The 144,179-nt window shown below is 46.2% G+C and overlaps 1 protein-coding gene across 1 annotated transcript; it reads right to left on the bottom strand.

The window, feature by feature from the left end:
- Positions 1–58,008: 58,008 nt before the first annotated feature.
- side-IV (sidestep IV) lies at positions 58,009–120,566 on the bottom strand. Its single transcript, XM_066745777.1, has 12 exons — positions 119,716–120,566; positions 83,675–83,804; positions 81,121–81,332; positions 80,681–80,998; positions 76,233–76,384; positions 75,840–76,115; positions 75,497–75,656; positions 73,678–74,012; positions 72,457–72,841; positions 62,011–62,262; positions 61,058–61,365; positions 58,009–59,634 (listed from the first exon to the last, which is right to left on the bottom strand). Exons 1-12 carry the CDS (start codon positions 119,882–119,884, stop codon positions 59,491–59,493), a joined length of 2,841 nt encoding a protein of 946 aa, XP_066601874.1. The 5' UTR covers positions 119,885–120,566; the 3' UTR covers positions 58,009–59,490.
- Between the last annotated feature and the right edge of the window lie 23,613 nt (positions 120,567–144,179).

Here is a 144,179-nt window from a genome sequence, read left to right as displayed (position 1 = left end):
CGCGCTAAACAAAAAAAAAAAAAAAAAAAAGAAAAACAAGAAAAGACGAGAGAGAAAGGAAAAATTCGAATGGTATCTGGCTGTTGAGAGTCTACGAGCGTCTGATGCGGGAGACGCGCAGCGGCACGGACCAGATGGAAATAATTCTGCAGGAGGAGACGAATGTGTGGAGAGAGGGATCGAGCGAGGTGTGCATGACGAGCGTGACGGAGCGAGCGAGATGGCGAGAAGAAAAAAAAGTGCCGCTGGAAAACATCGAGAGAATCCATTAAAAGTCTTGTGTGTGCTGCTCAGAGCCTTGATGAATATTACAGATTAAGTAAGATACAAATGAGAACCGTCGGGACGTTAAAATTTTTCCTATAGCGCGTTCACACCTCCCCCCCCCCCCCCCCCTCTAAACATATACATGCACGCATGCAAGCGATAGACTCTAAACTCGAATCGATTGCTATCAAATTCAAGCAATATCACGCGGCTCGTCTAGCGATTCGCCGTAAATTGCGTAGCGCGAATATGCAAGAGAGGGAGAGAGGACGAGTGGTGGTCGGGGGTGCATGAGGGTGAATTTGGTATTACTTTGGCCCGGCATACCGCAAACGCCATAACATTTTCGCAGCAATACGATGGAATACGTATAGTAGATTGGACCAAAGGTAACGCGTGGAGGAACCGTGAGTATAAAATCAACCAAATCTGATATACATATATATATATGTATCCAATAAAACGTATAGGTGCATCGCGAGTTTACCGAAGAGGGCGTTTGATAAAGATTTTAGCACGCGAGTTCAATGGTTAATACACACGGACGGAATATATTTTCCACGAGCCTCGCTCGCACATTGACTCGCCAAACTATATAGGTATTCGGGCAATTCGATGAAGGAGATTCGAGGGGTCTCGGTATATATACATATATATATATATATATAGGGTTGAGATCCGTAGTGGGCAGGGGAGGTCGCGTAATCCAACGGACTATGGGTTCTGGTAGATTAGCGGTATAACCACGGCTCGTACCACTAGACGATCCCTATTTCTACTCTCGCAGTTCCTCCATCGTTTCATTTAAACTCTTGCTGTATCCTTGGCGTCGATCGGCCGACGTATCAGCCTCGCTTCTCGCAAAACTGCCAACGCGCGCACCCTCTCCAACGAAAATTATCCGCCTTCTCTTCGTCTGTGTTTAAACGAGAAAAGCGAGAGAGAGAGAGAGAGAGAGAGAGAGAGAGAGAGAGAGAGAGATACGAGTAAGGGTCATCGAAATTTTGATTTTTCCTTGCACGAATTTCCACAAAAGGTTCTCCTCTCCACCAAAGCTCGCTTGAAATTCGCGACATTTCAACTTGCAAGTTCGACCAGGCGTAAAGCAGAAACAGCTTTTAAAGCCGGGCGCGAGAACAACTTACAAGTTATTCCATGGGAAAATTCTTCGGTTAAGTCGCTATAACCTGTGTACGAAACACACTTGTATACTGTTATGGAGCGCGAAATATTTGAAAAATTCACAGCGGTAGGTAGTGGTTTACTGAGCGAGGGAAGGAACACGGGGGAGGGAGACGGGGAGATGGGAAAGGACAGAGGCTGAGTTAGAATTTAAAGGGAAGCTAAAATTGCGCGTTGCATCGGCGTGACATTCGCGCGCAAAACACGTCTGCGGTCTCGAGAGCGTAGCTAACTTTCCGGGGGGGGGGGGGGGGGAGGAATCGAGCGCTGTCGCTAAAATTTAACCCGAGCGGAGTGTGCCCTTTTCCATACCTGAGAGTGGTAGGGATGGCGAACGATTGGTACGGGGGGAGGGGATAGGTAGGTTCCATCCGTTTCACCGAAATAATTCCAGTGAATTTGTCTCGGCAGGCATTGTGTGTCCGGTGCTCGCGGAAAGTATGATACTGCTGCGTGGCAAGAAACCGCGAGGGGTTTCGGGAGGAATCGAGTGCGTGTGTGTGAGAGAGAGAGGAAACGCGATGAGGGGTGGAGCGCGGTGGTCGGAGCGAAAGCGAGCATTGCTGAATATTATGGAAGATGGAAACAGTGGTGGCGGAAGAAGGAGCGGGACGTGAGGGGATAGGCAGATGTAGAAAGAGAGAGTGAGAGGGGAGGAGGGTCGTGGAAAGAGGAAAAGCATAGCTAGGAAAATATAAGAAGCTCCTTCATTTTCATTAATAAAACATCTCGTTGGATAAGAAAGACCGCGCGCGGTGGAAGAAGAAAGGCGAGGACCGCCGCGCCGGCCGTTATGGCAATGCCAGGCGGACCGGTGTGGTGGCGCGGGCGCTTTGCGACTATTTCTGAATAACAACGAAATGCAAAGCAGCGGATACCGTTGCTCTCTCTCTCTCTCTCTCTCTCTCTCTCTCTCTCTCGCTCGCTCTCTTCCTTTCGCTCCTCGTTTTCTCAACCCTCGAGTTTCGCGTTCCGCGAGCATCATCCCTCTTCTTACTCGCAGCTGCCTGATATCCCCGCGCAAGACCCCCCCCCCCCCCACCCTCCTCCTCATCCATCGCTCCTCTTACCTTTCCACGCAAAGACATCGACCTATCTTATCGTTCCGGTTGCCCTTCGTTTTCTTAATTCTATACTTTTTTCCCCCTTCCCTCCTCTATATATATATATATATATATATATCCTTCTCGCTCCACTCGTCATTACCATTATACGCTTCTTCTACTATCCCCCCTCCCTTCTCTCTTTTTCCTTTAATTTTTCCTCCAGAAGATTATTCAACTGTTTGCCTTTCTACTTTCTTGCACGCTTCGCCCCTAACCACGGAACGTTAAACAGGTTTACGAACGATTTAATCTTCTCTCTCGCTCCTTATTACTCTGTCTCGCGCTGTTTTTGATATATTAATTGCGGCATGCTTTCAACAATCGAGTTTTATGCGTGGCAAAGAGAGAACAGGCTCGCCAATTGGAAGTCTAATGTTTATCATGGCATTTAGCTCGGTGCGGCAAATCACCATTAATTACAAAATCAATCGACCGAATGCGCGCACTGCTGGCTACTGTAATTGGGGGCTCGGCGCGTGCTGGGATAACGCGGTCGTATCCGCGCTCGAAAAGAGTCAAAGAGATGGGGGGTGGGAAATGGTTTTCCAAAAATGAAAAGCTTGCACGAGAGTCGAAATAATGCCCCTCTGTGGTATATATAATTGTAATTACCAGGATCCAAGTGAAAACTATATAGTATATTGTTTAGCCGCGGTGTTTTGCCACTGTGCAGGCTTAATTACGAGAATGGAGTCTATTATCCTGGTACAATGTCAACTGGCAACAATATTCTTGGATGCACACGTTTAAAGCCCGAATTTCATTTCCTCCTCGGGTCGCGTAATTTTATTTTCATCGATCGCGGCCATCGTGCTTTGTAAGCCGTCGCGCTTTCCACGTTGCTCTTTCATTACACGCGAATGCTGCTCCGTTACGAGTGTCACGTGCACATGCGGACTATTCCGGCTTCCGGTGTTTTTTCACCAGCCGCGCATTTGCTTCAACGCGATATTTGCCTTTGTAACAATTCGCCTGTATATATACATATACACGTAAGGAGGAAGCACTCCATTATGCCAAGCGGCTGTTTTGCGCTCGACGTGTCGTAAGAAAGATTGGGAATAAATGGAAGCGAGATGGAGCGAGAGAGATTTCAGGGGCTTTGTTCCTCGCTAATGAACGCGTTGCCGTAGATGCGAGTCGAAATGATTTCGTGGAGCGAGGTGCAAGTACAGGTTCGACGAAACTTTGCTTAAGATTAGTCTCAGTGTCGTAGCGCCGTCGTCGGTGGCACAACGGCTGAAACTAGCGAGCGCGAATAGAGGGGAGGGGGGGGGGGGTGGTGTAGCGGTGTTGGTGCGGTAGCTGATGGCTGAGCACGAGGAAGCAGCGGGGAGGGTAGTAGAGAGAGAGAGAGACGATGCTCGAGTGGAAGGTCGAGTGCATCACCAAGGGTGTCTACCCACTCGGCTCTGTGCCCTCTTCGCCCCCTTGGACCACCCCCCTTTCGTGACTCCCGTGCTCTCTCTCTCTCTCTCTCTCTCTTACCCTCGAGTCCGCTCTCACTTTTGTGTCCTCGTCGCTCCACTTCCACTTCCGGCCCACGAGCTGCTCTACCAGCGTTCAACGAGGCAACTGCTAACTGCTTATGCTCTCGTAAGCAAGCCCCATCGAGTTCTCTCTTCCACTGCACCCTAACCCTCTCCCTCCTCTAATCCACCCATCGAATCTTTCCTCTCCTACAAGGATCCAGCGTCGAAAATATTTCAAGGATTTCTTTCCACCCTCTTTTGTTCTTCCTACCCCTATTCATTTCGAGACCAGCTCTAATAGTAAATCTCTGACGTAATTTTCCTCCCGCGTCTCTCCTCCTCCTTCTCAGCTGGTGCTAGCTGCTTTTGTACAAATAAATATAGGAATGCGAGGTGAATGCGTATATATAAAGGAAGATGGCGAGGAACCTAGGAAGAAAGAATTGGAAGCTATCCTTCTCGTGCGTGAGTGCGCGTATTTTCCGAATATTCGAACGTGAGCTGATGGATATAGAAGGGAGACTCGCAAAAGTGCAAAATTCTTCAGATATAGAGAGAGAGAGAGAGGGGGGGGGGGGAGAACGAAACGATGTAGAAGAATGCGCAAACACCGAAGCGAGCGAATGTCTCTTCTAAGACGACACTTGATTCAACGGGGTCCTTATAGCAGCCAGGCCGGCTGCTACTTGACAAATACGCAGACATCTCGGTAATGTCAACAATTTCGAATAGCGATGCTTTCGTCTTGCCAGTGAAATTCTGCAGATATTTTCTCGCCTCTAATTCCACTCCAAGTGAAATTAATATTCGACAGAGTTATGAGGAGACCCTTCATTGCGCTCGCGTCGTTCGTCGGCTCTGCTATACATATGTATATAAGTGAATTAAGCTTAATAGGCGATAACACACGGCTGAGTCGAATATTACCTATCGCTCCTGATCAGTATTCGGTCTTATAGCGCACCATTTATATACTCGCCCTATAAAACTGATACCCTTACCCCTCCTGCTCCAATTGCGCATCGCGATATATTCATCCATTCCGGGGGGTGGTGTGCGTCTGCAGTGCATCCTCCCTTATATTTCACATCATCGTCCGCACTTTTCCCCCAACGCAATTTTCCGTAGACGGGATTTTTCGAGGTCGTACATATACGAGGCATGATTAAGCGAAGCAAAGTGGGCTTAATTAGCCGACAAACTATGCGAGAGTTGAACAGAACAGATTCATTTGCTGAAAGTATGTCGAAATTAATATACGCGCAAACGTATATACACGCTAGGGTATTAAAGATATTTGTGGTGAGCGTGAAAAGCATGACGAGGTACTTTTAAGGGGCGTTAGGTGCGACCAGGTATATTATAGGGTAAGTTGTAAATGCGAGGGTTGCCCGAAGAAAAATGAGCCAGCCGGCCCGAGCTGGGAAATAGTTAACGAATAGTTTCCGCCGGATCCTCAAGAGGAGAAAATTCGTCGATAGTCACGCGCAGGCATATTGCAATAAAGAGCGGCGAACAAATGAAGAAAGGTGGAGGAGGAGGAGGAGGAGGAGGGGGGGGGGGTGGGTACAGAACTGCCGGGGATATGAAATTGGAATACAGAGACTGCAGGGTGCATACAGTCCGATCTCGCTTGGACTCTCTTCTGCGATATTTCGCCAATCGACTCTCCGTACCCCCTAGCGTAAATATTTGTACGTGTGTGTGTGTACATGTCAACACAGTGGCAGCAAAGTGGGACTCTACACACACCGACGTACATAACCGAAAGGTGCGGATCGAAGAACAGTGTCTAGTTATTCGAACGCAACCGGGAACAAAACACACGGAGAATCGTGAATCGATAGAGGTGAAATCGCGTTTGCGAGGGTGCAATGCGGCAATGGCCGTCCCCACCTCCTCGCGCGACCATCTCTCTCTCTCTCTCTCTCTACGCTCCTTTAACTCTCTCCCCCGCACGAACGATCGCGCGAGCACGCGCGCGCAAATACAGATCCACGAAATTACCGATGAAAACACGGTGCATGGAGAGACGAGCACAGACACATGCACATTTGTGCAGGGACGCGGAGTCTCTTGCCTTCCACACTCAACCAAAGTTTGTCCCTTTCTTCGTCCGACCGCTATCTCTCCCTGCTCGGCATCTTTTTATTTCGTCCTACAGCACCCTTTTACTTTCCAACTCGCTTGTTTCTCATGCACAATCTCGCCAAACCCCGCTGGCCTACCACTTTTCGCAATCCCTCGCGGAAACAAGTCACTCCATCGATACCCTCTCTCTCTCTATATATATATATATATATATATTATACAGCATTTTTAGCCGAAAAATATATGGAAGGTGGGGGAGGGAGGGGGGGGGGGGATCTTGGGCTGATACATAATGCATCGTTCGCGAGAGTTTCGAAACTTTAGCCTGGCACTCGTTTTTCCCGCAATGGCCACGCGTGTATATCGCCATATATATATGTATATAGTATATATAGGTGTATGTGTCGGGCAGTGGTTGGTCGAATGGTCCACGTTTATGACGGAGCAAGCACGGCGCGCACCGTTGAATAAGCGCGTGTTTGTGCGCCAGTGTGAAATTCACTCTGTCCCATTAACGCATCGGCGTTCCGCTGATGCCCGTTTAATTAATTGACTTGACGATTCTGCCCGTTTATGGTACAACAAAGTCGACGAGTTTCCGCACGAGAGCACACGTGTAGGCGAAAACATTTATCTCGTTTGACCAATATTCATTTATCATATACGTATATATATATAGCGAGGCTAATGCTCGCGATAGCGGGCTGGAAGGACGAGGCGAGGAAGGTCCGCGTTTTTTTCTCTCGATAGATTGATGACGAATGGCAAATCGGATCGAGCTTGATGGGATCGAAAATAGGATTGCTGGATCGCCCGCGCGCCACATATATATATATATATATATATATCGGCCTATGTAGCACGTATAGGATCGAATCGAATGGAAACGAAAGTATAAAGGATGCTAAAGTACGCGACCATTAGCATCGTAATTAGCTCGCAATCTGCACTAACGTCTCTTAATCTCATTTACAAAGCATTAGCTGCTAATGGATACTGCAGCGCGGCAGCATAATGCTCTAGGCCCATTGAAATCGGGCCACTCGCGAGGGACGGCAGAGACAAGAGAGCCTTTGCACCTATACACACGCGCGTATGTACGTGCGCAGACGTGTACTCTCTCTCTCTCTCTCTCTCTCTCTTTACTTTTGAAAAAGAGTCGTCGTCGCATCGTTCCGTTCGGAATTCAAAGAACGCCCGCATGTCGTGCCGAAACCTTTGCATGCATTAGCGCTCTTGATTAGTGGGTATCTTTTGAAAATGACGCTAGTGCCACTTTCCAGGGGTATACCTCGTGGTACATATACATATGTGTGTGTGTGTGTGTGTGTGTATGTACGGTAGGGTTCCAGCACCGGCTGTTTCTGACGCTCGGCATCCGGAAACGAGGTCCTTGCTCGGGAGCTTCGTCATTTGCGGTCGACCATTGAAACTTTCAGCCGTAAAACCGAACGGAAACCGGCCAGCTTAGATAAAAGATCATAACGCGGTTATAACATGGAACACACTCGTCCAATTTTAAGCGCAACTTGTCTCTCCATTCTATGCCAAGTACTCTAGTGTATTTTCAAAATATGTGCTGTTTGTAAAATGGTTTTTCCAAACGACTCTCGACTATATAACACACACACACACACATACGCGCGCGTATATAGAGCCGAATATAGCTGTCTTCTCGTCTTGTTTATCGATAACCGAATCCCCGCACCTACAAGACCGCGCTCTCGTATCGATGGGAGCGCTTTTCTGCCCGTCTAGCGAGCCATTAACGTCTAGCGGAGAGAGAACGGGTGCTCGCGCGCGCAAGAGTAAAAGTGGCACCTGTATACCAAAAGTACCGTGCGAAAATGCCAAATGGAGGACACGTGTAGTCTTCGTTTCGTTGTGGGCCTGCACGCATTGCAGAAACGTGTGTTCACGCACGCTCCTCCCCAGCTCACCAGCATCAGTGCACAGCCACTTTTATCGTGCTTCTCTTTTCCCTTCCAGCACAACTACATATATATATATATATATATATATATATATATATACATTGCTACTGGGACCTGTGCAGGCGTTGCGCCGCTTTCGCACCTCCGACGGAGAATCTTCGATTCTTCGCCAGAGACATTAATTTTCCGCAGACTGTTTCCGCCGCTCTTCAGGATCCAGCAACTTCGGGATGAGGATTGAAAGGTCTTTGGAATTCGTGCGATGCCATCGAAAGTGTGAAGATTTCTTGCGGTGCGCGACAAGAATGCGAGTGGAGGTGGTGTGTGCCGGTAAGTAGCCGGAAATCGATATCCGCCCGTTGAATTTCGTTGGACGACCGATAGGAAGCGTTTGTCCAGATCAATGGACCGCTATTTTCATTGGATGCCAAAAGGTCAGCGCTCTGTACCTACTAACGAATCTCTTTATCCCGTTATAGGATATATAATCCGAGTGCGATATTCTCGACTCTCGCTCAACCGTACTATATATATATATATATATATATATATATATGTATACTGGAGAACCGCGGGGATAAAGACAAAATAACTTTTCAATCTCAACAGAGTACTTGGTCCGATTGCTAATGGTGTATACTGCAAATATATACCTATATGGTGGAGTGCCATTCGCCCCTTTGAATTTCGTATATTTACTTTAATGATCGATTGACGGTAAGATGCCTGAGGCAAGGTGTGTGTGTGCGTGCGTGTAGGTGGTGAGAATATAGCCGGTGTGTGGTTGCTGCGCTACTTCTATATGAGCGACAGACGACCAAGCTACACTCGATAACACCTACCTGGCTCTCCAAAACTCCAAAGCATTCGCGTATACTCGACATCTAGCTCCCACGTTGCGCGATCGTCTCCTGCTTTTCCTTAAATCGCTCGAGAAGTGCATGCAACCCCATGGCCCTTTGGCAAACCTCCATCTTCGCGTTACTCTATATTTTCCCTCGACGCTTATCATTTATTTTCCACAAATAAACACGCAATCTCTCTCTCTCTCTCTCTCTCTCTCTCTCTCTCTCTCTCTCCCTCTCACTCGCTACTTCCCCAAATCAATTTATTTTACGTAGTATATGCTTTTCTTTTTAATCCTTATAGACCCCTTTTTTCTTCGTTTTCTATCACACACTCTGCTCTCTTTCATATATATATACATATATATATACAAGGTGTCCCATGAACGATGGCCGTGTCGATACCATCGGGTAGGGTACGAAATTCTAAGCAAAAAAGTTGTAAAAACTTTTTTGCTAGCAGTTTTGCTTCAAAAGTTATTTGCAATTAAAGATTCTCGATTGTAGTCTTACGTAGTTCCTTCCTTAAAGAGGAAGATTGTTTTGGTCGCATTACGCGAGGCCAGAAAGATTCTGCGAATTAGAATACTAAGAAAAGTACAAAGCCAAACATCCACTTGAGACTATTGTTGTGATTGAAGTCCCGATCGGCTGTTTCGAGTTTGAGCGCCATAAAAACAATCAAAACAAAAAAAAAACACCACTTGACAGTCTCAAGTGGATGTTTGGCTTTGTATTTTCTTAGTATTCTAATTCACAGTATCTTTCCGACCAAAAATAATACGCGACCAAAACAATCTTCCTCTTTAAGAATCAAGGAAGTACTACAATCGATAATCTTTAATTGCAAATAACTTTTGAAGCAAAAGTGCTAGCAAAAAAATTTTTACAACTTTTTTGCTTAGAATTTCGTACCCTATCCGATGGCATTGGCATGACCATCGTTCGTGGGATACCCTATGTATATATATATATATATATATATATATATGTATATATATTTCCTTCGGCAAATCTTGTTGTGAAATTATTGTATTTACGAAAAATCTGTGTATTTGTTCTTCTGGTTGGTAATAAAAAGGCCGAACATCCATTTGTCTGATAAATAGTTTTTACTGAAAAAACAAGAGGGGGAAAAAAAAGTGGAAGGAAAGAAGTTTAGTTAATCGTAGCTCAAGGCTGACAGCAGATGATCGAATAACGGAAAAAGGTCTTAGAAGATATAAAGGGAGGAAAAGTACGATTAGAGAAAAGTATGGGATATTGGGGGGGCGGATCGGGGGGTGATCTACGGATGTTGCTGTATCGACTCGAATAGAATGGAATCGGATTCGGGCTGAATGATGCCTCTCCTGCGCGCGAGCGAGAGGCTTTCAAGAAATTTGTATAAGAAAGTACTGACAAAGATTGGAATAAAAAGCAAGAATCCTGTTGGTCCATTAGAAGGATCGCTCCTGCTTTTTATTCCTTTCCTAATCTTTTCTTTATTTTACTCTAGGCGCTATAGCTTTCAAGAGCATAAGACTCTGCCGCAAAGAAAAACCTGTCATCTAGATTAAAATCTGCAGTTAAATTGGACTGTATCCGCCTGGAATCTGAGACTCGTGCTGCTGTACATCTAAATATATGTTATATTAACATATTGTGGCACATGGGTATTATTATTTAGGCATTATTTTCCGCGAATTTCTCTCAAAGTTAAAGCGTGAAAAATAAGTATTTATTCGTTTAACTGACTAAATAAATTGTTTAATTTTTCTTTTAAGTAAATTACAATATAAATTACTGTGTGTTTGAAGTTTTAAATGCCACTAAAATTAAGCAATTTCGACTTGGAACCTGAAAATATGAAAGCAGAACTATATATACGTGTGTGTGTGTGTGTATAGACGCAGAGAATGAAATATACTTTAATATTTTGCCCATGTACATATATACATAGTATACGTGCTTGTTAGTCGGCTTCCCCTTTATCTATGTCGCGCGTATTTTCCTCTTTACAGACACGAAGCATCGATCTTTTCGAGCTTTAAGCTCCTTTTCACCGCTTCATCCAACTCTCTCGTTCATATATACCTATATATATATTATATATCGAGCTGGTTCGTCAAGTATAGGGTTGCGCGAATCGCGCGTATACGGATAAAGAAAAATCATATAGTCGTAGACGCGCGAGTGTGCTCAGAGTCCCTGGACACTGGCGTGTGTGTACATATTCTGTAAATAATTCCACTTATTAAAAATATATAGATATGTACAGAGACGAGAGTCGAGTCTCTCTCTCTCGGAGCAGTGGACGCGCAATTGGAAGGAAAATATGGGAAAAATTGTGTGTCACGGGTAAATACAGAGAGAGAGAGAGAGAGAGAGAGACTCGATCTTTCGGATAAGAATCGCGATGACTGAGCGTATATTCTAATCGAGATGGAAAAATGGTAGATTTCGGGTCGATCGAGCGGAGCGGTGGTAGCGGGTGAAAAAGGGGTGGGGAGAGAGAGAGAGAGGGATTGGGGGGGGGGGTGGCGCACTGTACACGTGGATGGGCGACGTGTGCAATGGGAATAGAAGGATCGTGGATGGTTTTGCGAGTCAACGCGACGGATTCCATTAACGCGCGCGATCATTGTAAAATCGTAACGTGGCGTTATCGCGAAACGCAGAGGCCGCTCGGGGGCCGCGCGCCCGGCTCGGCCACCTTCGTTATCCCGCGTTTCGATCCTGTCACACGCTGGGAATGACGTTTGTCGATATATATGAATATCTTCGTTTTGGAAATAGCTTCGGCAGACAAGCGAGCTTACGTGCGTGAACGCTGACGCGCAAGGTATTTGTCCATTTTGAGTGCGAAACGTAATATCGCGCGCGAATCCCACCTGACAGCGCGTGATCGCATCGATCGTCGCTAAATCATAAATCAACCTGGAAAACCGAGCGAGCGAGCGAGCGAGCGAGGGAGGGTGCACCACCCCCCAACTTACCGGCATGGAACACTTGCCTAGTCCAAATTGATAAAAGTAATTGGCCGGAGAGAGGAAAACGATTTCGAATCAGCCGGTGCTGCAACTAAATCTTCCTCAAATTCAACCGAGCCCTTCGCGCGGTGCTCTATATATGTGTGTGTGTGTGTGTGTCCCACCTTGTTGCCCCGGTTGACCAATCGCCCGGGTCCAGCAAAGACTCTACGCTAACTCTTATGCAATATTTATCATCGCCCGAAATTGACTATCGATTATTCCCGAAGATTAGTATTATAAAGTATGTAGAGCTCTCGGGATTAACGCGGCCAACTTAGTTTCGGTAAGCCGATCGCTATAAGATATGTAAATACACACAAATACATCCAATGTATTATTGATACGTATAGACACACACATATTAAAGTGAGAAGGATTTCACACTTTAACGAGGCTATAGTTTTCCCAAGCGTCGACGTGCAGGATGTGCACGCTTTGAAACGTACTCGCATTTGCGGGTGTTTAAAAAGTTAACTCTGTACGTTCGTGCATGGTTGATATTCCAGGATTGATGAAACAATTGTGGGAGAGGAGTCTAAAAATGAGGAAGGATAGAGAGAGAGAGAGAGAGAGAGAGAGAGAGAGAGAGAGAGAGAGAGAGAGAGGAAAAGTTGTCGGGAGGTTAGGAGGCACGATCCTTGCGATTGGGTGTGTGTGGCCACGAGAACACAGGGCAAAGTGCGCGCGAGCATTTCATATGGGAAATCATGCTGCCTTCGATACCTTCCAATCAGATAGGCAATCGATGCGAGAGCACGAGGCGGTGATTGAAGTGCAGCAGTGCAGAGGGTGATTGCCGATGTCAAAGGATCGAGCTCGCTCGCGTGTACAGGTGCACGTGCATGCCTGTATCACTCGCTGAAATACTCGCTCTCGTCGTGTTGTATTTATGCAGAGTGCCAGTGGCTCGTGGCTTGCTTTACCGCTAACGATACATTAGCTGCACACACACACACACACAAGGAAATATCCTTTTCATTTAAGCTACTCTCCTCTACAACTCTCTCGTTCGCTGTGTGCTCCCTCCTTTTCTTATTTCCCCTCTCTATCTATATATCCATTCGCTCCGTCTTCACCCGCGCATAGAGATACACTGTACTACCTATGTGTATGTATCCCATAACACTGATAGGATAGACGAAAACTGGCCAAACAACTTCCCTTTCTTTCAATTCTCTTTGGGGAAAGGAAATCAATGGAGCATCGCCACTGTAAAGCGATAATCCCCGAGTAATAAAAAGTATATATATATATATAGTTTCCGAGTTGAAAGTCGTATAGCCAGGGAAAAATTACTTCTCGATCCAATGGGATTTCCGGAGACAGAGAACCGGCGACGATTCTTCGCGGATTTGTCGAGGATAAGAGGCTTTTGAGACGGTAGCTATGAAATTCTTCCAAGCGCCACTAATCGTCTTGTACGAAGCCCGTTACGAGAGAGATTCTCTCGTCTCTCTCTCTCTCTCGCAGGTATATATATATATATATATCACAGCCTACGTCCCGAAATTCAACTACGCTATTACCGATGTCTTACAACTTAAACTTTCGCCGAGATTAGTTTTCCGTGGGATCTCGGAATCCGCCAGCGTCACGGTGATAAATCTTCGAGTGCGCGGCAGCTCATACACGCGCGCGACAAGCCGATCGACCTATCCGCCTCGTTCACGTCCAAAATTGTTAATTACCACCTCGTAAATACCATACGTAACGTTCGGCCGTTCCCGACCCACCAAGTTTTCCCCTCTCTTGTTTTCGAGCTCGTTACCTTCTCAATGAGTTATGATTTTCGCATAACTCAAAGACTATACGCTATGGCGTAAAGAAATACCCTAATGCCAAAACTTTCGTCCTTCCTGCGCGATATTTTGCCCGCTAACTGGCCAACTGACGTGCGTTCCTAAGTAACTATATATATATATATGTATATACTATAAGTGTGTGTGCAAGAGTAATGAAACAAGTCGATAATTTCTTATGGATGGTCGTTGCGCGATGAATATAAGCCAATGTATGTGTATTATATATGTACACAGGGAGAAAGAGAGATACGCCTGGCATAAATCAGCCTAACGCAAAACCATTTGTATCCTCCTTTAGGTTTCAAGCAGTCCGAGGGGGAGGAAAGGGGAGATGGGGGGGGGGGGAGTCAGATACATACTATATAGCGCGTTCACTCCGCGCGCAAGGGAGGATTAAAATGTCTTTTTTGGAAAAAAATTTATTTCGTACACCGGGTATAAATCTCCCGTTCGGCCCAAAGAAAATAACCATGGAGTATAAAAAACTTAATTAAAAAAGGTGTATGAAAAATAAAGTTACCCACTTGCCGTTCGCTGCAGCTTTTCCGGATATGGCAAGAGGACTCGAATCGAAACTCTCTCGTGGACTGGGGGTTCGAGGACGCCGTACATTTTCGCGGACAACGCGATGGTTTTTTAGCAGCTCCATCGGTCACTCGGCCGGCATGTAATCACCTTTTTGTGGGAAACTCGAGACGACGCTGCTGACAACGACTACGACGCTCGACGTCTTCGTGCACGATCTATCATTGCGAGTAACGAAATTGCGCTGGCGGCCTGGCAGATTGTACGCTGGAAAAAAATTAGTACGCGAAAATTGCAGCAGAACGAAAGATGGCCGTTAAAAATGCTTCTGGGCCACTATCACGCCGGAGCCCGCGACGACGACGACGACGACGACCAGTCAAATTATCCCCGTTCCGCCAAATGCTCATTTGCGACAAAACTGACGAGCTTTCAGCGGATTCTCCGTATACCAACGCTATACCACTACTAGCTTAGACTGATACACCTCTCTCGCGTAAAGTGAAAACTTTCCTATATATATATATATATACCGTGAGACGAGTGTGAAGACTCTAAACGAGTTTCGTTTGAAAGCTAAAAAACTGTTAATGACGTCAGCGGATGGATCCACGCCACAAACGCTGTGCTATATCGAAAAAAAAAAGAAAGAAAAAAAAACTCTAAAAAGACACGCCGAAATGGAGGGAGTGGGAGGGGAATAAAAAAAAGGAGAGAGAGATAAAATCTATAGATCGATGGTAATAGGGTTTCGCTTAATAATTTTTGCGATGGTATTGAAATGTCTTTGCGTATAAAATAAAGGTGGCGTGATGGTTCCGATGTGCGCGAAGCACGTCGTTGCAAGACGAGGCGGAGAGGAAATTTGTGTTAACTCGTTTACACACACGCACGCACATGCGACAGAATAAACGATGCGATTGTTATCGCAGCTGTCTTGATGGAAATGAAAAATTTTTTGGGGTAAAACTTACGTATATAATTTTACCACTTACGCTTCGAGTGAAAATAACTTTATTTAATCGGACTATATAATCGTTGGATTGGGTAATGGGTGGATACACCGGATTTTATTAACGCTTTAATTAGAGGGCAAAGCGAAATTAGCATATGAACGAGACTGCAGTGTGCCAAGTACGATGGGCGTTGTATGAAGTATCGGAGAGTTTGTTATGCGCTAACGATGTATACAACCGGCGTGTATCCAGCGCGCGAGTATACGCGGCAGTAGTTATCGCAACCTGCGAGCCAGACGGTAGTGTAATTTTCATATCTGGCGAATGCATACGTAGAGATTCGGAATTACATTAAGTAGGAAGTATTAGATGGTAAATATTTCCCAACTAACAAGGACCTAATACAGGAGTAAATTTACGAATAGTCTGGCCACGAGAATTGCTAACGCCCTCTTCCCTCGCCTCCCCCCCCCCCCCTCCTCCTCCTCCTCCTCCTCCCTCTGCCTCTCACGGTACAATAATAATGCACACAATCGCTATTATTTTCACTTCACCTCGCATTTATTTAGATCATTGAATGCGGAAACTGTAACCAAGCACAGCTCGTTGTTTATTACGAGAACTTCATACGCGAGTTAGCCGTTGGCCATTCTACCCCAGGTTTCTCCCGGTCGACTATGGACGGGCGAGCGCGCGCGCGCGCGCGCTCCCCTTTGTTACCTATATATATATATATATATATATAACAACAATTTCTCCCGCGGCTCTTGTCTCGAGCTTTTGTATATTTTGCAATTAATTATAGTTTCCATATGCCAGAGAGCAGTAGGTATATATATAGTCAAAACTCGAAGACAACAACGTTTCTCGGCCTCCCCCACCCCCCTTCCCATTACTCCCCTCCCTCCCTCCCCCCTTTCACTCCTTCTTCCTTTAAGCAAGATTATCACGTCGGGAAATTAAATTTGTCCTGCGTTTAGAGCGCCGTAAACTTTATTTCTGCGCAATTACGAGCGACGGCGACTGTTTTAAATGGGACGCAATGCGTCTGCTCGTAATTCTTGTCAATGATTATAACTTTAAACAACGAGATTCCGTTATGAAAAAAACCCGGGGAAATTCGTGCTCAGAGGTCAGATTCCGTTTCGATGATCGAGCTGAAATATTTTGATCGCGGTGCTTTATTGCTTTCGTTTTTTCCTTCGTCCCTCTTGTTTTTTTTTTGCTCCTCTTTTTTTCCACCGTTTCCCGTGAGTTTCATTCGGTTTTCGGCACGCGGCTGGCCCACCGATGTATATATACGTGTACACGGACGAAGCCCGACCCGCGTGCCCGGTCAGCGGGTTTATTGTTATTCGACGAGGCGGACAAGTGTTTGACTGAAATTCGCCAAGTCGAAACGCACCCCTGGGCATTTCAGCATTGCCCCGGAAGTCCCGAAACCCGACCTCCCGTCATGCCCCCCCCCCCCCCTCCCACCGAAAAACTTCCGGAACGCTCGTCAACAGCAATGTCGAGATTTTAAACTTTCTTCCCGATGCGATGACGCTTGGTCCATCGAATAGCGGGTTATATCCCTCAAACAGCGGCGCGCTATATATATACATATATAATTAGAGATTTTCCTCGGTTCCTTTCCCCACCCCCCCCCCCCACCCTCCCCGTAGAGATACATAGATTTAAGCTCGGTCGAGATTTAAACCTCGGATTATCGTTAACATCCAATATATTCAAAGCCGCGAGATATAAAATGCAGTCGTAAAATTTTATCCCCTGTAGGGAGAGAGAGAGAGAGAGAAGGTCAAAATTTCAGTTTTACAGCTTTGGCGGCTAAAGTCTGATCCGTTTGGCGTGTAGCACAGGGCTATTCCACTTAATTAAGAGATTTTTAAGGTCCGCTTCATATATGAGAATATATAGTAGGAGCGAGCTATAGGCGAGATGTTATCTTTATCACTGTGCCATTGTTACAGCGGTGTACCGGTTCGTGACGACAAGAGTTTATCAGATTTTTCACGCGACTCAATAATACACGGGTAGCGATAAGCGCGCACGGACGGACGGACTAGCCGCGTTCGCGCGGTGCCAGTGGTAGTGGTCGGTGAAAAATCAAACGTGTCGTTATCGCGGTTGGAAGCATTGGTATTTTGGGCGGAAATGGCCAATCGGGAAATTCTGCGGCGCAATCTTCCCATCTGCGGTCGCTATTTATTCGCCGATGCAGAATTAGCGGTGGGAAAATTGTAAACCACCCCAGCAGCAGCCGCCGGTAGACAGTGCGGCTCTCGATAGAGGAGGAAAAACTTGAAGGGAACGGACCGTAATCGAGTTTCGGTTTTACGGAAGGTGGAAGATTCTCTAAAAGAAAATCTTTAACGCTTTGCGGGACTGGCCTCCAGTCTAGAAATGAGTTTCGACGTTTCGATTAAGGCCAACCGCGTTCTCGCAGAGCGCGAGGCCACGATGAAATCGCTTCGAGGAAAATTATAGACTTACGCGAGGAGGGGGTGGTGGTGGTGGTGGTGGTGGTGGTGGTGGTGGAGAGATCCCGAGTGGAGGATGCGTATACGTGTGCACGCGTGTATATGTATGCACGTACGTGTGAATGAGAATTCTATATCGGTGGGTAATATATATATATATATATATATATAAGTGATCTTGCTAAGGGGCAAACGATGACTACTCGGGGAGCATCTATTTTTGAAACTTCCACATCTATCCGTCGAGCAATTCGTACTTATATTCAACCAACTAAAGTAAATTTCAAATACTTTCGAGCAGCTCCGCAAACTTTTTCCACATTTTTCACCGTGTTATTTGCGAGTGGCGTACGAAAAAGTTTACGACTGTTTCTCTTCGAGTCTATATCGAGTGGCGAGAGCCAGGGTAGAAATAATTTCGCATATTTGCTTATACGTGCGGGCTCTCGTAGCTGTATCTTTGCAAGCATCAACTATATATGTGTGTGTACTTATACGTATATTCGTATAGAAAGAGTGGACGCGTTTCCTCATCTTACACGAGTCGGGACGCGTTCCGGAGATTCGAAGGACTCGGCTAGCGCACGGCTGATGCATCGTCAACGGAATGGCGAGAGTTGGCAGGGCGTGGCCGCCGAGTTTGCCGGATGTTTAGGTCTAATTAGGATGGATATGCCGAGGTGATAATGAGGGGTGGCCACCCTATGCTGCCACGTGGGACCGAATGAAGACAAATAGCTGCGCCAGCATTTGCGAGCTTCGCGCCACTCTGCACACTCATCGAGCCTCTGTCATACCGTCTCTCTCTCTCTCTCTCTCTCTCTCTCTCTCTCTCTCTCCACCACGCAAACACACACAGATGAGTCGCATGGAGCATATAGCTACCATTTCAACCCCCTATCATCCCGCACAGCACACCCCTCGCCCTCACCACACCCCCCTTCTCGTTACACTCCGCCATGTCAAGCGGCGCGGCAGCGGGTTATAGCCGGAAAACCTGAATAAATCTCCGATATTTTTCCCGCAGACCGTCCAATTTCAGCAAGATGCCATTAGGAGTTTGCCGGGATTTACTCCATTATTGTTGGCGCAATCAAGCGAAAAGCTTTTCGCGACAGTCGAAATAATGCAGTTTAAACCAAATACCGTAAATGCGACTAGACTCAAGGATGTTTGTCGTAACTGACGCGCGCGCGAGTTGCACGGCGAGAGCGCGAGCATTATTCGACTGTTTGGGTCGAGAGAACAGCTTCGGCTGGTTATTTCATTCCATTACATCTTCCAGCGATGGAGTATTGCGTTCTGCTCATTGCGTGTCTCGCGTCTGCCTATTAAACCTGTAATTTCCCCTAAATCAAACAGGCGCGGGGAATTCGCGAGTGCGAGCAGCTTTCCCGGCTGAAACGTTCGGGCATGTTCTACACACACACATAGAAGCGCGCGCGCGGAGCGCGAGCGAATCTTCTCGCGCAGATCCCCCCCCGTACAATGGAGAACTTTCTCGCGCTATCGTTTTCAATCACGCCTGCAATCTCTCCGATTGCGCAATTTCACCTCAACAGGTGAGAGTCGAGCTTTTATTTCGCATAGTCACGTTTGCTTTTTCGATCCTCTCTCTCTCTCTCTCGGACCATTGGCAGGGCTGGGAAAAAACTCTGCCTATACGTGTGTGTATATACCAAGGATATATCCCACCCGGTACTGTTATATATACGCAGAGAGAAAGAGAGAGACGGAATTATGGCAGCTATCGCGGGTCCGATCGTCGAGATGGCGAAAGTCCGGCAGAGTATTAGGAATGCGCGTGGAATTTCTAGAGGAGATCCAGGAAGAGGCTCTCGTCGTGTTACGCGGCTGGATCCCGCAGAGGTTGATCATTATCATATCGCATCGCAGTGTGCGTGGAGCACGCGGAATATATATCAATCGAGGAGGATAATCCGAGATTCGAAAAAGCGGTTCTTCGGTTAACGCGAAAATTGGTACGAAACGGCGGCAAACGGAAAGAATGGTTGGCCGCAAAGCGGAGGTCGTCTCTTTATTTTCCAGCATTGTTGAATTTCTGCGAGGCTGGACAGAGCGATTTATCATCCTGTTTTTCGATTCTGCCTCCGCCTGCACCGCTCACCACGCTTCCTGCACGCTGTCGTTACTCTCGGCTCTCGCGCGTTCCGTCCACTCATTTTAAGCCCACTCTCGCCCCCCCCCCTTCCCCCCTCCGCCTTCAACCCCGGCCCAGCACATCCTGCAACCCACACCTCGCCCCTCTTCGACTGCTCCGCACCGTCCCGCGGCCTCTTTTTTTCTCTTCTTCCCCTGCGCGAAATTCGCGTTCACCAGACTCGATGCGTGTACCATCCATCCCCCCCCCCCCTCTCCCCTCTATGTACATCCCGTTGTTCCAGAACAGTTTTCAGGGGAGGACTCGCGTAATTGTTCAGCCGCTATACGAGCGAACAACAAGCGTCAAACACCGGACGAGAGAGACGCCATGTATACCGCGGCTTCGTTAGGCGAGTATTTAACGAAAACCGACGGAGGCACCCAGCTGGGGAGGATTTACCACCACCTACCACCTGCCACCGCACGGGATACGCGCGAGAATCACCAAATCACACGATTTATGCCCCATTCACCCCCAATGACCTCCATCTGACCCTATTTTTTCCATCCTTCTCCCCCATTTATCCTTCCTCCGAGCTGGCATTCCTACCCGTTTCCGCCCTTCCCATTTGCTCCCCTCCCCCCCCCCCCCATTTCCCCTGCACCGAAGATCCATTCGACTTTCGACCTTTTCACCTTTGAGCGCCAGCTCCAACCTTCTCGCATCGCCGCTATCCAGTTTTATGGCAATAGTTTCCCGCTAAATCTCCAATTATCACTATATAAACTCACTCTCCCGTATTCTTCGATCCTACTTCACGCTTCATTCTCGAATATCCCGCAGGATTTTTCGTCCATTCTCATTTGCCTCCATTGCACGTCGCACACGCCTATATATATATATATATATATATATATGCGGCAGCGCGCGGCTCGCAGCGGAGATTCAACTTCGTTATCGGCCCTGTCCGTCGAAGCTTTGCGGAATTCAAGCGCTGATAATCCAGTCCCCATTTCGCGGCCGAACGCTCGCCTAATTGGCAGCTCCGAAAATCCATCTAAACAGCTACATATCGTCTTATATCTATAAGTCTTTGATTCGCTCCATCGAGTGACGTATACGTACGCTCCAGGGATTTTTTCGGCTCGATTCTTCCGGGCCCCCGACAGGTATAAAATATTCTCCGAGACGAAACGACACTCAGTTCCATGTAGGAATGGAACGAGCAGACGCGCGAGATATAAATTTTCAAACAAGGTAAATCGATAAAAATATTAATCAATCTCGTATCGGGCTAATGAAACTCGATTCAAGTTTTTTCCAAGAGTCTAGCTCTTTCGCGATGAGGGGAGGTTGCGGTACGATCAATTAAAACTTGCTCATTTCGCGAGCTGCGGTAGCAGCAGTGTCGAGTAGCAGAGGACGACGGTCATAAAATCAATCATATTTCGATCGGTTTATCTGTAGTTTCACTAGCGGTTCGTACTTCATCGCCCGAAGCTTACGGCGCTACGCATCGGCGATATTCATGGCATCGAATCTCCTCGATGCATGCACCCTCCAGCGATTTCCTCCAATTTAATCGGTGCCATTATACCGACGGTTAATCTTGTTATACGGCACGGAAGCTCGTCGTATCGCAGTTGCTCGTAAGCGCATTATACGTACACGGCCAGTAGCTTAGGACTAGCTACACATACTTTCGCCTATACTCCTCTCTGTATACACATATACCCCCCCCCCCCCTCAGCCTACCTACCTCTCTCTTTTCGCCATCTCGTATTTTCACGCTTCTTTCTCAAACTCGAAAGCCCTTGTTAACGATAACGCGCGCTATACCGTGCTTCAAGATTATAACTCGAGCATATACTATAATATACTTAAACGCGCGAACAATTTCTGCAGGGAGAACAAACGTTTCTGTACAGCAACGAAATCTTGCAATTTTATTTTCCTCGCTCGATCACTTTCGACGTAATTCATTGCCACTTTGAATGTATCCAACTTTTTATCGGCGAGTCGTTTGAATTTTTATTAACGATGCATTGGGGAGCATCATTGACGATCGCGGTGGATTACGCAGTCTCGAGTACGACTGAGAAAATCAGTGATACAAAGGCTCTTTGGAGCGTCTTGCGTTAAAGACATTCACGGCGCATATCCCTACGAGCACAAACGTAGCTGTTTGTCGAAGCATCGACAAAGGTAGCCGAGGATAAAATGCTTTTTGCTTGGAGGATGAGAAAAAAGAGAGGGATGCGGATCCATGGGCAAAGAAATGAAATCTTCGAGCTTGGCGTCAATAGGAAGGTTGAGTGAAAAAACAGAGGTGCTTCCTGTTTATTTAGTCAGAGGGTTAGACACACGCTCGATCCCGCCGCGATATAGTTGAAGGAAACTCTGCTTTTTATGGAAACCACGCGCCCCATTCTTTCCCGAGACAACGAGAGAGCGAGAGCGAGAGTCTGAGAAGAAACTCCAAGAGTGGCCCTTCCCTCTTGCCCCCCTTTCCACCTCTCTATTCCTATTTTATATCCCGATAGAAAGTGCCTGACAACCGGTAAGCTCCTATTCGCGAGTGTTTCTACCTCGTGGCTCTTCCATCCCTTCTCGAGTCGCTCTCTCACGTACCGTGTACGCCCCGGCGCACTTCTGCCAGAAGAAATTTTCTGCGTGCTCGTATTGATATTCAAATGCGGAATGGAGGAAGCACGCTGCCGAAAACCGAACGGAAAATAGCGGCATCTTCCACGGCTCGACGAGATAAAATATCCATCTATTCATCCCCGCCTGTCGTGTACTACATCAGAGTCGAGCAAGAGAGACCTAGTTACGCGCAATTTTATGTACATTATTGGGTCGCGTGCGATGTGCGAGTAGAAAAAAAAAAAAAAAAAAAACCGCAAACTCCCAGAAACCCTTCGTCGCTTTGGACAAACTATAACGATCGAAATTGTGGGTCCTACGCCATTGTTGCTATATATATATATATATATATATACGAGGACAGGAGAATCTCTGAGCTTGCAGAAATCGCGTCAATGAGTTTTTTTTTTATTGTCTCGGTTTTACGCGATATCGAGCTTTATTAATAGCTTCGGTCTTGTTTGCATAATAAAACTGACAAAGTGGGGAGAAGTAAGGAGGAAACTGGGTACGGTTTGTCGTGTCAAAAGCGGTCGTGGGATGCACTTGCGGCTTGCTGTCGGTCGTGTCGCTTAACGAGCAACAACGTTTCTCCCGGCCATCTTCCCACGGCTGTCCCGGCGAGAACAGTGCGGCAAATTAAATGAAATCCGCTTACAGGGCAAAGCGATCGATAGATTTTCATTTGGCGCGAAGCGAGCTTTGCTCGGCCAGAGGGAGAGGGAGATAGCGAGAGGGGGAGGAGGAGGGGGATGCAAAAGGAGGAAAGGGCAAAGCTGCACCTGGCTAAGGGCGAATAAGGGTGGTACTGCTGCTGATGGCTGGAGGGACGTCGTTCTGTGGGGTGGAGGGGGGAATGTGGCTTCCACCAGTCTAAGAGAGTAGGAAACTCTCTTTCTCTCTCTCTCTCTCTCTCTCTCTCTCTATATATATATATATATATATATATATATGTATATATGGATGAAAGAAAAGGAAAGTGGGGTGGTAGAGGGGCTATACGTTGCCAAGTGGACTGGGAGCTTTTTTTCCTCCCTCTTTCTCTCCCTCTCTCTCGCTCTCTGTGCCTCTGTCGACGCTACTGAAATTTCCTCCCTTAATCTGCCCGTTTATTCGCCAATCACGCAGTCTGCCCTGAATTCTTCCGCTGTGTCACTCCACTCTCCACCCCCTATACCCCTCTCTCTTCTTCATTCCCTTTCTACCAACCAAGCGTAGTAGTAGTACCGTTCCGCCCAATCTACGTTCGAGTGCAACGCCAGCACAGTCGTGTAATTAAAAAATCCCAGCGTGAAAATCTCTTTGTTGCTTTCGGTATCCGTTAATCCGATAAAGCTTTGCTTTTTCGGCGCTCTTATCTCTACTTTACCACGCATAATACGATCTTCCTCTTTTTTAATGCTCTTCGTCCCAATCTCCCCCACCCCTTCTCTCTCGGCACTTATAGTATATACCGTACTATATGTATATAGCTACACCCACCCCTCTTCGCCCAATACTCTCCTCACACTTTATTACCACCACCGAGCCAATCAATTACGGCACAAACGATGCTTACTCTGGCTTGTTGCAAATATATTTCCAGATATCTACTTTTCGATGAAATTGAATGATATCCTCTAGAGATTGAGAGGGAGAGGCTGCGGAAAGTGAAAGACGGTTTGCTCGTATCGTATGACTATCGAGTTACTGCGATGAAAGTATGTTCGAGGTAGGAAATCAGATTTCATTGGCGGGCCAAGATTTCTATATGGGTATTATTGGTACACATGCATGTGGGGGTGTATATATATATGTGTGTGCGTTGGAGGAGGATAAGAAAACGGATGGCGGTAACCGCGTGGTATCGGGGTAAGCGCTCAATTTTCCAGTGCCACACGAGGCTCTCTCATCCCTCTCTTGCCATTTCAGAATATTCCTGGGCAGGAGCAACACACGTATACGTGACGATATATATATATATATATATACTGGGATTGCCAGATAAAGTGGATAAGGATGAAAAGCTTCTAAAAATCCCATGGAGCACAATCGGCATGTGATTAGTTGTTAATTGACAGAGACAGACGAATAAGTGAATGGCTGTCTCTGTCTATCAACAACCAATCACACCAAGATTGTCCAACGTTGCATTTTTACAAGGTTTTTGTTCTCGTCCACTTTATTTGTGGTTCTTGATGAAGAAGCTGAAAAAAAACCCTACCCAATACCGGAATCTATAATACCTAACCGATATACGCAAAGCTAAAGGGCCTACCTATTTCGGAAACCTATACACCTGAAAGAAAAACACGCGCAAAAGAAATAGGTCGCAGCGAAGAAGCTGCAAAACATGTAAGAAACACAAGAAATGATATGAACCGGAGAAGGTAAGAGAGGAAGCTACCGATAGGTCTTAATTCTGTCATTCTTCAGTTTGTAAAAAAAATGTCCACAGTTTTACCCGTATGGGACTCACCGTTCGGCGATATTCCAACGATGATCTTTCTGCAGGATGCAATGGTGCGAGTGGGGATGACGATGATGAGGTCCAAGCAATTCATTCGCCAAAGATTTACTTTGAAACAGTACCACGCCATACGGTGTTTTAAAGCGTTACTGTACGTCGCGGATACTCGGTACGTGCACACTATCACCTCAGAGCATATAGTAAGGTCGCCCACTGTAAACAAAGAAAAAGAAAACACTGCTCTCTTAAATTCGATCGATTCTTTTTTGGTGCACATCTAACTTTAAAATCAAAACATTGACAGACTTACAAACTATGAGAGTCCTTGAGGCTGACTCTGTTGTCCTTGACCGCTGCATCACCCAACACAGGCGTCGCGCACTGACAATGTTTACAAGTTTCTGTGGGCTATTAGACGAATTATTATACGCACTTATAAATACTTTTATTTTGATCACACAATGCAATTCATTATTACACTGTATTTTAAAAGACTAAGAAATTATTCTAAGAAAAATTGGAATTCCTCGTGTATTATTATTTAATATAATAATTAAATTACAAATGGGTAATGAAAATAAAAATATTTATCTACTTGTAAGAATTCTTCTAATGACCAAAAAACCTGTAAACTTTGCCAGTGCACTGCTTCCTCTTGCTCCAATGCCACTTGTTATTTATTAGATAAATGAATACGAGGGGGAAGGGGAAGGTGGGAAGAATAATGGAAGCACAGAGACATAGTTTCGATTCTTCGCCAATCAAAAACTTAGTGACATCCCGATTGTCCACCATTTGCCCTGTTTGTGTATGTAAAGAGAGGGAGCATCTCCGGCTGGTGAATTTGCCAATCCGTTTATCGGTGCGGGCACAGGCCAGATCTTTATCCAATGTTTTCAGGGACGCACGCGTTAAGAAAAATTCTCGATAACTCCTCGAGGCTGATGCTATAGTGTCCGCTTGTATCGACGCGTGTGCGCACACGAGCAACGAGTTACCAATATTACTATTCTGCGAGGTGGTAGATCGTTCGTAAAACTGTGGGAGTGAAAAAATGAGAAAGGAAAAAAAAGGAAGTAGAGGAAAGGATCTTTCAGGGATTCCATTGGACGCTATTCGCCCTCGCGGAGCACTTGCGGAAATCTCAGGCGCGTAATGCGATTCCAGAGAAATATAGTAGAGTATTCCGATTGCCGGAGAAGCGTGATCCTCGCGTAATCCTAGAAGGTGTTCTCGGTGTGTGCTGCGCTGTGTGCCTCATCGCAGTGCACAGTCGGCAGCGCACCCGGGACCCCATTTCTTAAGGAGGTGGCAGACTTTGACGTTGGCAGCAATTCGGCAAGGTAGAACCAAGCTGAGGCTGCACGCTGGAAGAGGAGGAAGCTACTACCAAGCTGCGACTTAAGTATGTTTGCACTTTGCAACTGAGAGTCGGGAAGTTCAAGGCACGAGGGGGGAGAGTGAGAGAGAGAGAGAGAGAGAGAGAGAGATTCAGCCTGTTCTCGAGCCGAAGACTAATAAAGGCGAGATTCTCGTAAGGTAAGAAGGTAAAGGCAGTCGAGATAAGGGCCTCGAGTTCCGTTGGGCCACGATGTTCAAACAAGTCAGTTCGTCCTCGCAGCGAGAAAGTAATTAACTGGGTATGCGCGAGCCTGCCAGCCAAGCAGATTCCCATAGCTAGACGAAAATTCCTTACAGCTGCGAACGGGAGAAGAAGAAGAAGAAGAAGAAGAAGTGGAAGAGGTGGGAGACGCGGTGGGGACCTTGCTCCCCCACACCCAATTAACTTAACCCTCTTCTTCTCGCTCGTACGGTGCTCTACGACAAAACGCTACGGTATATACGAGAGAGGAAAGAAATCCTTTCTATACGTGTATATATATATATATATATATATATATATAGCTAGCGCGTAAAATAAGAAGGAGGATAAGCTATAAGGGGTGATAAAACAGGGTTTCGACTGATTCGCGGCTGCTCAGTCGGTAAGCGGGCTTTAGCAAAGGATAAAAGGACTTACGAGTAAGATATCTGACAACGAAGACTATGCGTCGAGTTAAATTTAGGCAAGCTATATAGAGCAGGTCTGCTTCGTCTTTCCACTATGCTCTTTGTGAAACTCTCGAAAGCGGACCGCTCCCTCTCTCTCTCTCTCTCTTTGATTTTCCCAACTCTGTGGATCTGGCTGCTGTGCTGCTCCCTACCCTGCCCTGCCCTATGCCTCTGCTACCACTGCCCTCCCTTATCTCTTCCGTGCTTCGAGTTTAGCAGTGCTAGCTCGCTTTTAGATACGGGCTCGCGTTTAACCGCTTACGGTTATGCTTCCTCCTTCTATACGGCCACGCGTCTCAAGGATCGAGCTTGCCTTGCCAAAATAAAGCTCATCTTGCGAGACCTTTATACCCATAATCGTATCTCACTTTCAAAAGTGCTCCCGGCTAAAAGCAGATTTTCCCACGTGAACCGGTCGCGCACACGCTTCGCGCGCCAAATGCACTTTGCACTCTTCGCTCGCTCGTGCGGGATAGCCTGAATGTGCCTGAAACGTAAATGGAACATCACTCCCGCTTAATTTCAACCGCAGCCTTTATTTATATAAAATTCAACGCGATGCCAAGAGCCGGTCCTTTTATGCGAGCTTAACGAATGCGCCTGGTCTTAATCTAAGACCGACAAAAACTCTTTATTATATACGGTTTCCTCTTTCGCTTTTTCTTTTTCTTTTTCTTTCCCCCCGTTTTTTTTTTTCACTGATGAAAGCCAGTTTTCACACACACACACACATATATATATATATATATCTGTACATGCCGGGGGATGCGATAAATAGAATAGTCCATTCCATAAGAAAAGCAAAGAATGCTTTCATGTATGAACGCTTTCTCCCTCTCATCCCCTTGCTCCCTCGCTTCTCCCTTATAAAAATATATCTGCGCATAGTGTGCGAGAGATGGTACGATTGTCCAAGTGGAGAAACGCGTGGGAACGAATGTACAGTCAAAATTAATTTAGTTCGATCGCCACGTTCCTTTTATACTCGTGCGAGTACCAAATATATCTATATATATACATATACAGAAATAATGTCGCTTTGGTAATTGGATAATCTTATCTACCATTCTTCCTTATACATACTGCGATATTTCTGAAGTGATTTTGTTGTACCAAAAGTTGAAGTGTAATAATATAATTTTTATACGACCATATATCTGACGTATACACGTTGTCCGGACAATCAAATTCAAATGGAAAAGTATTTATAGTGCGATGGTGTAGCGTGGCGAGAATATCCAGGCATGAATAAATTAATGGTTGGGAAAGAGAGAGAGAGAGAGAGAGAGAGAGAGAGAGAGGGAGGAAGGGAGGGAATTGACAGAGGGCAGAGGGTGTGAAGGCAGGTAAGAGGTTGGTCTGGTTCGTTGCTATTTAAAGAATCGCAAAGGCAAAAGACTGGTGTCAAGGAGTGAGGCAAAAAGTGATAAAGCGCGTGTAGCAACGGCAGCAGTAGCACAGGAAGAAGAGTCTAAAGGGTGAAAAGGGTCGAGGGTAGAAAAAACAGAGACGGTGGCAGCTCCTTTATTAAGAAAGCACGCGAGTGCCCTTTTCAGTCCGGACAGTTGGCAATCTTGGAAAAGCTGAGACTTAATTAAGAAGATCACCCGAAACGTCATTAAGGGCACAGTAGAAGCTAATCCACTTCCAATACTAACCTCTTCTTCGCTAATCTTCTATTGTGTCCGAAAATTCACCGAGCGCCTCATCGTTCCGCTTCGCGATATATTTATATACCTTGATTATTTCGAGATTTTCATTGGCAGAGCCAAATAATTGTATTTTATATTCTAAATTGCGTGTATGATAAAATTATTTTCTTAATATCGCGCGCAAATCTGTAACATTGTCGGCGTATTTGCTTTGTAAAATTGGAATAGCAACACCGGATTAAAGTATATAGGATCTGGGCTACGCTATTATACGCAATAAAATTAAATCGCGTACTTACAGTCGGTAACGATCGATACATCGTTTAATTTTTAATCTCCTATTACACTCGCGTTGGCTTCAATTTTCATCCACTGATTGGAATACTATAAACGTTACGAATATTTAATAATTTTATTGAAATTTTAAGAAATCCAAGTTGATTCGTTTAATCGTGTGGTCGAGTATCGATGTGCCAGCGATGGACGTATACTGTGCACGGTCAGGATTGAAAAACATTTGCGGCGAGATCTTTCGCATAACTGTCAGAAACCGTTGGTCACCCGTTTTAGACAAGCTGCTACATTTTGCGGGCTTCGTCGTGTGTAGGTGTATGCTTGACAGTTTTCAAGAAAGGGTACGGGTTGGATGGTAAGGGAGTGCAGTGGAGTGGGGAGAAGAGTCGGGAAATACGTGTCGGAAACAATAGCCATGAGGGTGGATATACACGGCAGCTTCGTGTCACCTCCTACGCCGCAGAAACCACCCTAATTGTTTCCAACCATACACCTGGATACTTTATACACTCGCAAATTGCACACATTCGAAGAAATAAAATTCCTCGCCAATCGCGTATGGTGGAATCTTGAAAAATACCTCTCGAGAGGAATAAAACATATATATTAGAGGGGGGGGGGGGGGGAGGAGAGGTTGGAAATTTGTCGAGCTAGATTTTTAAGAGGAATTAAAGGGGGCTGATGCGGGTCAACCATAAGGGGCCTAAAAGCCAACATAAAGAAAAGCTTATAAAACGACGAAATTTCAGTGAATAGCGCGTGGAGTTTGCGAGGACAATGGTGGACCAGGCGAGTTTTCTCGTCGTTTCAGACTATAATACGATATTATTCATGAGCCGATTACGACGAAGCGGGACGAGGTGGCTGATGAGTTATTAACTTTCATAATCCGCTGGCGAGCGTCGATGGTGCGGAATATCGCAATCGACCACCACGGCACGGGGCGGCTATACTTCTGTGTATGCCGCAGCAGCAACGCTGGAGGATTAACAAGGATGCTTCGTTAACGAACGTTATAACGATGCCTAATTACTTTGCGGAATTAGCCCGATTTCGTATTACAACGGATCGTTCCTACTGCCATCATCCCCAATGTCGTCCGTCTCATTTCCGAAAGCATATCGTCCTAGTGTATATCGTGCACGCGCGCTCTACGTGCGGCATTAAGGTATGTGCCAACTTAGCATAGCGCCATCAAGCAGCTGATAAGAATAAGAGCAGCTAGGCCCCAAAGTGCCCCAGCAGCGAAACAGAGGTATTCTAATGTAATCCATTTTTAAAGCACCTCGCTTCTACAGAGAGAGAGAGAGAGAGAGAGAGAGTTAGAGGGAAACACATTTTCTCAGCAATTTTTGCTAAATTATTTGTTCATTCTCGCCTTTTGAGCGATCGTGCAATAATCGTAAAGAGCGCGATCGTACAGATACGGGCTACAAGATTGCGTCCGTCGCTGTCAGAGAGACCGAAGCTGCGTATAACGCGAAACTTTAGATCTCCTTATTCGGAATCGCTCGCCCTATACCCTGGAGCGCCGTATCTGTAAAATCGCCCATCCGAGACTCATCCCCTTCCCCGTACGCACGCCTCTCATGATACTTTCCCTTTGACTTTCGAGGGACGGAGCTTGTAAAATGCAAGAAAATACTCGAAATATAAGAAGAGGAGCCGAAGAAGAAGGGAATAAGCATCTCTATAGCTTATAAACAATAAACGCCAGGCTTCTTTGCCGACTGCTCGATTATATACCCCCCGCCCCTTGTATACTATATACGTGTATATACCTATATACTCGATGGTATTAAAGTTTTCCTGAAAATTCATATTTAATCGCAAGACGCTGGTATTTGTCTACCGTTGGATTCCAATGACAAAACTGAGATATCCTCTAGTAAAGTTGGACTTCATAAATGACGATATTCACCTTCGCTTAGTGGAGTCATTAGTCACTGTCCGCTGCAGAAGTGACTTACTTGGATTTAAAATTAATGGCGAGGGTTTTGCGATACCGGCGATGGTGATTTTTGCGGCACTTACATCCACAGCCTCGGAAGGAGAGAGAGAGAGAGAGAGAGAGCCAAAAGAGACATTTAAGGGGTGAAGAGGAAGAGATGCATGGAAAATTTTATTAATAACTCGCGGCGGGGGTCAGCGTATCGAGCTGTGCGCTGCTCCGAGAGGATATGCCCAGCAATCTGCTCTCTCCTCTCGCATAATCACTTTCTTTTTTATTATTATTATTTCAATGGCATTAACAAATATTTGCTCTTTTATTATTAAATTTAAGACTTTACGACAAATATCATGTTCGCCAGTATATGAACATACAGTGGAAGGAATATAATTGCATTGGGGATGAGAGAGAGAGAGAGAGAGAGAGAGAGAGAGAGGTATTTTAGCAGGGAATTTTTCAGAGTGATAATTGCCAGGAAGAGTGAAATGTTTGCTCACTGATTAAATGTTACTTTTATCCTGATGGGCCGTTGCTGATGTAAGTGTCAATTGAGAGCCCGTTACCAGTCAGGATGATCAAAGGGCCTTAGTCGACTGGCTTCCTCGAGATGAACTATCTATAGAGAGGAGAGAAAAAAGAGCAGCAGTGGCAGCAGCAAAAGCAGCATGGTGGCTGGGTAGGTGCAGTGGTAGGGGGGGGGGGGGGGGGTGGACGGAGGGAGAGAAGAAAAAGGGAAAAACAGAATCAGCAATTCATGCGGGCATATCGTTTTCAACACGCCCCGCTCTTTCATTCGTTTCGACGTCGACGAACAAGAAAAGCTTCTCTGTTTTATTATTAAGAATATTATGGTACACGCTGTGTATATATAGATGTATATATACCGTGCAAAATCTCTGATGATCAAAGATAAAGGAATTTAAAGCCGCATGAGAAAGGTACGAGAGAGTGTCGTATCTTTTAAAGTAATACGGTACACGGCAAAACGTTATTCGTTATATTCTCTCGGCCAAGTTGGGATGGAAAATAAAGATTGGTATCTTGGCGTAAAGTGCGGCATAAATACAAGCAGATGAATTCGCGCAAGTTTGTATTTAATCGCTCCCCTCCTATTCGGAACAACTGCAAACTCCCCCTAAGTCCTGCCAACTACGTAATCCTCGCTCGAGTTCACCCTTGTACCGGAAGTGCCCCAACCTCCAAGACCCTCCCAAGACTCTCGGAAACTCATCCATCGAACCGTTTCTCGGCGCGTTATCGAATTTGCATTAATTCACCGAATCGCGCGAGCAATTTCTGAAAAATACTAGTCACTTGTCAATCGCACGCGCAATAGTAATATCCGGTAACGGATGACTAATCAGTGGGACGAAGTACCCTCCTTATTTAATTTGGCAGTGAATAATGGGGGAGGGAGAGATAAGGTACGGGCAAAGTGGGAACGCCAGAGAGACACATATATATATATATATATATAACCGACTCATCGACAAATAGTTCAACGACTCCCAATCGACATTTACTTATTGTCACGCGACTGAAATTCAATATTGTACCGTACAAACATCGGCTACCAAAAGCGAAACACATCTGTGTGCACAGTGTACACTTACGTTCGAATCAACAAATATATACAGAGAGAGAGAGAGAGTCCGAACGTAGCCTCTGCCAGCCTCGAATTAATAATAACGAGATATGCGGTGAATTTAGTCCGTGACCATACGGACGCTGCGGATTCGTTACGCCATTAACGTTCTAATGCTGCGCGTGTCACCCAACTCTTAACATTGATTATGCGCTCTGTATTATCATGGATTGTTCCAAGAAGAACACACACACACACACACACACACACTTGTCCTCTCATTAGAGGAAAAACTTGCGTATAACGTTTGCCACTCGGAATATATTTCTTCCCGTCGGAGGTGTTTTTCAGCATCTTTCTTGCTCCGGAGAAATCTCGTTCCTGGTGTAAGTGTCTATATGTATGTACGTTTGTGTGTGTGTGTATAAGCGCGAGGAGGGTGGCGCGCGCGCAAAGGGAGCGGAATGATAACGTCGAAATAAAAGTTGGAGAAGCGTTGGGGCGGGGCAGTCGCTCCGGGACGGGGTGCACGAGAGTGAGAGGTGAAAGGGGTAATGGAGGAGTTGCGGGGATGCGGATGGCGAATTGCAAGATAGCCCGAGGAGCTCCTCCAGCCCCGGCACACTGGGCGGCTTCATGGTAGCACTGGTAGCTCGCCACGCTCTCTGTACTTTTCCTCTCGCTTCGTCCAGCGTCAGGTCGTAGTTAAAAGCACGAGCCATAAATCAGAGTGGCGGAGCAGATGTAAACCACAAATGGCCGTGCACGTACGCTCATAGGTGTACGGTAGCCGTGCTCCGCAGCAATATTGTTACTCACTACTCTTTGCACGGCAGCATTAATTAATTACAATGCATAGAAAATGATTTTACAGCGCCGTCTGCTGCTGCTCCGCTACCACCCAGTTAAATCCGCTCGTATATATATATAGTCTTTGGCCACACGTTCTTCAATCCTATTATCGTATTTTCCATTGTTCCCGCGCGGTCGATCGTTTCCTCTTTTTTTTTTGTTCCAGTTTTTACATCTCTCTCTCTCTCTCTCTCCCTTCATGGTCTATCGAGGAGAGGATAGGACGACGGAAAGGTTCAAAGCGGAAGAATATCGCGAGAGTGGATTATCGAAAACAGAAGTTGCGCGACGCGTGGCCTGTAACGTCGTCGTCGTCGTCGTCGTCGTCTCGACGCAGTGTCTGTGAAAGTGCACTCAGCACCACCGAACCTCATGCATAATCATATATTTACAGTGGCCCCTGTACAGGGATGGTATACGTGAGGACACGTATACCTGCCTACTCTGCCGCGTATGGAGACACGCACGCACACACACACGTTTGATCAGTCGCCGGTACCACCACCGCCTCCACCGTTGCCGAGCACATATGTCGTTGCTGCTTGCGCTGCTTTAATTAAATATTTGCATACAGGTGCAGGCGCATACGTAAATACTAGGAAACGGGGCTCGAGGAGGGGTGGCGACGCTCGAAACCACGCACGTACCCTGTGTACGTATACGCGGTGGTGGTGGTGGTAGTGGTGGCCCCTGGAGATATCAGCGCTATTTCCTCACACACCCCGCCACCCCCGTACCATCCTCCGCGCGCGAACCACTTCTACTCCGCAGGGTGAGAGAGCTATTTGCGAGCAAGTACCTTTTTAGCTTCCTGCCGATGCCCCCACCCCTCCACACCACCCCTCTCTCTCTCTCTCTCTCTCTCTCGCACCCCCGAAGAATTTTACGAAACACGTATTATCCTGCTTTTTCCCCTTCGATAATACAATCTCCATTTGCTCTGTCCAATATATATATGAATTAATAAGAGTAGATTTGCAAGACTATAACGACGCTGATCGCGAATCGGTGCTCGGAGCTTCGTACGATATCGACGAAAGCACTGATAAATGATTCTATAATACTATATATATACCTATGTATAGTAACGCGTAAACTCGATGGACGATGACGAAGGATCATCGGTTCGTGATAAACGCAGCGTTCTCGCGAGGGAGATTTATCTGCGCCATTAAAACGACTAAATTGCTGAAAACACAATTTGGCTAATTCTGCAAAGGAATCTTTTATAGCAATTAGGCATGTAACCAAACGAGATCTCGGCACGGAGGGTGAATAGGGTACGTCATATTGCGCCGCACGGCACGGCGATACCCTTGCAAGTTTTAATGAAACCACGATGAATACCGGCACTCGTTAAACGTATAGTTGCATCAGCGGCCATTATGAACGTGTACTTCGCTAATAAGCCGAGACGAGCTACGTACGGCGGAGCTGCAGGGGTGTGCCCGCACAGCTATATACACTGCGCGTATACACTAACCGAAAAGCGTCGAGCAGCGATTTTCCTCGAACCGTGCAATAAACGGCTGGAAGTTTGATCGGTGATCAGTATTGACGACGGCGCGCGATATCGGCATTTCTGCTCGGCTACCGTTTCCCACTTTCCACCAAGTTTCTCCGAAAATGGCGGGGCCTGGCCGGACCGGTGCATTGATTATCGTGTGTGCGCGACTTTACGTCTGTCTCGGGCACGTACAGTCCGAGCAAATATGTACTTGCTCTCGCGACTATAGCGATAAATTTGAAAACGTGACTCTTCGTCAGCCTCTGCGCTCCTCGCTACCATACCGGATATCCGGTGTATATGCATGGAGAAGACATCGGAGGAGGAAAGTTTGTCATCGGTTATAGGCTTGTACCGAGTGTGGGGGGGGGGGGGGGGCGAATGTCGTTTGTATAGGTTGACCCCCATCCACCTCCTCATTCTCCCTTCGAATACGTGTGGAGGCAAATGCGATAACTATATATATATATATACATATATATTATTAGAGAGTGCGATTAGCAAGCTACAATGGAAACAGACGTATCATAAGTCAGTGGAAATGGCTGCGCGACAATTCTCTCGTACGCCCAGCTAATAGGAGCTAGCTGATGGGGGGGGGGGGGACACGCGAGTCTACGCGTCGTACAAATACATATGCATGTAATATCTACACCCATGCATGTGTGCACTGCGTTGTGCTATATATACGCGAATATCTCCGGGCTTATAATTCATCTTGAATGACTAGGGGCTTATTCGATTCACATCGCCAACGGCCACTGTGCATTATCATCTTTGTAAAATGTAAAATTAATACATCAGCCATGACTATTATTGTAATGCTCGCTGCAATTGGACGAAAAAGCGTATAGCACAGAGGGCCGCGCATATATAAAATATTCAGTAATCATTAGCCGGTAATACGGATTTAATATGATTAATTAATTTGTCAGAGGAACGCAATGTTCTTGAACAGTGTCATTTTACAAAATTAATACATCATTGCGTTCTTTCATGAAAAATGCAAGCAAATGGTCGAAATAAAACATTCATTAAAGTCTATAGCACGAATTTGTCGCGCGCTTTCAGCGACTTTCTTCTTTTTCCGATGCACCATCGCACCCCTGCCTTGTTATATATATATATATATATATACATATATTCTCGTATTATATACATTTATTATAGAACGCGTACACGCAGCATAGATTGGACGATACGCGATAGGCTATTAGCGTTAATTTATGCAGACAAAACAGTTTGTTAAAGCAAAGTGCCTATTTATTTTCGTCTAATAATAGCAATTTAATTTGATTAATTATTGCATTAAAGTTGGTAATCAGTGTCGACTAATTAATGTATCAATTAAACCCTTAATTAGGTTAAAGCATTATTGCTCTGACTGTTGAACAATAATAATTTCGATGATTGGACCCACAAGCCAATGAAACGTGAAAGTTTCGCATACATGCACACGTATGTGTGTGTATACAGTCGCGTGTACAAAGACCAATCGAACGCGAGTATCTTTGGCGCATCGGATGCTGTCGAAAGGCGGACGACGATCGAGGTAAAGTCCGGGCTGTTTGTCGAAGGTTGGCGAAGGTAAATTGTGTCCCAACGAGGCAGTCCTCCGCTGTTCTCCAGTTGTCGCAAGGTCACACGAGGAAGACCATCACTATATGTGGAAGTATAAGAGGGGCAGCACACGGAGTAGCTGCAGGAGACGAACCAACATTCAAGATCGATCCGATTTTAATTCCTTCGCTCATCGAGCGGTGGTGGAGAGAAGACTCTCTCCGCAAGAAGATGTTAAAATTAATACCCACATCGTCCCTTATTTCCCTCCGACTTATTTCCTGAATATTTAAGGGGGAATGAAGAGGGAAGAGAGAAGATATTGCACTTGTACGAAGAGTCTGGATTACTCGGGCAAGTGTGTACAGGAGGAGAGAATGGAGGAAAGGAGAAGAAAATCGGTTTAATTTTGAAACGAAGGCAAATAAAGAGGGGCAACGAGGATTGTGAGTTGGATGGAGATCAGAGAGACAGTTGTGTGCGCTAGCGGGGAAACTTCTGACGCGAAACGACGCTTATGCATGCGGCATAAACTAAAAGTACCGGTGTCAGTGGTGATATAGCGTTAGTAGACGGTGGACCAGGGCGGTTTATCGTCCATTTGCATTCCGCGTCTCTCATTCGACCTCGCTTTCCGAGCCGCGGCCGTTTCGCCGTTATCGCATTGACTTTTCTTTCCTCGCTCGCGCTCTGCGTAATTTTAATCCCCCACGCCCTGTGTCACCCTTGCTCCCAATAACACACACACACATATACACACTTGTTCTCCGCGAGTCGAAGCAATTTTTACTCGCATCGATCGGAAGAAGGATATACCCGGCCACTATATCATCGCGAGTGTCTATGTCTTTGAATATTTGGCAAATGCCATTATAGACTTTGGCAGCGCGTTACACTTATATATATATATATATATATATATATAGTATAGGCATATATACACAGGATATACATCGAACTCGCGAGAGAGAGATGGAAGCTTTTTCAATCGAGCGGCGAATATATTCCTTTTGCGCTAGCTGTTCAAGTACAAACGATTCAGCGAATCTCGTCGACAAACTGAAAAATATTTACTTACTCGGGCTGACGTGTCAATAGCCCGTAGGGGATTGGACCAAATCAAGATTGATCGCGATAACGTTACAGTGGATTAGCCTTGACTAATCGTCATCGGTTGCGTCAGCGTTCGCAAATAGAATTCAGCCAAGTTGCCCGGCTAATCCGATCTCTCCGCGATAAGCTCGTCTCCTCAATTACCATTGTCAATTGCGATTGCCGAGACTCCCCGGCCGCAAAACCAGTTAATTATGGAATTGTAGCGAAATCTCTTCATCTGCAGCCACTCTCTCCATCCCCCTCGCTCGCTCGTGTCCGCTGGTCCGCGCGTATGCTCGCCTTTCGCCAATTGTTCTATGAATGCGGTGTGTGCGGAGCGAGGGGCGACCTCTGCAGAGGTCAATGACCGTGTCTCGAGCATACTTACGTGGCCCTCGAGGGGGATTCGTCGCTAAATTCCTAAATTATAGGAGATACGCTGGTGCAGAGGCGCGGCGGATATAGTCCTGATCGTCCTTTTCTCATCGGCGCATAAAGCGCGCGCGCGCGCGCGTGCGAGCGACCTCCGCGTGCAGTGGACCAGTGAGAGCAGCCGTGAGGAGGCCGCGACTCCTGCGGGGTTGCGTGTGCGAAACGGCCGAACCTATATATCTCTCCCCTTTCTTAAATAAAACATTTCTGTCGCAGCGAGATAAAGAATAGGGCGATCATAGCTCGAGCATGTAACGTGGAACGAACGAGTCTGTCTGCGCGGAATGGCCGGATAAGGAGAGGCGTTGATGCAAAAAAACATGTGAAAAAGAGGAGAGGAGCGGCGGCAAAAAAGCTGGATAAGAAAGGGAAAAAGGTACGAGGGGTCGGGTCTGCATGAAAATAGGGCTTGAAAATAAAAACTGTCGAACTGCGAAGGGTCGCGCGCGCGAATACGACCCTGCCAAACCCCTGTGGACCTCGGGGAAATAGATATGTAAATAGATATCGTCATATCTATATAGTATCATATGTGTATATATATATATATATATATAGCTACACGAGCGATTGTTACACGTATCGAGCTAAGAGTTATATATATATATATATATATATATATTTGTTACCAAACAACTTTTCAGCACTTTTTCCCGTTGTCCAAACGAAACTCGTAATTGACGATGGGGAAAACCGAGATTGGGATGGTGATGGAAACTCGTGCGGAGGGGGAGGAGGGGGGAGGGTAATGTAATATATGTACCACGTATATATTTGTACAGTGTCTGCTTGTGTGCGGCTTAAGGGTCGTGTACGATACAGCGTGCTGTGTGTATATATATATATAGGAATGGGGAGTGGAGAGCTAGAATTTTTTATTAACTTTAAAATGGCATAATATTCCTTTTTCTTTTTTTTCCAGGTACCACGGCGCGGCGCTACTTGCAAATGGCATTACCAGAGAAGAAGCTTGCATTTGCAGCTGACTTAAACGCGAGGAACATTGGAAAGCGTTGCGGTTCGCGTTTTAAAACATATTCCGCTGGAGCAACGGACGGACGGACGGTTTGACGAAACGAGGCGAGGCAGACGACGCAATGCGACTGGCTACGCGACGCGAGACCTGTTGCGTGTGTCGGTCGAGAAAATTCAACGTCTCTTGATGGAAGTTAAACGTCATCGTCACCGGGCAAACTCCGCACAATGCAGCAATATAGATCTCCAGCGTGATTTCGAGCATCGGATCTTGTACAAATGTTGCTCCTCCGACATCGCAGCTCGTCCGTGCGATGCCACGCCGCGTTGCTGGATATTTTCTAAACTCCCCTCACCCTTTTACCCTGTCAAAGTCCAACTTTTCCAGTCTACTCGAGACTCGGCGAAAGTTGAAAGTCTCTCTCTCTCTCTCTCTGTGGGCCACGCCAGGCGCAACTTTTTCTCGCATTGAAAGTTGAAGTTTACATCCGTTAACGTTGTCGTCGCAAGTCTACGCCAGGGAATTTCCAAGTTGCGTGTGTCCATTGTATTTGAAAGGGATACGTTGGATCAAAGAATGGACGTGTGCCGTGGTGTTGGTGCAGAAAGAGTAAGGGAGGGGTGGAGGAGGCTAGGAAGCACACGGGAGAGAAATGGGGGTGAAACACGGCCGTTAATCGAGTATTCGAGCAACTCGCCACTCGCGCCATTCTCCTATTTGTCCTGGAAACTCCACTGGCTAAAATTATTACGCGTAACAGTGTAGCGGTAATAACACGTATACCGACTGCTAAGCTTCCAATTACCGGGTTTCAATGTGTTAAATTTGGACCGTACCGTAATCGAATTCGATGATTTTTCTCCAATTCCGCAAACTCTTTCGCATCCCCTTTATATCCTTATACGCGCGTGCACCACGTATACAGCCCTTGCGCGATACACGAGATAACGAATGGCTCTAGAATTTCAACGTCCTGTCCCAACTCGTTCGCCCTTCTTTATCCTCTCTCTCTCTCTCTCTCTCTCTCTCTGCTCCCCTCCACGCTACCCCCTCCCCACCCTAACTCGCTCCCCAGAAAATCTATAACCTCGAGCCATCGTCGAGACTCCACTTTGCTTCCTTCGCGAGCCTCGTCGTACCTGTTGCCCATTTTTTATTCTCAACCAAGACTCCTTCAACACTCCTTCAAAGTAAACTAGTAAATATTTGATCACGACATTAATTCTTCAGCATTAAAAGCTGAAATCTTAATAATGGAGAATTCTCAAGAGAACTCGCCTGATATCGAAGGTCCTCGAGAACAAGTTTAGCGCGAGCTTCCATTGCTCGAAGGGAGTTTCGGAAGTCGATCCGCAGCCAGCGGAGAAAGAAAAACATGGCGAAATCGAAAAGCGCGCGAATAAATCGCTATACTTCCCGATCATGCTCCTATCCCTGCAGCTATGTGCGGCAGAGAATTTTCGATACAGCTGAGTTGGGATAAACGAGAAGTTGCCATGCAGGGCTGGGTAAAGCTGCTGCTAGAGAGTGCGGAGAGTAACTATAACTTGGCCTAACTTGGGGTTAATCGTCGTAATGCTGTGATTTAATACCGCGTCGAGGTGAATATCCTCCAAGCTCCATCCTCCAGTCTCGGAATTAATAGCGGAACGCACTCAACATTCACAAAAGAAAATGGAGCTGATCTCTCTCTCTCTCTCTCTCTCTCTCTCGCGTGTGCACGAAGCTCGGCGCTCAACTATGTGGTTAAAACCCTTACACATAATCATCTAACCATTCTTATTTAGAATCAATCTGCTTTTGAATATAACGCTTAAAGTGGATATGGCAGGAACGTGCAAGACAGCTTGTATAATCCCCTCGTCCTAAAATATATATATTCCTGCGTGATATATATACTCCAATGAGTCGAAATTCGCACAATATCCTTCTCGATGCATATTTTCCCTTGTAATTATATCGTGCGACGAAAGTGCACTTTAAAGGATCGAGTGGGGGTGGGGATGAAGTAAAAAAATGCGAGCATCGCCGTGCTTCGTCTTGAACAAATATAAGCAGTGCTCGTTAAATTGCACTAGCTTGGAGCTCTTGTACCAGTATCAATTGGCGTGTACCGTGGAAAGATCCAAGTTGCGCGCTCATCGAACTTTTAAACGAGTTTTAACGGGTGACTCTTTCGATGTAACGACCCTTAACGGATGGAAAAATGGAAAATCGAAAAGCAGCGAAAAGAGGAGGCTACTACTTGCAACGCGATGTCGGTCGTGCATCAATTTCGTTCCGAATATAGCCGGCAATTAAATTTCGATGGTAAACGAGGTTGCTCCGAGCTGCTCTTTCTCCACGTCACGCTCGGATCGATTATTCTCACAGGGGGGGGGAGGGTACGCGCGAGAGCGCGGTTCTTGTAAACAGGAGAATTTATCGTGACTTGTCACACTGGACGTGGAGCGTGAGAAATATTTTGATCGATAAGGCAGTTTGTAGGAATAACCGTAAAGTGGTGTGTATGTGTGTGTGCGTTTGTGGCGCGAACCAAACTGGATCGTGATAGTGCGGTGGATGGTGCTTTATATCGTCCATCTCTCTCTCTCTCTCTCTCTCTCTTTCTTCCTAGCTGTACGTGTGCTAGGCACTACCACTGGCGCACAGCTACGAAAGGAGCTACGCGTTGTTTCGGAACGTCGAGTATTCTCGATCGTTATTCGAGCGGATGGCCAAACTCTCAGGTGTATTTAGGCGAAGGAGAGCTGCGCAGGGACCTTGATAAACGCGACCGAGTCCCGTCTACTTCAACTCTGCGCTTCGACTCGACTCCGCGTCCGACTCTTGCCCGTGTACAATAGAAGCGGGAAACAATATGCCTACTGTTTGCGGACCAGCCTTTATATCCTTTTGCTTTCCTTGCGGCTTACAACTCTGCTCGCAGCCCCAGCAGCAGCCGAGTCTTGCGCGCTCTCCGCTTCGCTCGTGTCTCTCAACGTGTGCGAGAGTGTCGCGTCAAGTTCTGCTGACTTTTCCAGTCTAGCTGCTGCATTCTACGTGCTATACTCTATATGTATATAGTACCATCTCTCTATCCCCCCCCCCCCCCTTAACCCCACCCCCGAGTCTTCCTCTTCTCCCGTAAGAAACTCCTCTCCCGCCATCCATGTAACGCAAGTCACCCAACTAATTAAAATCCCGGGTAACGAATAATTTTTCAAACGTTCGAGTCCCGGATAGCGCGCAGCTTCCGGTAATTAATATTTATTTTAGAAATTCAACGGTGACACACTCTGGAACCCTATAGTCGTTTATTACTTACAACTTTTGATATATAATCGGGTAATATTAATATATTTTCTATAAGGAAATTTCAGTAAAGATTAATAAATGAATATTGTAATATTAGAACGCGATGCGGTACATTAGTTTTCCACTGTCATAAAAGACCCTCTTTGTCGGGGGACGGGCTGAAATTAGAGGTCGAAGCTCGCAGGGAATGTTATCATTTTGTACAGTGTATAACATGAGAAATTGCTCGTAGGGTGTGCATCGCGAGTTAGACACACTTGCGCGTTTAGTTTGCGTTTCAGCCAGGACTAGAAAAGGATCTTCAAGAATTTCTATTGGAAGACTACTGCCTCGCTCGCATCCGCACTTTGCGATAGTTTTCGTTCAACCCATGCGCATAACCATATTTTGAGTGGATGATGAGAGTTACGCGTCAGCCAGCCAATCAAACTGCACTGTCGAGAAAGGGCCTTTTGCGAAATTGCAGTATACTAATTGAGAATCGATATGGAAAATATTGCTCGTATAATTATATAACTTGCAAATTAACAAACACAATATTGCTAAAATTTAATTGTGCCACCGGGAGAATCAACGTACGCGAATTTCCTATGCATTTTTTGTCACGTATATATATATATATATCTCGATTTTCCTGTAATTTCCATCTATTCTGGAGGACGTATAATTTCCTCGTCCCTGCGCGAGTCCCTGGGAGTCCCTGCAAGTTTCTGCGAGAGCGCATGGAAGACCAAATAAGTCTCAAAGTCCTTCTTTCCCCTGCATTACGACATTCGATTAAACTTACGTTCAACTTGCATAATTATATCCCATAACGTTATATCATTTTATTTATAATACTTTAAAAAGACACTTTTTCATTTTTCCATCATTAACGTAAATCCTCCAAGAAGATAAAAATCGCGCTCCTATAAGATATTATTGCATTCGCTCGAAGCAGATGACTCGACGGAACCGCGTCGGATTTGTCCTCGACCGTTGCTCCTTGCAGAAGCATCACGAGTGAGAAAAAAAAAATGATAAGCGCTCTATCTATAGCGCTTAGTTCTCTCGAGGGTTAAAAGTATATTCGCAAAGGACAATTGTTGTTGGAACAAGAAGAGAAATAACCGAGGAGTGCAGGACAGCAAAATCCAAAGTGACGATAATTAATGTTGTATAGGCGGTCGACGGAAGCAGGAGCATCGGGGACAAGTTGGATAAAATTGGAGAACAAGACTGCTTTTAGAAAAGTCATCATATCCAAGTGGCGATCAGCGACGACAAAGCAATATAAGAGGAGGAAACCGAAATATCCTCATCGATCAGCCGATAAAAGCTCTGATCGGTACATGTCAGGTGGCAAGGCAAGTGGGTATATATATACATGGTTTCTTCTAGCTCTATCGAGCTCTATAAAAGGCTCGATTTTCCACCTATTTTCACATTTTCTCCAAAGATTGCTCTTTAACGCGCGTCGCTTCGCCTCTTTAAACGTAGTAGACTCTGCCATTAGCAAAGGTTACACAGGTCTCGGCGGCGCGCGCTCGAGTGTAGACGTGGGTTCATGGCCGTGCAGTGGTATAGAGGGAGGATAGAGCAGCAAAAGCTGGCTGGCTGAATGCTCTGCTCCAGAGCCAAACCGAAAAGAAGCTCCTACGGCTGAGGCCAATAAAGTTGGCTGACCTGGACACTCGACTCAGCCGTGGCTTGCCGAGATTTGCATAATGAATTCCCAAAATGAAATTCCTACCAGAGTCGCATCTATTCTCGGGCTTTTTCAGTTCTAGCGCTACGATATCTCGGCTTATTTCTCTTTTTCTTTTCGCTTAACCGCAACGTGGCGTCGTCATTGCTATACTCTGGTCCTCTCTTCTCCTTGCCTCGCCGCTCCATTCCGTTTCCTTGGAATCCTTTTTCTTATCAGATTCTTTCGTCAAGGCTTTGTTCAAACGGGCTCTGATAGTATAGCGGGTCTAATGATATTTATTACACGCCTCCGGCGCTAGGTTTCCCTCGCAAGCTTCTTCTCCGGCACTCTGGTCGGCATCTTGTCAAAGCGGAAGAGCTAGCTGTTCGCCGAAAAAGAGTCTCGAAAGTTTTAGCAGCCCGGGAAGGTGTCGTGCGGTGAATAAGAGATTCCTCCTCATCTCCCTGGTTAATCCAATCGCCGATATAGACGAGGAGGGGGAGCTAGGAGCCAGGAGGTACAAACTTGGTCAGTCTCGATTACTTTACGCGCTAACTGTTGCAAAAGCGCTCGCCCTTATTTCTTTATTACCACTCTCGTCTCTCTAACATTTTTCTTACTTTTGCCTCGGTACGCAAAACCTGATAGGATTTTGCTTGGGAAATATACAAGAGTCTCGCATGAATATTTTAAGCTATACTTTTCGGCGCGTCCGTCATATTTTATTATCGAAAAGAACTTATTATTAATTTATACTAATAATTTCGTAGACTTTGCTTCAAATTCAACTAAATTTATTTAATCCAATAAACTAACGACTGTGCTTTAAATAAATTACTATACCTTCATCGGCGCAGTGATTTTATACACCGAGGCAGATTCTAATTTTTAAAAGTTTAAAACTTTTCTTGCTTTCAGTTATAAATATTTAAAATCAAATCAGTGTAAAATCTTTTACGCTGAAAATAGTCGTAATAATTGGTCGTATGCGCTGTGACAAGACATATCTCTGACATTAGCGAGTTACGTAGGTCGAAAATTAATGAAAGATTCGTAAGTGGAATATAAATATAGATGGTCGAGGTACACGCAGAGTAAGCGGAAAGACCGTCGACACGCGAAAGGCGAGCTTATGAAAATGGCCACTTTACACTTGGAGCACTTTAAGCGCTATTAGAGCAACTTTAATATCGCGCTAGGTGGTATAGGCTTGTTTGTGGTTGCTCGCGCGTGTATATATAGCTATATACGACGGACGGGGCAAAGAAAAACTCGCGTGCCCTCGTAGCTCGATTGTTTGGTACGTGCCGTTGTTGGACACGTGGCTTGTCACCCCGTTAAATAATAATTCGTGCGCGCGAGAGTCGAGCCGAGGAAGTAAGAGACAAGAAAATGTGGGGGATGAATCAAAATAATTGGGGATGGTGGTTGTGGTACCACGACTATAGTATATATATATATATATATATGTATACATGTACGTAGAGGAAACAATTAAGGCTGGCGATTAATCATGACCGGGCATCAAAGAGACGTTTGGCCAATCGATATTCCTAAAGAAATTAAGTCGTTAAGTACAGTCTAATGGAATAAGGGGACAGCTGAGGAATATATGCGAATAAACGGAGGGATCGGAAGGCAACGACTGTCGTGGCAAGTTGAAAAAATTGGACAGGGAGATAGGCAGAAATCAAAGGAAAAGTCATAACCGAAGAGCTCAAATGGGATCAGGTTACAAATATATGGAGAAAAAAGACTTGGCAGCTCGAACACACTCGAATACCCTCAAGCTAGGCGAATGTATGTACGTCGCTTGGAATATATATATATATGCATTATACTTGATAAAGAATTGTTTTTACAAACCCTTAAAGGTTATAAAAACAAGAGTAGTACGAAAAAATGGGGGGAGGGAGGATAGAGAGGGGAGAGAAAACAGCGTTAGTACCAGAAAAAGCCTGTATAGAGAGTGAAATGTGTTTGCGCACGTGTATAATAAAAGACGATAAAGCGATACGAGATAATTTAGATTTACTGAACGGATAGCAAACGGCGAACATTAAAACATGACGTTTTAAAATTTCCATTTTTCCTTTTTAATAGGGCTATAATTTTTCGAGGGCTTATAAACGAGAATATATCTCTTATTTATTAGCAATATTTGTATTACAGAGCTCGAGGAACGACGGCTCAATTGCGGAATCTCGCAATTAAACAATTATAATGAAAGTGTCGTAGCTACATATATATATATATATATATATATATATATACAAGAGAATTGATGGAGGAGCAAGGTTATATCGGTAAAAGCATCCGTTAACCGTATCGACAGTTGGTTTTTGCGAATAATTGAAAATTTTAAGCCTCCCCTGTGTATTCAGGCTGTATTACACACACATATATATAGTGCTTTTGCGCGCGAGTAGGTGACGTCACAGCTGCGCGCAGAAAGATTTACATCGCGCGGACAAGCAGCAGCGTTGTCGGTGAAAGAAGCGTGGAACGTCTGGCTGACAGAAAGATTGATCGTAACTCTTACGTGTGTTGCGGAGCAGCCGATTGACGATGACGACGACGAGGACGAGGACGCTGCACGGCCTACTGCCATAGAAACGCCGCGCGGTGTGCCTCGATCCTCCTGCACACTTTTTCGTTCTGCGTGCACAAAACATAATTTCCCGAGGGCACTGACCGACAGAAAAACTTTGCGAAATATCACTCGTCTACGCTATATTTTATTTCCCTTTTGTGCAAAAGCAGGACAGCCTAGGTACTTGAAAATTAATTCTCAAGTTTCGAGCAAACACAAGGGAGAGTTTCGGATTGCTCATTGTCCATTGTAGTTACACATTCTGCTATAAACGCTCGCGAAATTTCGCCCCATTTTCAGTAAGATTCTCGACCGGTGGCAGGGGGAGGGGAGGAGGTTCTAGGTAGATGAGATTTGCCAGTTGTACGAGATCGAAGGGTGTGGGTGGTTGGGTGAGTGGCCTAGGGATCTTTAGGCCAACCCTCTCTCTCTCTCTCTCTCTCGCTCTCTCGACTATTCTTCGGCGCGAGAAGAGTCTCGCAGTACATCAGGCAACGCCCACTGACTCAACGTAACCGAACATTATTGTCAGAAAAGGTAAATGTGATAAAGTTTTCTCGAAAAAATAAAGGAAAATAAAGGGTTACGGAAGAAAGTTGTGTTCAAATGAAAAGACGGGTAAAATAAAGGAATACAAGGGAATATATTGAAAGAGCCTTTTCTGCTTTAAAAGAAGAGATTTTAGCTAACCGACGTACAATTACTTGTGTAAAAGGAGAAATTTTAGTAAATCGAGAAAAAATTTCTTTTTAAAGGAGAAATTTTAGTTTTCGTCGTAACAGAATTTTGTCTCTAATTTAAACAATGGGACTTTGGCTAGTGATAAAATAGATAAACCGATGAGTTCATTTAATGTTCAAAGTCCAGATATCTTGTAATAAAATTCAATGCGAAGTGGAAACTTTTCTTCGACGTCTATATACTATATATATATATATATATATATATGTAAGCTCGTATGATTTTTCGAAAGAAAATGGAATGGAGATTCCGATAACAATATAAAGCTTCGAAAATATCGAGGCGTTAAATATACACTTTTATCGCAGATATGCATTTTCCGAAACGATACATGTTTTAATTCAATAAACAGAGTGATATTGAAATGTAGGGGGAGTCCGGGAGAATTCACCAGGTGGGAGACATAAACCATTTGAAATATATTTTTTAATATTTAGGCAATCGAAGCGAAATTTTTTTGTAAATATATACTTAGGCACCGCTTACTCTAGCGCATATGACAAAAGTAGCGCTATGCAAAGGCACCTAGTTACTATTAAGGAAAAGTTGTTTGGACGTGTTTCAAGTATAATATTGCAAACTCCTCATTTTGCTTCCTATTTCTTCAAATTGTAAGTTATTTATTTGAAACTTTGTATTTTAACTCTTAATATTCTCTAGTTTGATAAAATAAAATCAGTTTAGTATAAAATAATTTCAATTTTTTTTTTTTTAACAAAATAATCCTAAGTGGTATAGGGTGGGAGACACGATCCATGTTGTGAAGAGAGAGATAAACCACTGTTTTGCGTTTTCGTAGGCGCGTAGCCAATTTGGAAATTCTAATAGAAAATTATTTGATTACTTTTCAGATGTGAGATGCCTTTTCAATATAAAAAGAAAGTAAAGTAATAGAAAAAGAAAACAGCTCGCCGTGACAGAAGGCCAAAACAAAACTTTATTTGTATTCAATGAAAAATTCTAAAAGATAAATAAAAAGTAGTTTTTCTTCAAGCATGGCTTGTTAATAACTAATTTGTGTATTAAATTTAATATTTAATGTTTACATTTCCGACTTCTATTGGTATGGTGAAGTCTCCCACCTCACTGGTTTAAGTTTCCCATCTCTGGGGGAGATTTGAGTCACTTTACAGTTTTTATAAGAATAAATGCCACACTTTTCTTGATCAATGAATATAAACCTACAGGTTACCTGTATTTGTCAATACACCAAGCTATCTTTAGCCACCCGTTTCATCTCTCTATATTGTTTTGTTAAGGAAATATATTAATTTTGTTGAAAAGTGGCTCAAGTCTCCCGGACTCCCCCTATATATATATATATATATATATATTTATATGTATTAAAAAATTCACGCAATAAAGATAGTCGACAAATTGTATAATTTTCAAAAATACGACATTTACCAATGTTTCACTTTAGACTTTCACAAAGGCTTGTTATTTTAAGGAAATCAAATGTCCGGTAAAAAATTTGTAGCTTTCGTGCAAAGCTTCAACGATTTTTATTTAAAGAATTCGATCCATTACTGGCAATTAAATAGATTTGCATTTATTCATAAAAGTCTGTAGGATAAAATTCTTTAATATCATTTAAATTTAGCGACTTTACACTTTTAGAAGCACCTCGAGCATTCGGATAGTACTCGCTATACCGCTACTACGCCAAGGTTTTACTTCATCATTTTTGTGCCACGGGCAATTCAGGCAAGTATCACCCGCTTCACCTCTCGCTATGCTCTACGCCAGAACACGTCTCGGTGTAGCAGCTCCACTCCCCAAAAAACCACCAACGTACCGCAGGTTTGTTGTCCTTTTCTTTCTCGTGGTACATTCATGGTTTTCTCGGGAATAGTACATACCACAGCTATACCGCTTATATTCACCATCTTTGTTAAAAAACCCTTACATCTATACACGCATTGTTTCCGATTCCAATAAGTGGCGCACCCAATGAAATTGACTGAAATATAATGTTAATTTTTAAAAGTTGAAACAATTTGCACGTTCGATCCTTATTCGTGCGGTCGAGGCGATTCTTACCATCCGCCGAGGCTAATCACGCAGAGGAGCTGGAGGAGTAATTTTTTGCGATAATCGAGTTTGGTCGAATTGTTTTTCTCGGAATTGATTAAGCTCGGAGGGTCCAGATCGCTGCTGTCGCGATTATGCAAATATCCTTCGGGCTTGATGAAGCGCCGTTAAATTTCAAAGAGGGAGCGAGCAACTAATGATTCCATCCTGACGACCCTTTAATTCGGAACTTTCAAAGATTAATGGCTTTGACAAATTAACGGTGGGAGTTGATCAGATTGACGAGCAAATAACTTCTCTGTCATATTTTACTTACCTCCGGATGAGGTAGATAGCGGCGGTAAACGTACATTCGCTTTTTCAAACTTCATTAACACTTTGACGAAGCTGCAGTTCAGTTTGGAAGAGCGATGCATAACAATTAGAGCCTTTCGCGAGAGATTTGTTGGTAAGACTGTTTCATCCGGGACTTCGACGTCAACAGTATTATTCTAGGAGTATAAGGTGGCGGTGTAGGGGGAGTAGGAGGAGGAAGTTGCAGGTGAGGAAGACAAGGTGTAGAGTAGTTCTAGTCGAAGAGAGCGATGGAGAGTGAAAGGGGAGTTTCGAATGGGGTGAATGTGTGCAGCAGCAGCATATATATATATATATATATACAGCTATAAGGTCGAAAGACAGGTAGGAGAATGAAAAGAGAGACAGAGCAGACATCTGGAGAAAATCGTAGAGAGCTCCAGCTCACGTCGCATCGCGTCGTGTCTCGTCGTCTAATCTCCTTCCGCCTGAGCCACCCTCCCCACACCCCCCCCCCCCCCTCCACCCTTCATCTCGTCACCTCGTTCCGTCCGTTAAGACGACAGTCGGACTGAAACTAAAACTAACTGTAACCTCGTAACCGTGTAACTGCATTAGAGCGTACCACTTGTATAAATTAACTCGAATCTCAAGAAGTAAGTGCCCGGGGAGAGCAAAGCGCTAGTTGACTTGCTAATGCTATTTACTACCCGACAGTGACGTAACATCGTGCTTCTGGAAATTGTTCTTTAAAAGGCGAAACGCCCATACCACGTCTCGACCCGCGGATTTTTCTGCCTCTTAACGTTTCTTTTCTACCTTTTCATCCTTCCTCTTCCCTTCGTCCTCCTCCACAGCCATCTATATATATATAGAAACGCATTTTTCGCCAAGGTGTATATGAGGCGTGCGCGGGCGAGCGGTTGCTTCATCAAATTTACGTCACCCGCTTGTTCTTATTAACCCTGCGGAAAATTAATGCTTTTGTCGGGCCCAAGTTGTACGGTCCGCGCGGTCTCGGTTGGTCTATATATATATATATATATATATATATGTATGTATGTATGTATGTATGTATAGCAAGGGCCAAGAGCGGTATAGTCGCGAGTTGCTTTGAGAGTGAGAAAATTTCCACGTAAAAGCACCTTTCCGCTTTTATTCAACGGACCGTCAGACTTTTCGGAGCGGCGCAAAGCTCGCTACCGGCTGCACGGATAACTCTGGCAACATCTGGAATACTGCGAAGCTCGAGAGGGAGGGAGAGGGATGAATTCCCTCGGGAGAGTCGGGAAGAAGACGCCACATGCACCGTGGCTCAACGTGGCGCAACCTCTTACCGCAGCATCGACTTTTCGAACAGTCCTTCATAAGGCCGATTTCCGGCTTCTTACTGGCGCGTGCCTCCTACGCTTCCGGCTGTGTTAGAGTTTGAATTCCGAGCGAATGAACGTAGTTATGAAAATTGATGTTCTTGGCGATGGCAAGCCCGAGGGCTCTGCCAGAGCCATGTCGAGTACCGCTAAAATCTTTCCTTCTAAACTTCTCCCCTCCTGCACCTTCGCCACTTTCAACTTTTTCCTCCTCCTCCTCCTCCCCTCCTCTTCTCTCTACTTCCACTTGTACTTTTTCTTCTTGTTGTTCTTCATCTTCCACCACTTCCACTTGGATCGTCGGACGGTGTGCGGTGTGCGAAGGTCGTATGTAGCCCAAAACTTTTCCTCCATTTCTCCTCTCTCTCTCTCTCTCTCTCTCTCTCCGAGGACGCCAGCGATTTTACGACAACCACCAACCTTTATTCCACCTCGATCTTTAAGATTTACCTTTGCCCTATTAAACTAGTCAGAATGGCAGCTCTACCACGTATTTCACGTAATTTTCTTGACATCGTTATTGTTAAAGTTTCAGTGGTAATATCAAGAGTATTGCTGACACCTATCTGTCGCGTGTGTGGTAATTCAGAAATTATACTAAAATATTTATGTGCGAGTTAAATGCAGCTATAATCTCCCAAATGTGTTATATTCGATAATTCTGTAAAGCTCGTTAAATTAAACGAACGTTCTATAGGTGGAACACGTCAAAAAACTTGAGCAGATCGAGTAATATCGTTAATTCATCGGCAGAAAAATTTATGTTCATAAAGTATAAGTAATGGATCTCGGTAATTGGATTAACCGAGTCTTTACCGATGTCACGAAGTTGTTTAAAATTGAAGCAAAATATCGTTAGTTGGAAAAAAACTTTGCAATTTAGAATTTCTAGCGAGGAGAATTTGCTGGAGATTTTTTGGGAAGAGGTATAAAGTTTTGGTGGAAAAGGAAGAGTGCCGCATTGGTCCGTATTGCACCACAGTTGTCTGTTTAAAATCCAAGGTTCGCCAGAGGAGAGAGAGAGAGAGAGAGAGAGAGAGAGAGAAGAATACACACAGCGGCGTTATTAGCATATTTATGTAACTCGCAGACACGGACCAATAAAGCTAGTCAACGCCGCGGTCGCTGCATGGCTGATCAAATCATCCAACGAAACTAATCAAGTACACCGTGCATTATAAATCGTCAGGATAATTCATCATCCTAACTCTCGGCGAGAATGCAAACTAACTTTTGACAAGATGAAATACTTATGATGATACCGCGATTTTCCCCTATATATATATATATATATACTATTGACGTTTAATCAATCCTACGATTTCAATAACCCTGCAACCGCCAACGTTAAACCAAGCGATATGTTTCATATAACGTCCATGAAAGCTATCTACTCGCTTCGTTCCATATCTGCGCCAATGGGATGCATCGGTATATTAAGTAGTACATTAAAGCTTCGGATTGCTGTTGTCGAGAAGTAAATTTCTTCTGCAATAAGGAAAAGCTGTATATATGCGGCTATAAGTGCGATGTTACGGTGAGACGAGCTTAGCCGGGAGGCGATGATGCAAATTTCTGAAATATTCCCAAGAATATTCGGTAGATTTCCGGAAGAAGAAGAAGAAGAAGAAGAAGAAGAAGAGGGGGGAGGGGTAGAGCGGGAAAGTCGAAATTAGCGTCGCGTAGGTTGAGCGGGAAAATGCGGGGCTAAGTCTGGTAAGCGCGAAACGTAAGCATAAGCGATACCGTTTACCTGGCAGTGTGCGGCATAAGGTAGGATAACAGGGGAAGCCAGGCAGCGTATGTGTACACACGAAAGTGTACGTAACTGCGGGCTCGCGAGACGCTTTCGCGTATACAATAGCTGGTATTTACGATCCTCGAAATTCGCGTTGCCCCCTTCCACTCTCTCCAGGAGTCTCGCAACTACCGCCTCGCTATCTTCCATCCCATACGTATGGGACTTTAGCTTACTTTGCCCTATCTGTTTATCTCCAACTACTCGGCAGCCTGTCTCAATGAAATTCACCTACCGCTTCATTATCAATCCTATATAGCTCTGAAACAAGATTGCACCACCCCCCACTATTTGACGTTTCTTGTGCCGCGCAGCCTCCATATTATTTACCTCTGGCAAAAGTCAAAACCGCAATAACGAACCTTTCGAGCGAGAATAACATCGATGGGTGCTGCGTGCGCGACTGCAATGTTTGTTTGCTTTATTCGTCGAGCATCCATTATGCCACGACGAGAACTATTATTGTACTTTCTTGGGGCGCGCGAAGAAACCGACTCGTCTCGGTCGATATACACGGCTCGACGAATGACACTACGACATTGTAATCTCGAGTTAAGGACGCTATAGAGCGTGGAAATTGAAAAACTTGTATTATAGTATTTCAAGGGAAATAAGGATAGAGGGGCGGCGAGGTGCAACGAGGAAGCAAACCGACTAAAAACTATCGAGTGAGAGTGTTCCCGATGCGTGCATCGGGTAAGAAGAGGGCGGTCGCGCGCTAAACGGTGCTAAAAAGATGATAACGCGTCTTTAAAGGGAGATGAAACGCGACAACATGGTGGGGGAAGCTCTCGTAGTCCTGAATATGAAACTCGTGCAAGTAGGTGCGAGAGAGAGAGAGAGAGAGAGCTCGGGCATCATACGTGATTTCCAATGAAATACGAGGCGACCGTGAGAGTTATCGGTCGATCGATAAAGACCGATAGTATCCCATAGCTTTTACTCTGCCGTTGCTTCTTCAAGAATTCCATTCCTTTTGTTGCGCCGAAGAAATTCAGGATCATCGTACGCTTGATTCCCCTCCCCCCCCCCCCCCTCCCTACCCAAGTCTTCTTTCGCTCTTCGACAAATCGGAACTCTTCGACCTGCACCATCGCAATATAGCCAATACGCAAATAATACAAAATCGAGATAAAGCGAAATAAGCGAGTATAAACGAACGAGTAGCGCGTTTAACGGGAATGTCATTAAATCCCACTTGTCTCTCTCGCGTGTGTATATACGCGAAAGCGTAGAACGCAGAGTTGCGAAGCGTTCGTCTTGAAGCATCGTCCCGGTAGATTGCTACCTTGCGAATGACAGCACTTAACTTTTTGTCTCCGCGAAAACCACAATCTAAACTTTTTCCCACTCGGACAGAGGCCACGAGATTCCTCGCGAAGCCTGCAGCGTCGCGTCTGTTGGTCCACCAGTGGTATTTATATATATATATATATATATATATATATATATATCCTCGTCTCTCGTCCGACGGTCCGCGAACTCGACAGAAATTTCGAGGGGCAGGTGTCACCTTTGACGAGACACACACACGCGCAGCACCTAGTTGGCGGAAACTTTCGGCAACTCTGACCTCTCGTCGGTTGACCTTTTGCAGCGGTCTTCTCTCTCTCTCTCTCTCTCTCTTTCAGCCAAGCCTCGGACGCTCAGCAAGGAAAATGGCGTTTTAACGTGTTTGCAGGCGTTTAGCATGCACATGCGTCTTCCCGACGGATTTACCGAACAGCTTAGTTCTCTAAACTCCGCGTGACTGAAAGGACCCGGCCGAGCTATAAATTACTGCAAATTGCTTACCGTCGATCGACGTAACGCGTCGATCTACTTGTCGGCTTTCCCCCTTAATCGATACAAGCGTAAAGCGAATTGCTCTCGCTATATATACCAAATAGCTCAGTCAGTGGGCACCGCAGCACACCGCGGCGCAGTATTTACGGCGCTCGATATAGGCGGATCTTTCAAAGATTCATGACGATTTCGCTCCCCCCTTCTCCACACACGTACGACCATCCAGCCGCAAAAGCCACTCTCGAACGATCCGACCGGACGATTCACCGGAAAATTGACTTTGTCGTTATACGGTAAGGAGTAATGTCGATCCTCGTTAACCCTCTGAATGATACCCCCACCCACTGTACTCCACCTTTATTTATTCCCATCCGAGAAACATCTCCAGAGTGAAATCGTAGAAAATGTGTACATTTGTTAAATAAACCGAGATAAAGAGGCTGAAAACTTTTTACAAGGATTCGCTCTTATTCCGATGCTCAAAGTCCGTATATATCCGGGGAGGGAAGGTTAACGAAAAGCCGGATGAATGATCGCATCGTTTTACGGAAGCGCGAGCAGGAAACGCTCTTCCACGCGTCTGCTGTATAGCCAGCAACACTGCTTCCATATTGTAGTATAATTTACAGAACCGATATATCTCAAGAACTAGCTGTTAACTTTAAATTGTAACGTCCGCGTTGTGATAAGCAGATATATGGGCCTCCGAATTGAATAATACATTTTACAAATGCCTCGCGCGCGCGAGTTACCAGAGGCATTGGAATTTCGTTAATTTTACTTCTTTCCCGATCAAATGGACGGATTTGAAATTACCCAGCATCTGCAACACGCTATATGTGCGATAAATGGTATGCGCGAGCCTCTCGCGCCGAACCTTCAACCTTGCAGCTCGAAAGCATCGCATGGTCATCCCCGGTATAGCTCCCAACACACCGCGATGCTCTTCGTTGTTGTAGTGTAGCTCCTATCAAAGTCCACTGGCCAGCCACTGTCTATATACGTGAGCCTGAAATCGGGTCAAGTAGACCGAGGCGCGAATACTCGAATTCTATTGCTAAATTACAAGCGCAGAATTCGCTCGGGGAAAATGATGATTTTTCCGGGCAAGGAATGGACGAGAAATGCTAGCTGAGGAATTATACAAATAATTTAATTAAATTGTGCAGTGGACGCAAAGTGCTGACTACCCGCATATCTGACGGTATCCAGATTAAGGTCCCGTATTTACAACGTGTAATTTACCGTTTTCGTTTAATTATTAGAGACGACGTAGTGGCAATACCCATAAGCAGCTCGATTTGCGTTGCCATAGAATTTCATTTCAATAATTAATTACCTAACCGAATGCATTGGTGCTGAGCGTGGTACTGCAGTATCAGCATGCTTCGGAGAGTGAGAGGGCTTCGTGCAACAAATATCGACATTTCATCCAAGTTTCAGTAAATAAGCAGCGCGTTTCTCCGGGTCCGAACAGAGTTTCCCTGCGCGCGATATAGCTATATGCACAATATTATATAAACTATATATATATATACGGAATATAATTTATATCCGTATCGCGCGCGTATCGGATACTCTTTTGTAGAAAATATAATACGTACAAGGGATGGAGAAAGATATATATATATAATTTATTTTGCAAAAGCACCATGTGCGAACCTCTCGGCTAAGTATCTCATTATTACGCTATATCATCCGGAAGTCACATTAAGGACGAGATACCACTGTGCCGGAATATCGATATAACGGTATTTCGTCGGGTTTGGTAATGCGGCTGCTGCTGCAACTACAGAACTCTGTCGGCCAGTGGTATAGAATTAAATTTCAGCGGCGCGAAGCCGTGAAAAAAGAGCTTTAAAGCTCCGGCGAGATTGGGAGAAAATTTAATATCATCGACGCGCCGACGACGCGACGCGAAGCGCGCTTCGATCGACGAAATAAAAATGATTTCGTTATTCGTCTGGCACACTGCGCTAAGAAAAAAAAAAAAAAAAAAAAAGGGACCGAAGTAAGTCTCTCGTCGATAATGGCGGCCAAATCCGAAGAATCGTGCGAGGCGCCACGGATACTCGGGGTGAAGAGGAGTAGTATAGGTTCAACGCTACAGCATCCGTAGGCCACGTAGAATCATGAGATTATAATGGTTGGATGGATCGTAATTATATAGCGTATTCGCAGCTTGAAGTACGCGCCAGGTCGCAACGGGAAAGGGTGAGAGTCGGGGATCCAAGTAGTAGAAGAGCCGAGAGAGAGAGAGAGAGAGAGAGAGAGAGGGACGACACAAGGTTGGAGTAGTAGCGCCTTAACAGCCCTAGAGACACGGATGGCACATAGAATAATGGGGCATATACTGGCGCTCGGGGTTAGTCCCTGTTAGCAAGACTGGAGATGCACAATGTATGCAAACACTGTAGCGCCCCGGGATCTCCTGGAAATGCTCGAATTACTGCACTTGGTTCAATAGAATGCGCTCGTACCTGTCAAGAAAACCCGGCACCACCACCTCCCCCCCCCCCCCCCTCTGCATTGCCACTGACAGCAGTGACGAGTGCGCAGCGATCTGTGTTTCTCAAGATACGCGCGCCGTGCTATATACATATCTAGCCTTCCTGCAAAACTCTCCTCCGTGTTCCATCTCTCCACTGCACCGACAAATTTTCATTACGAGACGTGAAATGCGAGAGTCTAGATAAGCGCGATACACCTACAGAGATATCGCTCGCTCATGCACGCTCTCTTTCTCCATCAGCTCGGCTTTTGCCACTCGACCCACCCTCTCCGCAGGCCCTCCGACAACGCCGGAGCTTCGATCACTCGGATTTTTATCGGCCCGACAAAGCCAAGCTTTATAAATAGATGATGTATAATGAAATGCACAATACGGGAATAAGATAAAAAGCCCTTTTTAATCTTACCTTTGTTATCCTCGCTCCTGAGCGCCATCCACCCCCCCCCCCTCCCTCCCCCCCCCCCCCCCCCCCACTCTCTCCCCTCGTCCCTCCAGCGCAGTGCGAGATATTGGATGGCTCGTTCCGCATTAAATTCTATCGCTTTTGTACAAATCGAATAAAGCGAACATCTATAGAGGTGTATCCTCGAGGAGGAGAGCGAGTGGCTAAAATACTCTCGGCCTCTGCTCGGTCGGTGAGATTGACAAAAATTGTCGAGCAAAGCGTATCTCGGCGAGACAAAGGTGAACGTAAGTTTTTAAGGGAAAGGGAGAGCGGGTGGTGGGCGAGGACCTGGATGGTGGAAATTATCCGACAATTGATGTCCAGCGAATTGACGCTCCTCGGCAAAATCTCCTTCCTTTCGACCTAAGAATTTAATTTACCATCTCGTTGTGCGCGATCAAGTCCGGCCCGGTGTACCGTTTCGTCGGCGTTTCTCTCCTCTCGGTGCTCTCCGAATGGAGCTGTGCGCAGAGGTAATGGACAATAGCGGGGTAGGAGTGGAACGGGATCATTCGGATCACGTACGTCGTGGAATTTCACGGCTCGAACGTTTTGCACGTTCTTCTATCTTAACGAACGGGAGGGGGCTGTGAAAAAAAAGAACACGGAACAAGCGTCTTTGTGTAAAATGGATGAAATTTACTCTCTTTATTCATTATACCATTAAGTTGAATTTTTTACGCGAGCGGACATTGTCTCCCCTTAATCTCTAGCGAATGAAATTCGGACATCGGTGTATGGCTATGATCTAGGACCAGGCTCTCGCGCCTATTTACAATAAATCTTTGTACAAAAACTAATTTCATATTACAAACAGTAAAACGCGCCTGTGAAACACACGTCGGTGATCAGGAACGAAGACATGCATCGTAGTTGGAGCTTGCGAGCCATGCGGCACGATAATAAACGGGCTTGAACGCGCCTCGCAGATTTATTCTCGTTTCCTCCCCTCGTTTACATCGGTGTCCAAACGAATTTTACAAGTTTCGTTGCAAATATCCGATTATTGTCAAGTATCGGGTATCGATATAGCGGATTATCCGCGCAAATTTCTCTCTTCGTACTTGGATATAACTATATAATAATACAATATATAAGCCGCCTTATAATTGTTACCCGTTCAAAGTATACGATAGAAGTAGACGGTGTGCAGCAGGTATTCGATAAAAGAAGAAAAATCGTCGATTCTACGTCTCGCTCAACATTGGCGTATCCGTACCGCGTGCGTGCATGGGTGTACGTGCGAATGTTGAACCGAGAATACGCGTGTGTAGGTGGGTGTACGTGTATATATTAGGGTAGTGTGTGTGTTCGTATGTACGATTAACATAAGAAAAGCGCAAGCTCGAGTCTCCCGAGGCTTTTCGAGATAATTTGCAAATCGCGTTCAGCCGCGTCTGACGGCCCGAAGAATTTGCGCGCGCGCGCACACAGCGGAGGCTATAGAACGTTTTACGATTCGACGCTCTCGTCCGATCGCGTCTCGTTCGCGTTTTGGCACCCACAGAAGACGAATGGATTCGGATTTGTTTGGCTCCTGCTTTCAACAAAAACTACCAGAGAGAGCCCTTAAAAATGACTAAGTAAAACGTCTTGATTGCATCTTCGCGGTGGGTGCCTGCCTTTGCGAGTTTCTCACACTCCTTCACTCTCGAAAATACCTTCGAAATCTTTATCACCCAAGTTCCGCCGTTATCGTTACTTCCAACATACGTATACTATTAAGTAACAAGGAGCGTCTTATTCTCGAAAGTAGTCTGCGTTCCCGCACCACACAACCACCCTGTATTCTCATCTATACTCTTTTTCCGCTTCGTCATCCACGCACACACACACACACGCACTCTTAACACAGTCCGTTCTTCTCTTTCATACTCTCGCTCTTCACTTTTGTACATAGTTAACGGTATATATATATATATATATATATATATATATATAAGTGTATCTCGCAGACTCGTTCGAAAACTTGAACACCGACTACGGGAAGAGATCCTGTTGCTCCTGATGCAGCAGCGAGCAGTGGGAGAACGTTGTCTGGTAAATATTCTACTCTCGATGAGTCCGATATGCGCGCGCGACTCTCCTTCACCGTGACACCTTCGCGAGGATCCGAGGACTCATATACAACTCTCTTGTATCCGATTCGAGCGGGTGACCACTTCTGGTTGATGGAACTTGCCCTGTGCTGAAATGGACGAAGAGACAGGCCTCTGTGGCATGGACGACAATCCTTTACTCGCCCTCTGAAGACTGTAGTACACCTGAAACAGAGAGCACAGGTCGATATATCTTTCCTGCCCAACCATGCAAACCTGCACAAATCCTTCAAACTCTTCCTCCCACCCCCTCTCTGCTATGTATAGATATAGAGATATATTACAGATGACGCGCTTTCCTCTCTCTCTCTCTCTCTCTCTCTCTCTTTCTCTCTGCCACACTGTCTTTCTCTCCATTTCCCTATAGCTCCTTATATTCCAGAACACACCTTTTCGAATGCCTTCGCCATAACCACTCGTTCAAACTGCAATGTTTCTTTCCGAAAGACGAATGTCGCGGATCTCTACTGCATTTTTAATAAAGCGTTTGGAAAGCGAAAAACTTTTCTGACTATATAATAATGGAATAGACACCTGGAGGTTTGTACATACAGGTTAAAGAAATTCGAGCGTTGCTCTCCGAGCAAACCCGTGCTCGAGAAAGGAAATTTGAATGGTCGCGAATCGAGATACGGACAGTTTGAAGCGATTGATGAGGTACTAATAGGGTACGGAAGTAGAATCACGATTATTATGCAAATAATATACATTTTAGCAATCGCACGTTCTCTCGGGCAAACGTTATTATACATGTACTTATACGTCAATGTCGCCATAATTAATGCAATTCATTCCGATTTTCGCTGAGTTGAATTTCGCGTGCCTCTGCATGAATTTTCTGGGCTGCTCGCGGAGGTACACATTTTCTTTTTCCTCCCCCTTTTTTTTATCGGAGAAAGGGGGAGAGTAGGAATAAAGCGTTGGAGAAAAAACTGGAGTATTTCAAGGGATTAGGCGCACCGGCATGAAATTCATCTGGACTCTTAATGGAAGAGGCCACTATACTACCATTTACCAGGACCACTACCAGCATTACTCCGAGCTTTACCGTTGCGTACTACAACCAGCATCAGCATCAGCAGCAGCACAGAAGGGAAGCGGAAGTCGAGCTCTCGGCGAGTTACGCGCATCGGGACCAGTCGTCTCGAATTATCGAGAAAACTTAGAGGTAATTAAACTCGCGGAAGCGCAGATAACCCAAGGCTCTGCTAAACCGGAAAAGTTAAAGTGGAAGACTGCCGCATATTAAAGCACCGGATCGTTCTTTCCTCCACCAAACTCACCCTTCGTCCTTCCTCCATACCAATACACTTGCCCCTATCTAGATTTCTTCCTGTTCCAACAACTCGCTTTTGTATGTCGAACCTCTGAATATTTCAAGCAAGTCGAGAATTCTCATCGGCTGACAGAAAAAGATGCTTCCTCGATATTATACCATCTCACTCGATTATATATCTTATCCTCTCTTGCATTCCCTCGAGTTTTATACGTTTCATGCAGCAAAGGATAGAGGTACAAGAGAGAGAGAGAGAGAGAAAGGGGGGGGGGAAGTGGATATATATACATATATATATATAAAGGTACGAACGTTTTGATTATTTCGCTGATTGTAGGCGTCCATCGCCATCTGCTTGAAATCAGCCAGCGTGGGTGGATGAGCAAAGTCTTGTCGCTGCTGGTGATTCTGAGCAAAATCGAGGGTTGGCGTTGGCAGGCAATCGGTGAGCATTGGGTCCGGCGATAGATCCAGCTGATGCCGGACGAAAGGCTTTTTCTCCGGTGACGTTACTTCCTGCAAAACTCCCCCCACTCCTCCAACGTGTTGCTGGTACTGCTCCTTCTTCCTTCTTTGCGGTGGCGTTCTATAGACCGGACTGTAAGTCAAGGGCCTCCTCTCTGTGGAAACAAGTTTTGTTCGAGTGTTGGTCCGTGAAACACGGCATATTCTCGCGGTCGATTGGTCGATTACGCGTCGTTGTCAAATCAATAAACAAATGACTAAAATAAGAGGAAAGAAAAAATTAATTTCCCCCGGAGAGAAAAAAGAAAAGCTCGGACGTTGCTTTCATGGCGCTTCAAAGTAAAATATAAAGCCTGAGAATTTACAGAGTGTCCTCTATACCACTAGCTGTACTATATTACTGATTACAAAATCGCTACCAATATTGAAGCACGCTGCGCATATTTTCCTTTGCGAGAGCGACGAGCCCCCGCGTAATCCGATTTAGCTTTGATAGTTTTAAGCATTTTTAATACAGCTGCGATATTTTAGGTAAAAAAAAAAAATTGCCATTTTTTGTGTGCATAGATCTAGCCGAAGAGAAGCTGGGCTATATATAGGCCCGGGAGGATGAAGGGAGATTGGTTTGAAGTTGAGAATCGGGTAAAAGAGTGTAGCGTCGCTGTGTGCGGAATTGGCGAATGACGGGGTTTATGAAAAAGAGGGGTGGGTAAGGGGGGGGGGGGGGGGGGGGGAAGGATGAAAGCGCACGAGGCATGTAATCGACGCGAGGCAAGCGCAACGGAGCAAGAGTCACTCACCGTACTCGTTGGGTATGATATCCGGATCGATGTCATCGACCGGTTGCTTTATCTGAGGGTGCACCGGAGTGGTTGCACCTGCTGGCGGTGGCTCGCAAACGATAGGAGCGTGCTTTGGACTTCCTGCCCTAGCGCCAGCCGAGTGTTTCCGGTAGAGCGCCGCCAGGATACCAGCAACGGCGAGTGCCAAAAGGGTTGCGGTGGCTGCCAGGCCCACCAGCAACGGGCTCAGCATCCCTGCGTCCGTCGACCCTGTACCACACACACACACACACACACACAGATTTACCAAATGCTTCGTCAACTGGAACTTGGATCGATCTTTCCAGAAACTTCTCTATCTCTGCATGTATAATACTGTACCTTCAATTTCCTACGATATAGCTACTAATAACCGTTCTCCACACGTCCCTTTTTCCTTATCGATACACACCATCAAGGATTTTTCTCAACAATATACCATGTGTACATAGCATATAAATAATATCAGTCTATTGCAATAATACGTACTGTGGAGGTTCTCCGCACTTGCCGAACGCTGCGGAGGACGCGATTATCGTCGCCCAGGATCTCCAAGCAAAATTGCTGGGTCTCCGACATCGGGAATGCCGGTAACAATAACTCGACGCGAGAATGAGGTGCGCGCGCGCGCGCGCGCCTTATACTTGTGCCGAATGGTCACTCCATCGGCCATTCAGAGTCGATGCATCGATATCGACGCGGTATATACGCGTAATAAGCAGGATAATAATTAACGAAGCTATGTCTATTATGGCGCTATTACCGAAGCCGGTGGGCGTGTATAAATAGACGCGTGCTCACGCTGCATCGAATATGGAGCTAGATATCGAAAGCTTGTATTACTATATGCTGCTATAGACTGCACGTACACACACACACACGTATATATAACACCGCAAAGCTGCAGCGTATGCAGCTATAACGCTTATATGCGCCAGCATCTCGCTACTTTTCACGTGTCCGTATGTGTTGTTATTCGCGTGTGTGTACATGTACGGAGAAGTCGTGTGTCCGAGTAAGCAGCCAGCTGCCGTCACAAGGAGAGTATAATTACATCAATTAACACACAGCCCAGCGAATCTCCATAGAGAGCGGTATACGTCGATGGTACACGGAGTCGGCCCTCGGTAAACTCGAGTGACGGACAACGCACCGCATCCTATATACCTCCCCCTCCTCCCCCTCCTCCTCCTCCTCCTCTTCTAGTATACGTATGTACAACACTCTCCCGCCATTCCGCTCTCTCTCTCTCTCTCTCTCTCTCTGCTCCACCACCATCGGAACAGAAAAAGCACGCCCTTCTGCACGATCTCGCGCAAAGACCCTGGTTCTCTCGAGCGGTTCACCCACACACACACACGCACCCTTTCACACCGAAAGTCGGAGTGTAACGAGCGCACAGTGTCTTCAACGTCAATGTCGCCTTCGTCCCCGTTGTTATTGACACAGCTCAACCCCGCAGCTCCGGAACCGAAATTCATTTTCTCTGTTTGTTCTCTGGCTCCGAGCAGCATCAGGAGCAGCGGCAGGAACCATCCTCTCCCCGTCGCTCGTCGCGCGAGCCTTTCGCGTAATGTCAATTTTATGCTGATTCACCTACCAAAACATTTCCAACGCCCGCTCGAGACTCGTTGAAACTTTCATAAGCTGCTTAACAATATTTTAATCTTTATGCTAATGTATCTAGTGGGTATTCGTTATGTACAGTAAGTTAAGGTGTGTGTGTGTGTGTGTGTGTGTATCTCGCGTTAGGACCCTCGCTCGTTTCTCTTCAACATCGAACCGCGATGTTCCACCAATGGCCAATCGGGTACAGGGATATTTTCGCGGTAGGACGACGAAATCGACGGCGAGGGAGCCTGAAGACCTCGCTGTGTTTGCAGCGTATGCGCGATCATTGTATATATGTGTACAGCATTGCCAGGCCGCCGTGGCGCGGTGTTCTTTTAGCGTGGAATAGTCGGGAAGACCGGAATAGCTAATATTCCGTGGTCAGCATCGACAATGTTAATGCAAATTGCTAGCTCGGAACCGCTAGGATTGTATTAAAGCCATCGTGAAATCAGGTTCGCTCTATTATTATTTTGTAATAGCAATTTCAAGCTTCGCGTCACATATGCGCCGCGTGTATATGTTTCACACTAATATTTACAAGTCACGAGGAAATTAAGCGATACGTCGAACGAGGTTTAAAATTACTAGATATATATATATATAATATATACCTATATATGCATAGTGCATTATTAGATGGAAACTAATATAACTCTCGCGTGTGTATATATATGTTCTATTAGAATTTTATCTCACGGATCGAGTTTCACAGATTATATACTCCGGCAAACGCGTAAATTTTTTATAACGCAACATTATTAATAAACACTGCTGGAAAATTCCTCGTAGACGTTTATAACGCGGTGTATTAAACTCGATTAGCGCCGATATAGTCGCGCGGCTAAAAGATTTCGTATAAGAGGATGAGCTTAGTCGCGAGTATATTTTATTTGGATCGTGCGCGCGGAAAGGAAGGAACGATGCTGGCCAAACATTTGTTTTATACTCGGCCGCGGTGCGTGGCTCTTATTCGTTCGGTGGAGCACCGCGCGGCGCGGCGTTTAGAGCTTTGCGCTAAAATACAACGGAATGAAATTAAACGGCATAGAAAATAGAAACGTACGTATATGGGATAGGCGCGTATAGCCCGTCCTCCACCGTTGCATTTACCCCTTTTCCACGTAATTTCATTTAATCCGACACACATTTGCGGTCCACCAACTTCAGCATCTTCAAATTAAACAGCGCGAGCCATGCGGCGACGCGCATATACTCGTACAACTATGCATTTCTAATAGAGGGAGAGAGGAGGCTGCGCCGGGGCCATTCGGACCGCAAAGAACCAAGCTGCAAAACCGATATTGCTTTTTTCCGCTTTTCCCTGCATGGCTCTTCCGCCCGATGTAACCAGGTCGCCCCCGATGCGAAGCACATGGCGAAAAACAAAGCGGGACAACGGTCAATTAAATGGCCTGTGCATGCAGCGGCACACACACACACACACACACACAGCCTTATGTATATCTTAAGCGTGACGAGAATAAAAGAATTTCCTCCTAAAACTCCAATTGTGTACTTTGCATATTAAAGGCAGACGTACGTCTTTGCTCGAATGAAAAACTAACTATACATATATATACCTGGTCGTTCCAATTAAATGTACTTGGCGTTAATTCACGCTCGGTACTTTGGGAAAAGTGTATGAGTTATATCGTTCCAGAGCAGAGTCTCTTGGAATCGTTGAATTTTAACAATTTTAATGTTCCATATATATCTGCTTTATATAGAGGTAAAAGCAGTTGCTGAATAATAATAACGTTAAGCTCGATGTAATACCAATCTAATTCGAATTATCGATTCTTGCAGCTCCGTTATATAGTTGAATTTTCTATGGAGACTCTCCGTGATGCGTGCTGCACACCAGCATAAATGTCGTATATATATATACGGTGCAATAACGGGCAAGAATCGCGGCTAATTTGTTGCACAGCAGAGAGTTCGGAATGTGCAGGGCCATGAAGAAGCGGAGGATTTGAATGGCAGAGCGTTTTTTCGAAGTACAGTTCTCTTTCTTCGGGAACAATTTGAAAAAATTTGCTTCGTGATAAGTATATACGATTGGAGAGAATCTTTATCGCGACCAGGATCGTGATGGGCTGTAAAATTCTCTCTCGTCCCAAGGCAGCAACGCAATTTGGCGAAATCGTTGAGTATAAAAAAAAAAAGCGGGGAAAAAACGAATGATTTTTAATCCGGCTGCAGAATAGCGGAGCAATTCACGTTTTTCAAAGTGGTCCGTAAATTCGGTGTTATCGTTTTTCAGAAAATAAGGATTCGTCGAAGCAGCGTAACGAGTATTCGTGACACTCGTTAAAGTTTGATTAAACTTTGATTGCCGGCTGAAGGTGAGTCAATTTCAGTTTCTGATCCATCATGCTTTTTATACAAGTTGCGACGCTTCCGGCGATGATTCTCCTCGGGGGGAGTCTCGTTGTTCGCTAACGATTAGAAGCCTGTCCGTGCTCACGGCTATACATGTATGTTATGTGCACTGCGCTACATTATATATCCTATATATATATATATATATAGTCTAATATCTACGGGGTTAGCACGACGCTCACTGCCTACCGGAACATGGGAGGGGGGCAATGAAAGAAATAAAGAATTCGTAGCCGTGTATATGTATGTAGAATTCGAGAGAGACTACCTCAGTGAGAATAAAAATTTGTTGGTTCGAATAAATATTTACAATGATATTTAATTAAAGAAACTAAAATTAATTTGATTCGTCCGCTTTTTATTTAATTGAATCAATTATTTATTGATAATAAGTAAATTATTTATTTAATACTATTAAAACGAAGAGTCACTTAAATAAAAGAATTTTTATTTTCGTAATTTTATAAGGGAGTTGTATTATTTTACTTTTAATTGGCTTATAGTTCTTCTCGCGCGGCTGTTATTATTTTGGTCCGGTTCCCGCGTATTTGGAGAGCGCGACGATTCCGCGAATTTTAATACTCGGCGTTCCCGCGAGAGCGCGGGAGCGGCAGCAGTTGGTCGTAGACCGTTGGACGACGCACGTCTCGAGCGGGCAATTGATTCGTAAAGGTATATTATCTCTTTTACATGACTCGACCAAAGTGAATGATTTTTAATCATTAATGTGTTGATTGTTACATGTATACAGGACTATGAAGAGATTGCAAGAAAAGAAGCAAGAGAGGCAAATGAGAAGAAAAGAGGTATTTTGGTGGAAAAAGTGAAAAGTAGTTTGAGAAAAGGATACGAGCGGTCTACGCCAACTTTGCAAGTTTAGCCCCCCAAGTTCATCGTGCGAGAGCAGGGATCGTGATTGCGGAGGATGGAAATGGGTGAGGCGCGGCCACGTTGATGCAGTAGTGGCTGTGCGGCGCACACATTCAACGGCGGAGCAGACTGTACAGAGTGGAGCAGGGACGCGCGGAATGGCGGGAAAATGGTGGGAGAGCAGCGGTATATAAGCACGGTGCACCATGGATTTAAGGTGAGTGGCCGATTCGTCCTAAATCGAAGCAATTCCGAGGAAAGCCGAAACCAATTTCGAAAGAATTGCATTCGAAAAGCATTCGCGTGGTAGCTCGGGCTCGTGAAGCTGTAGCATAGCAGCAACGGAAGCCTGGACTTAGCAACAAACATACCCGCCGGCCATTTTACTTCCTTCCAGCATGACCAGCTCGCGCGGAGCAGCCTTCGCTTTTCAAACTTCTGACTCACCGAGACTCCCCCCTAGCCACCCCAAACCACCCTATACCCTAGCACCGACTGCTCTTCAGCTTTCCACTCCCGTTCTTGCCTCTGGCTTCGTCTACATCAGGATTCAATATCATTCTCTCTGCGCCATATTTACTTCCGTGTTCGGTAAGACCGTTTCGCTAATCGAACCGTATCTGTACCCACCCACCAACTCCCTTCTCCCTCGGCTCTGACAAACCTAGGAAACGTCTTATCTCTCGTACGCATACATATATATATATATATATATACCTCTAAAATTCACTTCCAGCGTAGAACTTTTCACATACACCACGGTATTATCCTATGTATATATAAGCGAACATTTCAATTCGAGTCGACGCTCGTTCGATCTTTTACCATTATATTAAAATAATATCGATTTCCAGAAAGTAAAACAGAGGCTTTTTTCCTAGAAGAATATTCTTTATACAAGCGATAGAGTATAATGCCAAGCGCTTCGAGGGAATCTCTCGGGCTTTTTTTCGGACTATAGCCGAGTCAGAGATCCTGTCTGGTCGAGTCTGCCTCTGTCATTTCGCGTCTCGGTATGTTTAGCGGAAGGCCAAGGGAATCTCGAGGATGCGAAGCTTGTCGCACACGGTTAATTTTCCTAATGGATTAGCCGGGAGTTGTACGGCCACGCAGAGGAGGGGAGGGGAGAGAGCGAGGGAGAGAAAAGATGAGGAATAGAGACGGACGTGGGAGAGAGAAATTAGAGAGGTGGATTGCGAATGAACCTGCACACACACACACACACACACATATATATATATATACTTGGTAGAGTTTAAGAGAGATAGACGAGGCCGGAAGGGAGTCGCGCGGGAGCGTTCTCTTCTTCGTCGCGTGGCCCACATCCTTCTAGAGCTCCGGCCGCCAGCCAGTCAACCTTTCCCTATTCATTCTCTTACAAGCCACACGGCGCTCCTGCCACTCTGACTCACTGTTTTTCTTCCTTACCGAAGCAGAAGGAGCATCGCAGCCCCTTGCAACTCGAGTCATCCCTATGCTAGCCATTTCTCGATGAAATTGCAGCCGCGACACACAGCCATTGCAGCCACACGACTCTTTTCATTTCAGCCTCCACCATACCCTCGACACAAGCTTTTCTTGCTTTCTATGTCTCGCCCTTTTTTTGTCTTTCCCCCACTCCCCACTCCCTTTCATTCCTTCTTCGTTATCCACGCTTTTAAGCTACCGCACTCTCCTTTATGAACTATCGAACTTTTGCATCTCGCAGCTATTCGGACACCCCCTCCCCCCTCCCCCTTTACAAGTCTTTTTTTTTGTATTATACATATATATATATATATATATACAGTGTACATACACAGGATACAATAGGTGGCGCACGTGAGCAGCCTCGCTCCAACTTCTGCAGTGATATATATACGTCGAGTGGTTGAAATTCAAACCAGCGGATTTCGAGCGTAGTAGGCTTTTTCCCGCCTCACCGTTCTCATCAGTTAACCCAATGGCACTCTCGGCTCGTTAGTAACCGGATTCTTCGATTCACTCGCGACCCACTCGACTCTGTACATATATATAGATATACGTACCACGTATACAGGGGAAAGGATCCTCGCCGTTTCTCACGGCGTCGCTCCCTTATCAGCAAAGTCATTTACTCGAGAACGAACAGGTAAATTTATTATACCGAAAGCGACGTTCGTTCGTCGAGTTGGCGATTCAAGACGATTCTCGATAATAGCGAAAAGTTTTTTAACGAATACGCATGGGGGGATCGCGGGCTAAAACACACACATGCGCACAGCTTCGCGACGGTGTCTCGCGTTATCCACAGAAATGGAAAAGGGAGGGGGGAGATTGAATGGCAAAGGGTAGAGGAACGACGAGGTACAAAGCGTGAAATCGTTCGCTCTTGGCGGCCGGTGGGCGATTATCGGAGTGGCGTTTGATGAAGGGGGGGGGGGGGCGGAGAAGCAAAGGGGCCGCAAATTAGCTTGGGCGAGCTGGCGTGGAGAAAGCCACCGCCACCGCCCGCTATTCGGGTAAATCAGCGTCGCGGGGTAACGGCCGTCGAATCAATATTTGCACCTCATCAGCCGGGAGCATCGGCGGCGGGGTGTGGATGCCGCAAAGTCGGCGGCCGCGCTGAAATTAGAGAGAGGATGCCCTTGGGGGCTCCGGGCGGCCCCGCGCGCGCGAGAAATGGAAAAAAGGGAGGAGAGAGCGTCGCACGTCGCGCCGGAGAATTCAAGGTGCTGGCCAATTTTGCGAGTAAACTAATTTCTACCCTCGATGGCCCGTATTGACCCAAGCTTCTCCTTGGCTACGGCCCGCCGAAACCGCGGTAGCTTTATAATGATACATCGAAGCGGGGCACGGAGAACGCCATGACACGACTATAAGTACGTTTACCACGACGCGCGTCGCGCTTGACAATAACGCTCGTACTCCTGCCGAGCCAGTGCACACTGTGTACGGTTGCGACGCTTCAACATTGCATGTGTGTGTACATCGATGACTAACGCGTTTGCCCGTGGATTATCCGCCAGAGATTTGCTTAATAATAAGACGACGGCGTCGCAGACTCGTCTCCCCATCCTCTCGAGCGTTATACCCAACACCCCATCAGTTACTCCAATCGATCCAACGATGAAAGAGCCCGAGAGAGGCCTGGCCTCTTTGAAGCTTTGACAGCTGGCAATAAAGCTTCTCAGGATCCTCTATAAAAAGGCACTTGCGTCTGCGATTAATATCCAACGCGTATAATATAAGTACGACTCCTCCGCGCTGTGCTAAAAGGGGGCGCAGCTGTCGTCTAAGATATTGAATCACATTCTATTGTTACGATTTGCAAGGGAGTGAGAGTTATTCGCTCCCTCGACTCTCGCGAAATCCCGCTCCTTTCTTTTCCATCAACGCGAAATCTCCGGTGACGAAAAAGCTGCTGACGGGAGGAATATCGCGGGAAAAGGTGGACAGTTTGGAAAATCGATCCATCGATTGCTTCTATATATATATATATATATATATATGTGTGTGTGTGTGTGGGGAGGATTCTAGGCTGAGCCATCGGAAAAGTACGGACGAGGCGAGAATCCGACGATTCGAAAAACCGTATATTTGGCCTTTTGTTACGGTGGTGGAATTATCGCCGCAAATTGTGGTAGCGGAGGGAAGCTTGCGCGAGATCAGGATGCTCGGTGAATTTCGTGCGCGAATCGAAACCATGTTGTGGCTGGTAGAGGTCTCATCGGTAAAGAGCCCCGGATGTTGAGAGCAACAGAGAGAGAGAGAGAGAGAGAGAGAGAGAGAGAGAGAGAGAGAGAGAGAGAGAGAGAGAGAGAGAGAGGTACCGTGGCTCGCTCGGTGGTGGGTGAATGCGCCTGGGACGAAACGAAATAGAGAGTATACAGGGTGTACCCTTTGATTCGCATCGCCAAAGAGTGTCGTCGTATAATAACTCACTTATCCCCTTATCTAACTACGTACAAACACACACGAGAGAGAGATAACAATTTTTCCCATAATACCTTTCTCCGTCTATAAAGGGATTTGAAAAAGGTTCTCTACGGGAAAAATTCAAAGTCCTTATATATGCATGTAGTTATTTGCGGAGAGATAAACGAGTTTTATGTCCACGTTCCGTGGCGAATTAAAGCGTACACCCTGTATGCATTACGCGCGGCTAACCGTACGAGTGTGTTGGTGGAGGGACGGAGATGGGTATGCGCTATTTATCATCGGTCCAATTCGTAGTGGGTTACGGCGCAGTGAAAGCCAGTGAAACGGCCGCCAGTGGGTACACAGGGGGTATGGGTGTTCGTTGATTGAGAGTAATCTGTTTTGTTAATTGCAAGGTTCGCAGAGTCCGATAGCTGTGGTTGCGTTGCACTGCGTTCAGCATTACAAGCCGTCCTGCCCTACAACACCCCGCACACGCTTACATAGCCGACTCTCGCCTCTGCTAACCTCCGCGTCGCTCCACAGCCTTCCATATTCCCCGTCACTCTCATCCTTTGCCCCTCTGCGTGATACGTATATACACACTCTCTCTTCGCATCCATCGAGGCAACACCACCGCTGTGTTGCTTCCACAACTGAAAGGTAGGGAGGGGGGGGGGGGGGGGGGTGAGTCTAGCTAGTAGCCGGTTAACCGACTAATTGCAATACCGACGCGTCTGCTGCCGGACTATTTGTGCATTTGCGATCATATCCTCGTGCGGCTGATCCGAGACGCGATTCGGACGGATTGCCAACGCTCTCCCCCCTCCCCCTTGTTAATGGATCGTCAAAAGCCAAATTCACTGCCGCATTGTTCCGAAGGAAAGTCCATTTTTCAAACGCTCCCCCCCCTCTATAGACCTATATGTGTGTATATATTGTATTATTGACAGATTTATACGCAGGGAGAGCCGCGCGCTCATTGGTCGGTGCGACGACAACAAACGCGCCTTACCCCAAGTAAGTATATTTATATATATATATATGTAGTGTGGCGATCGACTTTCTGACGAATTGGAGGAGCAACGAGGGAAAACGATTCAATCAACGCCCTTTGGAAGCCAATGCACTTTCGATAAACCCACTCGTTTTCTTTTTGCTCCTCTTCTCCCATGCTTTCAGCTATATCCAAGAGACGAAACACAATTGAGACCAGCGGAGAGTGAGAGAGAGAGAGAGAGAGAGAGAGAGTGTAAGAGGAGGAAAAAGCCTCAAACTTCTCTGACCAATCCTTATCAGGAGTTTCTCGCATCGTCAGTTTTTACGCATTGCATCATTCAACTTCTCCCCCCCCCCCCCCCCCCCCTCCTCAATCTTCCTTGTCCAAATACCACGTTGGTTCATGTTACGGTACTTATTACGAGGATAACAAATCTCGAGGTAGAAAAATACAACGATTGTCGAGAGGAGAGGGAATAACTCTGTATAGCCCGAAGGTTTCTGGAAAAATCTTTGATTGTGTATCGGGAATAAAGAGACGGGGCGCGGCGGCGTACAAGAGCTAGTAGCTATTATATATAACATGGTATAAAGTTAAACGTGTAGTATATATGTATATAATATATAGCATAGACACAGGAAAAGAAGAAGAAAGTAAATAATTTATGGCGATACACGTACCAGTGGTATACATGGCCACACCCTTGAGCGTAACGGGTTCCAGTATAGCCGGGTCGCTCTTTCCCTTGGCATTGATGGCGTAGAGAAAAAGTCGATAGCTCCTACCAGTGGTGAGTCCAGCCACCTCAAAAATCGCTCCGTCGGAGGAGCCACTGGCCGGCACAGTTTTGTTAAGTAAAATTGGACCGCCGTCCTCGTCAGCGACAACCTCCAATTGATAGCTGTGTATGGGAAGACCACCGTCGTAGCCCTCCAGGCAGTGCACCATTAGCCCGCTTCCGGATTTCGAGCTCGATTCCTCGGCTTCGAGAGCTCCGACCCCACCAGCGGACATCTCCGTGGCTGTGCAATTGTGCAGGGAGTACGGTCTGCCTGCCGCTATTACCTGTGGAAAACGCACAGTGTCGTTCTTCGACGTATATATGTATGGGTAACCGCGCGTCTGACTATAAACAGTGCTCTACTACTGCGAGACTGCAAAATACAACGGTGTAGAGGGAGAGAGAGAGAGAGAGAGAGAGAGAGAGAGAGAGAGAGAGAGAGAGTGCCCACTTCACCAGAGACGAAGGCGAATCCACGTGGTATATGCTAATTTGCTGCATTGCCTAAGAGAATGGCCAAGGCTCGCTCTCTCTCTCTCTCTCTCTCTCTCTCTCTCTCTCTGTTTACCAGATTGACGCAGAGATACGTGCCCTAAATACTAATGCGAATTTCATTCTGGTTCGATGAATAATAAACGGATGACCGAGAGGAGAAGCAAGGTTCCAGCAATAATGGCGTACGGCCTCGAAAATCAGGTAGTTTGAAAGGAAAGTTTAATATCTATAGGGTCAAGAGGAAAAGAGTACACCGTGGATGAAGAGGGTAGTGGGGGGCTAGGAATATATTGTTTCTTATAGAAACCTAGAGAGAGAGAGAGAGCGTGCTTTGTAAATGTTATGATTCGGATCCGGAGATCCAAGTGGAGAATGGGAAGAAGGGTAGAGAGAGAGAGAGAGAGAAAGAGAGTACGTTGCGTCAGAGGGGATGAAAATTAGGTTAAGGATGGGGATAGAGGTATATAGGGGAAGGGCAAAGAGAAAAGCGCAAGGTAGTGGAGGAATGGTGCATGGAAGAGAATAGTTGAGTAGAAAAGGAGATGGAAGTTTGAGTTTGAGAGGTAGCGGTGGGGGGGGGGGGGGGGGGGCGAGTCCGAGGAAAATGGAGTTAGCGTATACTTGCCTGAAAGAGGCAGGGGACTCGCTGTTTGCCGACCTGGTTGCTCGCCCAGCACGCGACCGTGCCGTAATCCATTTCCGTGGCGGGCGTGTAGTTGAGCCTGGAACCGTGAAACTGTTGGTACTCCTTGAGGCTCTCGGCGACGGAAGGTGTCCCTGGCATCGGTACGTGCGAGTACCGCGAGTGAGGCACTTCCACCAACTCTCCGGAATTATTGAAAGTCCAGTGGAAAGTCAGCGGCGCCGGGTGACTCTCCACCGAGCAAACCAACGAAACCGTTTCTTGCTTCAAGGCTCCGACCACCACTTCGCTCTTTCCCTCCTTGCATACCGGCGCATCTGAAAGTGCAGAGTTTGCTCTTCACTACTCGACTTTTCGCAACGTCAACGTCACCCCGCAATCTACCCGAATTCCTCCCACACCCTCCCCCCCCCCCCCCCCCCCCCATACCACTTTTACCTCCACGTAAACTCCTTCGACCCACCCCCGTATACGTCCCTACGTCAAAAGCCACGTATACGACCCTCATCGAAACGTGTTAAACGCGTAATGAAAAATAATCGATGGAAAATAAGAGTCGTCCACTCGATCGTTCCACGCACAAGTATACGAGTGTATAGAGATGGTAGTACAATTCGAATCTATATCTTTAAAACACCGGATGGAATCGATGCGAAAGTATTGGATCGATGCTTAATAGACATTGCTGGCTTCGCTATAGAAAAGGGGCCATTAAAAGTCTGCTATTATATCGGACTAGCTATGTGCTTTCGCTGAAATTTAATTGCTCCGCTACAAAAAGGCACACCGTATTTCGTTTCACGGAAAGCTCATTTGAATAATTGTACAATAACTTTGCCGAAACTTCCCAATCGTGTACTTTGTACGTCGTACCTTTATAACGCGCAGTGTCCTGTAGCTTTGTTCCATCGGTTCGCGAATATCGAAGGAATTTCGCGGTTCTCGTCGAACGATAAGAATCCAACTTGTATATATATAGTACGTATCAAGAGAGAGAGAGAGAGAGAGAGAGGGGTGGCAAATACAATTAAAGGACACGTATATATAGATGCTCGCGCGGTAGAAGGGTCGGGATGCGTCAGTCAGGATGCGATCGGTGGATGCCTTTGGCACCTCCCCCCTCCTCCCCTCCCACCCCCCCACGGGCAATGACACTCGTTCGCGTTGGCCTGGCTTAGCACATTGCCAGGCTGCGTTCACCCACACATGAATATTCAGTCGTGCTTTACATACATTGAATATGCATCGCAGTCCTTCCTTCCCTCTTAGGTCATTTACAAGATGCAGATACGACGGGCTACCACCAGGGGCACTACCATTCTAATAGAATAACTCGCTGCATCGTGTTTCACACAGAAAACTATATAATCTCGCCCCCCGTGCGCACGGAAAGCCTTTTTCTTTTCCTTCTCCTTTATATCCCGGCCGAACACGACCCTCGCGCGACCCGATCATCGTCCTTCTCTTTCTCGAGAGAGAGAGCTGCTGCTGCTGCTGCCTGCCCGGGCTCTCGAGCATCAGCTTCGAGGGCTCGCATCCCTAAGTACACACAGCCAACTTGTTTGCTCGCGCTCTCCGTTGCCGTCGATTAAGTCGTTATCGAGGATTCGCGCCGTAAGACCCAAATCGCCCAAATTACCAAATTGCCAATATGCGTTATACCGGTCATTAAACGCTGGTCGAGAAATTACTGCTATACTGTCCCGTTCACTCCTGCAACGCGCGCTCTATACGATCGATCATTGCGAAGGAATAAAGCTTCGAGTTTAATTGGTTGGTGCCCCGCGATAAGAAGACTCACACATTATCCGAAGAGCGACAGCGTTGCTGGCAGTTTTTCCCTCGATGTTGGCCGCCAGGCAAGTGTAATCTCCCGCGGAGTACCGCGTCAGTCCTTGGAGAACGAGAGAGTGATCGCTCAGGACGATCCCACTCGTGGCGTTATTCTTCAGCTCCTTTCCCTGGGAGAGAGAGAGAGAGAGAGAAAGAGAGACGTATATGTACGTTGCAAAGAGGCGTCATTGTTGATACACATTCGCGTTATGAACATCGTACGCGGTATATTTTATGCTCAGCGGAACGGAAAAGACCGATGAGCTATGTATATATGTATGATGAAGAAGAAGAAGAAGAAGTCTACTCACGTCCTTGAACCACGCCAGCTTGTACACCTTGGGGTTCGCCCTGACGATGCACTCGAAGTAAACGTCGTCGCCCTCCTTGATGTCGTCCGGGTTCAAGGTCTCCCCCATTCTCAAGGTCACCACTGGCTGGTACTGCACGTCCAATCGCCACTTATCCTCGAGGGCGCTGTCGGGTATCACCGGGTTCTCGGCGCGACAGGTCAGATACTTACCGTCGTCCTCGATGCTTGGCACGAAGCTCAGAACGCTCAGGGTCTGGTTGTTCTCCAGTGCATACTGCGTGTGCATGTACACCAAGTTTCGTCGTTAGGGACCATTAATTACTCCAATGACCTTGGAGAGGAATAACGGGACGGGCTGTTATACATATATAATTCCAGCGGGAATACTCACGTTCTGCGCCATCTTCTTCATCTGTCTGTTGGCCTTCCACCACGTTATCACAGCTTCCGGTCTCGAGCCGGTCGTCCTGCACTCGACCTCGTAATTCTTGTCGGCGGATATCTTGGACTCCTTCGTTAAGATTTGCACGACCAACGGCTTGACTGTAACGATCGAGAGGTTTTTCGTCAGTCTGATAAGTCGCGCGCGCGCGTGCGATGGGAGATTCGGCTAATTTAGGAACAATGATGAAGCGAATTAAATACACGGGTTGGAGAGGAGAGAGATTTGGATGGGAGCCGAGGGAAGAAACGCGCTCCGGTTGAAACAGATGTTGGCAATAATAAGCGGATGATTCTCGTTTGGTGGTTGAACGGGGTGTGGAGGGGGGGGGGGGGCGGGGGGTGAGAGATAAATGGGGGAAGGGTTGAGAGGGTCTCGAGGCTAGGAAGAATAGGATAATATAAACGATTACGGAGTCACGAACGACTAGGAGGATTCCAGCTACGCGTTTTACTCGAATGGCAGTCGGAAGTACCCTCTTAAGATCGTGGGGAAGAACGCGCGCGGCCCGACGAGATCGCTCGAGCGGAGCCGATCTTGGCCGAGGGTTGCACGTAGGTCGAGGCATCGCCCGGCGCGCGCCCATAAATCTTAATTATTTAATTTCTGGCCCTTCCACGAAGCTAATATATACGTATAATACTACCGTGCGCTACAACCGGGACAACCCACTCGAGAACGCCACTTGTTCTTTCGAGAATCTCCTCCTCCCATTTTGCTCGGACAGGGACATCCTGTAATTTAGTTGACACTCGCGTGGATGAAATACAGCTCTTTGATAAATTGTTAATGTCGCGCTAAACTCGCCTCTAATCGCGTATATAAATATTTTAATAACTTCACTAACGAGTGCTTATATATATATATATCGAAATAGGGAGCGTCCGGTTTGGTTAGCTTCGAAACGGACCAGTTATCGTTGGACGATACGAAGAAAGAGCGAGACGTTTGATCGGAGCCGATAAAAACGTCGATTACAAAATAGACGCGAGCGAGCGAGAGAGAGAGAGAGAGAGAGAGACCGGTTCCGTAAAACCAGATCCCTGCTGCTGCAGAGCCGGACGAAAGGCTCGGCACGGATGTTTTTAGGCGTGTTTACCAGGACCGATTGCTGTTATCGTTTTGTCCAACATCGATTTAGCCAACAACAAGCTGCCGTCGTACGCCACTCATCGAACAGCACTTTGCACCTTTCCATTTACATGCAGGGTAGCTGCCTCGCTCCACGGTGTGTGTCGGTCGTCATCAAAGCACCAGTGACGCTTCTCTCTCTCTCTCTCTCTCTTCCGGGCCAACAGACGCGCTCGTCGTCTAAAAAATCACCGATATCCCTCTCGTAACTTCCAACCACTCGACTATAAAGAGAAAAACAACTGGATTTCTCCGGAGAAGAAAGTTTCTTACGCTTCGCAAAAGTCATAAACAATATGTATATACCACACGTGTAATGTAAAAGGGATAAAGACGCCCTCGTGCTACAGAGATTTCTCATCAGAGGGTTTTTTCATTGCAACCGTACACACAGCGACCGAATATTCGAAAGAGAAATAACGCGTGCGTTACACACGGTAGATCCTCGATCGCTGAGAAATAGCCTGGAGCGCTATCGGCGCTGCCACCGACGCGCGCGAGCGGGCGAGTTTATTCGTTGCTCGGTAAAAAGTTAATCGTTTATCGCAGGCTGTGTATTTTTTAGCGTTGCATTTTGCCGCGATGGCCAGCGAAGCAATAATAAATCGAGGGACAAATCGTTCAGCACCCTTTTAGCGCCGCACTTGTGTTCGTTGACCCGTACATGTGTCGGCCGGCTCGTTCATGAGCGCGATCAAGCACAAATTTGCGTGGTTTGCCACTGTAGTGGTGCACCGAGCTATCGGCACGACTAATTACATTTACCTTTTATACCTTGCGGAGATGGCGTGTTGTTTGCATTATAAAACTGAATATGTCCCTGCGAGTTTACCCGCGCGCACGCGCCTCGTTACTTTGATCTTCCTCGCTTTATAGCGTATATATATATATATATATATATAGTACAACGCGATCGTTCTCTCTATTTGCCTTTTAATCGTTTCCACTCCAGTTAAGAAATTCATGATCTCACGCTACTACTGCTTATTAAGAGTTTACTCGTGCGATTTTTACCCAACTAAGAGAGCGATCTTTGCCGGGAGACGACGGGGAGAGGGAGGGTCGATGGAAAAGAAAAGCATCGTGGATATAATAATCGGTGCTGGAATAATTTCACTTGGAAATTAATACTGTATATATAGATATTATAATTGAAAATCGATAAATATATTAATAATCAATGAGCCTCTCCATCCGCGCAACGCAAAATGGAGTCCCCTCATTAGCAATTCAGTCTTATATTTTGAGGTTATTTAAATGCTAAAGGCTCGGTGCTTAAGCAGCTGTGCTATAAACAGACTATTAAATGAGCTGGCTAACAAAGTTACCGCACTTTGTGTAACAAAACAGTCGTATGTGCGTGAGATTATTGTATGTATACATCACTGATGCAGCACGGAGGATGCGAGTAAATTCTCCGGGCGAAAATGCCGCGCGCAACATGCCAAGTCCATATATATATATATATATATAAAGGAAGTTTTCAATAGAAGGAGATTTCCGGGTGAGAAAATTTAACACGTGAAAAAGCGAAGGCGATTATTACTAAAGTTGAAGAGTGTCACGGGGTGCTTTCGGAATTAAAGCGAAGAAGGCGCGAGAAACGCAACGTTTATACATGTATGTGTGCATATAATGAGGAGAAGGCGAATGTACGAGTGGGTTGACGCGTGCATGTTTGCGGTATATATAGGAGCCCTCCCTCCTTTATACCGGCATGTGAATCGAAGCCGTAGAGCGCGCTCCGCAAGGAGGCACGCGATTCACTGATCCGTCTTAGCAAGAGGCGTTACTCTTATCGCGCCTGGTCAATCTCGAAGAGCGGCGCGCAAGCATCACGTGAGAGACTCCGCACAACGCTCTCTCTCTCTCTCTCTCTCTCTCTCTCTCTCTCCGGACTCTGGCACGGGCAAACCGGGGATAGCCGAGCGTACGAGCCGAGCGTACGAGCAGAGCGAGGACGAACCGCGAGCGTAACCCCGACACACCTTGCCTACTCCAAATTCAATCCCTCGTCTATATATATATATATATATAGAATATACACTTTAGCGGTACGTGCTCTCCTCCAGCGACGACACACGAGCACTCCTGATTAATCCTTCGGGATATAACAATCGTCGTTGCGATATATAACGAGGAGACTCGTACTACATACGCAACTCGTTTTTTCTATACATGCGCTCGCGCAGTTTGTCATTATTTAGACGCTCAAAGAGAGAGAGAGAGAGAGAGAGAGAGAGAGAGAGAGAGGGAAGCAAAGTGATTTAGTCCCTCCCGCTTCTTTTCCCTTCGTACACGATCTTGCGGAGTAATTATTTGAGATATCGTAAAACAGTAGAACAGCAACACGTAACACACGTAATCGCTTAACTTTGAGGAGGTACGCGCGTTCGTGTAATCGCGCCCCGTGTACAAGATCATTCGCGAGGATCTCGCTGCTCCGAGTGCTGAACAGTGGCGATATATCGCATTAATAATAACAGCAACGCGATCGCGCTTTTCCGCCGGCGGGATTGCGAGAGTGGCGTATATACGTGGCCGCCAAGTTCCCATAAATGTCACCACACGCCCGGAAACTTTCCTGCTTCTATCGCGTAAATTTCAGTTCGATACATGCCACGGCAAAAGTGCTGCGTGACTAATGAACAAAATGCTTCGCGAACGTGTGTGTGTATCTCGCTTTCGTGGGAGTCGACGAATAAATGGTTCAAGGCAATGGGAGTGAAATTTGTTATTATCGGTGCAATGTACATGCACGGTATATATAGGTATGTGGTGCGTGGGGGTCCCAACGCGAAAAATACCGACGGCCGGCGCGAACGTCGCTCGACGCCGCGCCGCATGCACCGCTACGACCATTCGCGCCATCCAAGTGGACGGGATATAATCGATTTAATTGCCAACTTTGGAATTCGAATGGTTTATCAAAACTTTTTGCTCGGAGCGTAGTCCTTCGGAACGGCGTGAAATCACCGGGCTTTTCTTGGAGCGAAGAATGCTTTTTAATCCATGGAAATCTTTCGCTATTGGGGAGGCGGATATATATAGCTGACGTTGATGACTGCTGATTAAATTTCTTCAATCGCGATTCGCGGCTGGAGGCAAATATTTGCGCCATCGATCCGTGTGCGGATGAAAACACACACGTACGCGTGTATAGAGAGAGATATATATATATATACAGAAGGAAGTGTATAAAGAGACGAGGTGGGAATTCGGAATGGGTTGTAGCTGATAGGAGAAAGCGGCAGCGGGCGACTTACGATTTATGTCGAGGATGAGCACTCTGTTCTGCGGTGACACCAAGTTAGTGTTGCTCGCTTGACAGATTAGTCTTGCCTTGAGATGCTGGCGACCAACTTTAGGGTAAGACAAGTGGTTAACCGTCAATCCCGAGTCAACGTTGCGAAGATAGGACTCGTCTATGACGGTGTTCTCGAGATACCAAGTGAGCTTGGGCGGGGGTTTCCCACCTCGAACCTCGCAGATCAAGTTGACGTCGCTCCCCTCGTTGTAGGGCTCCTCTATCCTCGAGACGTCCTTGGTCGCGCCGTCCAGGATCACCGGCCTCGACGGCGGCACTTGAAACAAATAACGCGCGCAACCTCAGACTCGATTAACCGATCTCCGCTGGCCGATAAGAGCGGTCAAAGGCCGGGCGAGACGATCCGATACTCTCTCGTACATATATAACGATACTCACCAATGACTGTCAAGTTCATCTTCTGATTGCGCGTCGGCGAATTCCTAAAGTCCACTCGACATCGATAGATCCCCTCGTCCTTGAGCTCGAGACGCTCGATGCTGAGGTGAGCCGGTATCGTGGCCGTGATAAAAAATGCTCTCGGTCCTAGAACGGTCGGCGAGGACCAGAGACCGGCGTTGCTAAACTGCCGTCGACCGCGCACGTCGAATCTGCAATATAAACCATTCCAAACGTTTATTATCGCTCTCTCGTCAAGCTCCCCAGATGCGTGTTAATCCCATAAAACCATACATGTGTATATTAATATTCATATAAAACTGATAACTCTCTCCCATCAACTTTATATCGCGCGCGTAATTGATTTTTTTCATATCGTGAAATGTAATATTTCAGAGCTTTGCCGCGCTCTGTGAATATGTGTGTGTGTGTGTGTGTGTGTGTGTGTATAGGAACGGTGTACGGAACATAATTAAGAAGAACCATTAATTAAATTTTTGAAAGGTCCTCGCTCTCTCGTTCTCAACTAGGGATATTTAATATCAGCCACGTTCTCTTCGGGAGAAACCGAGTTTGGAAGGATTCTCCCTTGGAAGAACATTGTCACCATTATATTCCGACTGAATAGGGGTGGAGTATATATATATATATACATAAGGGCAATTACCTAGGGAACTATCTACCTGCGTGATTGCGTATTAAGGATTCGGAGAGAATGACTACAAGATTAAGCAAAAGAGACGGAGGGGAGAGGCGGGTACGCACACCAATGTCGAGGAATATGGAGTGAAGCTGACGGCTTGGATAAGGGAAAGTGAGAAATGACGAGCGGGTATAGGGACGAGGAGAGATCGGGAGCAATGGGAGAGAGAGAGAGAGAGCAGGTGAGAGAGCCGGCACAGCAGGGAAGAAGCAGGCGAGCACCAGGAGCACCAGCACCACCACCACCACCACCAACGTTCCTCGCGCGAGCGACTAAAAGTTAAATTGCGTTCCACGACTGCACGGGAGTTCGGATTTCCGCTCGTGACTGAGTATTCCCAAAGCTATCCCACTCTGCCGCTTGCTTCCGCGGCATTGACGTTGAAATACGATTTAATTCTTCCACTTCGCACCTCTACCAAGGAGAAAAGCGTTTCCGGGAGTTACGTCCTCCTCCTCCACCCACCCCTTCCTTCCTTTGTTCCCTCCCCTCTCTCCTGTTAGGACAGTAGTCACCCCCCCCCCCCCCTCCCCCACTCCCTCCCTCCCATAGCTGAGCAGTCCCAAGTACCAACCTCTCCAAATGACATTCTCAGCGTTCAACGCGAACGAGCGATCCTTCGACGAGTCATTGGGATACGGCAAACTCGCGAGAATCAACGCGCGCGATCTCGCAAAGTGCCAGCACACCGACGCGGGAATCAAGTATAAATTTTTGCTAAATGGGCATCTACGTCGAATGTATATTGTATACCGTGGATGGAGTATATGGCAACGGTCGAGAAGCGAACGAACATGGTCGGCGCTCATCGTAGGCGAACTTTGCGAGATTTTGCAAAAACTATCATGGAGCGTCGCGTCGCGTCGCCTCGACGTAAGATATTTTAGAGAAGCGTGGGACGAGAGGTGGGGGGGGGGGGGGGGGGGGGAGTGAAAGAGATGGCAAAGTGGATATAGGTGCGCGGAGAGGGAGGAGAAGTTTGTAGTTTCTCGTCGCGTGGCACCGGGATTAAAGTAGCAGTCAAGTGACTTTGGAAGCATCGCGGGCTCTCTCGAGTTGCTTGGCATCGGCCACAGCTCTCACGGAGCGAACGGGCGAGCGAGCGAACTCTTATACCATATAGATGACGGCGGCGAATCGCGCCGGGCCGTCCCTGGCCGCGCGCATATCTTACACCTTATTACATTTGTTAAATATGACCTGGCCCCCTTGGTCCCCCCGGTGCGCGGGGAATCCAGTCGGCTCCCCCCTCCCTCCCCTCGCCCTAGCGGCATTCTATATGCAAAATTTCACGGGCCGCGGAAGCGAGACGGCCGCCCATCCCCCTTCTCGCTATAACCACCCTCGGCCCAAATGAACTACCCAAAAGAAAATAACGTAGTGGAATTTCGGCTGCGGCGCCAACGCTCCTGCAATGCCAGCACAAGCGTTTTCTACTCGCTGCGTTGGCTTATTTCAGACCATTTTCTCCTCTCCCCACATTCAAATTATGTTTAGAGAACGAAAAGCTTTCTCCGATAAATTCCCTTTACCCTACTTGCGCGCGAGAGAGGACGTTACGGGATTCTCCCCGTTGGCACGGACGAGTTATATCGGTGCAGCGTTTATATATAGTGGTGCGAAGCGACTTTAAGGATTGCAGCCTATATATAAGATAGAGAGAGAGAGGGGGGGGGTGGGTTGTATAAACCAACGAGGTACAAGGAAAATTCCATTGAAAATCAAGTTATCCGTAATTGCATCGCGAGAGATATCGTTGGTCCGTCCCGTACACTGTGTATATATATCGTTCACCCCCCCCCCCCCCCCCGCCCCCACGTCACTTTGCACCCCGATGATTCTCTTTCTTACCTGTAAATCGGATCAGCGCTCCCCTCCTTGTACCAGAGCACCATGCTGACCTCGTCGTTATTCTCCGGCTGAATGTCGCAGGGTAGCTGTACTTTATTCCCAACGACACCTTGGACACCGATTATAGGTACTGGAACACACAACAAAAGGTCTAAACTTGGAAGGTTGTTTCAGCTTTAACGCTGCAATTGCATTTTAACAACGCAGTCGTATAAGACCGTAGGCAAGTATTATATCTTCCATAATCAAGCCATTGTCTCGCTGCGTTATAAATACACCATTACTATATCAGTCATTATACGTCCCACACTAGCTGTCGTAGCGCGCGCTATAATATTCACCGTTCGATATATATCCTCCGCGCCTCCTATTATGTACATACACTCGCTCCTTTTACACTCGCTATATATATAAAACGTCATAACGGTGCACGGTTGAAAAGAGAGCGGATAGTGCGATGCGCTTCGTCGAAAATTCTCCGAGATCGGTGCGCGCGTAACACGATGCGAAATCATAATGGAGATAAAATTGGGAAATTTTGGACGAGGGGTTGACGGGCTTCGTACACACATATATAGTATACAACTATAGCGTGTCTATAGGAGCTATCACGAGGAGGAAAATATGACGTATATATAAACACAGGGTTTTTGGATAACGCGAAAGACGCGGTGTATATATATATATATATATATATATACATATATATGGCGCAAGGTAGGTACAATATACAATACATATACTCGGCGTGGAACACGGGATGAACGTTCGCGGAACATCTTAAGCCGAGTTGCCGGAGGATCCTCAGCGTCTCGTCATCGTCGACGTTGACGCGTACAACGTCATCGTCGTCGTCGTTGAAGCCTCTGGGAAGAGGTTAGGAGATGGGGCAAAGAAAGGGGGGGGGGGAAGGCAAGGCGGATTACCAGAGAGATGACGCGAGGAGCTTAAGACGGGCTTATAGGGGCAGAGCTCCCAGCGCCTGCGGCTCTCTCGTGCCTCGAAGAAGACGCAAACACACGGGGGAGCCAGGGTAGGGTGAGAGAGGGAGGGAGAGAGAGAGAGAGAGAGAGAGAGCTATGTCGTGGTTTGCCCGGCCGATTAGATTTACATGTAGATGGAGTTATCACGTTTTAACGAGGTCTCGCGGATGACACGGAGTGTTCCTCAGCTTCTATCGCACAGGTCGCCGTGTCTTGCTCGACGAGATGCTATATCGTAGGCGGAGCGGAAGCTTCGGGATCTATGCCGATCGATAGTTTCCATCTCTCAGACCTTCTTCGACCTTTTTCGAATAAACCCCATCGCGTCTCCTCTCTATAGATATATATATACGCTCCCGATGCACAGGGGTAAATTGAAATGTTCTCCGTGTCTTGGTAAATTAGCGTTCTTCGTTAATGCAAAGTCATTTAAAGCGGTAGACAGTTGATGGATTTCGTTTGTGTGTGTGTATATATATACAGAGAAGAAGAGGGACTGCGGTACTCGAGAGCGTGAGAACAATTTCATCCATCGGAAGAAAAATGCCGGTTAAATTCTGGAAACGGGCGTGCACCATAGATTTTCCGGCCTGGCCCCGAGAAAACGCGTCACGGATGTTGCAGCCGAGTGCCAGTCTGCGGAGGAGAGAAAGGTGTGTGTGTGTATAGGTTTCATGGTATAGAGCCGAGTACGTGGCTGGGGAAAACGTTGGAAAATAGAAAACTGCTTTTTCCTTTATCACTCTCTATCTCTCTCTCTCTGCGCACTCGGAGGTTTCTTTGGCGCGGCTCGCAACGTTCTCGCTCGTCATCATCGTCGTATACTCGTCTTTGCGGTCGTTGCGGTCTTTTTCATCGCGAAAAGACACGAACAAGAGTATATTAGCACGGAAGTCGTCCCCGAGGCAGGCTCAGCACGGCACCACCACCGTACGGTCTCTCGCACATTTTATTAGAAGTACGTTTGGTGCACGGGAAACTCGACTTCTACACGCTGCCGCCGATCGTAATGAAAGCTCACCTGTACGAAAGAAAATTCGCGCGAGTTCCCGCTGAAATACCCCTACGGACACGGCATAACATTTAATTTTAACCACCCTCCAGGGATCTCCGGTTTGAACAAAGTTTCTCCTCCGCGTTCCACCGACCATATTTCTAACCCTCCTTAACGACGCGAAGCTTTATTGCAATGCGATTAAGTTACAGAGAGAGAGAGAGAGAGAGAGGGGGGTGTAGGTCCCTTTCAACTGGCATTCGCCCAACCTGTATAGCACGTTACTGGAATTTCTAGAGGGCCGCGAACATCTCACTGGGAGATCGTCTGATCCATCCGAGACGATCCGAAGAGAAAAGGGTGGGAGGGGTGGGGGAAAACGCGTGGTCCTAAAGCACGTGTGTGCGTCAAACGCTCGATAGACTTGCAGAGGATTTTTTTTTAGTTGACATTTTCCAGCTAGAATGGCTCTCGCGTGTCTTTCTGGAAAACTGCTGCATGGCGAGCCACGGATTTATATATATATATATATATATTAGAGAAGCGATAGCTGAGAGAGGATTCTTTGGCCGGTTGATTTTCAGCAGCGTATCTCTCCCGGCCGTAGGTCTCTCTCGCTTGGAGGAACCGACAGGTCGCATGATAATTTATTCATTTGGGAGGAGTTTAAATGGCCGTGTTGCCGAGTGCTCTCGGATCGATCACCAAAGTCGCAAACGCCCCCCCCCCCCCCCCACCGAAGGATGGTATATAGCCTTCTTGGAAAACGAATCTATCACCAGCCACTTTCCTTCGCCGACCGATTGGAAAAAACATCAAACGAACCTACTCCGCTCTCGTTGAACAAGTTTTTTTATTTTCCCGCCCCTTTTTTCCTCACCCAAGGCGCGCACCTTGTAAATAAGTAATCTCTCGCTTTTGCACACTCGCCGAGCCGGTCCTCGAAGCACGTAATAGATCGACTCGGACCAAAAGCGCGCGCAACATCCAACATTCATTCTCCCCTTTGGCCGAGCGAATGAACCTAATGGACCTTGCTACCTCGATCCAGCCGATATTCCTACACAAAAAGAACGCGATACAACTTTTCACGCTCGCTCCTCTCCCTTAAATCCCACACATCTCGCGCGGGTCGCGCACTCTGCTCGACTTTCGTTTTCAGCAGCCTCGATCGAGCAATTTCCACGGAGTCGCGTTCTTCGCCTCCGCAATTATCGACGCTCCGCGTGAAAGGCAAAAATGGCCGTTCCGATTGCAAAGAACGAAACGTATACGTATATTCTCGTTGCGGATGAGGCGAGGCTATTCACGGGACGGGGTACACGTAGCGTGCAGAGCGGAGTAACGAACCTATTCAACTCTTAAGTCCTCGATTAGTCGACTAAACCGCCGTGACAACTGGCCCCTTTTTTTCCCGCTCGATAGACTCGTCCAAGAAAGAGCTACTCGCCTCTCTATATATATATATATATATATATTTGCTTCGTCGGTCGCGAAGCTCGAACCACCCGCAAGCACCGGGACGATTTCAGCGAAATAATAATAAACCGCGAAAGCTCCTTTTTTCGAATTAGCTCTGCACGCGGACTGCAAAGGTATATGTGTCGGGCGAAACGAGTACAACTGCGTTGCGGTGAACGCTTGAGTAAGCTCGCAAGTAGAGCTTTATTTACGAGCGACGCGCCTATTTTGTTACCCGGTAATTGCCACGGCAATTACAGCGCGATTTATTGTAATTACAACTTTTAGCGGGCAACTTCCGGCGAGTGTTCGCTGGCCAGTCCTATTGCCAGAATGTAACAGGGTGCATGGGTGTGTGTGTGTGTGTGTGTATAACGCAGGGAGCTGGAGCCAGACTGAACGGAGCACGACGCGTATGCCACGCGACGCGATGACCGCAGCTCCGCACCATTTTGCCTAGAGTGGACATTAATCTCCTCTCCACGAGATCAACTCGCGCGTTTTTTATACCTTTTCACCCGCGTCAAACTCGCGCGTTCGACTCGAATTTTCCTCCTTGCGTTATTTTCTATATAGCGACGTGGGAACTTTGAGACGATCGCGGTGGTGCGATATTTTTTTACTCGGACCCAAAATTTTCGAGAAGAATCGCGAAGCCGAGGTGCGCGAGAAGAGAATCAACGAGTGGAATAATTATGCAGTCGAGTTACTGCATATACACCGATGCAATTCTGGATTATTGCGCTAATTAATCACTGCAGCGAATCGACGTAAATGGGGATCGGGGAGCGAGCGATGATTGGAGAGTGAGTGCTGTATAGCTATATATACATGTATATATATATATATATATGTATAAGCGAGAGTTCTCTCGACCTCCAGCATGTATATACAGGTGTATAGGACGCACACGAGTATAGCAGAGATCCGCACATAACGCGTGCCTTTTAGCATTTAGGAAAATCAGAAATGTGCATCTGGACATAAAAATTCATGGAGGTAGGAAATATATTTACGCCACCTTATTTATGTATGGTGCGCTTTTAAAAACCATCGTAAGCAGAGCGCGCAGTCGGCTGGGAATAAGAAATCTCGAATTTTCCTTCGAGAGGAGAGGGATACTTTAAACTCCTCTTTACGACGTTCTATAGTCGCATCACGATTCCTGTATCTGTTTCCTCCGCGCGTAACAGCTTTCGTATAGAACAGTTCTGTTGCGGAGCTTTACAGTTCTCGAGTTCCGCCGGAGACATTAATCTCCGTTATGAGTTATGAGCAATATAGTATATATACTCTATATATGCACACATGCACGAGATACAAGCATGCGCAACGACGCACCGACGCTTCTATTACGTAAATCATTATGCCCTGCATATATATATATGTATATGTATATACCGATAAGTAATCCCGCAATCAGCGTTAACACCTTCCCGTTTCCTCCAGCGGGTGCAACTTTTTCAAAATGCCAAGATGAACAATGGAGAATTCTAACGAACCGAGAATTTCCAGTCGAGGAAAATGTATACGCACAAGTCGATTGGAATTTTTAGGAATTATTCTTCAGCACGTTAATACTCGTCGTACGCGAGATGTAAATCCGTGGCGAAGAGTCGAAGCGATTGCTCGACTCATCGATGGGTTCCAATCCGATGGCCGCAAGCTCCTTGCCAGGGTGTGTACAGGTCTCTTTTAAGAGAGCACCTTGTGCGGAAAAGGTCGAGCGAATCGAACAACGAATCTAGCCGAGTGCCAGCTATAGAGCTTCGTCTTCCACATGAACACTTTTTTTCTCCGACACACTCGTACACATACTCCATATAAGGAAGCAATCGTACGATTTGATTCTATTCCGCAGCAACGCACCATTAGAGCGAGAGCCCACGAAGCGTTTGATCGCTAATAAATTTGAAAACGAGCCGCGCCAACTTCCGGTCCCGCGTCATTCGAGAGGTCGAAATATTTTCTCTCGATCCGGTGAAACACTGACGCGTGGAATTGGAAAGGAAGAGGTGCGAGAGAATATCGTTGACCGGAGGAAGCGGTCACCGTGCGGAATTGTATGATTTTTTCGGCAGCCAGAAGGCTTTTTTTCTTCTTCGCGCTGCTGCGAGAGTATCTAGGGCCGGAGGTCCGGAAGATTCGTGCAGGGAATATACCCAGGTTTTGGGATGGGAAGAAACGCCCGGCGGCTTTGGTGTGCGGTATGCGAGACGCGTGCCAACGAGTCTCCTCGCCTGGCTCGCTCTCTCTCTCTCTTGTGCACGATTCAGCAGGAATAGAAGGTTGTGGGGGAGGGGGGGGGGGGGCTTTCGATTCTTCGCGGTGTGTGCAGTGCAAGGGCCGCACGGAGCAGCAGCATCGGCCAGTGTCTCTAACCGGAGGAGAATCGGCATTGAGCCGTGCTTCCCAGCCCAAGGATTGGACGCTCCGGGAGCTTTCGTCGGGGAAGAGGATAGGAGCTGCTGCAGCCCCGTCTCTAAATTCAGAAGCGTGGGGCGAAGCTGCCGAAGCCCAGGCCAAGGCAGGATCGATCGTCCCTCTCCCCCCCCCCCCCCCCCCTTTTCCCTTATTTCCCGATCCGCGCGCAGCACCGACTACCGCAGAAATCTAATAACTCGAGGCCGAATTTCGCGTTCGACCGAACGCAAAGATTAACGAGATGCGATAAGCGAGTTTCGACGACACACTTTCGGCATTTCTTCCCGTTTCCGGCGCGCAAACAGCCTCCGACGAAAAAGTTTGCTGCGCGCTTGCCTCGCCGACAAGTTTCACCGGCGGAGTAGCCGGAAGAGATTGCGTCCGCAATATATATATCCAGTGTGTGTGTTCCTGTACCATCTTAGCTTACGTGTGTGTGTGTGTGTGTGGAGGAGGGATTTTGTCTAATAATGGCAGCGGTCAAAAGACCGGCTGTGCCTGGCCGATCGATCGCGTCATATTGGTGCACGCTAACAAAACCCATGGCGTAGGAGGCGCGTGGAATTTTGATAGGACTCGGTCCGGAATTCCGGACACGTTTAGCTGCTCCAGTTGAGGAGAGTCTGTCAGAGAAATATCCGTGGCGAAGACGGAGGGGCATCGCGAACAACGACGTCGATCCACGCTATTGCGTTTGCTTTAATTTCGCTTCGATTGCTTTGGTTGGTATAATCATTGGAAGAGGGGGGGGGGGGGGGGGATTAGCGAGGTCGGAGCACACGAAGAGAAACGCGAGAGTCGATTGGATAACGCGATGAAACGAGCTAAGCTTCGCAAGAGGTACATATAAGATGGTCAAAGATTCCGTCTAATCCTGCTTGGAGAACGCCAACGGACACGTGTATATATATATATATAGCTGATATACTCAAAGTTTAGAGAGGGAGAAAAGCTCGTTTCCGAGGATCGAGATCGGTGCGGAAGACGTGTGCGCGCGAAGCTCGGGAGAAAATCGAATTTGCAATGAGAAGATAATGTTTGCACTGAATGCATCGCTTTAGTGGTACACACACACATATATATATAGAGGATGCACAGTGCAACGGCGGCGGCGGATCCGACCGGCTATTCCAGTCGGACCACAGCTATACTGCTCTACCCCGCACTGCAACTGCTACAGTCATGCTGATTCCTCGCCATTCTTTCGGGATTCTCGACAGTAAAAATCTCCCTCGCTTTTATCCGTGGGCCGAAGGAAGCCACTTCCTGGTTTTCTGCAGGATTTCCGAGGGTAAGCATTCCGCCGCTCGCTGCGCCGGAAACCACTGAAACGTTTCGCGAGAAAGCCTCCAACTTTCTTTTTTAATAGAAACGCGCGCGCGGCCGCCACTATGCTCACGGGGGGAATTTCAAGTTCAACGCTTCTGTTTTATATTTCCCTCCTTCTCGAGCACTTCACGCGTCCCTTGTTTCGCATCTCGGCTCCTCACTGAAATCTCTCGGAATTCGCGCTCGCGCCATAAAATTAAATCGACAAATTCCACCCATATATATGTATAGCCGTGTTTTGTTATTCGAAGCAGGCGTCGGAGTGCAAGGTGTCCCCACAGGCCGGGAGAGGATTGCGTTGGCCGGAAAAGAGCGGCGTTTAAACGTATTTATAATCTCCCTTTCGGAGCCGTATTCACGATTCAACTATATACATATATATATATATATATATATGCACGATATAATCGATGCATATTTATTGCCGCGCACGTTTCCTAAAGAGAGCAGGGGGCGTTTGTTGACAAATTCAAATAAGCGATAGTCCCCGAAAGTAGCGATATTTATTTTGCGTCCGATAAATCATCGGTGTGTGTATGGTAGGGATTTTGCATGAGATATATACATTTTTAGTACTATCTTGATAAAGTTGGAAGCTCTTCCGTATCCGGTTACTTATTTACTCGCGTTGAAAGGACGTCCGGGATCAAGGGAAAGGGGCCGTAGAGAGCCGAGAAAAAGAGGAGATATAGTATATCTATATGGCCGATCTTTAAAGATCCCTCTTTCATTGCGAGAGCGCGCGGAGGCCACCCGAGGTGGATCCTGTAACGTATATATAAGAGCGCTCGCTTCATTTTCTTCGGCATTTTTTCAAAGCTTTCATAGATTTATAAATAGAAGGGAATGTTAATAGGGCGCGTCTTCGAAATACTCGACTTTAGCCCGCGTTTATCGCCTTCTTTTTCATCGGACAAAAGGGCCGAGTGACCGTGTCGGTGTGCACACACGATGATGCGCGCGCGCGCGCGCGCTCGGTGCCTCCGCAGCTTTCGTGCACACTCGCCCTGCTTGTATATATATATATATATATATATATATCCGGCAAGAGAGAGAGAGAGAGAGAGAGAGAGCTTACACGCATTTGCAACGCGAGCGTGGAGCGGTATAATTTTAAAATTCCATTTTTTTATCCTTATATTTTAATCCATTGTTCCGCGCGCGGTGCACAGAATCTCGCGGATGGAAAACATTTTCTGCCGTTGAAACACACACACGAATGTATATATAATTAATAACTGACAATTTCAACGGGACTATAGATATTAAATTACTCGACCTATTAATTCCTTTTAACGAAGATTGCTAAATAAACGAAATTTGAAACGTTCGGAACTCGAATGGCTAAATCGTTTAATAATCCGGGATGTGACAAATTTACGATTTATATAATGACGCGAGTGCGACGCACGAATATTGTTTCGATCGAGCCTTTTGGCTCCCGGGGCACACGAGCGCGCGACGCGTTTCGACTATTATTTAACGCTCGTGTATACGATATCTTGTCGGAGGTAATTACTTTGGCTGGTCGCGCGAGGGCTATAAAGTAATCAGAAGTCATTGGGGTCGCTAGTTTGACCACTGGCTCATGACATTTAATGCTGCCTACTGCTTCTAATTTGCACCGCCGTATATATACTCTGCATGGGTGGAAGGGGCTGCTACATGCTCATACATATATCATGAGCACTTACCAGCACTGCGACACGCGAACCCTTGCGCTACATGATTAGAGACGCGTGGAGGAGCGTAGTGGAAAAAAGAGGAGGAGGAGGATCGGGAGAATCGAAAAGCGATGATCCAATTGCGAATTATCGTACAATGTGTGTGTGTGTGTGTGTGTGTGTGAAATCTTTGCGTCGAAATAGAATATTCGATATAGCGCGTCTATATACGAGCGTGATAAAGTGGTAGAGTGTGAAGCATGTACAACAGGAGGCAAGAGGGTGTTGTCATGAAAATGATCACCAGCCAAGTATTATGGCTCCCACGAGGGATGAATTTCGATTGTAAAATCTGCAAGCTAGGACGTTAAACAAGCGCTCATTCCGAGACTTTCGGTATAAAGCTGCGTAAAGGCATATCCTTTGGCTCTCTAACTGGTTTTCGAGGAATAAACGAGGATGCCGCGCGTATTATCCGGCCCGAGATTACTTCTCGGCGTGGAAATGGAGCGCAGTCTAAGACGTCGTTCCGAAATTACGATATGATTCCGCGGTGCGGCCGCAGTCACCAGCACGTGGCTAAAGATCTCTCGAATTATAAGACAAGCTGGATTTCATCCAATCCTCCCGCAAATAAGCGTGCAAAGCTCCGAGCGCGCTCTCTCTCTCTCTCTCTCTCGCACGACCGATGCATTTCTACCTTATTACGGTGTGCAAAGCGAAAATACCGTTATACCGCCAGACTCTCCCCGGGATTTTCCACTAAATTATATCAGCACGTGTATTAGCCTCGGTAAATTTGCCGTGAAATCTGTTGACAAAAATTATATTACTGGCGTTTAACAAGGATTGTTTTATCAGTGTAATAATAGCTGAGTCGAGGTTTCAGAGTGATACAATAGTATCTGCTACTCTTGCTGCTCTATGTATATGCTACAGTGCCAAGCATCGTTAAAATTCACTCGATCCTTACAATACGACTGCAGTGAAAACGTCTCTCTGCCAAATTCCACAGGATCGTTTATATCCCGAAGATTCGACGACGGTGATTTTAAGCAAATTGTTGCGTGTACTCGAGGACAGTCTCGCCGCGGTAAAACTTTAATTTACACCGCGGTGTGTACAATAATAATTGCGTATATACCATTGCACATTGTAATATAAAAATCTGCATGTAGACAAAAATTATATTTAGCGTTTAACGATAAGGATTGTTTTATATCGGTGCAATGATCGCCGAGTCAAAGTTTCAGAGTGATATGCTATATAATATCCGCTAGTATATCCATAGCGTTAAAATTTACTCGATCCAAAACAATATAATACCACACTGAAAACGTCTCTTTAGGAAATTCCTGAGGATCGTTTTATCCGGGAGATTTGACGGGAGCAATTTGAAGGAAATTGTTGCTCGTACCGGCCAGGAGGACAGTCGGTAAAACTTGAATTTGCACCGTGTACACCTTGTACCATCGCATTATAATATATCCAAATCTGATGTCGGGGCGATATAGAGTTGTTCAAAGGTCTGCTTTCGCGTGTTAAACAGTCTCGAATATACTATATATACATTTGCTCGAAAATCAGAGCTCCATTTCCACTCGAGCAACTTTCCTCGCTACGATCGTTTCTAAGCTTTTGAACTTTTAGCCTGGATGTACGCCACGGAAACTTTGACGCTATGACGCTATAAAATGGATTGCTGGCGAAGCGAGAGGTAAGAGATTGAACGAGGAAAAATACCGTTACTACCGCAATAAATATATTATATCGCGGTAAAAATAACCTACCTATAAGATCTATTGCTTTTATTATGACCAAACTTTACTTATCTCCAAATACCTGGCACTAATTTCCTCTCTCTCTCTCTCTCTCGATCCCATGCAACCCTGTCCCTTTTCACGTATGTACGCGCCGCGAAGGACTGAAATTCCCTTTGGACATACTCATCGATTTTTTCAGAGAAAAAACACGGAGCAAAGCTTTCAAACAATAGTACACGCTCGTCGAATATTGCAACTTGAACTATATATTGGAGGAAAAAGGTTATTACCAAGCTTTACGATCGTTAGTTCGCTTTTATTCCCTTGGACAAGCACTTTGGAAATTTTGCCATTTTCGCAGTATTTCAGTGATAAATTTCTACGGGGGAAAATGGTGCGGAATCGCCATCTTGGTACGCTCATCCCACGCCCAGGTCTGAGGAATGAATTTATGTCGACGAGAGAGAAAAGAAAATGATGGAGAATCCAAACACGGTCTAATTCATTTCTTCGCCTCGAATCGAGATTCCTTTAACTGCGAAACCAACCTTCGCTTTGTTACCGTTATATTTCGATAGAGAGAAGCCTGCCTCTGACAATTACCATCGTCTCACCCCCCTCCCCTCCCCCTCCCCCCACTGCCTCTTTCCACTCTGGCTCCATGGCCAGAGAAATCTTCTCTTTTTCCCCCTTTACACACACACACACAAATGCACACGAACGGATCTTTCGCCGTGGAGGAGCAGAGTGCGGGACTCGCCAGCGAATCAAAGTGAAAAAAGCCCACGACCAATGATAAATAGGTGAATTATTTTTCCGGCGAAACATTTATCCAACGACCGAGCAACCGCGTGCAATGGGAGCTCCCCATATTACGAACGGAGCAAAAACTTTTGTCAAAATTATTTACTTAATTTGCATAATGTTTTGCGCAAATTTCTCTACATTTATCAACTAGCCTGGCAAAAGTTTAGCACACATGTGTGTGTGTGTGTGTGTGTGTGGAACGGAGGGCAGTAAATTGGCCGCATTTATCTCTCGGTTGCATTTAAGTGTCGAACTCAAAATTCACGCAGCTGGTGTTGAGGCGTGTACCTTCTCTCTGGCCTCTGTCTGGCGCGTGCATCGGGACATACATATACGTTATATATATATATATATATATCGAATTGCAAGGTACGGTGGGCGCTAACCAATGAAATATCTTCCGGTTGTTCGGTATCGTTCGAGGATTTGCCAATGGGAATTGATTTAGTTCCGTGGGAGACTTAATCCAGAAGAGAAGCTCTGCGCACCCACGCTACACCAGCCTGTTTCCCTTGAAATCGAGTGATTGGAAAACTGGCTGGCAATCTATATATATATGTAGCAATACGAAAGCTATATCGACCAAACAAATTGCAAATCTCTCTCAATCTGCAAAAGTTTGCTAAAGTAAGAAAAATCTATATACATCAAGGTCGTTCTCCTATACATTAAATTCATCATCAATGATTTCTGGCAGTTTCTATATATATACACGTCTACCGTTAAGAGCCGTGAAAACCGACTGAATCTAATTATTATCGGTATCGCGCATTGCACGCATTGCAAGTGGCATCGCATTTTCTCTATTAAATGACGGGGCAGATTAAATGTAGTGGTAAACTCGTTTAAGACCGAGTATGGTTCCTGCAAAAGCGCTAATACGTTGAATGGAGTAGTGGTAGTGGTAGACGGCGTAAACTGGAAAACGGGAGCGAGAGAGTGGCTGTCGGTATCCCCTTTGCTCTCCGCGTGTATTGTACGGTACAGGTACGCCGTGTAGCGAGAGAGCACACTGCAGAAACCACTGTACAGAGCTCGGGCGCGATAAGATTATTACGAGGGAGGAGGGTCGCGCGCGGTAATTTGGAAATGCCGGCCAAAAAACGATTATATCGCGAAACGTGGCTTGGAAAGCGTCCTACTCGTTATATTACCAACATGTACACGCATATATATATATATATATATATAAATATATGTGTGTGTGTGTGTACGATTATTACCGTTTCAACGAGTCTGATTCGCTGCGATATCGATGAATTCAATGATACGCTACGTTTTCAATGAGCATCATGATTATTATACGAACCCGCGAATTTCGAATAAAATGGCAACTAGCATTTCGCGTTCGAGTCTATAGTCTCCAGAAGCTATAGTAATAAATTAAATGGAACACTGATAAATTCTCTCTCAATATGTGTGTCTGTGTGTGTAGTAGTTTTTTTAATCGAAACTTTTGGACTCTGTCAATAATAATAATAGAAAGCACGTGTACGGACGTAGAGTGTATGTGTATACGTGCACAGAGTCCGGCAACTGATAAAAGCCTGTTAAAATAATGCTTTTTGACGGATAAAAAGATCGTTGAAACGAAATTTGCGTAATCCCGGCCATTCGCGTGGCATAAAAGGACCGGAAAATAAAGTAACGAGATAATTCAGGGCGAAGACGTAACGAGGCACGTTACGTAATTTTTGCGCGGACAAAGTCTCAGTGTTGTGAAAAGGTCTCTAATTACTCCGGAGAGCAATACCACCGTGCATAAAGCGCAATTAATCCAAAAATGCAAGTGCGATACAAAATGCTCGCCGTTATTACTGCAACGGTGTTGTTACAAGAGGGCTCGCGCAAGTGTGTATATATATTATATATATATATATATAGTCGCGTGGACAATTTATCAGGGACGGCAGAGCACCGTTCCCGTACTGTTTCCTAGCCAATGAACTTGCGTATATACACTGTCTCAGATGAGATGTACCACACATTTTCTTCTTTTTTTCCACGCAATTCCACTCTATCTTGTTTTCCGGACTAGACAGAAGAGGGTGAAGTAAAAAGAGACGAATTTCCATGTAAAATAGAAAGAGAGAGAGAGAGAGAGAGAGAGAGAGTATACATATAGTGCAGGAGCGTTAGTTACCAAGCGGGTGTCGCCTTGGGCAATTTTTCGGCTTTGCTCTGTTTTAAAACTAGACTCGCAGCTACAGAGAGAGAGAGAGAGAGAGAGAGAGATAGGACGAGAGGACCATAATAAATGTTGGATAGAGTTGGAAGCTTGGCAAGTGTCTCGGCGAAAGTGTCAACTCCGGCATGACCAGCCTGTCCTTTGGCTCATTAATCCAGATTCCCTTTCCCTTATCCTGTAAATTGGGGGCTTCCAATTTCGAGAAGGTAAGAGAGAGAGAGAGAGAGAGAGAGAGAGTCGGCTATGTGTCAGAGACTAAGGGTGCGCGTTTAATTATCCAGACTCCTCGAGAGAGTAGCAGAGACGAGGCTGTGCTGCCCTTTGGATTTCCGCTAGCCGGACGTCTGAAAATCCTGTTACAGTTTAATTGTTAATTTAGCAGCTCCGCTGGTCGCGCCAGCTCTGCAGCCTCCGCACCGAAAACAATACTCCGCTGTTCGCAATCGCGTATATAAAGCCGAGAGTACGCTGTTCAACCACCATCAGCATCGCCGCTGCGATGCTGTGTGTAGCGCTGCCAACTCCTTCTCCCACCCCCCCCCCCCCACCCCCCCTCACCACCACTTTCACCAACGTCGTACCCACGACGCAACGACTCCGAGCACGAAGCACGCTTCGCAAGTTTCCTTCAGAGTTTCAAGACGAAGCCTACAAAGTTGACATCCATCCCACCCTGGCGCACAACTACCAGGCGATGCCTCCGAGAGTATATATATATATATATATATATACATGTACATATATAGCTTCGCCGCAGGAGAATATGTCAGCCGTTGAATGGCTGACTGGCTTCGCACAACGTACGTGCTTTCCACTCTTCTCTCGAGGAGCTCTAGCTTCAGCAGGTTGAGTATGGAACCTTCGTTAACGGTCACTATATACCCTGAAGATCTCCATCGTCACCGTGAAATCCCGTCGCTTGGCCTACTTCGATACGCGTGGGACTACTGTGTACGTTGGTTGGACTGGTTCACGTGCCACGCCAGAGAGTCGATCCGAATATCTCGCGAACCCTTTCGATACACTCGAGGAGGTCGTTCTCGGTTGCACCCCTATTGCGTTTCCATTGTCGAGACGCGGTGTTACATATACCTTGAGATTCTCCCGTTCCACACACTGCAGCGAGCGCACACACACAGGTATAGGCTAAATTGCCCCGCATGCACGCGACTAGAAAATCCGGTGGGTTCCGAGAGGAAAGCCGGCTGAACTCTGCAGAGTGTGTAAACGCGTTTTCCTTCGAGTCAAAAGTGAATCGATATCTTATAAATCGGCCCATTACGTCGCGTTTAAAGAGAGATAGGACCTTCTAATTTCCAGCGTCCAACCAAGCAGAAAGCCAGCAAACGTGACCTTTTTTTCCGTCCGCTGCCAAACTTTGTTCAAATTGAAATTCTTCCGGTCGAGGTACCTCCCATTCTCTCAGCTGTAGAACTCGATTGCTCGAATAATCAAGCTCCTTCTCTCATCCGTATACGAGCTGGATTTATCAGGGTTATATGTACTACGTACTGCCGGATGTCGAGGAGCGGATATGCAAAATTTACCAAACGTCTTTGTGTATAGAAGCCCGATTGAAGAGCTTCGTTCTCTTTCAATAAAAAAATTCTACAGTTGCAACTTTGCGGGCTTCTTCGTCCATTCTCCATCCCTCTCTAATGGCGCACCGATAACAATATGGCTGTCATAGATCAAGGCCCTTTTACGTCAATTTTAGTATCAACCGTGTCAACCACCTGCGAACGTTTGTTCGATTCCGTCGAGAGAGAGAGAGAGCCGTGAAATAAAAACAGTACGTCCTTTTCTCGAGAATACTCTGCGCGCTATACGGATATCGCACAGTTATATATCACGCTTAACACGTACATTCGCGAGTATAACACGCAGTATCGCGTGGATTTTATACGTCGCATCGGGTGCAGATGGAGAACGAAACGTTTATTCCTTCTTTACCGTGCTATCGTGACTGTATTTTTCGCCAGTTACATATTTCACATTGAGGGGTATTAATGGTATCAACACGGTTCTTCGGACGGTGGTCCCCCCGCCTGGACTCGGCTCCACATTGTGTATGTGCAATTTGAGGAAACAATGTGGGGGGGGGGGGGGGGGAGGGAGGAGGGGGTAGGAGCAAGCAGTGGCACATCGCTATATATACACACACTATTAACAGCAGAAACAGCAACAATAATAGAAATAGCGACAAGAAGCGAGGGAAGAAAAAGTGATGAAGAGGGTAGAGAGGTAAAAAGGGGTTGTTGAAGGGGGAGGGGGGGGGGTGTAGTCGTGGCAGTGAAACAAAGGCACTCGAGAGAGCAGTGATGCGCTGCAAGCTCCGTCAAGCTCCTTTGGCGCAAGAAAGCTGCTCGGCCGTTCGTTCAGGTGCCGTTCCACTGAAATTAATAGATCTCCTTTGAGCAGTCTTTCGCCGGAGAAAGCTGAAAGAGCCACGATAAACAACTCTGAAACGCCGACGGAACGCTATATCGCCGCTACCATCGATTGGAAATTGATGTCGAGCTTTCCCGATTCTCGCTGGCTGCAATACGATTTTTCACCTTTCCCTCCTCTTCGGCTTCTATACCTGAAGAGAGAGAGAGAGAGAGAGAGAGAGCGACGAACCAGCCGAAAAGTCCAGGAGAGTTGGATCGGAACCAGAGCATCGGCTCGACTCTCCGGCCCATTCTCCATTCACCAGGCGAACTAATCTCGCGTATCTGCACCCCGGACAGAGTTGCGTATAGTCGTCCTCGTCCTCATCCTCGTCGTCCGGAGCGCGCAAGGATGATTGGAAACGTGAGTTTCTACTTAAATGGCGATTCAATCCGCTCCCGTAATGCGCGTCCACCCTCTCTCTCTCTCTCTCTCTCTCTCTCTCTCGTATGTACACACACTGAGACACTGTGTCTCGTGTGTATGGAACGTCTCCTCCCTGGATATAACCCCGTCCGATACAAGTCCTGCTCCTTTGCGCGACTGATCTTCTCCGGAACCACCCTTCCTCTTTGCCACTTTATTAATTCTCTCCTTGGTTTCCCTTGCTTTTACAACAACAACAACTACTACTACTACGGTACTAGACTTTACTACTCATTCATTAACGCTACGGCCACTTTGAATTTAACTTTTGGACAAAATTTGCCTTTCCCTATGTATATATATATATATATAAAGGTAGACTCTAGAAACAGCACTTGTAAGCATACAAGGTAATACAAACAAAATACGTTATATACAATGACACGATATTATATTAAACTTATGAAACAATTGTATATACGTAAAGGTTCGTGCTTCAGCGGTACGTGTATAATAATGAAATTAATGCAGCATTTTGAATAAAATAATAATTTTATTCTTCGTGCATTTCAAAGGAGTTAATACCGTGTAATTACTCTTATTGTTGTTTATCCCGCGTGTATGCATAAATATCGAAACGCAAAGTAATATATTTTAATGGTTGATTCGCAAATCATTCTTTTATATAGAAATTAATCGCGTAATTGAATTATTTCAATGGCGAGATTCAAAAGTATACGAGTATTGCACGATTACAGCGTAGTAAAAAAGATCATGAAAATGCGAAAATGCCTCGATAAAAATAAAACGAGATAATCTAAAGTTTTTTTCACTGGAGCAGGGAAAAAATTACTCTAGCGTTATATATGTATACATATACGTATAGGATAAAAGGGAACGTGCAAACAATCATGGGAATCTATATTGCATACGCGGATCAATCGAATTAATTAATTGTGTATATATATATATATATATATATATATATATATACAGAAATCGTTGGTTAAACTTTTGAATGAAAAAGAGAGAAATGATATATATAGAGCCCCGTTGAAGGAATTTTCTTTATTAAAAGCTTATTGGGAGAGTTTTTCCAGCACGATCCTCCTTAATTTTGTCGAATTTTCTTTCGGTGCGAAAAACGTCCGACACCACGCTGGTACGCGGTAGACGAGTCTAAGATAACCGTATACGGCGAGAGGGTAGTTTTTCGAGAGAGACTCGAAAGTGGAAAGCCAAGGGATTCGCGAACCCGTGGCAGAGTTATCAGAGATGACGAAGCACTCCCAGGACGGTCCTTAACGTTTTCTACAAATCCCCTCGTCGCCCCTCTCCCCTCTCCCCCTCCCCCTCTTTCCGAGAGTCGAATCATGACTAGCCGCTCTCTTGCACAGCCTAGCTTCCAACTAAACCAACTTTCCAAAGAAGAAGCGTTGTTTCCGAGTTGCGTCTTTTTCTTAACCGTCGCCAGAAGCCTCTGGTGCACAAGGACAAAATTTCCAGCCGAGCGTAAACACGGCAGTCCGTTGATATTACGATGACACTTAAGAGGCTTGTTTATCGGCACTAAATCCTGCCATCGTTTTTCAAAGTCTCAACAGTTTTTAGGAGGCGAGAGATTAAAAAGTTCACTGACCCCCCCGCGCCTCCTCCGCGTCGGATGGTCTTAAATTACAGCCTTGCGACGTGGTAGTGGTAGTATATAGTAGGAGCAGGATGCGAGGAGCGGGGGAGAATAGCGATTGAAGAGTTATTTCATCGTGGAAAGAAGTTTCTTAACGGAGAATCTACCGTAATCCCGTGACAGATCCGTACGAGGAAGAGAATCCTTGCTGCTAATAAACAGCTTCCCAGGCACGTCGTTATTACGAAACATCTCGTTACGAGGATCAGGAGGATAGCCGAGGTCGTTGCAAGCTAAATTATCTTCTCGCACGTTTTCGGTGATTCATCATTCCAGGAGACAGTCTCTTCCTTCCGGTCTACCGTGTATTTATATATATATAGGTACACACACACACACACACACTGTGTAGCGCATCAACGCCTCGTTCCACAACTTACTTTAATGCGTAAAGTAACGATCGACGAGCAACAATGTTTTTCTCAAATCTCATTCACGAAGGGAAACTTCTTGCTGGCTGCAAGAAGCACGCTTTCCCTTGTTTGTCCTACACACAAGCTGCAGCGACGAAGGGACGAAACTGATAATTCATTTATATACACGAGGAAAAAGGAGGGAAATTCGCCGTGGTACTCGCGCAATGGCACGTATCGCAACGTATATACGATAATAAAGTGAAGCACTGGCGATTCGATGCGCACCATATACACACTCGCATATAATTATACCTCCGTCGTACATTTTAATCGAGTATAATTTTAAAAAGACCGCGCATCTCCCATTACCCAACGAATTAACCGCGCGAGGCGTGTGCGTGCACGCTCCCCCCGTTCGACGTAATTAAAATTATCTACATTTACCGCGAAGCATCAACGCGCAGGCGGGATACTCGTGTGTGTGTGTGTGTGTGTGTGTGTGTGTGGAGGAGCCATAAAATTCAAGCAAATACCATTTATCGTGAATTCGGAGGAGGATTTACGGGACGAGTAAAGAGATAAGAGATAGTTTGTGGTATAAAGAGAGCGAAGGGAGTTTTCGCAGGTGTCCGCTGATGAAAAAGATCACAAAAGAAGCTGCGAGCACGGTTTTTCGATGAAAGGCACGTCTCGAGTGCGACGTTCGTGGAAGCCGTTACCACTTGTTCGTGTTTCTCCCTGTGCGGCGGAAGGTCGCAAATCGTCCTTTCGCGGCCAGCCCGCCTCCTGCGCTCAATGGTTATCGGTGACGGCTCGGAGAAATTTATGTCAAAGTCCCCCATTGGAGGAGCCCAGGCTCCGACTTGGCTTATTGCATACGGGAAAAACGATGGATTTTCTCTCTCGCACGGTTCATCCTATATATATATATATATATAAGCCAGCACGTCACGCGAGGTTGGCGTAGCCTCATCGACATCGGGTGCGACAAGGAAGAGGATTTCCGGTCTACACGTGTGGTACCACACACCCATATATGGAACGGAGACTTTTGGACGGAGCGAGATATCGATAACGAATCGGATCGTGAATCCACTAAATGTGCATCGTCCAATCGTTTCGAGTGCCATCGACAGGAAAAGAGCATCGGCGGAGCTCTGCGGCCTAAGATGCGGGCAATAGCACTCTTCGGTGACCTTCCGAGTAATAACGGAACGTCAGCCAAGCTCGTATAAGCTGCTTGCAAAGCTACTTTATACAACGTTCGGACAAACTCTCGTGACGACGTTCGTGCAGGCGGGGCGTATCATGGCTTTTGCCGCGCGCGTATATGGGCCGCGCTCTATAGCATAGCTTCTCGTCGTGTGGCAACAGCTTCCCGATTATTTATGGAAGCCGCGTGCTGAGCATACGGCCGGTGTGCTATCCTCTCGCTCGCTGGCGTCGTCGCCGTCGCGCTCGGGGAAACCGCCATTGCTCTCTCGCGGGGGACCGGCAAACTCGGATAAGTAAAGAGGAGGGGTGGGGGGGGGGGGTGGGAGGTGGAACGGTTGCTGCCTCCAGTCCGGATAAATAGATCGTATATTTTCTTCCGGAAACTCGATTCCATCGGAAGGATGCGAGATGCGAAAGTAATGGGCCAATAGTCGGACGCGTGCACTTTCCGAATACCGACAAGCGATAACGTATGTCCACTTGAACGTTTCTTCCAAAAGACATCTCCTACCTTTTATGTCGAGTGAATTTTATTTGGATGCCGCGCGCGACCTGACGATACGGTAAACCGACAAACCAATAGCGCGGATTCCGCATTTTCCTCGATTTCCTATATATATATACTAGCTGCTATATACCTTCTTCTTCTTGTAATATACTATATAACGGCTGCTTTGAACGTAAAATTGAAGAAATCTCTAGGTATTGATAAATATACGTGCTGTTCCAAGGTAAACGACGTTGATCGGAGAAGGTTAATAATTAATCTGATTTAAGCTGCTATATGATTAATGTGAAAGCGTAAGAATATCATACACGCGTGCATGAATGGAAAATGCTACGGGACGACGTAAGTAATATTGCATGTAGCGTGTATGTAATATGGTAAAAGGGTTATATACAGTTGGAAGATAATTTTTCACACTGATAGAATTGGTCGCGTTTGATCGTAAAATCTGTCACTGCTGGTAGGATGGAGTATTAATAAAGGAGTTCAATGGAGTGGGCTCGGCAATATTCGTACTTTTACTCCTGCGACACAACGAGGTTCTATTCAAGTATAGCTTGGATAGAGCGGTATAGTGATCCGGTTTCGTGGACCGCGGACTCTGTGGAGTATAGCAAAATCGTACGGGCGAATCGGGATGCTGGGTGTATAAGAATCGGTTGAAAATTCTCGAAAAAAACATTGCTGTTGCAGGATTTCAGCGACGAGTACACATATGTAGTCAGTTATGGCGCGAATAGGGTCGAGCGCGGTGAAGAAGATCGGCCTCCGGCAGACCGGCGACCAACGGGCAAAGGGCACAATGGGCATGGAATGACTGCGGCTCGAATTGCTCGAAAATGCGTAAACGAGTCGTGTTTCCCGGTTGGTGTGGTGGTACTGCTTTTCTCTACCCACCCCCCCCCCCCCCCTCTCCCCCTCTTTAATACCAAGCATTTCTCTCTCAACGGCGAATCGCAGTGGCGTGTGCTTGAAACACGAATCTGATATTATCGCCGGCTGCAATTTTGCCCCGTAGTTACCGAGGCCAGCCAGCCAGCGGCCAGGGTACGAAAAGGGGCCTCGATCGATAGGTAGCAAGACGAACGAGCCCGGCACTCGTGATTGCGCCGGCATGTTAATTGGCCGACACTAAATAATGGCTCCACCCGATACTCCAGCAGCGAGCTCCCCCGTGTGCAAAGACAACGCGAACCCCTGCAAATTAATTTCACCTGCTTGCGATTATATATCCGCGAGCGCGACAATAACGGTTTGTCATTTTCTTACCGTCGGACTTTCCCCCGGCGCTGCTCCGCACCGCTACACGTGTACACGCATGCACGACCGATGTGTCACCTGGATATACCCTTATACGTGGCGGACCGCGCGCACCACTGCGCACCGATATTTCATCGCTCTCACTTTTGCCCTCTGCTATTTTTATCACGACTCCTCCACCCCTCCCCCTCCTTATACTCCTCGAACCAACTCCTTCCGCTCTCCTCCTCATCCTCCACGAAAAACACAGCAATGGAATCGTACGCGTTCTCCCGTAGCCATTCTCAATGCTTTTCAATTACAGAAGCTTCGCGTCGGGTTGTTATTTTCAGCTGTCAGGAGGCTGAAAGTGATTTACAAATTTTTCGATTCGTCCATCGTCCTACACTGTGTATGTGTGTATGTATAGTATATAGGTGTGTGGAGCCGCACACCGGACGAAATCCACCGATAAAAACTTTATCGAAAAGTTGGCAGTGGGTGCAGAGATCGATAAATTTACATAAGCATACAAAGACTCGTTCGATACTTTCTCAATTGCTCGAAGAAAAACTACTTTGCGCTCGCAACACTTTGATAGCGATCGTTTTAAGCCATGATCGTTCCATTTGAATTTGCGGCACGCTTCTCGCGTGCCACTAGCAGAGCTTACGGTAGACGAAGCGGAACGTCTGAAGAAGAGAATTAAGGGTGGTTTTGTGGGATGCGAGGGGAGAGGGGGGGGGCCTTTGCTGGAATAGCTCTAGATACACACGTATACTGTGTGTGTGTGTGTGTGTGTGTGTGTGTGTAAAAGGGAATGAAAGATTAATAAAAGCTGGGCAGAAAGGAGAGAATATGTTGAAACGGGCAAATGATTCGCTTCCTGATCACTCGCGGCTTGGTCACGAAGTAATAAAAACGAATGAAAAATCCAGTCTCTCCAAAGCCTCTGTGTGTATTACGCGCGGAATAAACCGGTCGCGCGCGCGGCGGCGGGAAGGCTCTTTTGTTAAACGGTCACGCCTGGGAAAGAGTTGTATGACGTAGCGGAATTAATGGAAAACTAAGTACTCGAGAAAACTCGTTAATAACGTTTATTCAAATGGAAAGGTACATTTGACAATTTTAAGTGGGTTTTTGATGCGCGCTGCCAGCCATCGGCTCAATAATGCAAATGACAGTGATTAATACCGCCACAATAATGCCGGGCGCCAGATAAAAATTTCCAAAGCTAGCGAGCGCGCGCGCGCGTGCTCGGATGAATAGAGCGAGCGAGCTGCGCACGAGGGGCCATTCGGTCAAATTGTTAGCAGAGATCCAAGCGCACCGTTGGGGACCGGTGTGAGCTCTGCTGTTTCCGAAATCTCGCTTAATCGATGCTCGCGCGACTACCTGCCCGCGCGCGGTACCGTCCCGATGATTTAGAGCACGCACACACATGTATATATAGGCGCGTATGGAGCGGGAGAACCGTCGAAATGGACGAATAGTCCCTCCCCCCCCCCCCCCCCCCCTCCTCAACCACCTCTCTCTCTCTCTCTTCATCGGATGGATCAATGATAAAACCAACTACCGGCCACACACTATACGCTCCATGTAGACGCGCACTCACACTACATATCCGAGCCATAACATTTTTGCTTTTTACAATGTCAGACGCGTACACACCGATATCGAATCCTTAATTCATATGCGACCCACCAAACCCATCGTAATTCGTTACAGCTATTTCACCATTACTTGCATTTTTTCCACCTACTACTACCACTATATATGTGTGTATATACAGCATCACGCGCAGTTTGCAAGTTTTTTTGGCCACCGTCTCTGGTACACTCGCTTCGAAACTCAAACTTTATCTACTTTAACGCGACGAGATGAGAGCGGGCGCGCTCGTTCTCCGTTATACCACTACCACTGCAACGTTGATGGCGCAGTGCAAGGGTATATACATATATATACGTGGTGAGAATGTCAGCAAATTTTTAGGACAAGCGTCGACAGGAAAGAAAGCGGAGAAAAGCGATCGAGGCACACGTGTTCCGCACTTTACTTATAATGTCTATACGTTCTTCGCTTATCTATATATATATATATATATATATATATACACACACACAGGCCACCATGCATTATATACATACACACGCGTGGGGGTGTCGGAAACGAAGCGTGAGCGAGAAAGTAATATCCGTTATTTTTTAAGTTGCACGATCGAGCTGCGGATCTCGCGCGAAATTTACATTTTACATCATAAATACAACGGAATTGTAGATACGCGATCGGGACGTAACCCGGCCGGGCCGGCCGATGGGAAGGGACGCGATCGCGCTTTATATTTGCTCTGTAAACCGAACGGTCGAAAACGCTGCCTGCGACTTTGGATCACGCGAGTTTATACGCTCGCTCCAACTGGAATCTCTTTAAATAACAGTGTGGGCTTTTTACAATTATAAATCCAATCTCGCCTTGATCCCTCGCCTCCCGTAATACGCGCATCGGCCTGCACCTAAATCATTCGCGCGTGTATTACTTTCCCATAAATATATATGCGCAAGTTTATCACGCGCACTCCCACGTACACCGACGGTCATTAATTAGTCGCAATGGAATCGCGCGCGGACTTTTGCAAGATTCCTCTGTACTCGGTAAATCACGGGAAATTAGTCGCAACGCTACGTACGTATATTTACGCGAGGCAAACATTTTTCAAAGCAGTCTCGCTGCGCGTTATTGGAGAAATTCGCTGTAAATATCTGCTCCGAGTTCGGTGAACGACTGGTCGTGCCACGCATCCGAGCAAAGATAAAAGCGGCTCTCGGCGAGCGGGACAAATCCGCCGCACGGATTTGCAGCTGCTGTGCAAGGTTAACCCTTTAGCCATTTTTTCAAAGTGCGTACATGTGCTTTTGGCACAAATAACAATTACGGTGGAAGAGCAGTTATTGACGATAATAGCCGAGCGCCGGACAGAGACGGAGTGATCGATGCCACGCGGCGTAATAATGCTCGCTTCGGTGGCAAATAAAAAATTGCGAATGAGCGATCGAATAAACGGTACGTGTGTGATCCGGCAAGGGCGACATTGGACAGCCGCGAGCGAGAAAAACTCTACGGAGAGCGACGCACACACACACACACACACGCGCGCGAGATCCAACGCTAATGGCCACGATACATCAATCCGATAGGGTCGAAGCGTGATTTTCATTCGATCCGATACAATGTACTCCCCCCCCCCCCTCTCCTCCCTCCTAGTCTCGCGCCTTTCATCCCGGTCCTTCTCAACTTTTTCAGCTCTCTACTCCATTTCTCTCCCCCGTCGAAAACCTAATCAAATCCGAATTGTGTCAGTAAATAATTCCCAGTTGACTTTTTCGGAGTAATCCGCACACGGGAGGAATGGACAAAAGATTCTTTCGGAACGGTGTGTATGTGTGTGTGCGTGCGTCCGTGTGCCGCTGCTGGTGGTGGTTAGAGGAGCCAAGCCGTGCACGCGCGGTACTCGAGAGTTTTTCACCGACGAGGTTCGTACATATATATATATATATATATATATAGATTTCAAGAGAGAGAGAATGCTTTAATCGCTTTTCATTCGGTACAATCGATATTTGGACTGCATCAGAGGCTATATACGTATACGGATATCGAGCCATCCAACGCTAGACTTCCATCTTTCCGTGGAGCATCGAACTCTCCAAAGCGGAGGCTAGGCGAAGCATATGCTAATGTCGAAATCGTATTGGTGGATTTTTACGAGCTCGAGAATAAAGCGAGCTCGTCCGTCTGATCTGTCGAAAGCGAATTCACCGCGAGATTAAGCCCCCTCTTTCTCTCTCTCTCTCTCTCTCTCTCTCTCTCTTACTCCTGCGACTCTGGTCCTCTCCTCGGCTCCTGATCAATCCCTCCCCCACCCCCCCCCACCCCAAAAACCCCCCCCATAACGTTTTAATAAAGCAAAGCTCGCGTCTCCCGGTTCCCGCCATATCGCGTCCATATTACATTAGCCGCGGGCTTTTCGGATCTTTTTATTAAGGTTATCGCGTAACGAGTACACACGCGCGCAACGATACTCCCTCGAATTCCGGAATGTTCCGTAAATAAACACGAGGTGCACGCGTATACCGCGTTATAATTACCTATTAAGTCGGGCACGGCTATGCTCTTTATAAGCAGCGTGCGCGCACCCTTTTAACACGCGGGATAGAGGGGGGGGGGGGGGGTTGTGGGATACGAGGAGAGATAGCCGAAGAAGAGTCGAGCTTCGGAGAGAGAATCCTTCGTTTGCGCATGCGCAACGACGCGCGCTATACCCAGAGACGATCGTGCTATCGGATATTCGCCGTGAGAATTATCATAGCTGGAAGTTCCCTCTCTCTCTCTCTCTCTCTCTCTCTCTCTCTCTCTCTCTCTCTCTCTCTCTCTCTCGTGCACGCGAAACCGTATAACCCTCGGTCACAGCGAACCACGGATTTCCTATGTAGCGCCGCGGCTGCATCCACCCCGTGTGGCCAGCGGCTCCGAATACTGTGGAAGCCCGAGTAACAGGATTATTTATTAACTCTCTCTCTCTCTCTCTCCCTCTCTCTCTACCCCGAACGTACACACAACACGAACGCTCTATATTTGCTACGACGCGCAAGTAGCGTATTACAGTAGAGTCCACTCGAAACGCAAAGCGTTACCGGAGCCTGAATCATCCTCTCGACTCCAAAGTATTCGAGAGAGGGAAAATCCAGCACCGAACGCCATGGCTTGGCTCCTGCATCCCTCCTCCCCCCCCCCCTACTCCACCCCACAAACTACACCTTTTTTTTCCCTCCTCCATTTCTACCTTTTCTTCCCCGGGATCTCATGAAAGGAAAATAACTCGTATAAATGGAGATGACGGGCTTCGCTGGATATGTCCAGCGAGAGAGGGATGGATCAGTGCGAGAGAGGATCCGGCCGGAGGAGAGTATAGAGGAGCAAACGCGCGAAGAATGGAACGGTGCCAATGGATCTACCGATTAGGGGTGGAGGAGGAGGATGAGGAGGAGGAGAGGGGAGTAGGAGACGTTTGGCAGAGCGCAGGCGAAGAAGAGACGGAATCACACGCGGGAGCAACGCAGAGCTGCACGGGGCCTGGGGAAATAGACTGTGTAATTAAACGGCATAATTTTAGGGTATCGGAGCTTGGTATAGTTCCGTGTGTACCAGCTGTTGGCGTAACGCGCCAAGGAGGGGAAAGGGAGGGGGGGGAGGAGGAGGAAGAGTAACAACCGATCGGTCGAATCCTCTATTAATTAGAGACTAATACGGTACTTCGTTAAAATTAAAGAGAGCGCGTGGTCCTGGTCGTGCTGCGGATTGAAACGGTCGACGAACCAGTTGGATCGCTGCCAATCGCCGGAATCTCTCTTCGAGGTCCATCGTCCTCCAGCCTTCGATCCGTTCAGCTCTCTGCCATTCTTTCTTCCTCTCTCTCTCTCTCTTTTCCTTCCTTTTCTTTTCTTTATTTTCCCTGCGATCTCTCCCAATTGCCCGTAGTCTCCCTCTCTCTCTCTCTCTCTCGCTCATTTTATCTGGTTCTCCCCCTAACGCCCAAAAAGAACCTGCGTCAGCGACGAAAATTTCGCAAAGCCGTTTTTTCTGCAAAAGTCTCCCCATATCTGCACCAAGTTTTTCTATCAGGGGAAGAATCAATATACGCTTTATTGAAAAGAACCGCTTTGATATTCCTTGAAAAAAAGAGAGAGAGAGAGAGAGAGGCAAAGTATATATATATATATATATATAGCGTTCGACTGAAATATTAATGCTATTATTTCTTGTTACGCAGGAATAAAGATTAAGATCGGACAGCATGATATATTTTTCAATTATTCAGCTGGAAGAAGAAGCAAGCATCTTTTTTGTCGAAGCTGCTTTTCGGAGAAGAACAATGAGAGAGGGTTTCGTGCGATTAACTTTGGCCATAGTGTGCATGGCATCATTAATTAGACTGATCCGAAAGCGAATATTAATACAACGATATATATATATATATATATATAACAGGGCTGGCTAGGCTGATTAGGATCTCTTCTCAAGGTGCTTTCAGGCTTTTGTCAAGCTTGACACGAAGCGAGACCATTGGCCTTGCTATGAACCCTCGCACAGCTCCGTTTAATCTTCTCCACCTACTTCGGTACCGTCGAGGCTCGAGAAAGATCGCGAATCGAGCCAGTACTCGTGGAACATCTCCTCTCGTATATACCACTCTCTCTCTCTCTCTCTCTCTCTCATCTTCTTCGTTCCATCCAGAAATATTAATCTCTATTATCGCAAACAAATAAAATCTCACCCACTTTCCTACAAACTTTCTATGCTTAAATTACAAGTTTATCCCGACTTGTTTGCTAGAATTAAAATCAGAAAGAGAGAGAGAGAGAGAGAGAGAGAGAGAGAGAGAGAGAGAGAGAGAATATATAACGTAAGTATATGGCTTTTGGTGAAACAGATATGCAAAGCTATTAAATGGATTACGTCTACACATAAGAGTTGGATAAACAACGATATTCCAACAGAGTCTGGTAGGTGTACCGTAAGTTTTGGTCAGTGTTCGGTTGCAATTATAATTATGCATGAGAATAATATAAGAGCGAGGTTTTCGTTGGCGGAAGTGGATTTCATTGGCTTAGGAAAGCCGCAACGAGGCTAGAAATCTAATATCCATGCGAAATAAAGTTGTACATACATGTGAACGTGTATATCGCACGAAGGAGAAACGGCGCGGTAGGCGTGTGCACACAGACTGTCCGGAGAGAGAGAGAGAGAGAGAGAGAGAGAGCTGCGTTATTGATATTAATTGACAAATGACATTGGATAATCGGGACATGTTCGGTGCGTGTTTTGGCATGGTTGATTCGTCAGGGTAGTCATCGTCGTCTAACATGCTCTCCCACGAGTCTCGCTTAAGATCGGATAACGGATACCGAACGAGGCTGTACCATTAACTAACATGACTGTCACTCTCATGGGAACACGAGTAGGATTACCGTAATATCACGCGACTTGCAGCTGAATTCCTCGTTCCAAGGACGCGCGAGCGCGCGTACGACACAGGAGACTCTCGGTAGTCTCGTCGTCTACATATTCCGACTCATTGCCGCTCGCTCGCGTCACCTTAGCTTCGGGCATATTTCAAAAGCTCCTCTTCGATTTAGTTGACGGCTCCTCCGTCCCTCTACCATGCAGAACTATCCGATCCCCGCAAATTCACCGAAAGTCTCATTACTCCTTACGGAGGAATAATCAAATCTCTTCTCCCCGTGTAGGATGGAGAGCTAAATTTTCCGCAGAGGAAGAATTCCATTTCCTGATTAAAACCAATAATAAGCTTATCAGGATCTCTCTTTGCCATCTGGCTAAGATCGTTTGGAGGAGGGAGGTGATATTCGATCGTGCCCCTTCAACCTCCTTTATATATATATATATATATATAGGTATAGGTGTATCGAAGCAAGAGTATCGCGTATCCACTATAAAGGCTATTGGGTCGTACACGGAATCTTCTACTCTAAGCCTCGGCTTCTTTGCCGAACACGGACAAGATTTTCATTCCTCGGATATTGTTCCGCGACGGTTCATAAAAACATAAACGGAGAGAGAGGGAGAGAGAGAGAGAGAGAGGAACGCGTCCGCGTGCGGTAAGAGAGCAATCCGAAGGAATCCTCGAATGTGATTCCATCGCGATTTTACGTCTCCTCATCATCATCGGTAAAAGATATCGCGTGGTTCCCGGAGGTTTTTCCTCGAGATTGTTGCAGTGTAGTACGGAAGGGGCGCGCGCGCGCGGCCATCAGGAATGGTGCTCGGGATAGCCGTTCTTTTATTGGGGAGCTACGCGAATCGATCTCTTCCGTCTGTCGTTGTGCTTATATATATATATATATATATATACGAGAGCACCGCGGTACACACTGTATATACGTATGTGTAGGTATAGAATTTCAGATCCCTCGGATCTAGCGATCAACTGTCGTGCCTTATTTACGACTGAAAGTTTTCCCTCTTTTCTGTATCCATCCAGCTTTCGCGCGACAAAAAAATATTTTAGCGCCGCTAAAGAAATCATTACATCGAGTTTTACGATGTGTGCGTGATATATATAATTCGAAACGCAATCATTGCAGGAAAAATAACGACATCATAAATCGGTGCACGGCTATGGCTTTAAATCGTAAAAGAGCGTGAATCACTCGTTCGATTCGCGCGCTCTCTCTCCTATATATACGCGTTCAGCCTTTGTGTGTGTGTGTGTGTGTGTGTGTGTGTGTGCGAGTCTCTCTCTCTCTCTCTCTCCCCCTTTCGATCCGAACGATAGTTTGGCGGCGCCTTCGAGCCGCACGGTGGGAGTGGCCAGTTTCCGGAGAATGCTTCGGGGTACGCCAAGGTACGAGAGACCTTGTGCCTTAATAGACAAACGATTTTCCATACGCGAATTGAATCTAAATGAATATTTATGAGACGGAAATTCCCAGCGAGGCAAAAAGCAACCGGCTATTAACCTTTCGCATATTATATTTATATTTTGTGTAATGTGTGTTTATTATTATTATCATGTACGCGCGGGCGTGTAGTGTGTATGTGTATAGGGGAATATTTAGGTCCCTCTCCAGTCATGTGGACGGTGCCGCGCGCGCGACCGGCCAATTCTCCATTTTCCAAAAATAACGACACAAATGGACAAATTCCATTTTTAGCCAATTTTTAGTCGATGCAAATTACCGAAGCAAAGAGCGAATAAATTTGGTACGAGCACGTCGAAAGATATTATTGACAGAAATAGCCAAGCGTCAATTAGGCAACCAGCATACTCGATGGTATTTTCAATTAACACAAACAGGCAATTAGCATATACGCGCGAGGATCAATGGGACTTGTATACTCGTGAATAGCGAAAGTTGACAGGGTCGAGCGAAACAACGAAAAATGGAATGAAAAAAAGGAAACAATGAAAGAGGTATAGGCAGAGCGAGAGCTCATGAGGGAAGGAGGGGGGGGGGGGGGGAAGAGAGTACACGAACGGTCAAATCTATATTAAAATATATAGAGAATATTTTTGACAAAAAATTGCGTGGGACGGAAATAAATGACGCGAGAATGATTAATTAAAATCTCACCGAGAGTATATACGTATTAGTAACAATTCCGATGGGTCAAGATAGGAAATGGGATATTATTCATCGTCGGGTCTCGGAGCGAGAAGCAGCATCTTATGGAAATATTCCTTTTAGACGGTAAACTCGAATGGTCGGTTTCTCTCCCATCCTTAAATAATAACTCAAATTGAGAGAAAAAAGGGGCAAAATTAACGTTGCTGGGAAGAGAATGCTATTTCTAGTAAAGCTTGGCAAATGTGAAAACAAATTCTTAAGAGCTTTGCATAATAAATGAGTAAAAAGGCCATGAATGGTATACAGGCGAAACGAACCACTCACTAAAATTAAATTTTTATATTACGCGAGAAGAATGGAGGGAGGGTGAGGAAAACTGGCAAAGGAAAATAAGTGAATAGTACGAGGACGAGGACGAGGACGAGGAAAGGACTCCCAAAGAGAACGGCCGCGATTCCCTTGTAATGTACGGAATACGCGCTACGAGCGTCAATTTGATCTTATCTCGCCAATTCGTGCGCCCCACGCCGCCTTTCCTCCTTCTGCTCCGTGCCTTTATTATTAATCTTCTCCACGCGCCTTATCTTCTTCGCTCGACCCTTTGATAATTATCTGTGCGTTATTTAAGCATAATCGAGCATTATTCCTCCCGTATCAGTAATGACGTCGACGCTTTCGCGTAATTCCTTATAGTCATCCATCATTAACGTTCCGCGAGAGTCAATGGGAAAAACACCATTGATCATGCAGAATTTACGATTGATCGATTATTCGTCTATCGCGATACGGGAGAGAAGAGGCAACATTCAGTATATATAGCTAATATATACTGATGGAAAAACTATAGCTTCGATTTATATATATACACGCGTACGTTCTCTTATTGGTTTATAAAGGTGAGCAGCAGGATCTTGGCCACGTGTAAATCGCAGTAAAATGCGGAAACGCGTTCGCGCAGCAGTGAAAAGTTGTTTCGACCGAAAAATCACTACCGATAATGACGAAACTGCGACGTAGGAAATTTGCGCGGAATATGGCGGCGAGGTAATGTGATTTCTCCGTGTTTTCATCCGTATAAAACTGGATATACCCATAAAACGGCTCGTCCGAAACATTCGAGTTTGCCTATAAACATGGATGCAATGGCAAACGATGCATCAAAGACTCTTGGTAATTCGTTTTTAGTTTTTAAAATAACTCCCAATAGAACTATTTCGAAGCTCGACCGTGTCGGAGCAAATTTTTTCGAGAAATATACGATAAACGGCACTCGAAAAGGTTCGCTCGCTTTCAGAATTGGAAAGACTTGTGCTTCGATAAACGATATACAGCTTTGTAACTCTATTTCAAATGTTCTATCAGAATGGAGAACATTGATATTTTTGCTACGTCCAACCCGAGTCTGATTGAAAAGCGAATAATTTTTTCCCCTGATAATTGGCCGGAGGTGCGTGCCAACGTTGGGAGGGAGGGATGGGCTGATTCGTAACGCAATGAAAAATTTGTTGGCATATAATTAAAATGCTCGTGGGTAGGTAAAGTTGCCCCATAATTACCATAGATATATAGACTTTATTGTTTTCTCGATATATTTAATCTTTCTAAGCTTTAATAACAGCCTTGGAAAAAACTGTGAGTTTCTAAATTTGACCTTTCGTCGCGATCCCCTTCGAGCTTGACGGAATTAAACGTTACTAATATACTCGTATACACAGAATCACAGCATTGGACGAACCAAACGGACGATGAAAACGTTCACTATATATAGACAAATCTAGCCTACTTATATTTCAAAATAAAGTGGAATTGGTGAAAAAGTTAATTCCAGCAGAATATTGATCGTTTTTCTAAAAATTATGCAGCAATTGAATCTCGTTGTGTCGCGAAGGACAAGGTCGAGTCGACCCCTCGTGAAAACCGCGCGAGCATACCTTTAAAATAGAACGGTGCGAATCCAGTCCGAACGGTCATATTTTAGTCTGCTTAAATTATACTACAATAATACGATACTCTCTCTCTCTCTCTCTCTCGTTCAAAAGAACCAAAATAACTCGAACATTTTGATACCGGCGAAATCACGAATGAATCAAGCGATAATGTCCCATTTACATGCACAATTAATACTTAAATTCACTCATTGGATTAAAACTATCGTTTCCTTATTCATACGAGTTAAAATCGATAATACCTTATATATATATATGTAACTCGTGCAGAGTATCCTATATGCTTTCGACAGATTTCTTTCGACTTTCCCTTATCGCGTTTCGCAAAATAAAAACAGCCGGTGAGATGTTTCGGCGCTGGTCGAGCGTAGAAAAAAAATCTCGGCCATTACACGAGAGATATTTCGCGGAGATAGCTGGGATAATAAAGGTTGAATACTAGAAAAGCGAGGGTATTAGCGTTGGAAGCGGCACGCGAGGGTGCGAAAGTTGCAAAGTTTATCGGCGTGTAAATGGGAAAACACGGAGCATCGCATCGGCGGGGCCGCTGGGATGCTTTTGCTGCGAGGAGGATGAGGTGAGAAAATGGATATGCAGTAGGCGAGAGATATTGCCCGGAGGTGACACGTGCAGGCCAACACGTGTGATGAGGCGTCTTTCGTGCAGACGCGCGCCGTTGCTGCTCGCTTATTCGAGGTATGCATCATGCGCGATCTTATTAAACGCGCGTGATTGTGCCTCGCTGCTCGATAGATCCTTCCTACATTGCCGAAGAGAACCGGTTTCGCCATTTCTTATAACCGACGTCCTTCCCCGCACTTGGTAATTTAGCAACGACCTTCGGAAGGGTCGATCGGAACACTCGCCCGATTTAATTGCACATCGCACTTTCTTCATCGTCGCTCGCGCACGATTCAGCAATTCTGTATAATAACACGCGTATATATACACTTGCTTCAATTATATCTCGACAGAAATATATGCAACGAGAGTCCAGAAAACTGAAACGTTGCTACTGGGAAATTGGAGTGACGATTGCTTTCTTCGAGCTTCGAATCCAATCCACGATAGATTCGCGAACAATTCGCGCTCCTCCGGAGATAAGATACACGATTTTGCCAAATAGAACGAAGAGAGCATACTTTGAGCAAAGTCCTGTGCAAATTATCATAAATGGAAGAGCGAGAGTCGAAACACACGAATGGAACTCGTTCGTCTTCCACTTCCTCTCCTTCGATCCCGTCACCCGCGGATGCGAATGACGGACGAGCAGTGTCGTTACGCGGATTTTGTGGTCATTTTCTAGATATCCCCCCCCCCCCCCTCCCCCCTCCCTTCCCCTTTTCACAGAGATCGCGCGGAAAAAAATTAATTAGCACAAGCACTCGCGGCGATAGCAAAACTGTCGTAGGACGAATTTCGTGATACAGCGATGATGCTCGAACTTAATCTCGGAGATTGAGATGGAGGAGGGTCGGAATTCCACAGGCGTCTTCCGTTTCGCGGCTGATGATATATATCCATTTATATCAAGCTGGCTTACATTCGCTTCCCTCGATACGCGTCCACGCGCATTTTCGTATGTATTTATGTACATGTATGTAAATAAATCGCTGCATCATCCTATTATCGTCATTAAGGCTAATCTTTGATAGCTCGCGCTCTCAGCTTCGCCTTGATTAATTCGTTCCATTCGATATTTCATTGCTCGACGGACGGGGAGAGCACGAAACAAATCCACTCGTGTGCACGTTTGCCATATATGTGTGTGCACACACACACGCGCGCAGCAACAGTATAACCCGCTATAAAAGCACGGGGACTTTGATGCGAATCAAATCCAAGCGAGCACACACAATCCTATAAGTTGGCCGAGCAGTGTGATGTGTATATATATATATATATATATGTATATATGCTAAGCGTGTTTTTTCTCCTTCGTTTATACGCACCGCTACTTTCCTTCCCATTTTCCGCGGCAACACCTGTTGAAGTAAAAGTCAAACAGAGACCGGGGAAATATATGCCGCGGGAGAAAAGCAATTCGGCCTGGTACAGTTTTGTAACGAGAATCGCTAATTACAGCGGTAATTAACTGGCTTCGATTCGGAACAATGGGAACGGGACGTGCGGGACGCGGACGTATTAATCTGACTGTACAAATTGCACCACCTAACGCATGACCTCAATCTCATTTATCCGAGGTGTTATTTTGGCTGCAGCAGTGTCATCCTCTCTCTCTCTCCTATAAATTTCGTTAACACAATGTTTAATAATCAGGCCAAACATGATAACGTTTGCAAATTCGACCGCAGTGGAGCGTGGTTTTGCGGTTTCTGCCAGCTGATTCAAAAAGCACCGTTCGATCGTTGTATACATATACTCTTTCTCGACGAGGATGCCGCGCGCGCGATGGTTTTAACATACCTCCCTCTCTCTCTCTCTCTATTATGCAGTATATATATATGTGTGTGTGTGTGTGTGTGTGTGTGCGAGTAGAAGAATTTTCTAACCCTCGTACCCCCGAGGAAGCCCACAGTCCCCCTTCCATCTAACAAAACCCTCCATCGTTTTAAATCATGCAACTACGTTTCATTAGAGTATAAAAGCTCTTAATTATCCGGCGATTATTCAGCGAAGATTGCGACCAAGTATTACTGAAATTCCTTTATCGAGGGTTTAATCGCGAAATATTATAGAGCAAAGTTCCATAAACGAGGGGTAGGAATCACTCCATAAATTTTGCAACAATACGAATCGGGGTCACATTTCTTTGGAACTCTCCCGCGACTAGCGTTAAGCCAAACTTTACTATCGAAATCCCGATTCTTTCTCTTCCGCAGAGTCCCCTGAGTAAGACATTCTTTTTTATCGTTCAAACTATAAATTCAAAGAGGGTTTAGCGCCGTGGTTTAATTAAACTGGCTCTCAGCCGTCATTCCTTCTGTGCGGAACGAACCTTTTACTTGCTACAAGCGGATCGATCCGATAGTTTTATTCCGCTATTTTACTTGTGCTGCACTTTAAACTAGCCGTACGCCAAACCGCTAGTCCGCGGCCAACGTAAATACCCGTTCGAAAGGTACTTTGCGTATACACTCGAGTGTTTACTTAAATCCAAACGACCAACTTGATTCGACGGGTCAGTATAGTCCGGAGGCTCCTCTCTCCTCTCTCTATCTCCCTCCCAATAGGGAATCCCGGATATAACGATGTATCCCTGACACGTACACTCCATCTCCCTTCGCGCTTTCCTCGCCCCATCATCGATTTTACGTCCGAGGTTTGCACTCGAAGGGACCGGACGGAGACGGGATAATAACAACCTTCTCTCTCTCTCTCTCTCTCTCTATGGGGAACCAAGAAGGAGTGAACGTTGCGATGAAGGAGGCTGCGACGAACACGAGGAAGAGACGAACGGCAAAGGATCCCGCAGCTCTCTCTCTCTCTCTCGTGCCACTCGAAGCGTCAAATCCAACTTAATCATCATCCACGCAGCATTAATATTGCGGACTTGATCGGAACAACTCACTCGGCACATCGAGATCCGATATGGCTGACAGCTGGGAGTACACGAGGTTGACTTCCGGGAAGGGTAGCAGCAGCAACAGGAGCAACAACGGTGGCAACGGTGGTTGCAGCCAGAGACCAGCCGCTCGCCCCGAGCCGCAACGACGGCGCATCGTCTTCGCGTTCGTCATCCTTCTTCAGCCTCCGCGCGAACAAATTTATCTCACTCCGCTAAGGATCCAGCCAGCAGATTTCTCCCCCACAACTATATTATACCCTTGCTTCTCTTCATTCACCCCAAGCACTCTGCGCACACTGTCGACGACACTCTGGCACTCGCGTCAACACATGATCGCGCGTCCCTGAAATAGAACTGCGGAGGAGATGCCGAAGAGAGAGCGCGCGCGCGCGCGCGCGATCTTCCCTCTGTCTCTCCGGGCTTTTGTGCTCCCTCCGCGCGTCGTAACTCGGAAGCGTATAAAAGGAAGGTCCTCCTTAGAGCGGCGCGCGGTTCTCGAGAGGTGCCACGCGCTGCCGGCCGCGGTGGCGGCAGCCGCCGCCGTCGGACCCGGCACAGCGGCCGTCGCCGGCGCCGCGACGCCAAAAATTCATCGCGATTCGACCACACCACCCGATCCCGCGCACCGACCCTCGATTATCCTTATTCTTTCCCCGATGATCTTCCTCCTCCCATACCCCGCACCTTATTCACCCACTCGTCAATTTGCACCAAACGACTGCGTGAGACCAACGGCACGCGCGCGCGCGCGCGCGCTCTCTCTCTCTCTCTCTCTGCCCCTCCCCCTCTCGCGAGATTATGCGTGATCGCGGAGAACGCACGGGAAGACGCGACACGCAACAACCACGTCGAGTCCTGACCTGCGGCGGCTCGCAACTGAAGCCATTGAAGCCGAGACTCGCGAGAGGGACTCTCGCCCGACGATCGGAGCCTTTCGCCCGGCCTCGGCCCTCCTCGGCTCGCCCCTTCCCAACCCCGCATCCCCTCCACTCGCTACCCCCCACAACGAGCTCTCGCTTCTCGCGCGCGAGACCGCCGAGCTCGCACCCGCAACCCTCCACTCGCGCACACCCAAAGATCACTATGATTTACCGACGCGGCTAATGAGTCGCCATAATCGTCGCGACGCAACCCCGCAACAACGCGCTCGTCCACGTCTATCGTCCCCCCACTCGATTCGCCGTCACTCTATATAATACGAGAGAGAGAGAGAGAGAGAGAGAGAGCAACGATGAGGCTCGACCCCGACTAGGTTCCGCAAACTCCTCGTCCATACGGCACCACCCTTTGATCCTTCGTGCATACGTGGCACTTGGTCTCACTCGCCCGGCCACCCGACTCTCGCGCGCGCCAACTTTTCGCGTGGAACGCGCGACCAAAACTTTCGAGCTATCGATACGCGTTTACGCCGCTCTTCGAAATAACATCGATATTCGCGTATACATATATATATATAGGGCCGTCCGCGTGACAGAAATACTTTGCAAACTCTCGCGCATCGATAATTTAACGCGTAAACTTTGTGGCAACGGGGCACGCATTTCGAGTGACGTAGAGGAACATTCAAGATACTGCATAATTCATTTTAAATGCGGCTGAGCAACGAGGTCCTACATGACGATTTATCGCCAGAAATGAACTAATATTCTTCTCCTCCCGTGTTATGAGTTAAGTTAACAACACTATATTACATCCTTCAACGAATGGCCCTTTACGGGCTTTGGGAAGTTGCGAAAATTCACGAGTCGCTCCTCTCATTTTAATTTCAGCCCCTCTCATTTATTCAAGGCGCCGTTAAATATTCTTAGCATTCGTAAACCGCCGGCCGCAAAGCACGGATCGACGTTTTCCACTCGTGTATAATTGCCAATTTATACAGCGCGCGCTTCTTATATCCGTCCGATAAGGTTCTCCGATATATATATATATATATATATATATGCATCGATACCCGTGCGCTGTGGTGGACCACACGGTGCAGCCGCGTTGGCTTTAAAATTTCAAGTGACGTAATCGATAATCGTTTGCCAGAGCGATTAATCAATAATTAAATTAGTTTTCATAGAAGATTCTTACGACTTTCGAGAGCTGCACGATTCTCTTGGTGTTTATTACTGGAGAGGTATAGCTACCGCGAGATTCATAGTTAATCGCGTTTGAGTGCCGAACATCTCCTTGGCGAATTACACACCTACGGCGTTTTTTAAGGCCGCAAACTTTACAGCAGCAGCAGCAGCAGCCAGTCGTTGGCGAAGTGTTTTCATTTGGCGCAACTTCCATTTGTAGTTTACGCAGAAACTTCAGCATCGCGTAATACCGTCTTACGAGTTTTTGGCAGAAACGCGGGGCGCGTTTCTCGCCTTTCCTATATATATATATATATATAGTGGCTATAGCTATATAGCACTCTCTCTCTCTCTCTCTCTCTCTCTCTCTCTCCGGTCTTATACAGGCAGCGATATCGCAAACTCCGATTCATACGTATCCAGTGCATGCTGAAGATAACAGCGCTCTCGAGCCTTCGTGATTCCTACGTGTTCACTCCGATCTCGATAAATTCCGACTTTCGCGCTTCCGTCCCTATCGACGATCGCCCACAAATCACTTCCTAATCCTCATTGACTAGGAATCCTGTGCTCGGTATCATCCCTAAATCTGCCGTTTTCGCTACTGCGAAGCACCGTTGCTTTTGCAGATGCGCGCGGTGTACCACACCCCCAATCCCCCCAACCCCCAACTTATCCTTTTCGCCCCAATCTTATCTCATCTCAGCTGATTTCCATCATTTCGTCACTTGGCCTCGCTCTCCATCCAAAAACAGGCAAACTTTTTCCATCACGAAAAACTATGAAACTCACCGAAATTGAGCCAGTTTTAAAGTAAAAAATTCATTATCCGCCAAATAGCTTTATATACTACGCTATACACGTGGTATATATATTTAGCACTGTTACAACACGCAACAAGCCGTTTTCCTCGTAAATATTGCAATCCGAAGAGTGTACTTGCTCGCTTTCCTATATATATATATATATACATGCACGAGTCTGGATTAATTATCATTGATTGATGAATTATGCGTAATTGGTGGAGGTACGGTTAAACGCGTTTATCGGGGATACACGAGTTTTGGTCTGGATGTACCGAGAGCGGGCAGATGGGAGGGGGTAAAAAGGGATGGATGGACAGGAGCGCGATCCGGTTGAGGATCCCCCCTACATATACCGCTCTCTCTCTCTCTCTCTCTCTCTCTCTCTTCGTGTACAACGCTACGTCCGTATATACATACGGTACAGTCGTCACTCGGTTAGCGCTGCAGTCACGTGGCGACGGCCGGTCGGCTGCAGTGTGCAGGATCGGTCCAGCGATATTTTACATCGAACACAGAAGCGCTTTCATGCGTTCCCGACGGATTGGAACTCGACACCGCCATGCGTCATGGGGTACATCGGCTCGAACACCCAGGCTGTTAACCCGAAGCGCGAGCGCGATGGATACGATGTAATAGGCTTCCGAGTGTGTTCCTGACTTGTCGGATAAACCATGAAGCCTGTCAGTCACATCGTCGCCGCTTCCTGCTGCCTCTGCTTGGCGGACTCTGCTCTGCCTGCTTGTCTGCCGTCTCTCTCTCTCTCTCTCTCTCTCTCTCTCTCTCTCTCTCTCTCTCTCTCTCTCTACCCGATTTTCCAACGTTCCGTCCTGCCGCGATACTAGGAACATCCGGACGCTGCACCGTCTATCGTCAGCTTCGCACTATTCGCTCTGCACAACCCCACGTATATATATATATATGTATAACCAACAGGATCGTTTAACGCCAGACAATCGCTCGAATTAGCAGAACCACTGCGAGAGAGATAAGCTTGGAGCGATATAAACGAAAGTACTATCCGTACCGTTTCGGGATATAATCCAATGGATATTATATTCCTCCGGTAGTAATGATCCGCTTCGGTATCCCCTTCAAGGTTGATCCGGAGAACAGCGGCGTAGAGTTTAACAGTTTTCTCTCGTCTTCTAATTCTTAGCGAGATGTACACTGACGAGGTGTGTATGTATATATATAGGTGTACCGACAGACTGGTTGTTGAGCTGGTCCAAAAGGTGGGTTAAGTGGAGGGTGAGAAACGGTGGATGGTCCTGTAACAGTTAACGTTCCCTCTGGATGGTCAGGAGGAGAGCGTTACGTAAAAGGGGCGAAAGACGACCGTGTTGAAATTTATGTTGGTGTTTACGCGGAGTGGATGGCGCTTCTGGAAGAGCACAAGAGGAGAATAGTTATTACGATTACGATGCGGAGAAACGAGCTTTTCGTCGAGAGACAGAAGATTTCACCTGCCCCCTCTCTCTCTCCCCACGACCGCATATACCGTTCGCCGCTGCTATACTATTGCCGCTGCCGCGCCTTAGTTCTATATCTTCGAGCCAGCGGGGGGTAATCATCGCCGTTCGCTCTCTCTCTCTCTCTCCACTCTCTCCACCCCCATATCCGCCCCTTCGCAGTCTGTTTTCTCTTTATCCGACAACGATTTTCAGGACCCAGGACGTTTCCGCCATTGGAAAATCATTCCGGACTCCCTCTGGATACTCTCGACGATGCGCGACCTGTTTTTCCTCCTCGTTATTAGCGAAGGCTTAAATCCATCGCGCGAGACGGACCTTGGTGCATGGATAAATGTGTATATAGCTATAAGAGTGCATGTGCAACGCGCAATGTGCCAGGCGAACGACTCTCCTCCCATTCTCCCTTTCTCGAGAATTACTGCAACTATTTTGGCGCTCCCCACGAGATAAATTCGAGGTTTTTTCCTCTCTCGCTCCACCCCCCCCCCCCCCGAGTCTATCCAATATCTCATGAAATTCCTTGAATAAAACTAGGTATGTGTTCTCGAGGTATATATAACACAGGTTCTTGAAAGGTGGAATTGATATTACGAGAACAAGGTAATAGGCTTGTACCGAAAGAAGGAAATAGGGGATGGTAAATCGTAAGAATGTTGTGCCTTGAAAAGCAGGAGTACGCCATTTATTTGCTCAAGTACATCCTTTCTCGAAGTCTTGCTGTTAACGAGAAACGACTTGTCCTCGTTACGGGAGAAAACAGTGAGGATCCGTCGGGAAAATGAGCTCCCGGTAATGTACTTGAATTAAGGGCTGTACAAGCTTTGAGAAAAGAATTCCGAGAAACCATCAGTGTCGCCTAATCGACGATCGGTCACCGATAACCGACGAATTATTCCTAATCATCGATAATTGGAATTCCAATGAGTTCTCCAGACTCGTTACCGTAGTTTCAATCCAACGAGTCCAATGATATCTTGTGTAAATGCATGGTCGTTGGAAAATATAATCGTATATTTTTGCAGTGATTATTGCATATAGCGGTCGAGAACGAGTGACCCAGAAGAATAAGGAACAACCAAATATACAGGGTGTCCCGCGAACGATGGTCATGCCATCGGATAGGGGACAAAAATCTAAGTAAAAAAGTTGTAAAAATTTGTTTGCTAGCACTTTTCGTTAAAAAGTTATTGGCAATTAAAGATTATCGATTGTAGTGTAGTTCCTTTCTTAAAGAGAAAGATTGTTTTGGTCGCATTATATGAGGTCAAAAATGCTAAGATTCTGATGTGAATTAAAATACTAAGAAAAATACAAAGCCAAACGTTCACTTGAGCCTATTGAAGTGGTTAAAGGCCGATCGGCTGCTTCGAGTGCGAGCGCCATAAAAACGATCAAAACATAAATACTTTCGGGAAAAGCTTTGAGTCGAGATTGAAACTTTTGCAACATTCGTTTAACAAATGAATTATTTATATTATTGAATTGTGCATATTTTTACGATTAAAATGAGTCGAAACGTGATACAATTACGACTATTTTTAGCGATACTATTAATTAATTAATTCTAGAATTGACGTAATTATGTCACGTTTGTACTCATTTTAATCGTAAAAATACGCACAATTTAATAATACAAATAATTCATTTGTTAAACAAAAGTTGCAAAAGTTTCAATCTTAACTTAAAGCTTTTCTCAAAAGTGTTTATATTTTGAATGTTTTTATGGCGTTCGCACTCGAAGCTGCCGATCGGCCTTCGACTGCTTCAATAGTCTCAAGTTGATGTTTGGCTTTGTATTTTTCTTAGTATTTTAATTCACAGAATCTTAACATTTCTGGCCTCGCGTAATGCGACCAAAACAATCTTCCTCTTTAAGAAAGGAACTACTGTACTACACTCGATAATCTTTAATTACAAAAATAACTTTTTAAACAAAAATGCTAGCAAAAAAATATTTACAACTTTTTTACTTAGATTTTTGTCTCCTATCCGATGGCATGAAAATCGTTCGCGGAACACCCTGTGTATATAGGCGTAGACGTGAGAAGAAAAAAGAAGTGGCACGATATGCAATCTTAACTGCTTTATTTCAACAGAGGCTGTATATTCATAACCTTAGCATAAACCGATTACATTATTACATGCCATGTACAAGGCCACGCTTCTCGATAGGTGCATCGCAAGTTCCTTGTCGCATTATCATCTTGTCGGTGCAGAACGCCACACGTAATTCCCGCGTTTCTCATGCGTTCTACTCACGCGAGACTATGTGTCGGATCACAGTCATTATGGTAAGCAGTCGGTAATCCTACGCAAAGAGCTACCAATAACCAGTTGAACTTTACATCGATCATCGTAATAAGGGCAATAATACACACACACACACATGCAAATAAACACGCATGTAGAGACGCACATGGGCGGCCATAAGCATTTTATATTTCACTCGAACCACGTTGTTGCCCGCTTAATTAACATAGATCGATAATTAAAAACCGAATGGTTTAATTGGATTTCGGTAATGTATGGTCTTTTACCTCCGAAAAACCTATCGGGGATAGAATCGTACACACCGTTATGTTAAATCAGGCCTGCATTAAACGCTGATTGTTATCGTACAATATTTAGCGTAGTCGCTAGCTCTCGCTTGGAAAAGCGATGGCCGCGATAAATGTTTCATGCTTTCAATCGAAATACGTCTCATTGATCGAGTCGCCTAACGGTTTGACAAATTCTCCTCTCGCCTCTCTCGCGCGCTATTAACTTCAAACGCTGCGGCTTTTCATCGATAATCTCAATAAGATCTCGCCGCGCGCGCTTTGTACCAAAAGCTTTCGCAGCCAGCTATAGCTGGCGCGCGCGCGCGGGCGGCGCTACGCTACTTTGTCCCCCCCTCCTCCTGTTTATACTCTCTTTGTCCTATATAGAACATACGTGCGATAGTATGATATATCGAGTTTTCAACTTTCACCCCCTTCGACCCCCTAAAACCACCACCACCACCCCACCCCTCTCTTCCCATTTCTCCTACCGCAGCATCATTACGCCATGAATCAGATAAAGGCATAATTAAAGGGTTCGCGGCTTCTGCCAGGTTTGTACATACACACATCCATGTGTGTGTGTGTTTGTTTGTTGGTGCTCCACCCCCGCTTAGGGGGAAGTTGAACGGATCGGACTCGACGGTTTCGTGACCGCGCTGGCTGCATGGCCATCAGGGAATGGTATACGAAAAGAGGTGTAGTAGGGAGAGGGGGGGGGGGGGATGGACGAAAACGGGTAAATTGTAAAACGTGACGCAGATTACGAGCAATACCGGTAGCCCGGTCGTAATAATAAATTATCATCGACGGTGCTCGATGTTAAACACTGTCGGATGAGCAGCGCCATTCGAAATTCAACGTTGGACGAACGCCGACGCGCATAAAACGCACGTTGCGCGAACATTGGCGAAACAAGTCCGGGGAATATCTCATCTGCTCCACTTTGTCCGCATACAGCAGCGACAAACTGGACGTTTGCTTCAAAGAGAGATATAAGAGTATAACGACGTACATACGTTCGTCTCTCTCTCCCTCTCTCTCAACCTCAAACATATATATATATATATATATATTAATAATCGATACTTAGCTTCTAATTCCTAGAGCGGAAATTGGAGATGGCACTTGGCATTAATCGAACAAAATAATTGATCGCGTCCAACACCGTTATTTTCGTATCCACGGATGTGTCAATCTTTGATTCGACGTATAAATAGCCGTTCTTAATGGGTCAAATAAAAATATTTAACCGTCATGGTATAAATTACTCCGTGATAGAACGACAAGGCTGAGCTCTCTCTCTCTCTCTCTCTCTACACCCACACACGCGTATATACGCAGCGAACAAACACACGGACGAGGTTTGGCCCCCACTACACGCGCAATCTCTAACCTGCGCAAACTGCAAATAACCAATGCGGCGCGATACGTCAAAGGTTCACACCCGTTATAAATTCGTATCGCGCGCGCTACCGGACAATACAGAGTGTCCCGGCTCCGTTTGTAGATTGAATTGCCGATATTAACGAAAAATGCATTAAACGCGTGCGATTTATATAGATAATACGGGAGTATTAATGATTCCCCGCGCCCGTTCGATTCTCCGCCACGCGCCGCCCTTTCCAACGCTCCATATATACATATAACTACGCATTCGCCGCTGGATAACCACCACTCTTTATTTTTTTTAACCTCCGCGTCCTTTGGAAACGCTCAACGCTATATACATGTACCGATGTAGATTATCCCGCAGCAGACGCACGGTCGTAACCTGTAAATTGGACCGTTCGAGAGATCAAAGGACCCACAGTGTTATCCCATCGTTGATCCTGTTCCCCAACTTGAAAATATGTTTCGAAAAAGGATCGAAGAATTGGAAGGAATAAAATGAGCGTATTACACTCGCGGTCATCCTGCAGAATTAACCGACTGTATACACTATCGGAGTTGGATGCTCGAGGAAGGAATAAACTGTCGCGAGACTCTATATATATATGTGTGTGTGTGTGTGTGTGTAATAAGAGCTATGTGTGGGGGAGGAGAAGCACGAAGCACGCGGTCAGCTCCTGGCGTCGCTCTCTACGTGGTCGCGAGTCATGTTGCAGGATAATAAGTAAACGTCTATTATACTATATATATATATACGTGTTGGGGTGAAATCTCGATAGCTGGAAGCTCCCGAGGGAGAAATCCGCCTCGAACGATTTGGTCATTCAAAGGGAGAGGCAAATCGATCGAGCGACCTTTGGCCGAGGAAGGAAAAGAGCTGCGCCGCGATCCTCCCCCCCCCCCTCCCCCACCACTCTCTCTATCTCACTCTTACTTTGTCGCTCCGACTCCTCCAGCCCTTTCTTCCTAGCTCTCTCGACCGACCCCACTCGGATATGTCGGGAAAAGATATTACGATCTCTTGATTGGGTTCGATCGACCCTTTCACAGGCCACTCCATCGCGCCGGATTAAGGAGGACGGATGATTTAAGGTTAATTTCAGGCGGATTACTCCATGCTTTTTCTCATTCTCCTGACTTTCGTCGCTCCTCTCTCTCTCTCTCTTCTTCCTTTCCACTTCCGTACGTCCGGCTCCTAAGCGAAAAATACTACCGATTCTCGCCAATACCGCTCGCTTCGATCAATCGTCCGTCGCGTAATTTCCAAATTGGCTCTACCACACATTCAAGCGGCGCGCGTATATCCCACACTTTTCTCGCCCTACTTTCGATAATCTATATATATATATGTGTGTGTGTGTGTGTGTGTAGAGGGTTGCAACGCGCCAGGGAGATTTCATTGCCAGTTTTGTTTGCCGAGCGATTTTGTTCAGTAATTAGCGAAATAACACCTGGACATTTAATAACTCAACAGCTCTACCGAACGCAGGTCGCCCTAAACCCGCTTTTTGCTAATTCCATTTTCGATGCGCTGTTTGCAGTAGGCGCGCCACGATCCCGTTTGCCTAACCAACTTGCATGCCATATGCACACATTCACCTGGCAATGTGCAGGGTTAAAATAGATTTTCAACGAAAACCCCTCGATTCTCATTGCTGCTGCCCGCTCCTCGATCCTGCTGTATTTTTCTCTTCTATTGCCGTCCCTCTTTTTCTATATATATATATATATATATATATATGCTATGCAGTCCAATTTTATCATACCAATTATATTCCTCGTAATTTAACATTCCCGTGGGTTAATTAAAATAAATATACAGCTGCAATTGAAAAAGTAACTAATAATTACATTTTGTCTAATACACGAGCTCATCTCGAGCTTTTATACATTTTCAATGCGCGATACTTTGCTCGCATCGGCGTAATTAAATTATAAAAATTTCAGACCTTACGAGATGAGACTTTAAACTATGCCAGCTTATTTTTACTCGAAACGGAGCTTAATCATTGCCACTGGCATTAAACTCGTTCCAGTTTGAACACGAACCGTCAGGAGTCGGAAGCAGTTTAAATACTTGATTGATATTTTTCGGCAAAGAGACCATATCCTCTTTCTCGTGCTCGAGTGAAAATTTTGCCAAAGAACAGAGGGTCGCGCGTGCGTCTATATATATGTACCTACATACATACATATATCGCAGTAATTGTGCGATATCCAATAAGCCGAGTGGGAAAGGTTGACGAAGGATAAAAAGCGTGTAGCGTGGGACGATGAGCGAGCGAGCGAGCGAGCGAGAAAGGTTGCAGGTCTCTTTGGTTTCGCAGGCTGTGGCCTCGGCAACTCCATCGTGCGCTATCTCTTCCACTTGGGAGCATCGATAAGCAGCTCAGCCACGCCTGCAGCGAATCGCGCTCAATGGCTACGAGCACTTTCGTCCTTGGCAATGCACACTGGATCGCGAGGGCCATGGCTATTTCGGATCAGAGGTCCTTGCAGTCTAGACGAGCATTCCAACGACCTCCGAAACTTACAGCCCTTAAGGAATCTCCCCCTTCCATTCTCCTCCATATATATATATATATATACATGCTTCACCCTGGCCAACGAAAACTCGCTTATTACACCCCAATACCACTGCGGCTTTCCCGACAAACTCACTCTCCGCATCAACTCCCGAAAAATCGACCAACCCTCCAGCTCCCACGCAATACATTTTACCACGCGAGATAACGATCCGCACACAACCGATGCATTAACGGTTATACTCCAAGAGTCTCCCTGCACCGTTATATACGTATAAACAATAATAATGATCGTATAGCAATGCTACAAGTGTAAATATAATTACCATCCGCGTATAGTTTCGAATCTTTGGTAATCTTCGAGCGATGCGTATCTGGCAGAGTTCCTGCGTTTCACTCGGCGCGTTAATGCTCCATTCGCGAAACTTTCGAACACCGATGGGGAGGAGGAGAAAAAATGCACGAGTCGACAGCTTGGAGCTATATAGAAGAGATAAGGGATGGGAGGGGAGGGGAATGGGGGTTGTACAAAGAGCGAAGCACGAGCTTGCGAATGAGGTGAGAGAGGGGGGGGGGGATGTAGGAAGAAAGGAAAGGGAGCCAGGGTATACATTTGTCTACTATGCGGCAGTCTTGGCTAAGGTCTACGTATATACCTATGTACGATAGCGGTACATAATATACATATATACAACGGCGTGTATACATGGAGAGAAGAGCGTAAGTTTCATCAGCAGCTAGACCGAGGGAAACCGCGCTTGGGCACGGGCGCGGGAGAAGAGAGAATCCTCTTGGCCCGTAATTTATATCGCGAGGACCGCAGAGCGGTGCAGCGGCAATCCCCCGGGGGCTTCATGGAGGGAGGGGGAGTTTTACCAGGAAGGAACGCTGTCTTTGCGAACGCCTCGCGTCGTCTTTCTCCCGTCTTCCCATCCAAATCGTCCCTGCTACGCCGCGCTGCTACGCGTTTTCAATAGTTTGAATCGACTCGAGGCAGAATATTGGTACCGGCCCATGCAAGTGTTCTACACACACATGTAGAAACTCGTGGTGGAAATGGCAAGATTACTTTGGACGCGAGCCACCCATAAACCCATTTCCTTAGGCTTGCGTTGGAATAGCCTCGATTAACCGGAAGCTCGCAATTTCGTCCCCCAATAAGAGTGCCGCTCGATGACTGATGCATCGCGCTTGTAAAATAAACTTCCGTGATAAGATGTACGTGTGTGTGCGTGTACGTCGGGAAGCGGATTGGATAGGACCGAATAGGAATGGACTGCGCGCGAGAGTTGCCTTATTCCTGCATTGATTCGATGCGGCCAACCAACCACGGCAAATTCCCCGTTCGGGAGGGTCCGTTAGCGTCACGACGAGGTCCTACACGTGATTTTTGCGTTCAGCCGTCGACCGGGACGCAGCGAACGGTGCTCGTCACCGACGCTCCAGGGACCCTATGCTAATGACAAAGCCTAACGAAGCATAAGCCCGAGCCAACGGCGATTCGCCCCGGTGCTTCGAGACGAGCCATCGATCGCGCGCGCAGTTGCGAGATTCCACTTGCAGAATTTACCGATATACCATATACAGCAGCACAAGCCCTCTGCGCCACAGTGTATAGCTCTGTGCACTGCCCCTGCCCCCCCCCCCCCCCCCACCAACAGCATCACGCATGAATGCTACACATAATTACCCATTCTCTCGCCAAAACCCTCGGCGTAACCTCGTTTTACGTTTGTTTCGCTATTGGCTCGCGTTCAACGCGTTTGCTTTTTCCCGCATCCACGGTAAAACTTTTACCACACCTTGCATCATTTTTTTCTCTCTCTCTCTCTCTATATATATATATACGTTTATACTGAAAAAGGAGGAGAGTGTTTCTCGATAGGTTTCATTGCGAAGGGTAGAACGAGAGCACGACCCTCCCCCCCCCCCCCTGCCCTCTTTAACGCGGTTCCCGACAAAAAAAGTCCATCGGCTGCGCGCGTTGTAACGAGTCAATCGGTATACGTAAAGCGAAAGACAAACTACGGTCAAGAAATTTTCACGCTTGGCCTGATAAGGGTTCGACGCGCGCGCGCGCGCGCCTTAAAGTTGTGGCTTGTGACTCGGGTTTCACGAGCCAATCGTTATAGGAGATAGTGTAAATGTTGAACAGCTACGGGAGCTTTCGAATAGAGTCCCACGAATGCTGTAAATCGTTCGGGTAAACGCTGACTCGAAGCATTTTCGATTTCTCAATTGGATTCGTTCTGGATCGCAACTCCATTTGAAAAACGTTTCCTGCTTGCCCCATAGGATTCCAACACGGTCTCCGTGTATTTGCGGTCCTCTCTCTCTCTCTGCAGTATACCTATATGTATGTACGTGCCACGTGCGCCAGTGTGTGCAGCCAAAACTTTTAAAAGTTGAAATTTCTCGAGGAGAATAAGGATCCGGAGTATCGTGAGAGTGGTGCTGCCAGCGAGTGTAACCGAGAGAGAGAGAGAGAGAGAGAGAGAGAGAGAGAGAGAGAGAGAGAGAGAGAGAGAGAGAGAGAGAGAGAGAGAGAGAGAGCGCGCCTGGAATAACGAGGTATTAAGCGAGAGAAAATCTTTTCGATCGATTCGTGCGAGGCTCCGAGGCGGGAAACCTATGGCAAAATAGAGGCTCGAACTTTCCGGGACAAGTTTCTCCCTCTCTCTCTCTCTCTCTCTCTCTCTCTGTGTTATCGGACAAGCTGACGTAAGGCTCTTTTAACACCAAACTATACAACTATATATATAGAGGAGAGAGAGAGAGAGAGAGAGAGGAAGACGGTGGTGCGGGAACCTTTACTCCAACTAGCAATTTCACTTTTTCCTTATTATTCCAAAGGAGGGCAAGATCTCCCGAAGATATCGAGGCAAGACCTCTTTTTATAACGAGCTGCAACCGTGAAAAGAGTGACGGAAGGCGGACGATGTACGCGACGCGTAAGAGGGATCGATATAACACCTGTTCTCTCCACCTCGCGCGCGAGTTCCGTCAGCTTCTTTTGAATTACGTTCGTTATTTCAAATAACTCGAGCGTACCGTCATCGAGGCTCATGGAAAAATCGTTAGAGTCATCATTATGTGTTCCAAGGAACAAACGCGATACGAGACTGGCTAGTCGTGCTTGCTCGCTTGTGGCATCAGCCGTTTCAAAGGCTCCGGTGTGGGAGTGAGAGAAAAGATGGTAGAGTGAGGGGAAGGGGGGGGGGGGTGATAAAAAGGAAAGAAGAGAAAAAACGTTACTGTGTCGCGAAGCTCCTCGGGGCTTCGACGGTATGTCGACTTCACCCCCCCCCCCCCCCTCTTATATGTTTTTGTATCTTATACCACTGCAACGACTCGCGTCTCCTTTTGATCAACCAGTCATCGTCCTCTTGAACCACCGCGTCTTTCCTCTCTACCTATATATATATATATATATATATATATATACCTACTTATTATACCATTTGATTTTTTAACCTCACTCGATTCCGCATTTAATCCCATTCGCAAGCCCCTTCGGCGTATAACCTCGCCACTGGAAAAAGACTCGTGGAATAAGCGCCATTAAATTCTCAGATAAAAACTTTGCTTCCCTTACTATTACTAATACTAATAATGTATAATGCTGCTGCTGCTACTGTCGTTATTATACCTTATGCCACTCTGCCCCGAGATTCTTTCGAGAATGACGTCTCTCGCTTAGACGATGCTGCTCCTCGCAATTAGTCCAGCATCTCGAGTAGCCTCGCACATTTTTTCGCGTACGCTCGAGACTCCCTCGCTCGAAATAAATATTTTTTGTCGATTAAATAAGCTTCCTAAAGCATATCTCGTAAATGACATTTTTTGCCGAGCTATATAGTGGAGTGCTAATGCCGATGTGCATTAATGCTCCGAGATGAACCATTGTATAGCGTATACAAGACGGCCCTTTTGAATGAGAGCCAGTCCTTATCCACAACCTTCGCGAAAACTATATAAATATACTCTCGGGCCGAAAGCTGCAGTCTTCGCTTTCTTATCTCCTGCACGAATGCAAATAGGGATATGTATATACCTGCGTGTGGAATATAATTAACATAACTTTGATTTGGGATATATAGGGGGGCCCTGAGCCAATGTCGGGCGACAGGTGCGAATCCGCGGTAAAATCCGCAAAAATTCCACGCATTATATCCTATAAATATCCTCTCGGTCGATCAATCGGACATAAACGAACGCGAGAGGGAATAAATAATGTAACAATGCGCGCGTTTGGAGGAAAGGTTGGAGAGGAATGGGGGAAAAAAAAACATGGAAATGGACATAGAAGTTTATTATATGAAATAAATCTAGCAGCGAAGCTCGACATTTTACACTAATAGTATGGAATAAAGGTTAATGGCAATTACGCTTTCAAATGCGACTCATCGAAAGTACGAGCTTTTATGACAAGGGGATGTTTCCCGTTAATTTAACGAGATTTAATTTGCCATGTTGTTTTTTTTACATTTAAAAGCGAACCGGATCTCCAAGGCAGGAATAAAATAGGTACTTTAAATGCTTTAAATGGTTGACAGCATGGAAAGAGAGTAACTTTGTACCTGTTGGGTAGGGAGAAAAATATGCAAACTCGAAAAAACGCAAGGAGGAAATATCATTGTGTTTCGTACACGCATGCCGATTACATTTACAATAAATTTGCGTAATCGTACGAGCGAGAAAATGTTTCTCTCTATATATAAACCTATATAATATATATATATATATATATATATGTATAGAGCGAGCGGCGCGGCGGCCCTAGCGTTTATCTTTCGTTTCATAAATTGGAAAGGACAGGTTAGCCCGCATATTGTAATCGGAATCAGCTTGTTAGCATCGGTCATTACAAGTTTATACTGTATTTACCAATTCTATATCGCACAAAGCACTTTATTAGTTTATATTAATTACCGGCACGCCGGAGTTACCAAAATTCTATTTGCAATTTCCAGTAATCAATTTATTTGTACGCGTACGTACCGCGCTGGTATAATCATCTGCTTGTTCAATTTTAAATAATCATAACTTGGCGTACAAAATACTCGCTGCGTTTATACAATTACAAAATGAATTCGTGATTTAGCTGTGTGACCGAAGGGACGTACGGAAAACGCGCGTGTGCAGCGGAGAACAATTTTTTGGTATTAGCTCTCGCGACCCCGGACGCGTCTCGCGTCTGTCTATTTTAAATTTATACCGAAATAAACAATGCTCTACATAAAGGAATCTGTGCTCCTGTGTGTGTGTGTGTGTGTGTGCATGTGGACGTTGACGTTTCGCAGTGTTTAATAGGTCACATATGCTATCATTAAAACACTAGGAAGAAACGTGCCCGTGCACGTTGAGAGTTGAAAACTTGACAGAGAATTCTCTCAAACTAAGATAATTCTTTTCTATCCGGCTTTGAAGTATTTAGAGAGAGAGAGAGAGAAAAGAAAGAAAGAAAAGAGAAATCGTATAAAAGAAAGCGCGTGGAAAAGGGTAGCGTTTGTGCATAGTCCGAGACTGCAGTTGTTGAAAAAACGTGACGCGTAGCATATAGGGAGAATGCACGTGCGAGTAAAATAAGGTAGATAGTGGAAGGGGAGGAGGAGGGGGGGGGGGGAGGAATACGAGAGAGTAACGCGAGCACGGCGAAGGCCTTAATTATTCGGATGGCTTCTTAATTTAATTGCTTTAATTAGCATTGCGCCAGTGCCCGCCCCGTGTGGTGGTGGTCCGCCTGCGAGTAGCAAAGACTCGAAAACGCGCGGCCGACTATTTCAGGAAATCGCGAGCGAAAAGCACGACGTGTTTCTTATTACTCCTCCTCCAACTCCATCTCTTAACCCACACCCCTGCGCTGCCTCGACTACCACCACTATTCCACTCTCCACCGAAGATAGACCTTCTTGCGTCGCCCATGCCTCCCCCCCCCCCCCCTCTCTTCAGGTATATATATATATATATATACGAAACGGACTTACACGATAAGCGCCGCTTACAATCCGAAGGAAACGTTATTTTCACCCTGAAGGACAGTCGTAAAAATATCGATTTGAACCGTTATAAATATATATATATATACGTCCTGTGGAGTATTATCGTATAAACGTCGCTACCGCGAATAAAAATACGGGAGAAAAACGGAGGAAGGAGGGAAGAATTGTGTGGAGGACCAAAGGACGAAAGACCTTCCGAGGAGGATAATTAAATTCTGCCTCGAAATCGCAGCTCGTCACGCATTCTAGCACTCGGGTATTCGACACCTCTGGCAAGCACCGGGTCCCATCGCTGCCTGAGAATATACTCACTGTAATTAGTGTCTCGTTCCAATTACAAGCGACTCAATTATAATGACAGGGAGTGGCTCTTGCAGCGACTTGTTCGTTCGCGGTAAGTCTTCGGCTTTCGCCCTATATATATATATATATATATATACCTTAGCTCTCCTCTATACCCACTGCCTATATCTCAGTTACGCTTCTGCCAGCTTTCGCACTCGCAAACGAATTCACTTCAATTACCCGCTCGAACGATCGTCTTTTTCTCAACGAGGCGAAGCCTCTCGTCTAATTACACGGATCGCTTTCACGCGCACGAAGGGATCATCCCAAGTTTTTCTACTGGAAAGCCGAGCTTCTCTCGTGCCGTCGAGTAATTACCAGATGTACGCGATTGCGCCGTCTTGCGATGCATATATATATATATATATAGGCGAGACCTCGCGCGACACTTTCTCCATTCTCCAATCTCATATTTTCTGTGTTTATATATATAGCAAACCTATACTGCCGCGGTTACTCGATTCTTCCTTAATCGAGCGGAGTTAACTTCCTCCCGTACCTCTCATCCGCTCTTATCGTAATTTATCCCTTCGACTAACGCCGCGTTCCAAGAAGTACAGATATATATATATATATATATATATATATATTTACGTCTGTTGGTTACTATCGCGAGTCAATCTCGTGGTAACGCGATCCTCTTGCAATTTGCAAACGTAAATTCGCGAGGGCGTAAAAGCAACTATATATATATATACATACATATATACGGTGGCAGTGCACAGTCGACGCTGATGATACCGTCGTCGGCTTTTCAAAAAGAGCAATCTTTGCTTTACCGTACACTGCTTGGAGAAAGCCGATCGCTGTGTGCCGAGTCTAGTGTCTACTACCACTACTACTATTACCGGGAACACGGATACCGGAAACGACAGCGCCTTCGAACCTTCGAGAGAGTTTACTTCTCGGGTTACCAGCCTCCACCACCAACTAGATCAATAATCAACGAATCATCTTCCTATCGCCGACTATACAAGTCCATTCCCTCCCTCGTCTCCTCCATCCTTTCCCCTTTACGTCGCTTTAATACCAGACTCACCATTCTCTCGTTATACTCTTAAAGTACTTCATTTAATTAAAGCATCCATGTATACAGTGTGCCTCGTATACTCGCCCATTATTACTCACAAATATGTGTATACGTATTTTTCAATAATTTCGTATTAATGCTGTGTTTAATTAATATTACCCGAGTAAACAATGGCGAAGGTGGAGCGGAAAATCAAATAAGTTATTCAGTAAATTTATTACAATACGCTTCGGACCTTGTTTAATTATTACCAGAGTGCTCTTTGTAATATATATACATATATATATATATATGTATAGGACATGCTTGATTTATTATTTTATTACACGGATATCGGTGATCCGTTACAGCAGTAGCGTAATGATAAATTTTCCACCGTGCAAAGGACGAAGCGATGGAAATAATCATCGTCGTTGAACCTTCGAGGTTTGCTTCACGAGGATTTCCGTCTGGACCGTGTTACGAATACACTTTTTAAATGCGACGTTAGGCTGAACCATATATATAATTATTAATTAAGGAAAGAAAATTTTAAAAGCTGTAAAATATTCGTGCAGTGAATGCCGGAGGAGGATAGGTTGAAGCAATATTAATGGTTGGCGAAAGAATAATATTTAATGAATGTTTAGCGAAGCTCTCGCGCTAATAAGCGTATCGTCGTTTCATTTGGCTCTTGGCCTATTTCTCGCGAAGCTCTCGAGAACTTCCCTCCGCGAATCTTTGGATGGCCTCTTTGTTTCTCCTTCTGGCGGCATATTATAGCCTCGCTTCGCTTCATTCAGGAAGGCTCGCCCAAAGATCGTAAACACTTCATGGTGGTCCCGGGGCTGACAAAGCGACGTAGTTAAGCCAACCCAGGCCAGCCCTTCTATTCCTTCGCTAGGGGGGAGGACCGGGTCGACCAGGAGGGCCCTCGTACAAACGATTTATGGACCGCGAGCCCTCTCTCTTCCTCTTAATATATAATAATAATAACGGTACAACGACACAACTATACATACATGTATACCGAGGCCAGGAGTGTGTTTCTCGCCAATTCGTGGCTTCCACTAAATTTTATTCCTCCTAATTTCGCCCCTCGCCGTTAACCCAATATGGAAATGATTCCTCGTAAAGTTTCAAAGAAATTAAGGGAGAATTTGCTGGTTCGTGTTATTCGGTCGATACTGCGCCGAGGGCTTCAGGATGTGCAGGTGCGTGCGTGCGTGCGCCACGCGGGATTAGACGATGCGTGAGAAATTGAGCGATGCGTCGAAATGCTGGCGGGAAAATGCCGCCGCGCGGCCTCCGGAACGATATCGGTGACAAAGAGAGCGAGTTACACACCACGAGACCCTTGAAAACAATGCGAATCAAAGCTATCGGTTACGACTGTGTTACGATTATCTCTGCGTTCCTCTTATTTCTCCCATCGCGCGTTCTGTTAGATTCTGTTATCGTTATTATTATACCGTATTACACCCACCCCCCCCCCCCCACGCTCGTTGCTAAAACGCGGATATTCCTTCCGATAAGACGACCTTAAACCTCTGCGCAGATGTATATTTTGACGTTTACGAGATTGTCCAGAAGCTTCGGAGAAATACGCGAGGAATAGAATAATGATAATTCGCGTCGAAACGCGATAGACCGAAAGTGAAACTGTTGGAATTTTCCATAAAAAAAAATGGAATTTTCGCGTGTGCTTGTCGGATATGCGGCATCTGCTGGGAATGGACGCGTCCGGGAGAGTATAAGAGAAATTCGCTAAACAAAATTGTGATTTTCGCTCCCCCTCCACTGGTTCTTTTTCCCACTACTCCCCCCCCCCCCCCCGTCTATCGTCCATAACGGGGCGCTTGGGAAAAATTGAGGGAAATGGGTAAAAGAGTGAGATAGCTCGGAGGGAGAGAGGGGGGGGGGGGGGGGAGAGAAGAGATTGAAGCAGAATAAGAGGGCTAAATTGAAATTGGACGTGGTAAGACGATAGTGGGATTAAGCTAAGAAGTATTTGTCTTATTTGAGATAGTAAAGCGATTACACGCGATCGGACGGGAGAGTCATTAGTTTCAATGACGTATCGAATCAGCAAAGTTTCGACCGAGCGGTAAGAAGTTGGCGCGAGCAACAGGCAGCAGCACGGTGCAGGTTAGGGCTCTCCGAAAAGTTTCATTTTCGTTGCGGACGCGCACGATCCTCCGGAGCCGACGCTCCGGCACAACGCGGCGGGCGGCGGCCACAGCCTGCCTCTTCTTTTCTGCAAATCTCAAGTTTTCACGAGCCAATTTACTTTATGACCAAGCAGCAAACTTTCCAGCCAAACGACCCCGCTATCACTGTCGCTCATCGGTAATCACTGCGCGCCTAATTCGCGCTGACGTACCCGATTAAATCAACCGCCTTCCAACAGAACCACACCCGCACACCGCACCACTCCAAAACGAAGCATCCAATTTTACAGCTCGCGTCCAACTTTTAACTTTAATCGCTCCAATTTTCATCCAATTAAAGCCTCCGCTTTTTAAGCTGGATTTTTCTCCACCTTCTAATCGTTTCACCGTCGCGCGAGTTATATACCGTTCGACCTGATTCTGAGCTGGTGGGATCGGACGGAGCGTATATAGGCTTCGACGAGCAGCTTTAATCATACTAATAATAAGGGGGGAATAAGGGTGAGGCAGAAGACTGCTAGGAGAAAAAAAAAAAGTGGAAAAGGCTTCGCCTTGTGTTACAAAGCATAACGCGCGTGCATCTTCCCGAATGCTTCCAAGAAAGCATTATGTTGGTAGCACGAGAGGAATGCTCGTGACGTGGCGCTGGAGACCCTCGGATTAGCGCGCAGTACACACCAGTCGTTCACCATGCTCCTCGAGTTTCTTTCAAGGGCCGCGCACGCTCTTCGAAGCCTCGCAATAATCCTACGTTCTCTCGCGGGAATCGCAACAAACTCGCTTTATTCGCTTTTCTCTCTCTCTCTCTCTCTCTCTCTTCAAGTACGATCCACATCGTGGACGTTGGTCCAATGTGGGAAACGAGCGAATGATTAATTCCCGCGTGGAAAGCTGCTTGGCGCGTTACGGAAACAATGCATCGCGGGATCCCATTTGTTTTGCGATCGAACTATTATATCGTTAAATAGTAATTAGCAATTTCAACTGGCACCGTGTGTCATTTCAAAAGCTCGAATATCGTTCTCCATTACACCTGCCTCGCAATTACGATTGAATATGGCTCCGGTGATAATTATTTGCTTAAATAACCACTTTTCATCTTGACTGTACGCGTTAAAATTACGGCAAAAAGTGTCTTTGGTGAAATCATCGTGATTGCTCTCTGTACTCGACATCGTCCGGACGATGATTTTCCTTGGAAGTGTATACGTCCTTTGATCCGCGGCTAATGATTGGTACCGAGGAGTGACGGAAGGTTTTTTGTGATGATGAAACTTTTCGGAGAATCGTCCAGAAGCCGTAAAATATATAGTTAAAGGGATACGATTGACGCGTGTATAAGGATGCGATGGAAATGAACGGTTTGGAGATGTGGGAATCTGACGCGTGAGTAGGTATAGGGGTGATCTTGGACAAAAACTAATAATATTCGAGAGACGAAAAGAAATTTATTAATTTAGCAAAATTTGTTGTCAAAATAAAGTAAACATTTAGTTTCTTCCATTGGTTCACGACAACCTCGTTCCCAATAAAGTTTTAATCTTTTTATAACAGTGCTCTATATTCCACCCAAAAGCAAAAATGTTTAATTAATATTATCGTTTCACGGACAAAATAAAAATCCTCTTATTTATATAATTTATACAGCTATTTAAATTGCAATACGACAAAACTTGTATTTTTGTAATTTATTAAATTTTCCCCAATCAAACAAACCTTCAAAAATACCGAACCAAACGAAATGTTGGAAATATGGTTTCGAAGGCAAGATTTTCCAATAAATGCGCAATAAATATTGAACATAGTGTAAACAATTAATTTTTTTCTTTTAAATTATTGAAACTTGAGAAAGGTATGGAGAATGCATACGTTTGCCAGGAGAGCATTCGTCAGCTGTCAATCGCCTGAATTTTTATAAGATTTCTGCTCCGGTGGTTGGTCGCTCGAAGAAAAATCATTTTCTCCGCCGGCAAGTGGCGTCATCGTCCCTGGGCGGAGCACTTTAATTGCCGCACTCTTCAGGATTCTGACCGTGAAACTCGTTTGGCCGTTTCCCCGGTGGACGCGGAAACTCCTCCCCATTGGGACCCTAATGACATAGTAATCTGTAGAAACCGCACGATACTCTGCCTAATTTAAAATGCAGACGCTGCTCGAACGACCGAAATCGCGCCGAGCGAGTCTCCTGGAGAGAGCGAGAGAGAGAGAGAGAGAGAGAGAGAGAGAGAGAGAGAGAGGGCAAGCACACAGGCACCGCTCTACACACGCGCTCCACCACCAAATCTATTTGAATCTGTTTATCGATAAGATCTAGTCGAATTGAATTTCATGTTCTCTGCCTTTTCTTGCATTATGTATGCGGCTCGGACGTCTAATGGCAGGGCACGTGACCATAAAAAAAACAATCTGTTAGAGACAAGCTAAACAAATGATAGCGAAGCAATAAGAACGCGAAGCATTAAAAATTCTCGAATAATAATATACTTTGCACTTTTGGTCCAACTTCCCTCTCCACTTGGCTGTACAAATCAATGCTGCTTCTCCGCTCGGTTGATATATTGAAATTAAGACTGTTATAGGCTGGCTGTAATTAAAGAAACATCGATCAACAGAAGTTTTTGCGGAAATGGTCGGATATCACCGGTGGATGAGAGAGAGAGAGAGAGAGAGAGGGTACGTCATATAAATATATAAAGGAAATTGTGTCTAGGCGCGCATAAAAAGAGGTTCTCTCGCGGAGGTCCTTGTAATATTCAATAGGATTTTACGACGATATAGGTTAAGTGTTTTTTGCGCTCTATACAATTTTTATTAAAACTAACGGAAGGCAAAGCTTTTATTAAAAAAGCACATTACGGTGATTTATCTTTTCCTTTTTATTCCGCCACTTAAACATTTTTAAGGTCAAAGATAAAATCAAAAATGCTTTACACCACGTGACCATGGCGGATTTGAGAAAAATCATAGGGCCACGTTTTATATCCCGAGCTTAAATAAAAAGCGTGGGCTTATAGCTTCTCACGAAGCGCATCCAAGCCAATGTCCGACGTGACGTAGCCAGCCGGTGCTAAATCGGACAACACGTGCGACTCGTTTACCACCACCGTCTACTTTTCTTCTTAATCCGCGAGTTTACACGCTATCAGCACATGGCTCCCCTGAATTTTCTACCGTCGAGAGAGGAACAGCTCCGCAGCTTTTACACCCTGCGAGATTACCCGCAACGCTAACCTTTTATTAATTACGTCCCAATTCCACCTGTGACGATCGAATCTCAAATTCCCGCAAATATCATCTCTCCATATCTTATTGCAGGCTAGCTCGCAAAGCGTAATATTCTCTCGGAGATTTGCCCTTTTCACCCCCCCAAAGCATTATATTCTCTTAACAATTTATCCACAACGGAGAAAAAAGTTTCTAGCGCAGTTTACGAATACACTCGAAGCAGCAAAGAGGGGATTTAAGTAGAGGTAAATTGATCATAATTTCAAAAGGAAGTAATAGCGAGGTTTGTCTCGGAATACCGCGTTTCTTCCGGACCAAATCCGTTAAATGCGGAAGTGGGAGAAGTTTTTTTTCCCCCACTCAGAGAAAGTTGAATCGTTTCTCCCGCAATGCTATCGATGGAGGGAGTCTGCGGGAAAAGTGGAATGGAGAGAGAGAGAGAGAGAAGCGGGTAATAACGACGCAGATACAGGACAAAGGGTTCGTTTCCATCGAGCACGAAAAGTCGGCGGCGGTGCCGCCGCCGCGCTAAACCAGCGTATAGGAGAAGGAGCGATCAGGCTGATTGCCGAGGTGGTCTCGACGCGATCGAGTCACGCCATCCAGTCTTATAAAGCGGAGCCGAGCTACTAATAGTCCTTCCACCATGCCTGTCGGGTTGCGCTGCTTCCAGTTCAACGTTGAATTATCGCAAAAGACTCGGGCCAATAGTCTTTTCGTCTAGAAAAGGGAGAATGTCGCTAATGGGACCGAGAGCGAAAACCGATTGGATCTCGATCGTTAATTTATCGCTTACGTTCCCCTACTCTGTAATAAAATAAAAAATATATATATATATATGCATTTCTTGAGAAAAAAATCCCGTTGAATTTTATTACCTTAATTAGCAATGTTCAATATCATTAACGATCGTT

This window comes from Prorops nasuta, unplaced genomic scaffold (assembly GCF_024137725.1).
Source record: "Prorops nasuta isolate Cenicafe-Biocafe unplaced genomic scaffold, Cenicafe_Pnas_1.2 PNAS00083, whole genome shotgun sequence".
Taxonomy (NCBI): domain Eukaryota; kingdom Metazoa; phylum Arthropoda; class Insecta; order Hymenoptera; family Bethylidae; genus Prorops; species Prorops nasuta.
Note: the sequence above shows the minus strand (reverse complement) of the source record. Positions and strands in the feature narration are given on the sequence as shown.

What these genes read in the sequence shown, in the direction of transcription:
- side-IV (XM_066745777.1), bottom strand. Translation starts at nt 119,884, where the DNA reads ATGACGAACGCGAAGACGATGCGCCGTCGTTGCGGCTCGGGGCGAGCG. An exon ending in TGAAGAAGATGGCGCAGAAC is followed by an intron (nt 76,116 to 76,232) that starts GTGAGTATTCCC and finishes ATGCACACGCAG; the next exon opens with TATGCACTGGAGAACAACCA. An exon ending in ATCAGCGAAATAATCAAAAC is followed by an intron (nt 59,635 to 61,057) that starts GTTCGTACCTTT and finishes TCTCTGTTTCAG; the next exon opens with GTGTACTACAGTCTTCAGAG.